Below are 143,585 nucleotides of genomic sequence, written 5' to 3' on the forward strand. Positions count from 1 at the left end.
GGCTTCTTACATGTAGTGAAATAGTATGACTCTGCCTATATGTGAACACATGTATTTGCGAAAGAGCCTGTCATGTGGTGGCTGGTATCTGCTTGAATGTCTGAAAAACGGTCCTTTGCCAACAGAGGTTCTTCTGAAGCTGCAAAGTTAAATTTGCTCTACACGGTACTCAGGAGACCATTACTGCAGACCATGGGCCTCAGCGAATTTGTACAGGTTGCAGCTTCATGTCTTCTCCATCTGCAGGCCCCTGAGCAGAGTACCCAGCAGACTCTTAACCCAGCTACTCCGATTTGTTCTGCAAGCTAGAAGGCAGTCTGAGAGACTAGAAAACTTAACCAGCCTATACTAAATATCTGAATTATTTAGTATGTTAGTCATTAGTAGATATACTGTCTAAATTCTCTCCCCCTTCATTTATTCCCTCTTTTAAATTGTTAACAAATACGTTAATAAGATTGGGTTTCCATGCTGGGGTCCGTGTACCTCACCCAATACTAACTCCTACCTTGATCTGTTGACGCACAGGATCTCTAACACTGTATGTTAAAAAGATGCTTATCATAAAAAGTAGAACAGAAGGTTTTGACCCTTTAATGTGACTCATTCAGTTATGACTACAGTGCATAAAGATAACAGCAGTTGCAATAACGATTTGCATTCTATACAACTATGCTGATCCTAGAGATACACCAGATGGATGCTCTTCCAAGGCACAGGCATCTGCAATGCATATCCCAGAAGAGTATTTCTCATTCTATCCCTATTCAGAAATTACCACTCGAGTACATCATTAATTTTTCAACCGTAGTTTGATTTTAGTGAGATTTTGACAGGTGTTTTTACATGATTACATGCTTATTTGTATTAAGACCAGTGCTCTCTCTCCATGCCCAGATAGTTCTAGTGCTTTGATTAGCTAGAGGGCTTTTCTAAACTTTTCTGATGTAGCATGTGTTGGATTAAAGCTGATCTTTGCATGAGTGAGCACAGATGGAAGGAACTTCTCCTCCTTTCCTGTGTGCCCTGAAGGAAGCCCTTTGACAACAATAAATCCCTGCAATCAGCCATGTATAAAGTGGCTCTATAAAGCCATGTATAAAGGCCTGGCTTATGTCTGTTTAGTGGTCCCAGGAGAGCTTCCACCACAGCAGCAAAGTCAATGTTAAGAAGACTTCAGCAGCACCAGAGGAAAATGGGTAATGACCATCAAGAGAGCTCATTGCACCAGTGCTCTGTGTATGTTCTTGTCAGTGCAGCACACAGTAAGTTCCCTCCAGGGCCCCCTGCGATGAGTTCAGAGCAGTGGCTAACTGCTCCAGTTTGGCCTTGCTCATTGCTGTGCCCAGCCTGACTTAAGTTACCCTTCTTTGTGCCTCTCAGAGCTTACAAGGATAATGAGTGAGAGTGGGAGGCTAAAGCAGATGATAGCAGAGCACTCTTCTCTCCTAAACTGACCCTGGGTGCTACTCTGTAGTGGGAAAGAATTTAAAGGCTGAATGCTAACAAGGGGAAGAGCTGGACTTTTTCTTGGTGAGCTGCAACTCACTCCATTCAGAACTATTGTCAAATGCTGCCTTTTTTCCCCAGTGCTTCCCACTTGCAATCATACTGGTTTTAGGGGAGATTTTAATTTTATTAGCTTAGAAAGCACAGGAGAAAAGTTTTCCTGGTTCCCTACAGAGCCTCCTGCAGTTTCCCTGTTCTGCTGAGGCCTTGCTAGCATTAAATTGCTGTTTATAGCACTGGTAACAAGCTGCTGGCATTTTATCTCTGTGGATGCAGTGGCTGTAGTATTTTACATCTCATCTGAAGGTGTGACTGCAGGCCATTTAAATACACTGGTGTTCTGTGCAGCCAGCAAAATGGGCTCAAGACACTGAATAAATAGTTAGTATGTGTATAAAAAAACACACCTTGACACTTTGTTCAGATTCCTCACATGTGTTTTTACGATTCTATTGATCACCAAGTCACAAAGTTTCTGCCCAACTGAAATTAAAAAAAAAAACAAAGAATTCTGACAACTGAAAAGTTTTCTTCTGGCATAGCTTGTTTTGCTATGAGGAAATACCATTCCTAAGTCAGGATACTAGCATAAAACCTGGAAGCCATGTTCTGCCCAAGGCATTCTACTGCTATTAGATCTCTGGCAAACCTCCTCATTCTGTGGGCCTCACGCCTTTGAAAATGTGAAATAATGATTTTCGTTTCTATTTTTTCTAATTGTTTTGACATCTAGAAATTAAAATTAGTACAGGAATTGGAAAGGACAGTGCTGTAATTTGTGTATGAGGACAGAGAGCAGTAACTCCTCAGAAATTGTTTTAAACATAGTGCTTGCAAATCAGAAGGGACAGGGCGATTGAACTGAGTAGCTGAATGTTCTAGGATTCAGACAAACACTGCAGCAGGCAACAGGCCAGCCACTTAAAAGAGCAACCTCCCTTCCTTCATGTCAGCTTTTCTGCTAGCAACTCAAGTAGTTTATTTAAATCAATATTTACTTTAAATATTATGATTAAGTGACAATAATTTACCAAGATTAAAATGAAGCTGTGATAAGAACGGAGCCAAAGCATACACTAGAACACTTTTAACAAGAAATACACTTTGCAAGGAGGATGGACCCCGTTACGCTGAGATGTGCTGAGGGTGTCAGACCTGTCACACCGTATGATTGTGTTTGAAGGTGGGTCCCCATAAAGGTCGTTATTGAGGTTGTGCTGCTATGGCTGGAAAATATTCTCAGAGGTCAGCTTTGTGCTACGAAGGCCCTTTGAGACACTAAAGATGATCATGAAAACCCAAACAAGGCTTTCCAGCATAGCTGAAGCTATTGCTGTGAGGTGGTGGGATGATACAGGACTGTTCCACTGGTGACAGCAGTCACTAGAAGGGGCATCCTTTCCCTTCTCCCTCCAGACAGCAGCAATTGGTGCCATCTCAACTGTGGAATAGGGCAGCTGGGCAATGGCTGCTGGGCCACCATGAACAACCTCAAGTTCAGGACTAGCCTTATTACTATGTCTCGTACATAAGCAAAATCGTTTTCTTTGACAAGATAAAAACTTTACAAAACAAATGATTTTTTGAATAAAACATAAAAAAAAGCAAAAAAGCAAGACGTCCTCTGCATTCACTGGCCCCTAAGATTCCAGCAGCCAACCAGTTCACGTGGATGTGTGTGCGAGCGCCCTATCATACGTCCATCCAAGAAGCAGTACACAGCTCTGCCGAGGTAATACCACTCCCCTTACAGAAGCTGTCTTCAGCTAGTCTTGAATGATTACAGACTTCTCTCCCACAAGTTGGCACTTGCTTTTTGATATGAAACAGGAATGACACCTAGTCCTGAGAAGGTGGTACGCAATTTTGTTTGATGACCAATATAAAATCTGCTTCAGAGTCCTGCAGGTGAAAAGCTCATGAAAAAAAAAGCTTGAAAGTGAAGTTTTCTCTATGAAACTACTGCTTCTAGGTTTTGTAATGAGAAAATCTACCTGAGTTAGCATACATCCCGCTAAGGAGTGTAAATACTATAATGGTGCTAGATAATCTGTCAGTAAGAGTCTCTAAAATAGTTGTTCCCCCTGCCTAATGACTCTTCAACATTTCTTGCAATTGATGGGATAAAGCTATTCCACCTCTATCTTCTACATAAAAGCTGTATTTTCTTTTTGGCTCCTGTGAGGAAGTGGCACCAGTTTTGTGATCATAATTTATTATGTCCATAAGGCCACATAGCAACAGCTGTGACTCTGGTTCACGCCTTGCTTTATTCTTCAGGGGAATTAATCAAAACTGCATTACCAAATATGACAATAAGGCAAGGCTGAAGTTTCCAAGGCTGTAATTAGGAAAGTGTCAGTGTCAATACTATAAATTCAATTTTTTGAGGGATTTATAATTGAAATGTGAAAATGTACTCCCAGCTGAAAGACTCTCTTTTCAGATCTTATAGTATGAATTGTGATTATATTTTTTTACAATTCAAGGAGCCTCTTAAAATTATAGAAAAATGTTAAACTGGGGGAGGGGGAAGGAAAGAAAAATAAAGAAAAAAGGAAGGAAGATTTAATCCTAGTGGCTAACCTCCTTTTTAAACACACAGGCTTTGCAGGGGCCAGATTCACCAACTCAGAGAACTGATTTTCCCACACCTCTCGTCAGCACATGTATACAGGGCTTTTTTCTGAGGACTGAACACATCGCCCAATAATTATCTGTGACTGTGAGGTCCATAGTCTTTACAGGGAATTCTGTTGTCTGCCTGATTTTGAGGTTTGACAGCTGGATGGCAGAGTTGCTGATTCTGACAGTAACTGGAACCTTCAGTTGTGATTGCAAGAGTGTCTGAGTACACTTTTGGAGTAGTGGATGTGCTGGGTAACAGCTGTTTTTTCTAAGAGTTACCATTTTATTGGTTTGTTTTTAAGGATTACTTTCTTCATCTCTATATGGCTGAGATTTTGTTACATCCAGCAATTCAATGTTATGATCTCCACTGCAGCTATGATATTCTTACATAAACAAATTCTCTTTGTTTGATGACTCTTAAGAGAGAGTTTTATGAGGTACTCTAGGGCTGTGCAAGAAATGTTGGGAGGTTTCAGTCTTCCTTCCAGGACACCACTGAGGCACAACCACACTGAAATATGTCTAGACCAAAGCTGGATATACTTTGTAGTAGTGCTTCACTTCTGCAGCAAAGTCTCTGAGTATCATAAAGATGGTCAACTCCATGCCTGTGTGGCTTGCGAATTGTTCAAGGGTGGTTCCTGTGCGGAAGCTATGCCATATGAGGAGGCTGTTGGTACTTGGGCAAGTGAAGCAGAACCAGGACGGGCTGCTGAGGTTGGTATTTGCTGTAACTCAGATTCACTGTCAACGTAACCAGATGAATTCCACATCTGACAGCTGGAATTCAGAGGATACTGTTATCTCCTGCTTGTAAAATGCTCACGATCATGTGCACCCTTTAGTTTTCTGTGGTGTGGAGTGTGTACTCTGTGGCTTTGACCATACGAATGTTTTGGTATTAGCTTTTGCAGCTGGGGAAGTTGGTTGCTTGGTGCTAGCATTCTGTCACCCTTCACGTAATTTCAAAGGCAGCTTCAACAGGAAACATTGAAGGCTTTAAAGATGAAAAGGTAAAAACAAAGCATGGGAGAGACATCTTGGTGTGACTGATACATATTTTACTATTCCTGTTTTTTTTGACTATCATGTCTCCTGTTAAGATGTTGTTCTGTGAGTTCCTAATTGTGTCACATGTTAGAAAGGGGTATGACTTGTGGAAAAATGTGAAGAGTCTTTAGCAAGGCAGCTCATGAAATAATGAAGGATGATGAGCTTGTAATGGTCATTTTTTTATTTTGCATTGAAAATGATCCACACCCTTCACATGTATTGGGGTTTCAGGCTTTGTTTCCTTTTGTGGTGGTATATTTTGAATATACTCTTCAATTCTGATCCTGATAAGTCATGCTTATGTAAAATTCTCTGGTGCTTTTAATTATGATAAAAGGCTTGTTAGTTTGGATTTGTGAGGAGTTTCTCAAATTACCCCTACAGCTTTTGCTGGGTACAATTGTCATTTTCTTCTCTTTCTAGGTAGCTAGGTAATAGTGCTGTTGATGTTTGTTTGCAGAACTTGTCCCTACCCTATTCCAGGTATCATTTTGTTTCAGTCATTTCTGCGTGTCTAGGGTGCAAGTATTTATAAAATACAATGTTTGGCTACTGTTTAACCATTCATAAAGCTGGCTGAAACTATGGGAAACATTTATTTCCTTGCAGTAGATTAGATTCTAGTCTGTTAAAAGGGTTAAAACTTAAACAGGGGATGTTTAGATTGGATATAAGGAGGAAATTCTTTACTGTGAGGGTGGTGAGGCACTGGAATGGGTTGTCCAGGGAAGTGGTGAATGCTCCATCCCTGGCAGTGTTCAAGGCCAGCTTGGACAGAGCCTTGGGTGACATGGTTTAGTGTGAGGTGTCCCTGCCCATGGCAGGGGGGTTGGAACTTGATGATCTTAAGGTCCTTTCCAACCCTAACTATTCTATGATTCTATGAATTGTCGTGACTTGTCCCCTGTTTTCTGCCTGTGAATACAGGAATTTTCCCCAGGTTTATTGAATTGGTCTGAGACAAACCCCGATACCTCAAATTCTACGGCAGTATTGGGGCTTGACCTCAGAACAGTATGACATGTGTTGTCACTGCTCTTCTGAATCCTAACCTGGTAAATACTTAAAGTACTGCCGATTGTAAGCTGAAGTGGTTGTCTTATATTGCACTTTTTAAACGATCCACTACAATGAGTAAATTTTGACTTGAAAACCTCAACTCCAGTGACAGTGAAGTTTTAAAGCTTTTCCTAAACTCGCTCTCTCAAAGTTCCGTTCAATATTTAGCAATTCCCAGCCGTGCTAGCGACCTTTCCTCTCCGCATGAGCAGAACGGACGAACGGCTAAGTGGCGGGGCATGGCAGGAGGGGGCACAGCGCGGCTCCCCCTCCCGCCTCACGGTGGCTGTGAGGCCCGGAGGGGACACTGGCAGCAGGGAGCCCGCTTCGACACCTGCACCGCGGGGAAGTGGAGATAAGGGGGGGGGGGGGGGCCCCCGGCCGGGGGGCGAAGAGCTCCGGCCCGCTGAGGGTGGAAGAACCGCTCCGGTCCCGGCTGAGGGGAACTGGCACCGAGTGCCCAGCCAGCCCCGCGCGCCAGGGGGTGGCCGTAGGGGGTCACGTGACCCCGCCCCTTCCCGGTTGCAGCCGAAGCAGAAGCGGGAGTCCCGGGAGCGCGGCGGGACGCGGAGGTACCGGTACCGGCGGGAGGCAGCTCCCCGCCGCTGCGCAGGTGGGGGCGGTCCCCGTGGATGGGGCAGCAGGTGCCGCTGGGCTGGGGCGGAACAGCCGCACCCCGCGCAGGTTTCACTCGGTGGGTGCGAGGGAGGGTCGTGTGAGGGGAGGCGAGGGGTGAGGCACGGGCGGGCTGCGCAGCAGGTGCGAGGGAAGGCCGTGCTGGGGTGCGTGGCGCTGGCCGGAACGGGACAGGGGCTCCTTGAGGGGACCCTGCCACCCCGCACCTTGTGGCCGCTCTCCGCCGCAGGCCAGGCTGCCGTAGAAAAAGGAAGGAAACCTTTAACTTGTGCCTGACAGCAGCCCCGTGCCATGCATGGCTCTGCCCAGGGTGAGGGCCCCAGCGTGGGGCCTCCAGGCCATGACAAGTGGGCAGCCAGCCTTCCTGGTGCGGTTCCACTGCCCTGTGTTGGTCTGAGGGCCACAGCTGCGTCGCGGAGCAATGCACAAAGATCCATGCGTTGATAGTAATTTATTAGCTCTGTGGTACTGGTGTGTTGGTGGTGGACATGCATACTGGTGGTGCTGTGCTTGGGTGAGGTGGTGTCCTAAGTGCATCCAAAGGCAGAGCTAAGGGCAGGAGATGCAGTGGTCCTTTTGCAGTGCTGAAAGCACAAAGAAACTTTGATGAGTCAAACTTTGAATATTACTTTTTGGCTATACTCATGAGCCTGGAAAGTACCTGCTGTGTCATGTAGGTGAAGTTTTAACAAGAGTATCGATTCACCAGTACTTATCTGTGATGTTCTTTACTAGTATGTGCATCTGTAGTTTGCCTTTAGTGCAGTTTTTCCACTCTTTGTGTTATCACAAAGGGAGTTAAGAGTTGTAGACTGATCTTCAGATAAGAAGGGTTTGATTCTGTAAAGTACTGTAATAAAGTAAAACTAAATGTGCAGGTTTCTGGATAGATTAAGTAGTGGTTTTTTTTTTTTTCTGTGTCCATGTTCACTTGTTTACTTGTAGTGAGTCTTTCTGACTTTTTAGTCCAAATCAGTCTGGCTTTTCAATAAAAAAAAGTATCAGAACTACTCTTATTACACAAACAGTAACAAGTGGTCCCAGTTCTGTATGTGGTACAGGACACCATCAATATTTAGCTCCTATAGTGCCTGTAATCAGAAGGAAACAGTTATGTATTGGTGAATAGAACTGAACTAGAGCTTGTGATATGTTTCTGTGATTGTTAGCTCACTTGTTGAATCGTGTAAGTGAAGCAGGGGATCTTTCTACTTTAGGTTTCAATAGCTCTTCGGTAGAAGACCAATAATGCTTCTATTGCTCATAAGGGTGTCTTTAGCTCATACCCTGCTAGCTTAGAGGTATCCAGAAAATGGAGCAAGGAGGCTCATTACAGAGTTCTGCTGTGTGAATAGGTAGAAATATTGTTGATTCAAATGGTTGTGCAGTGATGGGTATAAGAAAGCTGAAGGGCACCTGTGGGTATGTGTAAGACTCTTAATATTTAAAATATTAGCTCTAATATCAAGTGATTCTATTAGTTCTTTTGGGAGGTCTGATGTGTTTTACTATCAGGCAGCTCAATGTGACGTTATTCTTAAACTGGAGCAGGTTGCCAGAACAGGAGATAAGTGGTCAGTGATAATGAGCAAATGTAACAACTCTTTCCACCTTTTCTGGTGAAGTAGATATCCTCAACTGTTTCACAGTAAGTTAAAAACTACGGTTTAGTATTTAAGTTAGTCTAAAACTGCTGTTTGCTCTGTTTTTGGAAGAAAGAGCTACTTCAAAAGGGGAAGTCCAGTATTTTATATTCAGCGGAAACTTCTTAAGAAGCCACCTCTGAGAGGCAGTTCCTTTGTACATAGGGACTAATTTATCAAAAATACCTGCTGCATTGCCTTTATATTAAACTGTACTTAGAAACTCCTTTTCTTGTTGTTCTAAGTCATGTTTCATTTTACATCTGAACCTTCTTCTGTGAAAAGCAGAGAAGATGTATAATTTGTTATAGCCTCTTGAAAAACTATGCTCATTGAAAAGTTGGGGGGTTTATTATTGCAGTGAAGTGTTACTGAAATGGGTAAACCTTGTTCCAAATCACAGCATATTCCTTTTATTACATTTCTTAATGTAAAGAGCAAAGTGAGATGGGGTTTCTTTTTGTTTGTCAGAAAACCAGACACTCTGTAAAGACTCTATTTTTTCATTTTCCCTTCCTTTCATTTCTGTTATTACAAGTTGGTGTAGCAAGACAAGTGTGGCTGTCTTGTTAGTGGCAAGCCCGTGCTAATTTAAATGATCATCTGATTAGTTCCAGGGAGTCAAAGAGGATCAGTTACATTCCGGCTAAAATCTGCTGTTGCTTACTACACTTAAAAGTTGTCCGCTCTCTTTCACTTGTAGGATTGGGATATATATTTTTCTTTCAGTATTGCAAGGATATTAAATTTTCATATTAAAATAACAATTTATGGATATTAAATACCAAATAACCTGTATAATGTTTTGCAAAACATGGAGTGAGGTATGGTTCATGCTGTAGAGCACTTGAGGTTCACTGGGGGCAGTGCTGAAGAGACCACTTCATAGTTAAGAAGGGACTGTTGTTCTCTTCTCTGTAAAGGAAAAAGGTGTTTATTGAATTGGTAGAATTTAAAAAGGGGTTGGAACAGTTGCACCAAACTGCCTCAGACTGCATGAAAAGCAGCTAGTGGCACACTGTTGAAAGACAGTTTTGTGGTATTAATGAGAGCAGAAAAAAGCACTCTTTAGTGAAGAGTAGGTCAGGAGATAGTGACATGGGGTGAGGGGGAGGAGGATCAGAAGAAGGGGAAGCGAAAAGTGTCATGGTTGAATTAGCTATCAACACGGAAACTGAAACTGCTTGTGACGGAGAGTAGTGGACTGAGGAGAGAGGAACAGAACCAGAGGAGATGCTGTGGCTGGTGGCTGCATGTGCACAGAGATTTTTTTAAACTTGTCCTATTCAGGGTTGTGGTTAAGGGGGGTGTTTGGGAATTGTGGGGCAGCAGCTCCTGCCACTTGCGTGAAAATGATACACTTCTTTCTTTGTGCATGGATAAAAGAGCAGGTTCCAGGGCATCTTGTTTGCAAATAATATTGCAGAGGAGTGTTTGGGCTTGTAATTAGCTTTTGATGCAGCGATGCGTGGGAGACCAAAGCACAGAAACTCATGAGAGCTGCTGCACACGCATTTTTCTTTTGCCTGTTTTATGCCAAGATGTGTCCCAAGTGCATGCATACAAATACCTGCCACGTGACATGTGAGTAAGGAAAAGTAGACTGTGTAGGAGAAACAGCCGTGAAGTTTCAAAGGGGCATAAACTGAGTCTTTTTAGACATAGCCAGCAGTCGTTTCAGTATTTTGTATTTACTCATACTTTCCCCTCATTTTCTTTACATCTCTCAGGAGGACCGTTAGCTGGTTTAAATTTTCATATAGCTCTCACATAGGTTTAAATTCTCTTATAATGCAAGAGTTCACACAAGCTGGTGTCATTATTTCATGTGTTATCTTGTCACTGGGTTGGTAGGCTTCCATCATCAGCACTTCCTCGCTCCTGATGTAGTATCAGGAAGACGGCAGCTCTGGCCGAAGTGCCTGTGATTGCTTCTCAGACTTCAGAGGTCTCTTCAGGCAGCAAGCTCATGCTTCATTAGTAGTACAGGGCAAAGAAGACCAACAACAAATTTGCTGCTGTTCACCATGGAAACAGAATTTTGATTATCTGAAAATGCCATTTGGAATATAAAAAAAATCATAGGAGAAAGTTTTTTTTTTTTTTTTTTTTTAGTATGATTCAGATCTGTTGCAGATATTTGTTGTGTTGACGTTAAGGTTCTCAATATTTAGGACAAAATGAATTTCCAGATATTTCTTACAGTAGTGAAAACTAAATTATCCTTAGTTTCAAGAATGTAAAGTTTAACTTCCAGCTCACAGAGAACTTGTGAGATTTTATGGATCATAATTTTACAAATATCCTAAAGCAATAAAGAAATCCCTCTAGGAATGGTGATACCTCATAAAAGTTACTTCTGTCTCTGTGTCAGAGAGTATCTCCATGAGCAAAGACCTCTCACTATATAAATTAATAAAAGCAGATTTGATGCTTGAAAGAAATTTGCTAGGGTTAAAGTGCACATTTTTGATGTCTTAGGAGACTCTAATAAATTTTGCTGCAGTGTGTCTACCAAAGCATCACTGGTATCTCCTTCTGTGAAGACTGTTCGTACTTTCAGGGTAAAATGGCAAAGATGCAGTTAATGTAAGCCATGTGTCTACTGTTTTAAATACTGAATTTTTTCTGTTTTCTTTTTTTTCAGACACTGAAAAGCCATAAAAGTTTGACTAAAAAATACAAAAATGCCCAGAAAGAGTATAGACTATGGAGTTCTTCCAGAGTATGAGAAAAGCCAGATCAAAAGGACCTTGGAGTTGGGAACTGTTATGACAGTATTCAGTCTTAAGAAGAGTAGTCCAGAAAGGAGGACTATTCAGGTCATAATGGAAACGAGGCAGGTGGCATGGAGCAAAACAGCTGACAAAATTGAAGGTTTCTGTGAGTATTTGCAAAGTGTACCTGAACGTGGAGTTACTAATAAATTGATGTAATTGTCAAGTGTTGATTTAATGATTCTTTGTTAACATAATGAAGTTTTTGTCTGAAAGGAGTTTGATAGTTTGCTGAGAATACTCTGAGTCATTGCAATGCAGATGAAGAATCTTCTGCAACTTATTATTTAGGTATTTAACGCTACTTAAATATGTTTAATGTGCTTTTGCCCTAAGCCCTGATCTTAAAGTCTTCATCTTTAAATATGATGGTGCTTGTGTTATCTGAATTGAGTTACTGAGTGACAGCTCTTTTCCAGTAAGCATCAAGATGTCTTGTAAATTCAAACACGTCGTACTTCTTTACACTTTCTCAAAAAAAACCCTTTCCAAATTCAAGGAAACTGAAGTGCAATTTCTGTTTTCTTAGGGAATTTGCTGTTTCAGTACAGAAATCATTATTTATGACCAGTATTGGAAAGTACCAATGACTTAGTAGGATGAAGCTGTGGGTTATAAAGCATAGTTTCGGGGTCCTGAGTTGATACTGTCTCTTTAATTAGTATCTAAACTGACTGACTGAACCCATTATTTATAACAAATTTGGGAAATAGAAGTGTAAAGCTACATAGGACTGCAAAAGCTATGGTAGAAGAATAAACTGAGACTAATATTCAGTTTTTACTGAGCATGGCTGATGTCAACCAAGCTCAGCCTGTGCTTTCTGGTGTTTGTACAGCTCCTATTATTATAATGTAATCACTGCTTTCATATGACTTCTTTTATTTATTTAGCTCTTATCATGGGCATGATTTTACTATGCAGCTGCTGAATGGTGTTTGTCTTCAATAACAGAATTGAACGGTTTGTCTGAATTGCAGAATCATTTATTGGCCAGCCAGCTAATATGAGGAGCGTAGAGTTTAGGAACTGGGGCTATTTGGGAAAAGAAATTGTGATAAGACGTTGAAGTTTGGAGTTGGAGAGTTGAGAGGGCTGAGCAGGTATATTGGAGTGAAAGAACCTACAGTGATGAGAATCGAAGTTACTCAGCAGACAGGGTTTTCAGTGAGGAACAAGTTAATCAAGGCCCAAGAGAAGAAAAATGGTTTATGAACACAGGAGTCTGAGGCATAAGTAAGTGAGGGGGTGCAAGACATGCACCAAGAAGCTGCATGATTTTTGAATTGTGTAGCTTGCCTTCATGCTCCTTACTTAGAAGTATTAAATCTCTGCTACTGTTTCGATTGATTCCTGTCTCATTCCTTGTGCAACTGGAAATACAATGTAGTGGAATGAAAGACCAGATGTCTGGAGGATGTTTTTATTACTGGTAGTGAAAATATGGTCATACAGAGTGTTCTGGGGAAAAACAAACAGGTCTGGACACTGTAATTAACAAGTACTCTGGATCATAATCTTTCAGTGCCCCAGTTTCTCATGTGGAAAATGAGGGTAATTATCACTTCCTGTAAAGACCTGTTAGAATGTGAGTACATTATTGGTTCTGATATGCTCAGATCCAAAAGTGAGGTGTGCCAAAAAAGAAGTCCTGAGAGAAGATGAACTATTCAGTTATGAGAGAATTGCTTGAATATGCTTACCAAATAAAGCCTGGGGTTGTGCATAAAGCAATAAGATTAAAACAAAATAGAAAATGACCACTTAATGGGTGAACAAGGTATTTGAGTCCTCTGATAGAAACAGTTTGAGATCATGTAGTTGAAGGCTTAGCATAGCCATTTGCAGAGAAGGGTTGAATTAAAAGTTGTATGGACCGTGCATTCCGGATTTTGGGGTCAACTTTTCAGTGTTTGACTCGTAATCTTCTATCAAAGCTTCCTGGGGGTGTTGTGTGTTTGCAGTAGTATATCCTGATAATTAGCTTGCTGTATGTATAGGTTTTAACCTTTTTAAAAGAAGATGAAGATTGTACTTTGACTCTTATGCCTGAATAATGCAGCAGGGTAATGACTCACTTCCAGTTGCACAAGCAGTCATTACTAGAACAGGGAATATAGCTATAGACCTGTAACTTATCCAAAAGCCATGTCCCTCTCTCCCTGAGAATTGTAGTACTGAAGCAGTTCTTTAGCTGATCAACATTTTAAGTGACCTTTATAACGGTAGAATCTTTAGATCTGAGAATATGTCCTACTCTAAAGCATGAATATGTAAAATACTGTTTTGTTGTCTAAAAAGCAATTAATCTGCCGAAAACCAAGCTGTATTTTGCAGGCATTGTTTCAGAGTATGATATGAACAGTTGTTACAATTTACTGTGAATGGTATCTGATCTGCTTGAAATGAAAGTCACTGCAACTTTAGCTTGCTGACAGTGTTTTTGCTGAAGAGGAAGGAAATATGGAAATATTTTATTTATTTATTTTGTTATTTAAATGCTGCTATTGCTGCTTTTGACTGGAACTCAGGCTTTCTTTTGCTTGAAAAGTGGAAAAATTACGGATTTGAAGCTTTCGTATTCGGTAATTGAATGGCCGAATTAAATACTGATAATGGGGAATTAAACTTCTATTTCTCTGGAGCTATACTGAGGATATGGTGCCAACTTTGTGGTAGGAGAAAGGTTATTTTGACTTGTATATATAAATGTATATACGACTGACTCCAGTGGCAGTAGTGGCAGTATTTTGTTGACTTTGTAAAGTATTCAGTGGCAGATTTTGTTGACTTTGTAAAAAGTAAAAAATACATATTTTTTAAGTGGCTGAGGGCACAGAATTATCATCTCCAGTATTAGATTGCTTAATATGCTTGTGCTGTACAAGAAATAGTATTTGTGATGCAATCTTAATGGTTGCTCTTTGCATGTGCTACACTCCAGTAAGAATTAATATTCAGTATGAGTGGGAAAGGTAAGATGGCTCCCTGTTGAATATGTGCTATTTTAACTCAAGCAACTGCACTTTACAGAAGGCAAAACCCCAAATGTTTGCATCTGTTGTGGGGCTTGTGTATCTAAATCAGGTAGTAAGGACAGTTCACTTTGAGACACAAAAATAGGCTGCTAATAGATAGAAAAGATGGAGACCGACTTTTATATTTTAACTCTCTTCCTTTAGAAATTAAGAAAAAGTTTTGTAGTGTTGGGACTTTTGGATGTCATAGTGCATATTTTCTTGTTGGTAAACTGTAAATGTGTGAAAGACACTAAAACCGCACTAAGCTAGAGTTGCTCATAATTATTATAAGGGCCTTTTTCAAGTTTGGTTAATGTTATTTTGGAATTGATTTTAGTTAAACCTCACAATAACAAAAAGGTATCTACTCTTAATTCTGGAACCCATGCAAAGGAGATACAGGGTTAGGTATACTGATCTAAACGTTTAGACAACTCCATGACCATGAATGTAGCAGTACTGTGTATTTGAAATTGCATTACTCTTGAAAGGGTCTCCTTCATTAAAATCCTGTCAGCAGTTCTGTTTAGAGTGGAAGAATTGCTAAAATTATGGAGTAAAATGGAGGTACCTTTCTTTAGATAACTCTTTCTAAACCCATTCCTTCTATGTGGGAAGAAGTGAGGATATACAAAGGCTAGGAAGTCTGGTTTAAACAGTCTCTGTCTTCATTGTATGACCACACCATGACTAAGTACTGGAGATTTTACATTGACCTTCTGAAAGACTTGAGTTGCATTTACGAAAGGAATTTTCTAACAGAAACGATCTTGGGAGAGACCTCTGTCTTTTCCTCTAAATGAGAGGACAGGTTGTGTCCTTTGGGACAGGATGTCCTGTTTTCAAAGTAGATCAGAAGGCCAAATTTTAAGCTGATACATATCAAGTAAATCCTCTCCCTTTAATAGAGCAGCTGTAATTTTTGGCCATGTTTTTAACTTGGCAAGTTACTGTGGTACTGAGAATGGTGCTATATGATTTTTTAATTCTTCAAATACAAGAGTTTATTTCAGCTTTTGGTAAGTTTTAGCTGTACAAATCGGAGACATAGCATTACGTACCAGCTCTTCTAGTGGTAGTCCTCCCTGCCCACTTGCGAGAGGGGAAGGAGCAGCACAACAGTATCTGCTCACACCCTTCCTGAATTGTCCTAACGGTATTGATAACCTGTGCATAAGAAGCTTTCCTTTACTGTAGAGCTGTGCAGTCAAGAGTTGTGCAAGTCAAGTGAGTTCTTGGGTGGTAGGGCAATTTTTGTGAGATCAAGCTAGCTATTGAGCTTGTCCTTGCTAATCAGACTTGCTGGAGACAGTAGATTTTGCTCTCTGTAAGTGAACTCTGATCTTCTTGTACAATCTGCATTTCTGCGGTTTGCGGTGATTCTGCTGTTGTAAAATGTGATGCTTTGTAGGCCCAAACACAGATTAAGTTAAGTGACTGTTGGTCATCTTTCCATTCTTTTTAGCCTGTAAAGTTAGGAGGGACTAGTAAATAAGCACGTTTCAAGAAAAGTTAAATAAAATTTGTCCATGTTTTCAATCTGTTGGAGCTTCAAGTTTCCTTCTAGATGAAAGGAGAAAGATTAGCAATGGAAAGAGAGGGGCTGCCTGTCCTGAAGTGTTTTTCAGGTTTAGTGGAGGCCAGAGAAGTTTTAGTGCTGCTGCTCTTTGGTCATCTGCTAAAACTGCGAAGTACCTTGCATACATCGTTCCTGTGTCAGATGGGTGCAACACAACCCATTGTCAAAACCAAAATGCATAGAAGGGAGCGGTGATCCTTTGAAAATGTTTTTATCGTGGATGTTTGGTATGCAGGGTTTCATTAGTGTGTAAAAATGAATGCCAGGAACATGCTTCCTTATGTGTGCCTGCAAAGAGCTAAGTGAATGGCTGAAGGAAGCAGGTCTGAACTAGATGTGACTGTGTTAACCCACGCTTGGGCTTCTTGTAGTCGTCTTCTGTTGTTCTATACATAAAGACATTTAGCTCCAACATAATGTGAGGGAAATACTTGTAGACACTGGCTACAAAATGTCAGAGGTTTTTCTTCTTCCTCTTATTTATTAATGGTATTTCTGTGTATTCTACATTGTCCTCATTTTAAACTGTTAAAGATAACCTGAAGTTTGCTGGGTGGACTATGGGACTGCTTGTAGGGCTCAGCATCTCAGCAGTGTTTATTGTAAGTTACCTAGGTCAACGGTGATTGATACAACTTACGGTGACAAATGTTTTTCCCTTGAGGAGTTATGTGGGGTTTGTTTGGTTACTTGTATTGTGGGTTTGTTTGTTTTCCCTTTGCTGTGCTTTGTATGTTGCAGAGTGGTATTAATGCTTTATCAGATCACCCATGCTTTGAAGCCCTTGTGGTTTGTTCCACCCCTCCATTTGCGTTTCTTGGCATGCACACTAGCTCTGTTTTCAGTGGAGCTCCTGTCATTGATTGCAGTAGGAGAAATCTGCTCCATTTCTTGGATGAGAAGTAAATTTTGCTGACCTTTGCAGTGACCCAGTGAAAGGGTAGTGACTGATCCGGAGTGCAGAATGAGGTCTTGGGGACTAAGGGTTATGCACAGGAATGGTATTTCTGACTGCATGTATTAAGCAGCTAACTTACAAGGCTAGTTCATCTGTCTGCCAGGAGACAGCTGGGAGAATGAGAGGCTCCTCCAGAGCAAAGTTTAGTTCTTGCTCTGAATTAATGTCTGCTGAAGTCTCTTCCTCTGGCCACTGAATGTATAAGAAGCAGTTGGTTTAAGTATGGGAGTTCTGTTGCAAAGCCTTGTAAATGTAAACGTGTAACTTGAACTTTGGGAGGAATTTTGAGTGTAAAAGCACAGAAATACAGGAGCACTTCTTGCAGGGCCATGGATCTAAAACCGGTGGCACTAAATCTGAAGCTGGTATCAGATACCATTGCCAGGAAAAATAAGCAAATCTCTTGGAAGTTTAGGGTGGATCACAGTCTTCCTCCACCACTTCTTCCTGCTAGGACAGCCTGAGTTAGAAGCTGCCTGGTGATAGGAAAGGCATTTGGCAATTTGGATTGTGTGGCAGGGGAAAGTGTGGTGGGGACCTGATATGGCTTGGCTATGGATTGTTTACCCATAGGTTTTATTGACCGTCGCATGTTCATGGGTTTGCAGTTTAAGAACTACAGATCCTGGTAACTATAGCAGGGCCAAACTAACTTTTGTTTTACCAACACATGAGAGAAGGAAGCCTCAGATTCCACATAGGGAGGGAACTAAATTCCTTGTTTAATTTGTAATGGGCCTTTTTTTTTTTGCAGAAGCTAATTTATGCATACTAGATACATGACTGTGAAGCTGTGACTTACCAGCATGATTTATTGCAGCGTGTTGCTCAGCGAGGCACTTCCTTATGGCTCTGCTATGTATTTTTGTATGTTTACCCTTTGCAACCGTGCGTGGGTCTGCATGACAGCCTCTGGGTCACACACACCCTGTGTTGTTTCTTCCCACTTCAAACTGTCACAGGCTGGCCATACAATGGATGTGTGTATGTTGTGCATCACTGTGGTATCTGGGGGTCACTTCTGCCTCCACATCAGCTATGCTGCTGCGCTGTTTCTTCGCTAGGATACCAAGTGGCCCACAAACAAATGTACTGTCATAGCTGAGAGAGTGGTGGAGGGAACTATGGGACAGCAGTGAAAGGCAGAGGGGAGGGAAGAGGTGGCCAAGAGTGAGAACTGCCTGTCACTACTCTGCTAAGAGACATGGCTGTCTTGGCTGACTGAGGTTTTGCTGAGAGTACCTTTCAGTAGCAAACAGGGCCTCTCAGATTTCCTCATATTCTGGTATACACATTAATATGCATGTGAATAAATTAGAGCCCAAAGAGGTTATAGTATTTAAGGTTGTAGAGCAAGTTGGTGACAAGGTGTAAATCTCCAGGAAGCTGATCCATAATTTCCATAATCCAGAATTCATTCTTTATCAGATGCAAAGTGCTTTAAGGAGAATTATTAAGGGAAAGTTTGTGGTGATTAGAGTTTGATTAGTCACTGGAAAATGTATGAGTTTCTTCATACTCTTCTGTGAATCCTTGCATTAAGTGGTGATTCACAGGCAGAAGAATTTATGCTCAGAGAAATCCTTCTTTGAATGTGCAAGTGTGCATTTCTCTGTAATACAAGCATGGGCGTTTCAAGGAAGATTCTGTTGAGGATGTAAGATGATTTATCTCTTTTTTTGCCTTTTATATGAAGAGGCAATCTGCTTTTGTAAAATGATTTAAAGCAAAAGTTAATCCCTTAAGCTTTGGAAAAGTAAGATCACCTATCTTTTTTTGATGTTTTTGATTCATTGCAGGCTACTCAAGAAATAAAAAAAGCAACTACTGACAATTTAAGCACACAAGAAGTAGGCTTAAAGCATTGGAGGGACATGTTTAGGAAAAGTTCATATATCAGCTGTTAAAATGCTTTTTGTGTATGCAGAGCAAGAGGTTAGGGTATCGGTAAGGTTGAATTAGTAAGAGGAATAGATGTGTTAGTACTAATGTAGTCTGAAAACTTTTTTGTTTTCCAGGGGATGAGATACCTGTGTTTGGGAATGGCAGAGATGCAGACCTTTTGTCAGTGTAATTGCAAACTTACAAAGCAGAGGAATAAAGGCTAATTAAATTGAGGCTTTGAATGCGGATGGTATACCTCAGTATAACACACAGTAACCATTTCTATTTTTCTCACTCCAGAACTTTATTAATGCATTAGAGCTGTCTTATACCCTTTCTTATTTTTAAGAGAAATATATGACTGACAATGACTGACGTTTTATTTTAGGGTTTATATGGACTGCTCATTTCACAGTGTCTCTTCTCCTGTTTTTGTTTTTTTTTTTTTTTTTTTCTGTAATGTTTTTACTGAGTTTGTAGAACAAAATGACTGTGGCCCACTTTTTGAATACATTTGCAGTCTCAAAGTCATTTGTTGTTACTGATCTTATGTCTAACCTATGAAAAAGAATTATCATAGATGGATAAGTTCACTTGAGATTTTCCTCCTGCTGAAAAGAGATTTTACAGAATTTGTCCTCTAGAATGTGATTCAAGAAAAAAAAACTCCAATATGAAACCAAGTTGAATTTTCATGTTTCACAGGTATATTAAACAAGGGAGCGAATGGAAACCAAGCACTTACCTAGTAAATTCATGTTATGTGTAGAATTAGAGCCTGTGGGAGCTGCTCTGGTTTTTCTTGATCTGAAAGTTTGCACTGTTTGTGTTTTCAGATTGTGTTACACTGCCAAGCAAAAATCACTAGTTTCTGTGAAATGTGGCACCTGGATATTTAGTGATTAAAGCTCATTGCAGAAGCAGTGCATCTATAATATAGTTGTGTAGATAACATGACCAGATAACAGGCCACATACAATTCACCGGGTGAGGTGAAATGCAGGGATGTTTAACTTAATGTAATGGCAACCTTATGTATGTTCCCACAGGTGGTGCTGTTCCAGCTATCAAGGTTTGGGTTTTTTAAAATCTTTTTTCTTGTTGTGTTTAGTGAATTTTATCCCTAAAACTAAATTTTGCTAATCTGGCTTTTAAAATCTTTTCTAAAATGATCTGCCAAAGACAGCAAATTTTGGTTCTGCGCATCCTTTTGGCTGTCAGATGCAGTCGGAAACTTAAAAAACTAACCTCTAGAAGACTATTTATGGGAGTGGCTTGCATTATTTAACAAAATGGGGGTTATTTTTTTTTTTTTGTAGGTAAACAACTAAGTCATTTAATTGGCATTAACGATTCTACTAATGTGAACTTCCTCTATGGGGGAAAATGTACACACACACACCCACCCCCTTTGGGTAAGATGGTATGATGCTAAGTATAGCATCTATACCTTTTTGGGAGCAGTGGTGAATATTTATATATTCTGCTAAGTTAAATGAGCGCTCCTTTTGGCTTGAATGTTAGACCTGACCTTGCTAATTTCCAGTCATGACTTTATCGTGATGGTTTATTTTTTCCTGCTAGCGCAATTTATGTCTGAATTTCGTTATTGTTTCAGACATAAAATAATAAATAAACTTAACTCACATTTGCTTTCTATATTCTGAATACTGTTAAAAATTGGGATGTCATTGCACAAGTGAATCCACGTCTTGCCCTTTGTGGAGTTCTTTTGTTCAAAAGAACATTAAAATTCACCTTTTTCTGTTTTGAAATTGTTGTGCTCTGGTTGTTACCCAGGGGATCTTTGTGTAGGTCTTCTTTTGAGTATTTAGAGCTTGGTTTCTATGGTCAAATGAAAAAATGAATGTGTGTAGCCTTTAGCTGTTTTCAAATCATTTCTTCCCTTTAGTGGCTCAGTTCTGCAATGTTTAATGCTAACTTAGAGCAACCAGACTTTCTGTCAGCAAATAGGGGCTGGAATGAGCTTCATGGACCTGAATGTGGTTGATATTGGGCACATATGTAAATTTTACGCTATTGTAATCTCATTTTGTGAAGGTGCCTTTTAATTTTTTAAATACAAACCCAATAGCTAGTTGATAAATACGGCCCCTTGAATTCAGAGCTCAAACTGGGAAGGGCTGTAGTATATTGTTGCTCTGCTAAGCAGTCAGGTTCTGTTTTACTGTCTGCCTTTAGTTGTAACTGAAGGAAAGGTAACAGGAATTCAAACTCATAACGATCTGACTAAATGCAACTGCAGCCAGTTTATTTGAATGGAGATCAATGGAGTTGTTGAGTATCAAATGTTTATTGTTAAGTTTATGGCAGTAAAGAGCTGTAACAGCCACTCTGGAAGGCACAGAGCAATTAATCTGTGCAGTCTCTGAAAAGTAACTATGCAGTAGTGTAATGATGCATTGAATGAACCGATTTGCTGAACAACACACAACAGCAGGAGCTGAAGTTCAGCACTACAATGAGCACTGCACCTCCAGATCAGAGCCTGAAACTGGCTGGTAATTCAGAGTGCCTTGGAGTCCAGTCTTGTTAAAGAGCCACTTGAGGGAGCTGTCAATCAATAGGTGACTGATGAGGCTGCCAAGGAGACCCTTCTAACCTGTGGAAATAACCACATGAAAGAATGGATGAAATATAAGCTGGTGTTGTAGGTTTTCAGAGTGACGCTAGACCTCTGAACTGTTCAGCTGGAGATGGAATGCATTGGCAGTGTCATCCTTGTCTTGCTGGGTGTGAGTCAACTTCTCTACGGGGCATACTTTGATTTATGCTTCCTTGGGAAATGCACTGTTTTACAGAAATCATGCCTGCAAGCGTATTGAATTTGATCTGACAGTGCAAACCATGTATGCCCAGGTCTGTGCCTTTTTTCAGGTGTATCAGGGCCCAGCAATATCTGTCTGCGAAGCCTAGTCAGGATACAGCTCTGCAATTAGCATGTGGGATTGAGAAAGAGGAAGGCTCCATTAGTGCAAGGCAGTCAGAAGGTAGAGGCGACGTGCTTGTAGTTCTTCTGGCACAGACATGAAGTTGCATTTTAACTGTTCAGTGACAGATTGTGCTATAAAAAGTTCACAGTAACTGCGTAACAGCTAAGTTGGTACAGCTGATTTACTAATCTGAGTCTGAAACATGCTGTGGCTTTTCCTGGCCTGTTCCTTTCTTGGTTCAGTTGGGATCAGCCATTCTGGAGTTAGTGGGCATTGTGTGGAGGGTACAGATGACTCCAGACTACCTGGGGAGACAGAGCTGAGTGCCAGACCAAAGTTTATGCTTGCTGTACATGTGTCTTTCCCTCTCTGATTTTCTGCCTTGGCTTTTCTTTCAATGATACAGAATAATGCATCCTAAATGACACTATAAAATGTCATTAAAATATATGCAGGTAGTTTTCACTAATTTTCTAAAATTATAACATGTATTATTTCTTCCTTTCTGTAAAAATCCAAATAAAGTTCAATAAAACTTCTGTTTTATGCATCTGTTTCATAGATCATTTGAGTAAATGTAATGATAACTTGGCAGGACATCCATAATATGTTGTCTCTGTTTACTGAATGTTTAACAACTGAGGTGTAGTAATCTCTTTTTTAAAGGCCAGTTGGGGAAACATAATACTGTTAACCAGCGTGAAACCTGTGCATACAAAAATCCTTGTGCCTATATTTATATACCGTGTGTTCACACAGGAGAATGGGATGGTAGGATTGAATGGTTGTAATGCAAGGAAAAGAACTGCAGTGTGTATATATGTAACGGAGGAAAGACATTGAGTAAGTATATTTGTTTCAGAGGGCAGTATGAGGTAAGAGCTACTTGAAATGACAACAACAACGCAGGTTGTGAAATCTGTTTTATTGCTGCTTATAGTTTATACTTTGAGGGAGGTTTTGTGGTGTGGTGTTCATGTGTGTGGATTTATAGGAGTCTGAAGCAAAAGGTCTGCCTTGATTTGAAGTTACAACTGTATTTTCAGCAGGGATTTGCTGAGTGAAGGGAAAGCAGAGGAGGTGACTCTTGCCCACTATTAGAATTAGCCAGCATGGTGCACAGTTTTATGCAGCCATACAAATCCTTCCCTCTCTGTTTGGGTACTTTCTGTCTCTATGTCCTGATTCTTCTCTGCTGATATTAATGTGAATTGGTGGGCTTAGGTCATAGAATCACAGGATAGTTAGGGTTGGAAAGGACCTTAAGATCATCCAGTTCCAACCTCCCTGCCATGGGCAGGGACACCTCACACTAAACCATGTCACCCAAGGCTCAGTCCAACCTGGCCTTGAACACTGCCAGGGATGGAGCATTCACAACATCCCTGGGCAACCCATTCCAGTGCCTCACCACCCTTACAGTAAAGAACTTCTTCCTTATATCCAATCTAAACTTCCCCTGTTTAAGTTTTAACCTGTTACTCCTTGCCTGTCACTACAGTCCCTAATGAAGACTCCCTCCCCAGCATCCTTGTATGTCCCCTTCAGGTACTGGAAGGCTGCTATGAGGTCTCCACACAGCCTTCTCTTCTCCAGGCTGAACAGCCCCAACTTTCTCAGCTTATCGTGTTTTTCAGATGGATATTCAGACACACTGCTAGGGATCTAAGTGAGACTTTGGATGGTAAGAGGATTAAGAGTTATCAGAAGGAGCTTTTGGTTTCTGGTCATTTATGAGCATGTCATGAATTTATTTTGGAAGTTTGCATCTGAATTTAGGGGCCTTGGCCAAGCAGGTATGCAAATCTTAGCAGATGTTTTCACGGTTTGAAAGGGTGGCTGAGACATGGAGGTTGAGATGTGTAAAACTCTATCTTGAAGATAATTACACTTGGAAAAATAAGTTTAAGAAAGATGCTTGTGTCCTGTGATTAGTTCAGGTTAACCTTTGAGGTCCCATTTTCCCAACGTAAGTTGTTCAATGACTAGGAGAAAAGAGTGTCTGGTGGAAAGTTTGGCCTGGGATACTTTGCAGAGAATAAGAAATTTCAAGATGAATCAGTGTTTTATTATCAGTATTTTATTTATGAACTTCCTTGCTTGTCTGTCCCTCGTTTCCATGTTGGCATCAAAGAAACCCAGCATTACACAGGCTGGAGCTTTAACCAGTGTTCAGCTCCCACTCGTAGGTAGCAGAGCTGCTTTTTCATTATGTTATTAACGGTCTTCTGTTTCTGATGAGGTGCTTATTTAAAACAGAGGTTATATTGTGGCATTCTTAAATGCATAGACAGAAACCCTCAGCTGTTTTCCTTGGATCTTTCTAAGTCTGATAAACACATTTCACGAGCAGCCATGAAATATTTTTCTTCATCCTGTAGCTCGTAAGTCAAGGCTGTCCAAAAGTGGGAAGAGCTGTTTATTTGTCTGGTCCACAGGCAGAACAAAACCACTTCCTCAGTTTTTCTAATAAGTATCTTATCTTGAGAGTGCACATATTTCTATTTCAGTGCTGCCTCACTACTGTTATGTAGGCCATATAGCAAGGGCTTGTTGAAAAGGGAGCTGCCTTGAGAAAGTACGTGCTTTTGCAGTATTCCTGTTCTGCTATGCTCTAATACGTACCTGTGTTCTATAGAAAGCAGCATGTTGAAAGTGGTACAACACATTATGTTAACACCAAAGAGATCTCTGTCATTTATCCAGGAAAAAAATGAAACATTTTAATTATTAGGCTGGGTTTTCCTCTTTATATTACTACTTCAAATATTTTTCTTACAAGTGCCAGTGACTATGCTAGCTGACTAGCTGACAAGGTCTGTCTAAGATCTGATGTGTAATTTTTAGGCGGATAAGTTGGAAGTTGTATCTTTTTTTCTTTGTCTCTGAAACGTTGTCATGGCAATTGGAAATTTCTTGCTTAAAGTATATGCCATTTGTGAAATCTTGTCTTCTGTAACCTGAAGGGGCCATGTATATACACTGTGTGGATAATTGGTGATAGTGGAATGATAAAGCTGGTGTAATTTGCATTTCTTGATGAATAAAAATCTCTAAGTTTGTATACAGAGATATTTCATGTATGTATGCATGCTTTGATTTGTTCATCTTACTGTATCAGGCTCTGTTGGAATGTAAGTGCAGTTGTACTGACTGAATGTTGTTTCCTTTCAGTGGATCTGTTAGAAATAAAAGAAATTCGCCCAGGAAAGAATTCAAAGGACTTTGAGCGTTGCAAAGCAAAACAAAGAGAAGAACACTGCTTTACTATTTTTTATGGTACCCAGTTTGTCCTCAACACCTTAAGTTTAGCAGGTACTTTTTTTCTTCTTTGTTTCTTCGAATCAAGTACATTGATGGAACAATAATGCAGAGAGTGCTGCGGTTTTGACTTGTGCAGTTCAGGAGTGCACCAGGTGTTTAAAGTTTGGCGATACACCTTTTACTTGGCCCTTCACATCCATGAACTGCTGCATTTCTAATGTCTTAGAATCATAGAACAGAATCATAGAATAGTTAGGGTTGGAAAGGACCTTAAGATCATGTAGTTCTGACCCCCCTGCCATGGGCAGGGAACACTACTTCTTTTCAGATAGTGTGTTGTGTGAGTGTAGTTTGTGATTTGCTCAGTCATTTCTAGTAAGGTAGACTTTTTCTGGTTAAATATCTCCAGTAAACTTTTCAGCATACCAGCAATGCATTTGCTGTTGTCTTCAGTTGGCCAGAATATTGCCTTGGCATTTTCAGTCTGGCCAAAATGGTTCTGGAAACAGTAATCATAAGAGTTATAATACAGCTGTATCACAGAAACTTTCCTGTCGCCTGTGAACAACTGGAAACTAATTGAGAAAAATGAAGTTCTAGTTTTGAGTTATGTGTGTGCATAATACTAATCACCTAGTAATACTAAACCTCATCTAAAAGAGGTTTACTATGGGATCATAAGTAAAAGTGGAAAGTGATAAACTGAAAATGAAGAGTTCTGTGTGAAACAGGGAAGTTGTATCCTGTATGTATGGAAAGGGTTGGGGCAGTTCTTATCCTGTATGTATGGAAAGGGTTGCGGCACTTCTTACTTCAGGTGAGTTTATCCATGGTCACAGCACCAAAATTTTTATTTTGAAATTAAAAAGGATGCGAGCTCTTACAGTGCAGGCTGAATACAGTTTTTTACTAATGGAGTTTACTAAGAGATGTATCTTCTAAATAGTTGTGATGGGTCCTCAGTTTAGAATCATACAGCCCATTTATTTGAAGTGGCATGCTGCTGCACAGGGCAGTGGGAGCTACTTATCATTTAAATAATTAAATTAATTGCAGAATCTTAATGGGAGAAAAGGGGAGTGTTTTGTAAGCATTTTAATGCTAAAAATGCCTTTTTAAAAATGGAATTAACAGCTTGCAGTATTAGAAGACTTTTCTTTTTGCAGTCTGAGGCAGTGGAAATTAAGTACTGCTTGTGACTAATCCACTGTTGTAGGCTTTTCACTTTAAATAAATTTTACCATTGTTGGCTGAAGTCTGTGAAAATTTTCAGTAAGTAGCTGTGGTTAAATGCAGCTATGCCAGGTTGACTTTCCCTAACCTCCATCTCCATCCCTCTTCCATGGCTGTTCTCAAAACAGGCCTCTGACAGTGCTTTGGAAACACTTGGTGCTGTAAGATATGTTGCTGTAATGCTGAACTGCAGAACAACATGTTATAACTTTCAATTAAGGGGGAAATCAACAAGGAAAAGGAAGTGTTCTGTCGTGGTTTCTTAAAACAATATAAAATAATTGTTACTTAAGGGGAATAGTAGCTGTCATAAAGGGCAGAATTGTCTCGGGAGCAGAAGGGGTTTGGCAGTGGTAGCGAGTGTTCTTTCCGAAATTGTAACAAACTGGAAAACATTTCCATGGGGAGCTGAGGCTAGGCTCTAGCTTCATCCTTTGGGAATAAAGCATTGTTTGAAAGTATGTTTAAATAAAATGTAACCTTCATCTTTTGAGAAACTGTTTTGCTTTGAAGGCAGTTAAAAGAATTGCATAGATTACAGTTCCTGTTGAAAATAATTTTTCAGAACTGGTTTAATTGAAAATGCCTTCATGAAATTTTAGAACCAGCATAAGGAGAATGGACTTCCCCAGCTGAAGGCTGTAATGATAGCATCTCATCTAAGCGCCCAAAAGGTGGTTTCAGTTTAACTGTGGTATTCCTTAGGGAAGGCTATACCCAGCACACAATACATCATCTTGGTTGTGTTAGGTCAAAGCAATGTCAAATGTAATCACATTAAATGATATGGAGTACTTTTCTGGTTTGGGAAATGAAAAAGCGAATTTTACCTAAAAATACCCAAGGCAGTGATAAACTGATTTGTAAGGTTGGGAGGAAGATGTATCTGGCTTCCAGTGTTAAGGTGTGTAGAGAATTTTAGACCTTGTTTAAACTTTACTTGTACTAAATATGTTCTGTAAGCTGCACCAGTTTTGTACATTGCTTCCTTCCTCTTCCTCTTGCCTAAGTGTAGTCCGGAACAATTTGTGTTTAAAGGCAAGGTTAAGACAGACATGAAGTGGTTGTCTATCAAAAGCCAGTACTTTACAATTTATTTGTTGGTTGCTTGGAATATAATGAACTAGCCTTATGCTACACCACACTGAGCTCTTTTGCTGTGTGCTTCAAGCTGCTCTTCATCTAGGTCCCTGAGCTTTTGCCACTTGAGAGGTAGGAGAGAAGAAAATGAATTTGACTGTGTTACTACTGGAGCTCACCAGCACTTTTGTAGTCTGTGCTGAAATACTGAAACCTGCGTACCCTGATAAACAGACTTATAAAAGAAGGTATTTTTTTGTCAGAGCTTCCAGAGTTAACATCCCACCCCCACATTTGTGCTGTTTTTATTAATTTTATCATTAGCAATGTGAAGCTGTGCAATGAGATTTATTAAAGAGAAAGATTCATCAGCCACTTTACATACTAGAGTTTGTCTAAACATCCCAAGTTTGTGTCTTGGTTTTGTGTTGATTTTGTTTTGACGTTTCTCATAGCATATTATCTTTTTCAGCTGACTCTAAAGATGATGCTGATAAATGGCTGTGTGGCTTGAATATCTTGTATCAAGAGGTCATGAGTGCTCCCACACCTGCGATCACAGAGAGGTATGTGGACATGTTTTCACTTTGTGAGACTTGAAATTTCTTTGGAATTGAAAGTGGAAAACCTGAAAGAAACAACTACTCTCCAGTTAGTGTATGACACAGAAAAGCTCGTGTTAACTCTTTGTCTATTTTGCTATATATGTGTTCTGGAATGCCACTCTGCTGCATCCACTAATGCAGACTTGCAATTTACCTTATTTTGTATACCCATACCAAACCACAAATCTCTTAATGAGATCACAAAAATAGCCACTGTAAGTGTGCATTGACTTCTTGAAAAATTGAAGTGTCTTATGCAGTCACAGTAGGCTTGCTTTTGTAGATGTCCAAATGCATTGTATGGCAATGTGACCAGCTGACTCAGAGAGCCAGGTTGAAAATGAGCTTTTTAAAGGCTATCTTTTTAGCATCCAGCCATATGATGGTGGAAGTGTGCCCTTAATACTTCATAGGAAGTTGCACGTGAAACTACTTATGCTCAGTGTCTGTTTTGTTGAAGGGCTCTTTAACGCTGTCTCTGTACCTGATCACTTTTCATCACTGCTGACATTTTTGTTTGTGGTCACTGCTGTTACTTGTTGTGAGGATATACACTGTCCTTGCTTGCTACTTGACCGTCAGTTTTGGCTTTGACATTGATACTATCTTCACCTGCTTGCTGTTCCAGCTGGGGAGATGGTATTCTTACCTATTCTCATCTACTCCGTGGCAATGCAGCAGACTGCTATACAAAGTGCTACTGGGTTCCAGGCTGTGTTTGTGCAGCAGAGTGATTCCTGTAGAGGCTGAGGATAAACTTTACTAGTGACATTTTAGATCAAAATTGTGTATGTGTGTGTCTGTGTATTTACTATTAATGCTGCTAATAGTATTTTGCTGTGCACCTAATATGGACACACACTCTAATGAGGATTTTCTTTAGGATTCTCTAAACTCCTCTCCTTCCCTCCTAATTGTTAATTTTTATGCATCTAACATATCTTTGAGCCAGCAGCATCAGCTGGCATAAATCTTCACGTGATGGAGTTACTCTGTGTTAGCTGAAGTTTTGTCTTGCTTTACCACTTAGTTTTTTACAGCTTCTGGTTGCTTATTTGCTTCTATCCTGCCCACCCTTCCTATGTTGTTTACGTGGCTTTAAAAAGCAGTATTAAGCAGCAGAAAAGTATATATTTACAAAGACTTATAAAAGTGGCTGAATCATTAGATGCTACACTGGAAAAGTTTTGCTTTATTATCGAGATGTATCTTATGACTCTTAAGTATTTCCATTGAATTTCCTCTGTGAATCTTAGTATTCATTGGCTGTGTTTTCTTTATAATTCTTAGAGTAAGCCTTTTTTCTTTTTTCCCTCTTTTCCACAAGCTGGCTGAGAAAGCAGATCTATTCTGTTGATCAAACTAGAAGGAACAGGTAAGAAGCTCTCTCGTTGTTCAGTATGTTTTTAGTGAACTTTTGTTGCAGGCTCTAACATGAATGAAAAGAAATAAATATTTTTTTTTGTCCAAGATGTGAAAGAGAGCCCTGAAAATAGTATTTGCTCTTGCTTTAACAACTTGAGTTTTGTCTTTTGCTAAACACAGTGTGTTCATAGCACTCACTCATGTTCATGCATGCGGTATAATGAAGCAAATGATGAAAAATACGTAGTTTTGGTTTTTTGCCTAGAATTACCATGCCAGAATGAGAGAAGGGAGTTGTCTTCTTCCAGTCTTACTGTAGAGGTTAAGCTCATCTGTGCAGGCATGTTAGTTTGCTTGCTTCATAGAGGTCTTTGCCCTTTCATAGCCAAGTTGGAGCCCAGCAGGTTGGACTGTATAACCTGCTGTGAGCATTCCTGTGCAGCTGTGCTGCCAGTTCTTCCTTCATTACTGAACCATGTGTGCATTGGAGTGACTACATTCTAATGTAGACAGATAGGAACCAGCTTTTAAAAGCTTGTTTGGGCATTTGTAACAACGAAAGTGCATAAGCAACGTTCAACATGGGCTGGCAGAGATCATGGCAAATGTTTTAGTAATTAGCCTTGTTTCAGTCCCAGTGTGGCCTGAACATGGCTGGTATGCATGGTATCTAGCTTGAAACTGGTCACAGCAGCAGTGTCAGATATATCCAGAGATAGGGTTGTCCCAGCAATAACTTGAATTCTTTCCTTCAGGAGTCAGAGCTTTGAGGAGAACAGAACAGAATATTAAGAGGAAGAGGAGATAGAAGAAATAACTGAGGATATTAGGGAAGAGGAGAAGGAGGCTACTGATATACAGAAGATACGTTGAGGATACAGATAGAAGGAAGCCAAGTTAATGGTTTGGAATAAGGGCAAAATATTTATTTGTTTATTTATTTATCTTTAAGCAGTTGGCCTGGCTAAATGGGTTTGTCTCTTTCCCAAGTATTCAAGCACAATATTGGAATAGAATATAATTTGAAGTCAGAGAATCACCTCTGACCTGGTGCTTCTCATGTGAAGAAGTCCCATGAGTTATAGCTCCCAGTGTGTTGTGCAGCTGCATCTGTTTGTGTTTCAGTAGTTTGCTTTCAGGTCCATGTGTGATGTGGGTTTGTAGCTCTTTGAACAGCAAAGGAGACTTTTTTCGCCTCAATGGATTCAGCTGCATACCTCTCCTTAGAGTTGTTATCAACCATGTGACACTGAGGAGAGTGTCAGCCCCTCCTCTCTCACGTCTGTTACTTTACCATGATTCTGCTCTTTGTCTGCAACATGCATTTTATTCTAAGGTGTAATTCAGTATAGAAAAGGACATGTGTTTCCTCTCATTCAGGCCTTTTCCTAAAAGCAAAATAAAGTGTGATATTTCATTGTGTGAATAGGACTGTATAACTGCAGGAAATAACACCATTCTGCAGGCAGCTTGTGGCATTGTGCACCTGGCTTCTGTGTGGGCTGAGGAGCCATTTCAAAGCAGTGTTTCCTAAACTGTCCGAAATGGTGAAGTGGCAAGTACCAACCTTTACTGGATATTGGCTTATACCTCCTGATGTATTGAAAAACTAGCCCTGCAGTAGAGACATGTTGGTGGGGATCATGGAGCAAAAGCTAATCTTAGGGTAGAGCAGTGGCTGACAGTATGTGTCTACTGAAAGGGTTTCCTTTGTTGCTTTAGGGTTGTTTCAGCACTACCAGGCAGTCCAGTTAGGATCAAGGGGGGCTTGCACTGTGTGGAGGGCAGTTTTCTGTTCTCTTGATAGGTGATTCATACTTTCAGAAAAATTCAGGGAAGGAGTTTGTGCTGAGTTTCATTGTGTTTAGTGTTGCAGTTTCTAGGGAGGTTAATTGTAAAGGTTAGGCTTCCAGACAAGTCCTGTTTCGCAGGCTGAGGTTTTTCCAGTGCTGATGAAGTCCCAGTTCTTTGTTTTGGCTTGAACTTGTTTTCCCTGAGGAAATTGCTCGTGCTTGGTGTTTAGGGTACAAACAGAGTGCTCTTTCTTGCTCCTAAAAGCAGTGTTTTTTTTCCAGAGGTCTGGCGACAAGGTGGAAAGCCAGGAATTTCCTGAGTTCTAATCTGGCTTTGGCATGGACTTTGGCTAAGTTCCTTCTTGCTTTGCCTCTTTCCCTCTCTACACAATGGAAATGAGAGTATTTTACAGGGTTGATAGAAAATCTTAGTAGCTGACTAGATACAGCAGGACTGTGGAGTTTTGATATATTTTTTTTTTCTCCCTTATTTTTTCCTCAGTATCAGTCTTAGAGAGCTGAAAACTGTCCTTCCCCAAGTAAACTTCAAAGTGAGCAGCATGAAGTTCCTGAAGGATAAATTTGCGGTAACTATCTGATAACTTCTGTCTGTTTGGTGGTGTTACTTCTTTTCAGGATGTTGCCTATATTCTTGCTTCTTACTGTGTATGGTTAAGTAAATTATATCAGTTAATTTCTCAGCTTGGCTCTGCCTATATCCAAGGCTATAAGAAAATATAGGCATAAATGTTCCTTCTTTTCATTGTTCGGTTGACCAAAGCCAGCACTGGGCTTTGAGCTGATACTGTGCAGGTGCATAGGAAAGTGTTTAATCTTTAAAATTAATATATATAAAAAAAAGAATATTTTGGGTTTGTTTTTTTTTTTTTTTTTTTGCAATTTGATCATGTAATAGTCTCTTCATTCCAACTTGTGCTAATATGAGTAACCTCTGAAAGTCATTTCCATTCCTACAGGAATTTTAAATATCCCCACCTTTTCCTGCTTTCCAACTCTCCACCCTTAAAGCATACATTCTTGCTTCTGTTGCTTCAGCTAACAATGACTAAATGGGGCACTACTTCACTCTGTTTTTAGTGGAAACAGAATCAGGGTACAAAATGCAAGGCTAAAGATGTGGGCTGGGAGCACTAGCTCACAAACCAACAATATGTTCACTTGTTTGTATTCTTAAAAAAAATAACTGAATTAAAAAAATCCCAAGGGGTTAAGACAAATGAAGTTGGGGTAAAACAGAATGCATGAGAGGGTGGCAGCTGGAGTAAGAGTAACTTATTTGCTGTTTGCAAATGCAGTTCAGGGAATTCTAAATTCTCTGTGTGCCACTTTCTATTGTAGGAAATAGGTGCTCACAAGGAAGAGCTTAGTTTTGAACAGTTTCATTTGTTCTACAAGAAAATCATGTTTGAACAACAGAAATCGGTAAGCTTTTTCATAAGTAGTCTTCAGACTATTAAACTGCTTGATCAGAATAGAGTTAATGCTGATTATTTTTGTTTCTGTTAGTTACTGATTTTCTTTTTCCCCCATTCTTGGAATAGAAAAAGAGTACAGTCCTGTACTTGAACTGTGGATAAGTCACCATCAGCAATTGTCTTAAGATAACGACTCAGTTATTTATGTTGCTTCTTGTGTGTTGGCAGTACAGATATTCACATATATAATGGGGTTTCTAGGAATAACTTGAAACTGTAAGTTTGTTCAGGATGTAGAGTGCCTTTTCATTGGCTAATCCTTCTACTGATAGGAACAAGGGTTTTCCATACTTGTATTAATATTTTACTGCTAAAACATTCTGTAAATCAGATTATCCTGAGCATCAAATAACAACTATTGTTCTCATTTCCTATCATGCTTGGAGATTACAAGTGGTGAGTCCATTGCAAAACTTGCATCAGACAGTTCTTGGGAGGTGGAAATTCTGTGGAATTACATTTCAGCAACTGTCTGACTACTGTTTCCATGTATTCATTGCACAGATTCATGAAGCTGGTGGAAACTGCATGTTTAGTGACTCTGAAAGTTAGGAATCCTTTAAATCTATGTGAAACGCAGATTTTGAAATTACTTGCATAAATGTTGATGATGTGCTTGTTGTTCAACTAGTTGTTAAAATAGAAGCTTCAATAGTCAAAGTCAGGGCTGTTTCTTTTGCATACAGCTTTCTTGTGCTGTTTAAAAGCAATGCTGAAATTATTGTGAAGTAATAAAGAGTCTCCTGTCAGGGTTTTAGTTTTGGCCATGAAAGTCTAGTTAGTTAGATTAAGCAGAAAAGGCTGAAGAGTGAAACACCAAGTAAAGAGGGTATCTGACTTCCTTAAACTGTTATCATCCCTTGTGCATCATTTCAAAGAAACTCCTCAATTTGCTCAACAGCTGCTTTGGGCCAGTTGGTAAGTTTCCTGTGATCTGTAACTATGCTGTGCCAAGCTGGAAGCAATGTAGGTTTTATATTCGCATGAATAAATGTAATGGATAATAAGTAGGTCCTTCTTCTTTTTGATATCAAACAATAAAAGCTCCCAAGAAACTTGTCTGTGTATAGAAGGTGTGCTATCAACAGCAAGTTTTTTGCCTCAGCATTGCATGTGTTCACACTGAAAGGCCTGAAGTGCAGTTGTCAGCCTTGGCAGTCTGTTTTTTCTGTGTTTAATTAAAAATGCATCTTGCCAACCTCGGTGAAACTTCTCTAGAAGAGACAGGCGTATATTTCCCCTTCTCAAACCAATGGATATTATTAGATGAAATTAGACAGAAAATTGCATATTGTTTTATTATTTATCTTTTCCCCCTTTGTTGTTTGTTTTAAGATTCTTGATGAATTCAAAAAGGATTCCTCTGTGTTCATTCTTGGGTGAGGCTCTTCATTTGTACTATTTTTCCACATTTCTATATGTTTATAGCACTGCGGGATTGTCTTTTAATTACATCACTGTTTCTGTGTTCTGCTGCTTTAGTAAGTAAAATGAAATGATACATCTTTTTGCATACAGGAAGGTGAACTTTGGTACTTTTCCCAGTTAATCATTTTCAAAAGTACATCAGAAATCCAGGAAGCTTCTTTAAAAGCTCGAAATACAGTAATTAGATAATACAATATTACAATAGTCTACTGACATCATAAAAAGTTTCTTGGTGGTGGCAGCACATTCATACTGTAAACCCAAGATACAAATCTGTTGTCATTTTCTGCTGTAACATCTGGTGACACTTGCTCTCTTATTCCTTTGCTTCACTTTCCTTTTTGTTTTTTTTTTGTGTGTTTTTTTGTTTTTTTTTTAAGAAATACTGACCGTCCAGATGCTTCAGCAGTTCATCTCCATGACTTCCAGAGATTCCTGCTACGTGAGCAGCAGGTGGGAAGGTTGCAGTAATTCTGAGTTCTTTTTCTTGAGGTTGTCAAGCACATTCTGTGTCCATTAAAAAGAGATGTGATGTGTCATAAAATATGATTAATGTCAGCTGTGACACTAGGCCTTACAAATATTTCTCCTTTGTTGCCACTGAAGTTCATAAGAACTATTATTTTTCATCTATGTAAAGACTCTGAAGGTGCACCGGAGGACGAGAGGGAGGACAAAGTAAATGAGGTTTTAACAGATCTCCATTTAGTCATGTAGACAGGGATAGAAATGAACACTAGATGTATGTCAGAGATGATGGCCTGGCCTAGTTACAGCTGTCATCATAGGTACATCAGGGGTAGTGCCTTGGCCATGGCCCCATTTTAGCAGCTCTTACATAAAAAGCTGAGCTGACTGCCTACATTCCAGTCAAAGGTAATTTTCCATTGAATGGAGCCAGTTCAATGTCCCATGTCAGCAAGCAAATAAGGATGGATGGAGTTTGGAACTGTGTCTTTGCAGTCTTCTCTAATGTTATTTAGCACAGACACCATGGGAGAAAATTGTTCAGTATTTGTTAGGTGCTGCTACACTCCAGGTTTGCATATATAATTGAAAAGTGAGACCTACCCTTCCTGTATAAGCTTACTACTTTCTTTTTCTCCCTATTTCACTGTATTACAAGAAAGTTCAGATTGCACTTAGAAATGATAGAGATTATAGTAGTATCTATCTTGTGGGCCTCCAATCTTTATAAAGGTCCTTAGGTGGAGATCTTATTTTTCTCCCTTAGACTTCACAGAGGAAGTATATTCGCAAGTACATTGGCAGTAAATTAGCTAGATAAGGGAGAATTAAGTCACATTGGTAGGTCTCCCTGTTCCTCATAAAATTTCATATAGAATAACACCACTTCTAAAGGTTTTACTATATTATTATTGTCTGAAGGAATCTTGGGCACACGATCTCAGTAAAGTCCGAGAACGAATGACAAAGTTTATCGATGACACTATGAGAGAAACTGCTGAACCCTTTCTCTTTGTTGATGAGGTAAGATAGTGATACTTCCTAGTAGCTCGTCTTGGACTTTTCTTTCTTGCTGCACTGGAATTCTTTTAATCTTTTGAGGCAAAAACATTTAAATTCAATATCTCTCTTTGTATTGTAGTTTCTTACTTACCTTTTTGCAAAAGAAAACAGTATTTGGGATGAGAAATATGATTCAATAGATGTGCAAGACATGAATAATCCTTTGTCTCACTACTGGATTTCTTCCTCTCATAACACGTAAGTTATCAAAAGTCCCATTCTCTATCCCTGTTCAAACAAACCTAGTGTGTTTTAGGAGAAGTAAATTACGCCAGATATACACTATGTGGATGCGTGAAACTTTCCAAAAGTGTGATGTAAATGTGGCAAATACAGTCTGTGGGACTTGGTTTTTCCCTTTCCTTAAGATCTTAGAGGTTTTGAGATACAACTGAGCTCAGCTGCTAGAAAATCCAAACCCTGGATCCTGTTACAAAAATAGAAAGAAGTCTTGAGTTGAAACTGTTCCAGCCTCTCTGCTTTCACAAATTAAACTTCCTGAAGGAGTTTACATTTTTTCCAAGCACCAACAGCCTCACTGAGCTAGTGTCAGCACTCATTTTACCTGAACCTTACGGATGCCATAAGGACTCCGCTTGTCCTGTGAGAAAATCTGATAATGTTAGCGTGATCTGAAGGGCAGTGGCTTTGTTGCCTTGGGAAAGGAGGAAGTCATGTGCACTATTGATAGATACTTTGATAGTTTACAGTATCACAAAGTGAAAAAGATTAGGTCCTGAAAAGGAAAGGAATATGGAGACCTTAAATTACCACATCTACTGATCAGGGACTTGGTTATTCATGGTCTTTGCCAGCATAAGGATTAGAGCAGAGGTGCCTGAGGTAGAGGAAGAGTACAATTTTCTATCCATGCTCTTTGTTATTTCTAGCTTATTTTACAGTCAGGACTTCAAAGGCCTTTTTTTATTGTCACTGGTTTTAGAATTTTGTGCTTAGTAACTTAGATGCTGGTTTCTGTAGTTTGTGTTTAAATGTATGTATCTTTCCCTTTTCCTTGGCAGTCAATAGTATGCAAGCTCTTCAGCCCAAATATAAACCTATGTGGTTATGAATTTGGTGTATCTTCAGATGAAGGAAATCTGCTCACGTAACACTGTAATAAAAAGAAAGAAGGTGTAAAGAAAGGGAAGAGAGATGAACAAATAAAATATTGCAGGGAATGAAATAAAGTGTATATGGATATAGCTTATAGGTATACTTTGAAGTATAGGGTGGGTATCACTCCACATGCCCTCCACATCCCTCCAACATGATTATGCCTCAGCATGTAAGTTTCAGAGCTCATGATTTCCTCTCCAGAAATGTGTCAGCGTTGGTTGATGCTTAGATTGAGCCTTTAGCTGCTTATAATTTGGTACATTCAAAAATCTGCTAGCATCAAGTTCATCAGAGTCCAATTCTTCCATCACAAGTAAAAAACAAGTGATAATAATAAAGAAAAAATCAGCATGCACTGTCCATGACAAGAGAAAAAATGTTGCAAGTGAGTGAGTGGAAAATGGTTGGAATTGACTGCCTGTCTTCTACAATTTCCTTTTACTCCTTAGGTATCTGACAGGAGACCAGCTTCGAAGTGAATCCTCCACAGAAGCTTACGTCAGGTGCCTTAGAATGGGCTGTCGATGTATTGAGTGTGAGTAGAGGCTTTGTGGAGTGGTTTATAACTTGCTGCCTATACAAGTGAGTTTCCCCTGTTTACCAAGAAAGAAAAAAGAACTGAAATCAAGAACTAGCTTGTTTTCTGAAGCTGAAGTTAGTCATATAAAAAGCACTGATTCCCTAAATTGTTTTTCATATGCCTCACTGTTGCCCCATTCATGTGCTGTGCCTCTTGTTCCCTTGGAATTTTAAGAGTGTATTTATAAATCTTATTTCACTGTACACTAAAACAGTCTTGGCTCTGCTCTATGATAGCACAGGACTTGAACTGGAATCACTTGTGTAGCTTAGATAGTTCACTGTAATACAGACAAGTCTAATGCACAGAGATGTTTGTAATTTGGTGCCATTTGCCATCGTGTTCTACTTGCTTGTAAATCAGTTGATGTCTTGTGTATTTGTTTTCCACCAACTGTATATGCATCTTCATCCCTGTACCTTATTGAAAAGTTTTAATTTTGTGTTATTTCACAAGTTACCTGCTACTGCCTGTTCAATTTGGCTAATGCAGAATGTATCTCAAATTAGTTTCAGGTTTAAAAATGGCAAAAGAGATAAACTGTCTACTTGCCACTTTTTGAGTGTATTTATCCCTGGATAATTATTGTGAACTAGTATGCTGATGATATAGCTACCTGGATTCCTTATTCCCAGATTCCAATATGATAATGCTTTGGGAAAATTTTATATTGTATTTGATTTGTATTGCTCTTACTTAACTGAGCTTAATTTCCTCTGTGAGAAATATAAATTAATCTAATAGAATATTTTATTAGAACATGAAATTCTGTGACTCAGAATGTGCAACACCGAAGACTTGGGTGTTTCTCTGTAGTAGAATTATTTAGGTAACTGCTTAATCTCTTCCTTTTTCAACTGCTTGTCTTTCCTAGTGGATTGCTGGGATGGTCCTGATGGGAAACCCATCATTTACCATGGATGGACACGGACAACAAAGATCAAATTTGATGATGTAGTACAGGCAATCAAAGATCATGCCTTTGTTGCATCTGAGTAAGCTTTGATTCATTTTTCTTAAGCCTGTTTTCATACACTTAGAACCTTCAGAACTTTTTCTATTCTAAAGGAAAAAAGTAATAGGAGAATAATGACATTCCAGTGGTTTTCATTATTGCCAAATGTGGGTCTTTAATAGATTCTGTTTTGAGGAAAATTCCTGTTACATAAGTTTTCTCATCAGGAAGATAGTGAGTGCCCTAAAGCTGTCTCCTTGCTTGGGTCTTTTGTTAAATTGATGTGTGAAACATGCTGAAGGTTATGTCTTTTTAATGATAAAGTACTACAAGTGACAAAGTTATGTCTGTCAGGTGATGTTCATATTCTCAGGGAGGTCTTAGCTGAGAAGATGTAGAATTCAAAGCATGTCTCCTGAACTGATAACCTGGGTTTAAATCTGCGTCTCTGCTTTGTCCTTCTATAACTTGCGCTGAGATATCTTTAGCATGAAAACAAATACTGCCTAAAAATTGGGAAAGAGATAAGGCTGTGGTGTCCTGTTTTGCACCTTACCATCAGGACCTACAGAAGTGTTTTTTTGTCACATGGGACAGTGTTTGCACAGGCATATTGTGTTAATGACAACCATAATATATGATGCATTATGGATTCAGACCCATCAGTACCATGAATGCTGTGTGATGCTTTCCCTGCTTGCATTAAGGGGTATGATACCCAGAATGAATATTGAAATATTTCCTGGATACAGAGACAACATTAGAAAAGCCAAAGCTCACCCAGAGATGAAATTGCTGAGGGCTGTGAAGGACAGCAAGAAGGACTTCTGCAGTTACAATTGCAACAAAAGGAAGCCGAAGAAAAATGTGAGCCTGCTACTGAATTGGACAGGAGACTTAGTGACTGGAGAAAGCTGAAGTATTTGATGCTTTCTCTGCCTCAGACTTCAGTACTGGAGCCAGAGCACATGATAGCCAAGGGAAGTTGACAGAAGTAAGCTTGTTTAGGTTCAAGAAGAGGTTAATGAGGGAGTCTGGCTGCTGTCTTCCACTACCTAGTGGATGATTATAGGGAAGATGGAGCCAGACTTTTCTCAGAATGCATGTGAAGGAAAACAGACACTATTTTAAGCAGAGGTATAAATAATGGTGCTTTATCCCTGAAACTGTGCCTGAAGACCTTGGAAAGAATCTTTGTTCTTGCAGATATGCAAATCTTGGCTGGACAAAACTCTGAGCAACCTGATCCAACCTAGTAGTTGGGCCTTCCCAAACAAGGGGTTTTGACTAGATGGCCTCCAGAGGACATAGAATCATAGAATAGTTAGGGTTGGAAAGGACCTTAAGATCATCCAGTTCCAACCCCCCCTGCCATGGGCAGGGACACCTCGCTCTAAACCATATAACCCAGGGCCTCATCCAACCTGGTCTTGAACACTGCAGGGGACGGAGCATTCACAACCTCCCTGGGCCACCTATTCCAGTGCCTCACCACCCTAACAGGAAAGAATTTTCTCCTTATATCCAATCTAAAGTACCCTTGTTTAAGTTTTACCCATTACCCCTCGTCCTGTCACTACAGTCCCTAATGAAGAGTCCATCCCCAGCATCCCTATAGGCCCCCTTCCCATCTAACCTTAATAATTCTTTGATTGCACATCTGTTATTAACTGTTGCGTGCCTGTTCCTTTTGTCTTCTTGCTTGTTCTAAATATTTTCTTTGACTGGGTGAGGGAGGGTGTGTTTTTGCTTGCATTACCAGTGGTAGCAAAAAGAAATTGTCTTCATTGACCTTGTTTTCTCCATCAAAGATACCCACTCATTCTGTCAATTGAAGAGCACTGTAGCGTGGAGCAGCAGCGACACATGGCCAGAGTGTTCAAGGAGGTATTTGGGGATCAGCTTTTAATGAAGCCTGTTGAAGCCAGTGCAGATCAGCTACCATCACCAACCCAGCTGAAAGAAAAAATCATCATCAAGGTAGGCTCGCTTTGTGTGCTTGTAGGTAAAACAAGAAAACAAGAGCAGGAGCCAGAAATACTACTTCTGGCTTCACAGCTTAGCTGTTAGTTTCTGTTGGCAGACAACAAACCCCATGCTTTAGGTGTGTACTAGGAACATTCTGCAATATTGCACAGAATTCTGTAAAACTACATATTAAAGTGCTTGCTATTGGTTTTCTTTGAATAAGTGTTGCTAGTTCAAGTGCCAGATTGAATGTCAGCTGTTTTCCAAAGGTCTTCCAGCTCCTGAAATGTCATTGCTAAAATTTTAGGAAGGATTCAGTGCTGCAGGTTGCTCGTCATAATCTTACACAGTGTGGTCTGCTTAAAGACGATTGAACTATGTTCTTTAATACAAAGTTAATTAGTATTATTAACGATATTTTTTTTTTCCCAAAGAGTGTCTCTCATTCAAATAAAACCCATAGTACTTGCAGGTTGCAAATTAAGTTGTCAGAATTGCTTGCAAGCTGCAAAAGTTCATGGGTGTTCACTAGCTCAGTGTGATTTGTGAATCTCATAAAGTTCAACAGACCAAGTGCAAGGTCCTGCATCTGGGTTGGGGCAGTCCCAAGCACAGATACAGGCTGGATTGAGAGCAGCCCTGAGGACAAGGAATTGGGGATGCTGATTGACAAGAAGCTCAACATGACCCAGCAGTGTGTACATGCAGCCCAGAAAGCCAAACGCATCCTGGGCTTGCATCAAAAGGAGTGTGACCAGCAGGTCCAGGGAGGGAATTCTCCCCTTCTACCCTGCTCACGCAAGTCCACACCTGGATTACAGTGTTCAGCTCTGGGGCTCCCAGCATAAGAAGGACATGAACCTGTCGGTCCATGATGATGCTGAAAGGGCTGGAGCACCTCTCCTATGAAAGCAGGCTGAGAGAGTTGGGTTGCTCAGCCTGGAGAAGGGAAGGCTTCAGGGAGACCTTAGAACATCTTCCCATACCTAAAGGGGCCTGCAAGGAAGCTGGGGAGGGACTTTTTACAAGGGCCTGTAATGATAGGACAAGGGGGAATCACTTTACACTGGCACAGGGGAGATTCAGATTAGACATTAAGAAGAAGTTCTTCCCTGTGAGGGTGGTGAGGCACTGGCACAAGGTGCCCAGAGAAGCTGTGGCTGCCCCATCCCTGGCAGTGTTCAGGGCTGGGTTGGATGGGCCTTGGAGCAACCTGGGGAAGCAAAGGTGTCCCTGCCCATGGCAGGGGTTAGAACTGCATGAGCTGTAAGGTCCCTTCCAACCCAACCCAAACCATTCTATGATTATATTTAAATATGCAATTTATGAGCCACTTGTGAAGCACACGGGTGCTCCTGTTAGAAGGCAGTCACTGTTAAGACTGTCTAGGCAATACAGATGTTTTACTCAGTGCTGTTGTGTCGCAACATGAGGCAGATAACCAAATTAAGATCTCTCAGATTGAAAGCTTTAGTAGAACTTTTCATGAAGCAAAAATTAGGTGGAGAATGTGTGGGCTGCTCATAATTTCTTTAGTAAAATAATAATTACTTTTGTCTCTGCTTCAGTTCCCCAGCTTTTATAACAGTACTGCATCCTGGTTATCAAGCTTCTGAGCAGCTCTTAAAGTAGCTCTTAAATCTACCTCTTAAAGTATGACTGGAAATAATAGCAGCCCACTATAAGGTACAAAAGTTCTGTGCTTAAGGTTTTGGGTTTTTTTTTCCCCTCCAATCTGTCTGTTGTTACCTTGCAGAGCATAGAGGGGAGTTGGATAGGCACATGAATAACAACATGACAGATCTGATTTAAAGGGAATTACAAGCTAATATGAGTTTTTATAAGAGAACATCCATACCGTTCTGTCCTCTCTAAAAGAGTGTTGAAGAGCCCTTACATGCTTCAGCACCTGCCAGTAATCTGGTTGTGTTGTTTGGATTTAGTTTGGAAAATGGTGTCAGTAAACAGCCAGAGGCTACTCCTGCTTCAGGGGCCTGTGGGGTTTTTTCAGATAAGCCTTGTCAAGTTGAAATCTACCTAAATTAGGTTCTGCAGAACTGAATGTAGTTGAGAACTACTAGATATGAGACAATCCCATCATTAACCGCAGTTAAGTGTTTGAAGTTATTCTTAGCCCCTTGAGCTGCTGTTTTTTATGAGCTCTCTCAAAAAAGCAGGATTTAGACCCTCTTTTCATAAAGTATTTCCCTTCTGCTCATTTTTTGTGTAGAACAGTGAATTCCCCATTCAATTTGAATTCCTTATCACTTTGTTTTGGGTTTTGTTCCTTATGTCCTGCTCTCTGCAGAGGGATTCTTCTTCTAGCCTTATTTCTTGGTATTTGTGACTTCACATTTTCTGTCCTCTGAAGAATGGTGAGCTCATTTCAAACTAGTTGTTTCTTCATTGTTTGACTGATACCTCCACTAAATTTTTAACCTTTAATTCCAGCCCTGTTGCATAAAGCCTTGTGGAACAGCTGTAGTTATGGTAATCACAGAAGGTGGCTGTGAGGTGGAGAGAAACACTTCCTTGTAATGTTGTTGTCTGTGTATACTAAAATATTTTGACCAATTTTATATGATTCTATGTGAATGAATATGGCATTTTGGTTTTTTGTTTTTTTCTTATTAAGCACAAAAAACTGGGGCCAAAGGGAGATATTGACGTGAACTTGGAAGACAAGAAAGAAGAAAAAAAACAGCAAGGAGAACTTTACATGTGGGACACAATAGAACAGGTATCACTTATGTGACATTTGCTGCAGTCTGTTACTAGGTTGTGTAATACTGGAAATTTACATTAATTTTCTCAATATTTGTCAGTTGAATAGATGTGAATGAGGGGAAGAGGTATTCTGCTTGTTGTTACACCTAGTTTTGAAATGGTGGTTGTTGAGTTTTCTTCTGTCTTGTTAATGGTTTTAATATCTCTCAATTTTTAGAAATGGACTCGGCACTACTGTGCTATTGCTGATGAAAAGCTTTCATTCAGTGATGATATCGAACAGAATGTTGATGAAGATTTAACAAAGGTGATGGCTATGTTTTGTTATTTAAGCATGTTCTTTTTATTTACTCAGATTATTTGAGTGTCTAGAGATGCCTATTTTTTATGCTGGTGTTGAAATTGTAGAGATGTGTGTCAGATAACAAGTGTATGTGGAGATAGAACCCTTTTAAAAAGGTTTTTTTGCCACGGTACTCCAGTTAACCCTTTTTTTAATAAAAGAACATTTTCCCTTGGCTAATTTGCAAAGAGGAGTACAAAGACACGTATAATTGTATCTAAATGCCAATGCTGATGCATGTGCTGACAATCAAAGTCTTTATATGCTTTTGGCTAGACATTATTGCAGTTCTCAAACTAGACAGAATGATGAACTAAGGTTTGTTGTGCTAGCATTACAGCACACCTATTGCACAATCCATGTTGTTTCACGTTTGGAAAGTGTTTGTCATAGGTAAGCATGTATTACTTGGCTGTTGTGCATGAAAAATATGAAGCTCAGTAAGGTTTGCAATAGCAGTGATGTTCAGGGTCGTTTATTGTTCTGACTTCCAGGTTTCCCTGCATGCTGTTATGTTGCTAACATATATGTGCATGCTTCATAATCTCTGCACATGCACAGCATTTTACCTATTCACCTAGTTGTTAATGTCAGTAAAATAATTAAGGAAGAACACAGATGAATACTGGGAAAGGCTGATTAGAAACTGTAAATAAGCAGTAGTTTTTTTTTTTTTTTTCCCTTGAAAATATATATTGGTGCTTGCATTGCTGCATTGCTGCATTTTTTCAGTATCTGAATAACACTAAAATTGATCACTGCTCCAAAGAAATGGCTTGACTGGGGAGTAGAGTCAGGGGCGACTATGAAGGTGATTGGCTTGTTTGTGGAAGGGGAAAGTTCAGGGCTAGGAAACTGAATTCCAGAAATAGTAGATTGTTATATCAGTAATAAGTACTTTGTTTCAAAATCATAAAATTAGAAATGTACCGTAAAAACTCTTTATTCTCTGGTCTAGGAGGTGAAACGTACTGAACTGCACTTAAAAGAGAAATGGTTCCATGGGAAAATGAAAGAGGGGAGAACAACTGCTGAGAAACTGCTCCAGGAATACTGTGCTGAAATGGGTGGCAAGGATGGGACATTCCTAGTTAGGGAAAGTGAAGCTTTCCCTAATGATTGCACGTTGTCGTTCTGGTATGGTGATTGTCATAAAAGTTTTATGTGGGTTTTCTTTGGTTGATGGCATTGTACAAAAAACGTATTTTTCAAGTACATATTTATAGCTTAGAGGAAATATGAATGAGGAGTTGTTAAAATTACTACAGTGTTATTGATGATATTGTGAAAGACTACTTTCTAAATGAAACTTCAGTCTTAACATAGTGCATTTTGGCAAAGTAGGTTTTATTTGAAGTGTTACAGTTGACAAGAGAAAACTAAGTTTGATTTCCCTCTCTCAATCCCCAGCTTTTCTGGTGCTCAGTCAGGATATAGGATTTGTTATTTCTTCAGGGCTAAATTTCAGTCTTTAAAGTTAGGGATAAATTACTGGTTCCTACACTGTAAAGGTACTCTCATGAGTGTACCTTTATTATCAGAGATTGATCTTTTTAATGAAAAGATTCTCTAGAGGGCTTTATGGTAGTCTGGGTTTGTTTTTCCTTCTGGTTTGGATGGTATGAAGAATAGTGTATCAGATTTATCTCTGACCAAGAGAGCTGTTGGAGCAAATTTTGCAGGGAATAAGTGTATGCCAAATTTAAAGCCATTGTGGGTTGAAAGTTACTATTTTCAATCCTGTAATATTACTTGTCAGGATTTTTGTTGCTATTCTTCGGTTTTTTTATGAGATGACACAGATTTCTTGCCTCTTCACAAGCTCACGAAGTAGTTGGCCAAGAACAGGTGAGTAAATGCTTCAAAAGAAGAAAACCTGTTATAAAACCTCTTTTCCTTACACTTCTCTTCATTGCTTTAGGAGGTCAGGTCGAGTCCAGCACTGCCGGATCCGATCTTCGAGTGATGGGGACACTGTGAAATACTACCTGACGGACAACCTCACTTTTGATAGCATCTATGATCTGATTCAACACTACAAGGAAGCCCACTTACGATGTGCTGAATTTGAGCTGCGCCTGACTGATGCTGTCCCTAATCCCAGCCCTCATGAAACTAAAGAGTATGTACAACAGAAGGCAAGAACCAGGGCTGTTATGTCAGTGCCCTTTGCATTGTTTTAGATGGTCTTTGATTTTTGCATAGAAAATTCCCCAGATTTGGGAGCACACCATTGCTTGTCAGATGTCATAGGAACAGGCTTTCCTGAAAGATGCTAAGATCACTGACTTTGTGTGAACCTGGTACAATAGTGAGCAGTCACTGGGAAAGCAATTGACTAGCAGCAACTAGGAAAATCAGTGAGAGCTGTAATGCTGTGGAAGTGTGCCAGTTCCTTCTTTCTCAGCTCTGTGTTCTACAGCACCCATTTGGTTGGCTTGGACATTTAGAAGTTGGCTGTGGCCTGGCAACTAAGTAGTCATGGTCTGTGCCATGTGCAAATGCTACTACTGGGGCAGTGAGCCCAGTTTCATTTCCCTAATCCTGCCCTCCACCTCACCCCTGTTGCAGTTGGTTAGGCTGATTTCGCTCCATGCTGGTAGGAAGTAGTACAGCTTGGAATTTATTTCCAACAGGCCTTTGCCTGATGTAGATCCTGAGCAGAGCTTGCTCTTGGTTGCTGACAGTGTAATCACTGCCCTTTGTTCTGTTTTCTTTGCAATGAGAAAAAGTAAATCTCCTTTGCATATGAAATACTGATCTGTGACTTTAAACTTACTGTTTTGCTCCCCTGCCCTGAGATTTGGGAGTCACTGACCACCTATAGATAACTTTGGAAGCCAGTGAGAGAGGAGAGTATTTTCAAGTTTGGGCTTTTCTGCCTTTCTGTATGAGGTTGAGATGTACTGCCAGTATAAGTGGGCATAGCTTCACTAAAGACTCATTAAATCCAAGATAGGTGCATCCCTACAGTGAAAAAAAGTAGAAAAATACAGACGCCTGGTGTTTTCTTCTTTATCTGTATTTGGGCTTTTCCTTAAATTGACTATGTCAAAACTGAATAAACTACTGAAAACTGAATGGCCTACTGAAAGGAAGAAATGCAGATTTATGATTTCAGACAGACAAGGTGTTCTGATACATTCTTGATTCTTTCATCCAAAATAAGCTGCTGTGTTACAATGTCTTGTAATAAGCTGCTGTTACAGGTGGCAAGATGGGGAAAATCTAATGCATAATTTTTCTTGTAATATTTGAAACTATTGTTAATAACACTGCCTGATATTCTTACTGAATGGCATTTGGCAAGCTTTGTCATCCTTTGTCCATTTTAACTATTGTAGTTGGTACTATAGCAACTTGAGTCGGGGAGAGGCAGAAGACATGCTGATGCGAATTCCTCGAGATGGAGCCTTTTTGATTAGGAAGAGAGATGAACCTGATTCGTTTGCCATGACTTTCAGGTAAGAAAAGGCAGAAATGACTGTCCGTTTCTTCTAAAACAGAACTGTGCATGGCTCTTTTTTTCTTCCTTGACACTCCTTAGTACAGGGTGCTGTTTTGGAGTTTTCTTTGGTGCTGGTTCAGCAGTGATTCTAGGTCCTTATCCCCTGGAAATCCTACCCCATCATGTAACTGATGGAAACGAAATGTTGAAATGAAATTGTCACTTTTATTACCAGGGAATATACTTTTGAAATTGTGGTTCTTGCAATAACGGTAATAAAATGTATAGAAATGTGGTGTTCTTGATTGTGCCTTCAAATCAAATCGCGGTTCTCTGAAAATGTCTATTTCTGCAACATATAAAATTGGTTTTGAAAAAATAATACTTTTTCCTCTTATTTACATGCCTTATTGTGTACTGAAGGTGTCCAGAATTCCCCAGTCCCCTCTGTACTTTTGGTTTTGCTGTTAGCAAGGTGGATGTTGAAGTAACTGGAGCTGCAGCATCTCAATAAAACCATTTCACTGTGGGGAAAACAAGAAGCACCAAAACTTCAGCAGCTTGAAAAGGATACAGGGGTCTTCTGTGGGTGGGATGGTTGCCAGGGTTTTCTATTGTGTTACTGTTACCATGAGAAGCACAAATCTTGTGTTCAAGCATAAGAATTTTTTCCTTTCAAAATTGATTCCTGCAGTTATGAGAGAGATTATAGGGAAGAGACAGCAACTCGCTTTTAGGGGAATGTGCCTGTCACTTAGGGGCAGTGGAGCATCATCATCATCAGGTTCCAGAAGGACTCTGATCATTTGTGTTCTGTGAAGGTGACAGATTACCTATGTGTAGGGGGGAAAATCTAAGCAAAACATGGATATGTGTCAAGGCCCTGTATATCATAGAAAAGTGAGAATGTCTATTTGTGCATTTAATCAGGCAACTGCTACTCAAATAAAAGAGGCTTTAGAAGAGGGAGAAATTATTTCATGTGATGCAGATGCACAAAGGCATTTGTTCCATTTTACAGCACTGGTGCTTTCATTGCAAGTACCAGTACCTCTTACAGCAACTGCACTTCTTTCACAGAGCGGAAGGGAAGGTGAAACACTTCCGAATTCAACAAGAAGGTCGTCACTTTGTGCTTGGAACCTCAGCCTATTTTGAGAGTTTAGTGGAGCTGGTAACTTACTATGAGAAGCATCCACTGTACAGGAAGATGAAATTGCGTTACCCGGTAACTGAGGAGTTGCTGGAGCGCTACAGCGTGGTGAGTGATGGTCATGGTACAGTTGCTATAGTGTACAGAGTCTTGGATCTAGTGGTGCTGGGTTTGATTCTAGCATGGTAGATGCACATAGTTATCTGTGAAACTGAGGTGGTTATACTGACTTCTCTCAAGAAGGTTTTGAGATATGTGAAGGAAAGATTTTCATCTTTAGTTATAGGTCAACACTTGCTTTCCTCCTGGTTCGATTAGCAAACGGTGCTCTGTGAATTGGGGGATTGTTGCTCTGCTAAAATGAGTTTTTGATAATAGCCTTGCCTGCATTTGGCCCTGCCTCTGTTGCTGGAGTGGGCAGAGATCATTAAATGATTGTGCAGAGGCCGATTGCTAAGCATTTCAGAAGAAAAGGAAGTATTCTGCTGTGCCCCTGGCTCTGGATGCTTCACCACAGTGGAGCTATCTCAGAGATGGCATCCAACTGCCTTCTGTGGTAAAAAGTGAAAGGTACTTAGAAAGCTCACTCTTTGAGATGCACATGAAGAAGTCTCCCTGAGATGTACTTGCCTCTGTCCATAGACTAAACTAGGAGCCTGGATAATTAGCTTAGAATAGATGCCTACTTTCTGGATGGACGTGTTTCTTGATGAGAGAGCTTTGCTGAGGTAACTGGCTTTTGAAAAGCTTGAGATGACGTCTTCTATTTTCAAATATATGTCTGCAGGGACATGTTAGAAGCTGCAGGGAAAACACCTCTGGCAGGTTTGAGGAAATTAAAACCTGGGCTTTTATTTTTTCTGGGGAGACAAAGAGGGATTGAAAATATTTTAGACCTCAGGATTTTTTATTATGTTGCCTATAGCTGAGGTTCTGCATCCTAGGATCAGATCCAAATGGGAACTCAAGGAGGGATTAAATATATGACTGTGTGTGTTGTTTTAGAATATTTCTCTAATAATGAAACCAACACTGGGACTAAAGTACTGTAACACAAGAATCGTTAGTGTAGGTATTGTCTTCCCTGGTTGCACATAGAAGGGTACTCACAATCTCACAGCTCTTTGACTCATTAAGAGATACCTTTGTGAGGTATTGCTGTTTCATCATGCTTTACTGTTCATTAAACTGAGGCATAGACGAATTAAATAACAAACTCACATTCAGCTATATTCAAGTATAAAAATGAGCATAACAGAGGTGTCTTTCTTCCCTCCTCTTCTGTTTGCCTAGGTATTGTCAAAAGATGGTTTCAGCAATGAATGCTCATTCAATACTTCTGTAATTTTTGATTCCTGTAACTACATTTTTTCCCCTTTCTTCCCGTTTTTAGGAAAAAGATATTAACTCCCTTTACGATGTCAAGATGTATGTGGAACCCAGTGAAATCACCCCTACAGTGGTATGCTTAAAGAGAGATATTCAGACTTACTGTAGGCTTCTGAAAATTGAGACTTGCTTGTTGATTTCCTGTTAGTAGCAAAGAAAAGAATTATTGAAAGCGTTAGGCTGCTTGATTTATGGGGGACTGGACAGCAGAAATTTAAAGGGTGTGACGCTTTTCTAGCATTTCTTTTAAAAGTTGTACCTACACGTTCTTATTTATATGCTTTCCGTATAAAAATGGTGGCTTTGGTTTATTAATGAATTATTAAGGTTTGTCCTCCTTTAGGATATATATGTTTTAAAAACAAGTGGCACACCAAACATCTACTTATCTCTGGGTTTTATTATGCCCTGCCAACTTGTGAATTCCCATAAAAATTTGCCTGCTTGTAAATTTTGTTGGCTGTAATTCTTTTTTGGTTTTTTGGCCAGTGAATTTGCACTGCTGCTGAAGAATTTGGGTAGTAGTAAATCCAAGATAAAGAAATTGCTTGTCTTGATAAAACCGCATGCCTTCCTAAAAGAAATGTGACCAGCAGGATAGCTGGTGTGGTTTGGAAGTAGAGGCTTTGTAAGCACCTAAGCCTACAGCTTCCAACTGTGTATGAATACATGTAATGAAGATAGAGGACTGATATTTCACTACGTGGTTCTCCTTTTTCCCCCCTCTTTTTTGAGTGTGTGTATGTCTTGCAGTAATTATGTTACAGCACTCATAAGAGAAAGATTCCTTTTTTCCAAGCTGGTAACTTGAAGAAGAGCATTTAAGTAGCATCACTTGCTACCACCAATAGATGTCACTCTGGAACTTCAGTATTTTAGTAGTGGTGTTTTCTAAGCTTCATAACAAAAAAAAAAAAAAAAGAAGAAAAGGATCCAATCCCTTTTTTTTTTTTTGTTTTGTTTTAAATAAGATTGCATTATTGATTATTTTATAACCCATCCCCCTGGATAACCCCTTTGCTCTGTTTCTCTTAAAGCCTCAGAGAACTGTGAAAGCCTTGTATGACTACACAGCCAAAAGAAGTGATGAATTGAGCTTCTCTCGAGGAGCTTTAATTCATAATGTCACAAAGGAAACAGGAGGCTGGTAAGGACAAAGATTCCTCATAGGAGAACTCCTGGTGACTTCTTAGATGGACTTAAAAATTGACCTTCTGGTAGTATTTTTAAAAGATTTGTACTGTCTGATTGCTGCTTACTGACTACGGCCTTACAAATCTTAATGCCAAAAAAACCAAGCCCTCATCCTCAAGTCTTCTTTCATGTCCTTTCTACTTTTCTGTCCTGCGGCAGTAACCTCAGCCTGCAGAACGTCCATAGCCCAGTGTATCCAGTATTTCTCCTTTACTACCTTAATCCTTCTTGAACACTTGTGTATTCTGGGAAGTCATGCATCTGTTACCATTGACATCATCGCTCTGTTTCTTCCCTTGATCTGCTAAGTACTTCTCGGGAATCAAACCCACCTTTTTTAGTTCTCTGTACAATCTCCTTTCATAAGAGGTTTTCTTTCTTAGAAGGCTTGTAAATTGCTTGGAAAGCTTGGGAATCTAGTGTTCCCCTGTAGTTTCTGCAGGGTAATCAACCACATAATAGTATTTTTAGTACTGGAGGGGCAAAAAGCCTCTTAAGTAATTAATTGCAGTTTACAATAACTGCAATCCCTCTGAAATAGTCTGTTACTACAGTTAATGATCACTTTGTTAGAGCTTCTAGCTACTTCATCACTTATATTTTGGTGATAGCCAGCTAGACTGTCACTGTTAGTATGGGGTTATTAATGACCAATTTCTTGAGGATTATTGCTTCATTAATGGTCTATTGAAGCTTTTGAACCATGGGGGGGGTTTGTGTGTGTCTATATATACATATACACTTTCCTTCTTAAATTCAGGTGGAAGGGGGATTATGGAGAAAAAGTCCAACACTATTTTCCATCTAATTATGTTGAAGACCTGTCATCTGAAAACTCTGCTGAGCTTGAAAACCAGGTGAGGGTTAAAGTTTGTCTGCTCTCTTACCCTAGAAGATGCTGCCTATTGGATGTAGAAGTATGCTTTAGAGAATTATGACTCTGCATGCTGTGTTTGAGAGAACATGAAATAAAGGAATGAATGTGTTCTTCACCATTCTCTGAATGTTATTGTCAGAACACCCCTTGTAAAAAACTACTTAAAAACTACTATTGCTGGTTTGATGGGGGTTTAGGAGATTATAATGTTTTCCTGCTAATGTAAATCATACCAGTTTAGAGTTTTCAGATACTTTGGCTAAACAATAATGTACCTGAAACTTTTAACTAGTTTGCCTGTATAATTACTGCTTTAATATTTTTAAATAAGAAAACTATGTGTAAAACCACATCTTACTAGCCATTTCACACTCCGTTATTTTTATGCATAGCTAACCCTATACTGTTTGTGAAAAGTATCTAAAAATCTAGTGTTGGACAAAGTTCTCTTCAACAAAAGAAAACAAAACTCCACAGTAATCAGTTTTTAACATTTTGGAGTTTTAAAAATAAAATGTTGAATTGTGCTGTTCTGAAGCACTCCCAATGATTTTCCAGGAGTCTTTGGAGGAAAGCACATATTGGATTTCCATTCACAATCATTGCAGGCTTAAGCAGACAAGAAAAATGACCAGTTGTCAGGACAGAAGCTGCACTCACTATAGTGATTTTCATGTGTTTGTCAAAGTAGGAATTTCTTGAGATGGAAACAGGCTTTTAAACACTATTGTGGGCATGCTTTCAGTGAAACTGAAATTAGGTTTAATGGTGCGTGTTTATTTCTGTTAATGTCCTGTTTATATTCATTCAGGAGAAGATTTAGGGTCAGATTTACCTCATGTTTTTCAGATTATCGAGGACAATCCATTAGGCTCTCTGTGTCACGGCATACTGGTACTCAATACTTACAATGTTGGTATGTATTTTCTGATGCTTGCTTATGGACTCCTGAGCTTTCCGTGTTGAGTAGACTCTTTATGTTTCGCAGGAAAGATTAAAAAAAATTAATATGATAAAAGTTTATGATACTGACTGTTGCAATAAATCAACAATGGCAGCTTAGAAGAATAGCTGTTGGATTTCAGTATAAATCTCTTGCTCCTGTGTTGCTCAACAGTGAAAATGCCACAAGGGAAGCACAAAAAGCCTTTTGTGTTCATTCTGGAACCTAAGAATCCAGAAGATCCATGTGTTGAGTTTGCAACTGATAAAGTAGAAGAACTCTTTGAGTGGTACCAAAGTATCCGTGAAATCACTTGGAAGACTACAGAAGAGGTACAGCTAAAAATCTATCCCTTTATAATGTACTGCTGTAAATTTACAGTTGGATTTGTCTTTAGCTGGCGTACGCTGCCAAACCTTGCTAAGACATGGTGCTTCATTCTGTTGCTTGTTGCTCTGTCCATTTTATTGATGCTTGTTCCCCAGACTCTTTTGGGAATGTAAATTAGCATTTTGTGTAAATTTGTTAAACAGGGTTTTTTCAGAGGTATACTGTCTGGGTTGCACTCTGCACCTCAGTGAAGTGCATGTAGTAGCACAAAGTAGATACCATTACAGTTTTACATCTGGTTACACTGGTTCAGTCCTAGAGTTAAGCAGAAAGAAGCTCAGATATCAGGCTGTTTCTGTTCAGAGTTGTGAATCCACTAGTGAGTATATGTGAAATCTGAGCTGCCATTACCTAAACTCTTAATTGTGAGTACTAACTCTGCTTCCTGGTGAATGCAGTGGCACTGGTAGGGAATTGTTTGGATAATTATTTATTTGTAAACTAGTAGGCACATTCTGCATTTACCAGATCTTCAGTAGTAGTATTTCCAAATCCTTGCCTAAAGATTAAAGGATTCTGCCTAAGTTTAGCTTCTGTGTCCCTCTAACAGGACGTATGTGCCACTTAAAGACATTCTTCAGGACTTGGTTTTCGTGTTCTGATGTATTAATTTATCTCCCCGTCAGTCTTTTCTAGTATTTAAGAAGTCTTTGACATGACCAGAAAGCCCAATGACTATGCTTGAGTATACTCTTTCCTTTGTTGCTTTTATTCACGTTTTACTAAGTTGGTGGTATGAGTGGTAGAAGATACATTTGAGTATCATGTTGGCTTGTGCTGTTTATCTGTCATCTGGAGTGGTAATGCTCTGAGGGTCTTCATAATCCTATTTATAGCAGGCAGGTTGGTGTCTCAAAGAAAGAACTGCAAATTCAGCAAGGGAAAAGCCAACAGGAGTGGTTGGCCTATTGTTATGGAAGCAGAGAGGCAGTTCTTATGCCAGGCTTCCATTTAAAAATAAGAAGAGAAATGTGACCTAGAAGTGTCTCTAAATGGAATGCTTTTAATGTATAAGCTCTTCAGGAGCTTGGCAGCTTTTTCTACCACTGTACAGTTAGAGGAGCATTAAACACTGTATTCAAAGATGCTTTAAAGCTTGTTTCTGTCAGTCAGGGGGCTTTTCTCACAGCATGGCCTCTAGAAAGTTCACATGATAAACTGCTGCATGGAGCAGGGAAGAAGCTGTCAAGGAAAGGCCCTTTTTGATAGCACAGTAAACAGGCTGAATTTTGGGGAAGGAGAAAGCATGGTGAGACAGCACTATGCTGCCATACAGGTTTCAATTGACTTTATTTTGGAGCAGTGTCCATTATACACAAAAAGTAAAACTAAGCTTCACATATCTTGTCATCTCTGCTTAATACTGACACTTGCCATGCTTTTAGTAATGGTTGTTCATTGCTGTCTCTCTTGCTTGGTTATCACTAGAAGGTTATGTCTAAAGATGAGCTCATAGCATCTAGAAGTATCCTTTGCTATTTGTAACTGTGATCACTTGTAAGCAATGTCTGGGAAACTTGGTGGATGACTAAGTACAATGAGGTTTGGACAGCTTTTTCCCAAGGTTATTTCCAAATCTAAATACCATATTCTTCTTTGCTTATCTTAGACTCCAATGTATAATCTCTGGTTCGGTGAAACATTATGGAAGCCCGTGGCTTCCTAGGTCTGATTTTCATTCCGCTTCAGTTTGTCTTGTTGAGGAAATTATTTTGGGAGACTTCCTAATTGCTGCTGCTTCATAACCTCTTGGACCAAAGCTAATCACTGTTCTGTATGAGACTCTTCTAATACTGTGCAATTGCTTCTTACGTCTGAAAAGACTCCCGCCCCAGTGTCTTAACTCAAGACAAGTCTCAATGATTTTAGGAGTTCCCAGTCTCTGGTTGCATGGACCATTGCTCAGCTTCCACAGAGCAGGTGCTTCCAAACATGGAAGTAGGTAGTGGGTTTATTACTGGTGATAACAAGATTACATGTGATTTTCCACACATAACATTATTGGTTTGGTGCGCAAATAGAAAGCTAAAGGAATAATGCTTATTGGGTTTGGATTTAGGTATTGGGGAGTTACTGACAAGACCTAAGTCCTGCTCAGGACTGTAAATAAATAGATTACATTCCATTACATTACCCATTCCATTTTTCTGCATACATTTGCATTTGTGTGAGTTACAGAATGGAGAATATAACTAAAATTCAGTACAGTCACATTAAAAGAAAAAAATAAGTAATTGTTGCCAGGTTATTGATAGGGCTAATCAGAGAAGCACTGAAATACTTGCTGAAGGAAAAAAGCCCTAAGAACACAACCCCCTTCAAAACATACCTGCAACTATGAAGACAGGCTGAGAAAGCTGGGGCTGTTCAGCCTGGAGAAGAGAAGGCTGCGTGGAGACCTCATAGCAGCCTTCCAGTATCTGAAGGGGGCATATAGGGATGCTGTGGATGGACTCTTCATTAGGGACTGTAGTGGTAATGGGTTAAAACTTCAACAGGGGAAGTTTAGATTGGATATAAGGAGGAAATTCCTTCCTGTTGGGGTGGTGAGGCACTGGAATAGGTTGCCCAAGGAGGTTGCAAATGCTCCATCCCTGGCAGTGTTCAAGGCCAGGTTGGATGAGGCCTTGGGTAATATGGTTTAGAGCAAGGTGTCCCTGCCCGTGGCAGGGGGATTGGAGCTTGATGATCTTGAGGTCCTTTCCAACCCTAACTATTCTATGATTCTATGATTCTATGAACTATACCCCAAATCCACTTGGTTAGCCTGTTCTCTGAATTGGGTCTTAAAGTACATTGCATTTGTGCAAGTGGCTAAGGTATCAGGTAGGAATCTGAGCAACAAAGAATGCATCAGCTTTGTAATTGCATTAGAGTGTACCCTGGTGCTACTCTACCATAATGCTCAGTGAATCTGTAATCTAAAACTTCATTACATTTTACAGGAGAACAGGAGGAAATACTGGGAAAAGAATCAGTTGATTGCTATTGAATTATCTGATCTGGTAATCTACTGCAAGCCAACAAGCAAAACCAAGGACAACTTAGGTACCTATTTCCTTTGACATTACACCTGAATTTTATCCTACTATCTTTACAGATGTTAGTTGATATTTTAGAACCCAGGATAAAATCTATCATTTCTCTGCTGGGAAACAAACTTCTGCCTCGCCCATGCAATTTTCAGTGGGACTTTGAAATTATGCACTAGGAACTTGATGCTATTCAGCTGTCACGAAGAAACTGTCACAGAATTCTAACTACTACTAGATACACCCTCTCCTAGGTCTTTCATGGGGAAGCTCACTAGTTATGTGTCAGCTGACTTCTTTGAGATGAGAAACTCTGGCTGAACACTTGTGATTTGTTTGTAAAACCCTTCAAAATTGATGTGCTGTGCATCACGTAATTTTACTGTAAGAATCTGTTTGCCATTTGTGCAAGATATTGGAATGGTATATATGGTTTCATAATAGAAATGAGAACTGGCGTCTCAGTAAGTGCTGTGCGGAATCCGACACTGAAATATGTACTACTTGTCCCATTTTTTGGTCATTGCTACCTGAGGATCCAGCAAATGTGGCCTTTAAGTTTCTTTGCAAAGCTGCCAATGTGGTTAAGACATTGTAATTATAGTTATTGTTTGAGGCATTGGCTAACCCTGGCTCACCCTTTCTTCTGCCCATTTAAACCCTGGAAAAGATGTCTCATTTAAATATGCTATAGTGAACAGAAGTACATTATTAGCAATGATAAGATGAGAACATGACTATAGACTCTTATCTGCCCTTCTGCAAAGTGTGTGGCAAGCAGGTAATTTTCACTTCCAGACTTGATGCTCACCCAGTTTGCCTGCATGAAAACTGCGCCAATTATTGCATTAAAGGACAAAACAAAGTGAAACAAAGTATTAGTAGAAATGCAGTATAAATGTCAACTTATATCTTCCTGTAGTAACCTCTTTTTCTTCCCTCTCCTATGTAGAAAACCCTGATTTCAAAGAAATACGTTCTTTTGTGGAAACCAAGGCAGAGAGCATTGTTAAGCAAAAGCCAGCTGAGTTGTTGAAATACAACCTGAAGGGACTGACACGTGTCTATCCTAAAGGACAGAGGGTCGACTCATCCAACTATGACCCATTCCGCCTTTGGCTTTGTGGCTCCCAGATGGTGGCTCTTAACTTCCAAACTCCAGGTACTGTTCTTATTAAAAAAGGATCTAAAATCCACCTTCTATTTCACTATAAACAAGCAGCTTTCTGGCCCCTCTGCCATCCTCGTCACTGTGGTTGTCCTATTTATTTGTGCTCCCCTGCAAGAAGTGATGTGCAAGAACAAAGTTTGGTTTTGAATGTGTGGATCACTTGACAGAGCTGGTTCTCCAAAATCAGCCTCCAAAAGTCCTGTTTCTGAGCTTAACTAGCTGCAAACTCTAAAAACTTTATTTCACCTTGATCCTTATGATAAGTAGGTAAAAATATTTCTACAGTATGTTTCAGGTGAATGAACAGTTGTTCAGTCACAGGGAAGGCTGTACTCCAGTTTCTGGTAAGGGTCAGCTAGGTTATGACACATTGATAGGAAACTAATTGTGAATAGAGATGGGTTTATTGGGATTAAAATTGGTGAGAAATTGCCTCTAAGTTTCAGTTACTGAAGGGAACCAGGTCTTGCAACTTATCTTTCCAGGTCTTTCTGATAAAGTGGTGAAAGAATTGCAGAAAGGAGCCATTAGTCTGGCACTTCCTTAGCTTTATTCAAATAAGGATCTTCTTCTATTATGACTGTTTAACTCTCTTCTTAGATAAATACATGCAATTGAACCATGCCCTGTTTTCACTTAATGGACGCACTGGCTATGTTCTGCAGCCAGAAAGCATGCGAAATGAAGAATATGACCCAATGCCAAATGACTCGAAGAGGAAATTGCAGATGATTATGACAGTGAGGGTAAATCTCTTTTGTAAATTATGTTTTTCACAAGTCATAAGTATCTATAAAACTAAACCTAAAGCTATTATGTTTCAAAGCAAGATCTGACAGATTGTCAAAATACTGTTTTCAAATCTCAGCGTGTTTGAGAATAAAAACCTAATTCCACTGGTTTCTGAAAAGAAAGCTATATCTTTACCATGCTAATGAAGCACATTGCTATAGTGCTGAAAACAGAATCCTGGGATAATTTTATATAATTGCTAATAAAAATTCCAAATGAACTAGCATTTCCAGTCTAATGACTTCTCAATAGCAGGGTCCTAATGGAGATTGGTCAGCAGCAGACTAACTAGTTCAGAGATTTCCAGTGAGGAAGATAGATACCTATAATGAAATACAGAAATTAAACAGAAGAAATAGTAAGCTGACCATCCCTTCATCATATTTGGTTCTCTGTGACTTAATCAAAATGTCATTGTCATTTTTCATGGAGAGATGAGTTTATAATTTGAAAATTATTCCTTGTTGTCTTCTTGTACTAAAGAGGAATCTAACTGCTGTTCTCAGTTGCTGTACAGTAGGAGATATCCTTTAAAAATATGTTTTCTGAGAAGAAGAAACACACTGACTACTTTTTATTACAGTCTAGCGAAGAGGTAAACAGGGGCTGTGAATGTAAAGCAGGGATGTCTTAAAATAGGTATGTAATAAAGACAGAAGAAAGATAACAGAACTTATATTACAGGCCTGGCCTGGAACCACATACTGTGTGTAGTGAATGTCAGCTACAGTATCTTGCAGTGAAAATCACTGGGTTACCCAAATGGACAATATTATTAATGGTGGCACAGATAGTAAGTTTAATACATACAAACCTATTCGAGACAGGGAGTGTGTATTTTTGCATGTTCTTCTGGATCCACTCCCCTCTAGTTCTCTAGGCTAGCTTCTGTATAGAAATAACGCTGACAAGTTTCCTTTGGAGGTGGTTATAACTCAGTTGCTCTTGCAGGTTTTAGGTGCTCGTCATCTCCCTAAACCTGGTAGAAGCATTGCTTGTCCCTTTGTAGAGGTAGAGATTTGTGGGGCTGAATATGATAACAACAAATTCAAGACAACAGTTGTGAGTGAGTATCTGTGGTTTTCTGTGTTGTAGGGATATGGTTATACCTCAGGTGTGCTTAAATAAATTGAGTAGAGGATAACCATGAATTTATGTTGACTGTGACTGGCCTGTAACCTGTGTAGGGAGCACTAAGTTAACTGTCACCCTGCTTTATTCTCTTGCTTGCCTCAGGGCCAGATAATTTGAGAAACTTCAATGTATATCAGATTCAGAAAAAAGTACTATTGCAGTTTGTAACACTCCCCCCTCCCCTCCCCCCCAAGTCACAGTTCTGTTAAGGTTTTGCCTACGTACAATTTTGTGTATTTGCATACTTTTAAAAACTGCTGTCTTGAAAGTGCTTCCAGTAGTGGTAGTCAGTTCTCAAAAAGTCTGGCCCAAATGGGGAATTACTACTGCGAGAATCAGACTGTGTTTAGTTAAACTCAGGGTCTAAGACTGGCATCCCCTTGGAGACAGCTTGGATATATAGGGCTGTGAAATAGCATAATGTGCAACCCAACTTAGGTTGGTCAAAGCTGAATTGGTGAATTCTGCATAAGGGATGTGTGTTTGTGTGTACATGAGCTTCATTTAAGTGCACTGAACTGGGGCAATATCTCAGCCACTTAACAGTTCAAGATTTAATATTTCTAGATTCAGCAGTGTTTTTCTAGTAGACAAAGGTTCTAATTATCCAAGCCACTCATCCTACTGGAGAATAAACATGGAATCAGAAGAACGTGCACTGTGGCTGTTCCGTACTTCAGAGAAGAGGATTATGATTTTAACTTTTTTGGGAAGTGACCAAGACTTTAGAGAGCAAACCTGGCAGTGTTTCACATACCAAATTACTCAGTGTTCTATAAATGACTCAAAGACTTGGGCCATGATACATTAGTCTTCTCAGTGCTTTTCATGTTTCACTCTGACATGGACCATGAGGCTCAATAATATAAGCGATGAATTAGCTTTTTTTTTTTTTTACAGATGTGTCCAATTATATGTTTAATTACAAATAATAGCTTTAATAATAGCTTTTCTTCATGTATTTCCATCCCTGACAAGTTTCCTCCTATCTTCCTGTCCAAATAAACAAATATAAACCTTCTGAAGCAAGGTTACAACAGGAGACAAATGGTAAATAGGATTTTTGGGTCTTTGTATCCCCAGAAAATGTCATAGAATACATATTCATATGTGAATGAACTGAAATTATAGCTTCATACTGCAACTGTTTCCTTTCGTTACAGATGACAATGGCCTTAATCCAGTTTGGGCTCCCTGTCCAGAGCAAGTGAAATTTGAAATTTATGATCCAAACCTAGCGTTCCTGCGCTTTGTTGTGTATGAGGAGGATATGTTCAGTGATCCCAATTTCTTAGCACATGCCACTTTTCCCATTAAAGGAATCAAGTCAGGTAAGATCAGTAGGTATAAAAAGGGGCTAAGTTAGAAAGATGCTGCTCAACATTGATGTATTGTGACTTTGCTCTCAGTAGCAGCTACAACATGTCAAAGGACAAATGATCTTTTGATCTGAGTTCCTTGAATCCAGTGTTTTTTAGGATACTGGGTGTGTAGTGTATAAATATTTAAAATGATCCTCTCACCCTACCAAAATTTCTTCTTTTTAAAGATAGGAAAGTATTCTGTAGAACAGTTTACACTGTCTTTACCACATACTCCATTTCAGCAACAGGGATATGTGCTCTGAGTAAAATGTGGGAAGATTTTTTTCTGTTCTGGTGTCAGTGCACTTTTTTGTTGATTATCTTAGATGTGGACATACATACAGTAAGTTTTCTGCCTTCCTCTGCTTCTGGCTTCAGTTTTCAAGAGCAGTTTTGCCACTCTTGCTTTTGTTTCCCTGTAGTTGTCGTAGCAAAGCCCACTCTCAGCAGCAGAACGTTTGGGTGATGAAGAATCTGCTAGCCCTTAGCACTGTATGCACCACTCTTGTGACTGCAGATAACCCTCTGCCTTGACTCTAATTGCTCTTTGCATGTGTTTCCTTCACTGCAGGTTTTAGATCAGTTCCTCTCAAGAACGGCTATAGTGAAGATATAGAGTTGGCCTCACTTCTAGTTCACTGTGAGATGCAACAAGTTCTGGTGAGAAGTACTGGGGTTTTTTTCATGCACTTAGGGAATATGTTATCAGTTCTTTGTGGAAAGCAGGACATTAGGATTTAGTTTTCATTCTGTGTCTGATGTGCTGTTGTCAGGCGTTTCTTCTGCAGGTACTGGGAAGGATCAGTAACGCAAAGTGAGTTACTCTCCCCCAGATGGACAGATTATATAGTTGTTACAAGAAATGATGCACTAACAAAGCCTCATTACCTTCACTAGTTTTTACTGTAATAGCATGGTCACTGTCTTCCTGTGTTAGCTGACTGATGCCATGCAAAGCTAGCTAAATTCAACTTTGACTTCGTAGAATAATCTTTTTTTTAAAGGCCCTATATGAAAAGATACCACTTTAGAAGAGAAGATAGTAATTTCTCTCAGTACTTCATTACAATAAACAATCCATTAGGTGGAAGACATTCTGTTTCCTGCAGAAGTGCTAATCTGCTTGTTTTAAGTCTTTCTAAAATAACTGATCAAAACACCAGTATTTTTAAATGCACATGGGAGGAAATAATGATGCATCCTTGCTCATGAAGCCAGGTGTTAAAGTGGCTGATCTGTGAACAGCATTTGTTGGTGTTCCAAAGGTACTGGCTGTGTATGTTGATCTGAAGCAGGATTATTCTCAGACTCTCCGTATCTCAGTAATTTATGTAAGTTAAAAACACTGGTGTAGAGGCCATGTGATGTTTAAAGATGCTTCTGAGAAGTGGGTATTTCAGGATGCTTTCCAGTATCCTTCAGATTCAGAGAGAGAAAAACAAAGAGTCTAAATTATTTGTGGTCTTTTACAACCATTCAAGCTTACACTGCATTTCACACCAGTGTACCTTATTTTTCCTGATTAAAACACCCAACTTCTGCTAACTGTAAGTCAGCATGTCTCTAGAGGGATTTGTGCCTGCAGTTGCATACAGTGAAATGGAAATGACTGAATTCAGTCACGTTCTTCTTCACAAAGGAGTGGCAGTCTTTCAAACATCTGTTGTCAAGGGTTTTTCAAAGCCACCTTATAATGCATGATGTAAAATGACTCTGTGTAGAGACAGTGTTTGGCAGTTATGGTAGGTTCTTCTGTTGGCCAGCTTAAGAGTCATGACAGCAAGACAAGACTAGACGGTGAGACTGTGTGTGTGTAAAGAAGAGATCTGCATCCTTTGAAGATAAAGTTTAAAATGTGCATGTTTCATGGACACAAGTCTGATAGAGGCCTGAGGAAGTGCTCTTTTCTGGCTTGCTGCCTTTTTGAAAACTGGCAGCAGCTCACCAGTGCCTGTTATGTCGAGCATGGACATCACTTGTAGGTATATTGTGAATTCCTTCTGCCGTGGTTTCTCTTCAGAAATTCAGATCATTACTTGCCTGGGGCAGGAGAAGCTCTTAAAGTGATGTTCATAGCAGCAGTATGTCTCCCAATCTGTCAGCACAGAGTCCTTTGACAGTAGTACATTTCGCACTCTTGAAGCCCCTTCTGCTTGTTAAGCCAAATGAAGATACAACAGAGCTCTGTATTTTTACAGTGTCTGATGTCTCCGGGTGCCAATGCAGAGGCAGAAGAACTTGCAAAAAATTCCCCTTTTGTTTGGCAGTCTGCAGCAGATCAAGTCTTGCTGTAGTTAATCAACCTCTAGAACTTCTGCCAGATCATTCAAGAAGCATCAGAGAAGATCAAGACTGGCTCCATCTGTTCTTTTGCCCCCCCTTTTTTTTTAATGATGACCCTCCATAAAATGATATAATTTCGTAACAGGCCTGTTTATATACAGAACCCATCTGCATACTTTTAGCAATGAAATACAGAATTATGAAGGCAAATTACAGATGGCTGTGGAATTTCTAAGGAATAGAGAAGTAAGAATATTGTAGCTGTAAGCATGCACATTTGTGAATTATTACGTGGAGCCTTGTGAAGTTTCTGTTGAAGTTAGAGAGTTTTCTTGGTAATGTAGAAATTGTACCATACTGAGGTGGTTTTGCATTTAGAAGCTTGTCATTTGCTTGAAAATTTATTTACTTGCTTCAGAAAGTGTCTGTCTCTTCATTCACCAGCATTTTCTGATTACAATCAGCCTTGATACTGTGTATGGTTTTTAACATAAAGATTGAAATGGACATTCTTAAATGGGGTTTTAAAGTCTATCTTTGTGGATGTGTTTATTTACAAGAACAAATAGTAGTACAGTATACATCTTGGTGATTACACCTGCAGATTGGTAACTGTCAATCTGCTTTTCCTTTTGCAATTTGGGAATACAAAGTTTCTTTCCCCTTCTAAAAAAATACTTCAAAATCTTAATTAGTAGCATAGCACTAAGGCTGTTCCAGTTGCTTCAATCCATAGCTGGGTAGGAGTGTGTTTTGGGACAGCACAAAGGACATACTGAAACCCTTTGGGCATGTTTCTAACCTATCAGGTTTCCTAGATCTGGACTGAGTGCAGAAAGAGGCATTCTTATTAGTATGCTGCCTCTGAAAATGTTTGGATTTATTACATTTATTGATTGCATGTTATTTCTTGTAGGATGAGTATCTTGTTTTGCTGCTGATGTGAAAATTAAGACTTCAGTTCTGCCAGTACTATTCCCCACTAGTAACTCTATAAAGGAGACAGGTTTTGCATCCAAAGTCTTGAAGTATTAAAATAATTTGAAGTCACAAATGGAATCATAATGATTATATTTTATGCTTGTGGAACATTTGGAGACCTAATGTAGGCCGTATGTGGCAATAGAAACTGATTGCTGCACATGATTCTTCAAATACTTAGTTCCTCTGCAATTATTGAATTGCCATAGCTACATAGAAACACAAGATCTGTCCTTCTTTCTTGATCATCCAAGTACTTGCTGTTCTCAGAAGTCCCATTTACTGGTCAGTGCCTAGACTTTCAGTCTAGTTTTCAATAGGAAGACACCAGGATTTGTACTATGTTGCATAATACACAAATATGATGGAAGAGTCAAAAATAAACTTAAAAAAAAAAGTGTTCTTAAAACTGCTATAATCCTGTACCCCATCATGACACCCCATTTGCTGTCCTTTCTTCAGTGGACTGACATGCTTTTTTAGGGAAAAATATTCCAGTGGAAGTGTTTAGATATACAAGTTTCATGACTTGTGCTGAAATGTCCCTGATGTTCCCATTAGAGGGTATTGTTGGCCATGCTTGGGGCTGAGGCATTTTTTTGTTCTTTCTTAGTTTGTTTCTGCAAAAATTACAGAAACATACTTCTATAAAATTTTCTTTAAAAGTTTTAAATAGTACTTAAAACTACTTTTATAAAACATTTTATAAAGCTAATGGAATATGTTTAAGAAAACAGAATAATCCCCCAAACTATGTCAATTCCATGTCATTTTGGATATGTGTCTTACAAGTTACGCTGATTTCCAATATTCTTTTGAAGGAAAGCGAGGAAGAGCTTTACTCCTCGTGTCGGCAACTTCGAAAGCACCAGGAGGAGCTTAATAACCAGCTGTTCCTTTATGACGCCCATATGAATTCAAGGAATCCTAACAGAGATGCTATATTGAAAGAATTCAGTGTAAATGAGCACAAACTACAGATATATCAAGACACATGCAACCGCAGGTGGGTGGATAATCATTCTCATTTCCAAGGTAGCTCTATCAAGACATGATTTATGGTAAGGAAATCTCAGATTTATCAAAATGAGCATCTAAAGAGTGGTGAGGGTAGAATGCGTGTATTTGTAGGAAGGAAGGGCTGCTGTGAAGCAAGGGTGGGCTGCATGCCACTAGAGGCCAGCAGATGCTGCGAAATGTCTGCTGAGTGAAATAGTGGTTTCCGTGGTCACAGTGAAATATGTATTCCTGCGAGTTTGTATTCCTATTTTCTCCAGCTTTCCAGTATTTGCAGCCAAATAAATAAACTGCCTTTCTCCTTCTACACTATTAAAGTTTTGTCCCTGGAAACCTTGTTAGGATATTAGGTATGTGGGAACAGAAGATGCTTCCAGATACACAAACCATAAATAAGATAAAAACAGAACTGAGTTGTAACAGCACAGACTTGCTAGTTAAGCATCAGACCATTACCCAGAGCTTAGAGGAAGGATCTTTCACACAACACCCAAAGTTGGCAGCAGAGGAGAGGGAGACAGACAGAGGCTTCATGTACCAGGAGGAAGTCTCAAGTAGATCTCAAGATGGGGTGGGAGGAAGACTTTTCTATAAATATTTTTACTCTTTTTTTTATGTGCGCTGAACAGTGCATGAATCACTGGGTTACTCCCATCTACTGAGGGGAAAAATCCACAATGCTTGATGTTCATACAGTACTTGCCATTCAAATCTAAGTAATTGATCTTGGTAGGCTGTTTTCTTCTGAGAAATTCCTAGTAGACTTGACTTTTTCCTTTTCTTTTCCCTTAAGGTTAAAGGAGAAGAAAGTCAGTAACAGCAAATTCTACTCTTAAAGCAGTCACTCTTTGATGCGTGCTTTATGGTGCAATTCAGGAAGAGATTTAACTTATCCTGGTCATCCTACTTAATGGCAGTCTCATCAGACTGAACGATTGAAAGAAGAGGCAGAAAGACGGGTTTCCTTAACAATTTCTTGTTACAAGAAAAACTGTTTTAATTCCTAATATTCTGTACAAAGCAAACCCTCTGTGGAGGCCAGACCTTCTGTGTATTCAAGATTTATAAAATCTGAGGGCATGTAGTTGGATAGACCTTGCTTCTCATTATCAATACCTGAAGTACAAGTATAAATCATCCACTCTATTTGTATACGCAGGCTATAGATAAGATGTTCATAACAATTTACATGCATGGAATCACACCAGTTCAGCAACCTGGCTATTTAAGATTAACTGGTAGTCAGTTTTTAATTTATTAAATGCTGTAAAAGCACTTCTGCACCAGCAATGTCATGTCATATATGTTACTATGCCTGAGGCAGCAGACAGTACTTCTGATACTGTATAAAATACTTCGGGCAGCTGGTAGCTCATACTGTATTGTGTCTTGTTGAAAGTTTCCTGTTACATTTTTGAGACCTAGATAATATGTAAATTTGATTGAAATGAAATGTCCTCTGACTGTAGTGTTTTTACTGTTGAACTCTGTGTGAAGGTTTAAGAAGGCAATCATGTGTGAACTTGTGTTCACAGCCTTAAGGCACTGGAGGGAAAAGTTTTATGGTATGCAGTAGGAAATATCACTTTGTTTGCGGAAAGGAAAGGTATTTCAAATTCTGGAAAGCATTTACTTTGGAATAGCATCATTTTGCATCCTTTCAGCTGCTAATGTGCTTAGAAATGAATTTTTTAATGAACTGTCGATTTTTAATCTTGCAGTCCTACTTAGGCGATAGTGTCAAATGATAGTGTTCTGTAAATGTAGATAATTTTCCCAAAATGTATCTAATCCCAGAATGATAGTTCTTGCAGCTTTAATCAAATGAAGAACATGGACATACAGATGAGAAAACATGTTAGATTAGCTAAGTGTGTTTTCCTGCCAAAGCAGAACTAATTTCCTTCAATGACACATTTAACAGCAGTTACCATAATCTCTGTATGTGTTAGTTCTTTCTGCTAGTACTGTCTTATTACTGTCAAATTCCAGCTTGCTTTGGGTGGAGTTTTGCTGTATGTTTAACTTTCAAATGTGTGCTGAGGAGTTAAATTTTTCTGAGTGATTTCCTGAGGAATCAAATGGTGAATTCACAGTGCTGTATCTCTGATCACAGAAAACTTGCATGATTTGGGATTCATGGCCTGACGAAGCTGCCTCAGCAATTTTCAGTTGTTCTTGCTGTCCATGCTGAAATGACGTGTTGTTCCAAGAGGCACTTAATTGATGCCATTGTGCATTCGCAGATGATGGTTTGAGGAACCCCCTAGAGGTTTTAGTTACTCTGTAAAGACAGTCTTGTCTCGAAGATGAAAGTGCTATAATAGTGTATCCCACAGTGGGGTGGCTTCTGTAATTTTTTTTATTAAGAAAATAATTACCAATCACCCAACTGAAAAAAGAGCAAAGTTAAAGGCATTTTCTGCTTTTCTTTCTCCTGCCTGAAATGTCTTTAGTGCTTCATTGTGATTAACCTGTTTGAGGATTAGATGGGTGCAGCCCCCCGCTTAAACAAATTAAAACCCACATCAACTTTGGGTTTGGGAGGAGAAGCTGTAACCTAGACTACTTGTCTGCAGAACCCAGGTGTAATATGGGGATCTAGTTGCTGTTCCTTGAGGTGGGGATACCTTTCACATGTGTGCGTTTTGTAGCATGTTCCAGGATGTGGTTATTTTGCTGTATGATCAGGCCCTGTGCTGTTTATTTCATGCAACACCCTCCACTATTCCCATTTAATGTTGTGAGAACACTGCACTGTCAGTGTTGATCAGAAAAGGTCACCCAAGGCCTTGTCTGGAAGGTCCTGAGGTTGTTGCTCCAGGTGGGACAGGATTTATAGGCAGCTGAGTCCCATCTATGTTTGGACTGATCACAGAAGACGGGATTACAAGATGCTAGAGCTTAGGGAGATCAAACCCTAGAGCTCAGGGCTGTTGCTGTGTGGGGTTTTCCTTTCCTTTTGTGGGGATTTTTTTATTAAGCTCAGTTCCAGGGCAGACATACCCAAATTGTCCATTTGTCCTGGCTTCTTTTGTTGGTATGTATATTCCTGACACAGGACAGCCACTGTGTGCTGAACACAGGAGTTACTTGTGCTGCTGCTGTGCAAATACTTAAAAATTAGCACATTTTATAGTCTTTTGAAAAGTTCTGTACATGTTCTTCATCCATATGTGATGTCAAAAGTGGCACTCCCTCAGTATTTATGGAAATGCATTTTATTTTACAGTAAGGCTTTCCCCTGGAGGATGCTACACCACACTCAGAAGGAAAATACTGTATTGACTCTTTTGTTGACTTGCAAGTGATGTGTAATAACTCTTCTCTTGTTTCTTGCACTCTGTGTTTTAACTCCAAACCCTCACCCCTCAAATCTTAGGTAGGGCAGACTCCGTAGCAACTCTTGTGCAGTTGCAACTGTTTTAATGTGAAGGAAGGTCTGAATGTGTGTGCTAATTTTATAATCTAGCAGGAAAATCTGTTACAAATTTTTTGAAGTGAGTATCTGTTAAACTGTTTTGTTCTTACATAGTTTTAAACCCTTAAAATAACCTATTTTTAATGAATAGTTTTTGCGTATTGTTTGTGGATGATACCAGGTGCTTCTTTATTTAAGCTTTGTGCATTGAATTTCATGATTTTTGCCGGTCATTTGAGGCATTTCTTACTGAAAAGTGGTCTGCTGGCATATTCTAGCAGCTGGAGGAAGGGCATTTGGGTGTTTTTAATATGAACTGACTTATTGATTGTTTCCATAGACATGGTTGCTGTTGCACTTCATCTGGCTGCAAACAAGCAGGGCAGAAGGAAAAGGTCGAAGATCATGTTTAACTTGCAACTCTAAACCGACTTTTTTTCGGTGATAGGTAGATAGAAACTTCAGCCGTGGTGAGCATCAGATTTATATCAATTCCAACAGTAAAGCCTGAACAAGGCAAAGATTAAGTTTGTAGTGATTTCAAGAACATTAATTTTGTTGTTCACCATAAACTTTCTGCCCCTGAACTTTCTGCCCCAATGTTACGTGGGCAGAAGCGCTGCTGGCTGAATGCACATGGTCTTTATATTGTGATTTTTTAAATTGTTGGCAGTATTGGAAAAAAACCCAAACCGATCTTTTGATAAAAATCATACACATACTTAACAGGAATCAATATGAGGTATCTGCAGCTGAAGTTGTCTAGGAGGTCATGTTTGAATTTCTGAGTAATGGCATGAAGTCCACAAAATTGCTTCATTCTGGTGTTTTGTTGCCTATATTCTCACTTTTTTTCACTCCAATGCATCTACCTTGTAGATGGTGAGATGGCATTAGGTATGTACCCATGATTGATTGTCCTTGAATTCTTCAGACTGGTTGTAAAGATCTGCATGCTGCCTGTAAGCTGAAGCACTGCTGTTGAATTCTGGTGTGGTTGTGCGCTGGCATTTCCAACTGCAGTCTTTCTTCCAGACTGAAATTACATTTATTGACATTAGAAATAGTCGTTTAATATAATGAAAATGAACCTTCCGAATCAGTTGGGAGCCAACTTTATATTCTGATCCACAACAGCATTTATACACGTGTGCAGCTGTTAGTTTTAACAGAACTTGAAGTGCAGTGTCGTTCATTGCTAAGTCTATGTTCTTAGCTGTTACTCCAGCATAACAGGGAATTGTGAGCTTGACTAAAAGAAAACAGAAGTAGATCCCTTAACATTTTTGCACTCCTGAATTGCAATTTAATCCCCAGATCTTTTATAATACGTGTAAATTATCAGTATTCAGGACACTTTTCTCTGAAGATCACTTCATAAATAAATACGCCACTATACTGTTGAAAGTATGTGGAAATTGCTATAATAGGAATAAAGGAAAATTTTGGTTCGGTCAGTTAGGAGGCAGCACTATAAAATCTGGTCTACTTTAAGGATGATTGACATTTAAACTTCTAAAATAAATATATTTAACTATTCACTAGAAGAATCAGTTCATGTATATCTAGCAAAGTTTTACCTTAACACACTGTATGTGAGGTTAAGGAGCTGACCAAAGACTCTTAAAACATCATCATCATTCTTTATAGAGGGGCACTTGTCAGTTGTTAAGTAATTTTGATGACTAGGAAAAATTGAAGCTGTGCTGTATTTTCAGTTCTACTTTTTCAGTTTTTAGATGACTTTCTGGTAATTCACTTTTGGGAAACAGGTAATAGATTAAAATTTGGAAGCAGACACAACACTTGAATTAATTACCTTAATCTACTCAGCTATTCATGCAGGAGTAGCAATAAGGAATAAAAGGAAGAAAGAGAATTCTTGTTGTAAAATACTTAAAATAGAACAGCTGTGACTGGCTTTATACATACGTAATTTCCAAGCAATTATAAAGTATCTCCTTAAGCCACAGATTTCCTGGTTTTATTGTGGAAAGAGGAAAAGTATTCTTCACCTCTGCTGTAGTCAGGACTTTGCTTTTTTTACTAGGTGCAGCTGAATGATGGGGATTTAATGAATGTACCAGCACACTGTGGATGGGACTGGAGTGGCCATTGCCAAGCTGCTGCCTGTTTCTCTTAACAAGCACCTGATTTAGTATCCTCTGCTCCAGCGGAAGTCATGAGCTGTTATGACAAAATAAAGCCTCCTGTTCTGTTATCAGTGAAAAGTTCCGTCCTTGACTCCAGACAAATGGAAATGTTCATGTGTTGAGTCAGCTTCTGCAGAGTACTGGTATTTTTGGGCTGTTTTAATTCTTTTTTCTTTTTTTTTTTCTGATGTGTTCTTAGAAGGTTCATCTCCTCTGTACCCAAAAAGCTGTCCAGGGCTTTGACCTCAGCTGGTAATAACTGTGTAAATTCAGGCTTCATAAGTTTAGGACCCTCTCATAGATTTTTTCAATAACCCCACCGAGCTAATTATGAATGGCAATAATTGAGAGTTTTACTTAATGAAAAGATCAGAAATAGCAAAAGAAACTCCTCTGGGGCACAGGAGTTATGTCCCATATTTTTACAGAATTTAGGATGAAATACTGTTACTATGGCTCTGTGCACCAGGCTTGTGCAATTTATCGTACATTTTGTTTTTGTCTCTTGCTTCTGCTGGCATTAAAATTTCTTATCTGTTTCTGATAACACTGGGTCAAAACCAGAGAACTTAAAAGGGGAAAATAACCCAGTGGCTTTTGCTTGAAAAAAACAGGGCCTGCTGAAAAGAGAGCAGCGGTCCAGTGCTTTCATGGGGTCAAGACTTGTCTTCTTTCTGTTTCATTAAAAAGGTTTCTTTATTCTGCAGACTATGATGCTGTGTATTAATGACTTCTGGAAAGTGGCCTTTCTGCCACCCACACTCTGCTGGAGGCACATAAGCTCTTTATGCAAGCATATGTAAAATATGGGGGGGGGGGGGGGGTTGGAAGTAGGGAGAAAGAGGTTCAGTTCTCTCTTGAGCTGTCCCTCAAGCTGTTGTGTTTGTTTTATGTCATGGTGGTTTATTTACATAGCGGTGGGAGAATGAAGGAGGAGAGAAAAATTTCAAGCAACCAAAACATGTAGTTATCAACAGTGATTTTTGGTTTGTTGTTTTGTTTTTTAAGGTAAAATTCTCAAAAAAATGACTATTTAAAAAACAAGGCTGTCTTCAGGCATCATACATACATTAACAAAAATCTTGATCTTTAAACATGGGTAGCAGCAGACTCTTGGTTTCTCTATTCAGGCCTTTTTGTTCTTTGAGAATCATTTACCAATGTGATAGAACTACTTACTGTCTCTCCACTTCCCCATTTAAATCACAGTACAGCTTAACAGAAGGGAGTAACTGCAACTTACACAAAATTCATTGAAGACGGTGTAGTTTCAGCTATTAAAATGGAAGGACTTAAGTTTGAACAGAAGTGTAAACTTCTTGAAGGACTGTCCTTTCACCAAGAGGTACTGATTCCATAATGCGCATGGATTAAGGGAAAACAATTTCATGATTTAACATTTTGAGGTGAAGTTGCTCCTACATTAAACTGACAAGAGTTAAGGGAGTTGCTAGAGACAGCAGTGACCTGTATTTAACAAGGTCTTATTTTCTATTCTCAAAATTTCCACGGAATTATGAGTATTGTTATTTCAAGTGTTCATCACGCTATGAGAAAGTTCTATTCAAATGGTGTCAGGTGTTAAAGAAGTATTATTAAAGGTTAAAAATGCTATATAAACAGTTGAACATGAATGTAATCACTTCCCTGAATGTCTTTGATGGATTATTTGTTTAACCATTCAGTAATGCTGGGGAAAATCATAGGTCTTATTTATGAATGCACTTTAGCTGGCTCATTCATTTTAAACAGGCATATTTTACTGTTAGGAAAACCTGCAGATCTGTGCTGCTTCAAGTTCTTTCCTCTAACTTAGATTAACACTTGTGCGTTTTAGAGAAGTGTCATTAGATATCACAGAGGTAACTCAGAACACACACCAGAATGCATTCATAAAAAACAAACAAAAAGGCATTTATTTATTGTCTAGTTGTTTTATCAGTTAATCTTGGTTAGGCACATATACATTCAAGGTGGAAAGCAAAATCTGGTTTTGGAATGTAATCAAAGAATAAGTTTATTCTCCTCTGGATCATGAAGCACAAACTCTTTAGGAATAAAGGGCATGGATCAAGAGTATCATCCCATCAGGGAAGAAGAAGGGTCAGCCTGGGATGTTTGTTCTGTTCACTGTAGTGTGTGTTGTACCTGGAATAAAATGCTGTTACTGTAATACTGAGCTTCATGGTGTTAGTGATCTATCAACTTAACTTTGGAGAGGGATTATTTATAAAAATTACACCTTTGTATGCAGCAGTTCTGTTCTTTGGGGATAAAACTATTAAAGATATTTACCTGAATGACACAAATATGTGATTTTTTTTTTTTTAGTCACTTTGATTTCCTGTCAAAGCCAAGAGTACTCAGAGAACACAACTAAATTCTTTGTGCTCAGCACTTCACCTTTCAGAGTGAAAATGTAACCACAGACGGAAACCACAAGGCCATCACACCAATCAGCAGCACAAGCACTGCTCCATCCCTCACAAGATGGATAATGGTGTATTTTCTTGGCTTTGCTCCACACCCCTGAGATCGGAACCACTCAATCACTTCATTCAGGCTGTATTGCTGAGGCTTGTACCCCAGCTCCTTTCTGGCCTTCTCCATGCTAAAATAATGCGTAACCCCAGTTTTGTAAACCTCTGTGCGAGTGAGGAGGGGCTGAAAATTATAAACATGGCCTATCAGAAAATGAACCACTTCAGTAAGGAATGCAAAAAAATAGACAAGGGAGAGAGGAAGACGACAGGTTGGGAACTTGTAACCCAAACCTTCCACCAGCGGGCGGAAGAATTCAAAGTTATTTACAGGCCTGCCATCTGAAATAAAATAGGCTTGGCCTGCAGCTATGTGCTTTTTGTTGGCTTTGAGGGCCTCAGAGGCAAGGATATGAGCCTGAACCAGATTGTCTACGTGTACAAACTCTACTAAACTAAAAGGATCTCCATATACAAATTTAAACAATCCCCTTTCAATGTAACTAACTATTCTTGGAAGGTGCCTTTGTTCTCCAGGCCCATAGATGCCTGCTGGTCGGAGAGCACAGGTCCTTAGTATACCCTTCCCATTTCCAAGCTCAGCACCATTTGCCTCCAGCACCTTCATTTCAGCTAAAGATTTGGTCCGGGAGTAGTGATCTGGGTGAAGGTGAAGAGGTAGATAAGGCAGAGATTCATCCCCATTTTCTATGATCTGGCCTCCAAATATCACGTTGTATGTGCTTGTATAAACCAGACTCGGCACTCCTGTGCTCTTGCAGGCTTGGATGACATTTTCTGTTCCTTTTACGTTAATATCTTCTATAAGTTTTCGGTTCAGCTGCTCCCTGCCAGACATTCCATAGGAAGCAATATGGAATACACAGATTATATTTCTAAGAGCCTTTTCCACTTCAGACAGGCAACGGACATCCCCCTCCATGAACTTTATTCCCTCTGGCACAGTTTGAAGTGGCTTCATGACATCAAAGAGAATCACGTCTACTCCCTTTTGGTATATGGCACAGCCTAAACTAAAACATGACAGAAACCGTATGTTAGTATACCTAGCACAATGATGCATGAGATGTTTCACCTGGAGGTGAGACTGTTAACTATTTTAATACTGATTTCTTTTTTTCCCTTCTTTTTCTGATGGGAGCCTTAAATATTCAGCCATCTACTACAGATTCAACTGTAATACTTCAGGTACTGAATGAACTTCTTACGATCCATCAAACTTTGGAGAGAAAAGAAGGAAAAAAAAAACCCAAAAAAAACCAAAAAAAGAGAACTGCTGTAAAGGAAAAATCAGAAAAGAAATAATTGAAGTGCTTCCAGCAGCCTTGTAGAAGAACCCAGATATTTCTCTGCTTCTGTCCCCAACAGATCAGCAACAGCAAACCTTTCAGATGTAAACCTGCAGCCAGATACTTAAATCTTGCTGTTTCTATCTTACTGCTTTTGTGCCATCCCAATTCTGTCACAGCAATGGGTTGGTCTTTGCTGTTGTGTTTGAAATTGATGGAGAAAAGAAATGAACAAGATGCTTCTGTGCTGGTCTGAATACTTTGCCACATGTCTAGGTTTTACTCCAAGTCACAGGTATAAATGCAGGTATTGACAAACAGGATAAAACTGGTACTCCTTTCCCACAACCTGTATTTTTGTAGTGCTTAAAGGGGAGACAGTGGAAGAGAAAGCCAAACAGAAGTCAGATCCTGGGGGACTGCCCCCCAAGACCCACCTTGAAATTTACTTTCTGGTCATGACTGTAATCTCTCACATCAGCATAAGCGGTTGTAACTCTGAAAGTACTCCAGAATATAGTCTAAGGCCCAAAATAGGGTTTTTTGTTTACATGGTGTGCAGAGCCACTGCAGTAAGGTGAAAACGGATTTCACTGAAATACATGCCTTATTAACAACTCTAACCCTAAAACATCACTGTCCATGAAAACAAATATATCCTTGAGAGGAGATGGAGTATTTAATCCATATAGCTAAGAACATGTGTGCAGGCCATGACTTACTATCAAAAGAAATGTCTGCATATAGGTGTAGCCTTGCTCTGCAGAGTAGGCTGAAAGGTGGTAATTTAAATCCCCATTACAAAGGTGACCAGAGAGGTAAATGTCGGCAAGTCAGTTGATGCTTGACATTTGGAAACAGAACAGCATTATTTACTTAAAGCAGGTGGAAACAGTAGAACATGTTTGTTTAAAACTGAGATCATAAGAAGATAGGGTGAACTGGATCAGGTATTTCAGGCCCACAGATTTCTCTTTTACAGATGGATTTTGCTGCTTTGCAAGCTGCAGTCTTTTACATTTACTCTGGAGTGTAATAATTACTTAATGTACTAACCGGAAGCCAAAATAGCCACCTCCTCCAGTGATGAGGACTGTTTGCTTGGCAGCCTTCTCTGGTTCCATCCTCTTTCCTTGGGCACTGTATAAGGAAACTGACCTATAAAACACATTGTAAATAATAATGCATTAAAATCTGAGTTTTAATGTTGCTACACATTCTGTTCTTCACAGATCTATTTCATGTTTTAACTGAAGCCCTTCATTTCACCACCTTGTAGGCGAGGCAGAAATACATTCTCAAAGGAGAGGTTATATATACGTATACATGTACAACCGATGACTGCTGTGAGAAAAGCAAGTATATAACTGCCGCTACAAAGAGTTAAGTTTTCAACTCCCCTCCCCGGGCCTTCTTCCACACCCTGTACACCGGCCGCATGCGGAGCGGTGCAGGCGGGTTGGGCCTTCCCACAGGTGACTGCAGGGAGCGCGCAGCCGCGCTGAGGAGCGGAACGGAGCCCCTGCGGGCGAGCAGCGCGCTCAGGGCAGCGGCTCCAGACCGAAGCTCGGCGGCTCCCACCCGTACCTTCTGCTCCGCCGCCGCCTCCCCTCAGCGCCGCGGTGCCTCCCGGGAAATGGGGTGCAAGGGGCGGGAGCGCGGGCAAGATGGCGGCGGGGCGGTCTGAGTGGGAGTTGTTATGTGGAGATGGGAGCTTTGTCCCTGCGAGCTAGCTCGGTCGGTTGGAGTTTGCCGTGTCAGTTTATGTGCCGGAAAGGTGCTGCAGTTTGTCAGCGCTGCGTTGTTTTCCCACCACCAAAACCACTTCAGCCTCTGCACTGCGTTACGGGGTGCTGGCTTGAGGTGTGTGCACCGTGGAGATGCTTTGTCCCTTCTCTTCCCTGAGGACACTCAACCAGGGCTTGGCTCTCAGCGTGTGGCACTTTAAACTGGGGAATCTCTGTCTTTGGAACCTGACCCTGTTCCAGCTGTGCCACATCCCAGTGTTTGTGTCCTTTGTCAGTGGGTGCCTGCAAGTGTCACCTCAGGGGTGTGAGGTTGGACTGGGGACACTTGGGAGAGACCTAGTGGTTACAGAGCCCTTTGAAAACACCTTGAATTGGGTGCTGTGGGTAGATAGGGTTGTTTCTGGCCTTGCTGCTGAACATGACAGTGTGAATATACCAAATGACCTACCATGTATAGGAGAGCTGTGCTCTTGCAGCATCTTGGGACCATGAGCATGCACCCTCATGCACCCATCACAAGTACCACATAACATGCTAGCAAAAATCTTCTGTACCTCAAGCAGAGGCTGAAATATGGGTAAAATAACCCACAAAGCTGACTGACTGCTGCAGAATGCTCCTGAATCAAGCATCAACAATCCACTGCAAGCTGCCTGCGAGAGCGAGCCGTAATAGAAAAACAGTGAAGAATTACACTATCAGAGTCTGTTTTGTGGTATTTTCTTATTTTCTTTCACAGAAGTGTGATTTGCTTGGGGAATGTGAATCAAAAAGTGGATTCAGTGTCAAATCTGCTTAAAAAGCACAAGTTTCTGTTTGTAAAACCTCGATGGAGGCAAGTGCAGTACGCAGTGGTTTTATGATGATTGATGGCTGGCAAGAATGAAAGTGAAGCAGATTCTAAAAAGAATTCTGTGATCTGTAAGGATGTTTTTTAGCAATGTATTCTTGCTGGTAAACCTCTGGTGGCTCTTAAATAACAATTTCTAGTGCAGAGCTTGTGCTGTGCAACCTGACTACGCAGAGCTGCTGCATCTGTGTAGATGTGCAGGGTGTCTGGTTTGGAGGGCATCCTTCAATCACATCTGATTTCCGTCTATGGGCAGAAGAGGCAGACTTGAAGCACCCCTTGAAATGTCTTGCAGACATATAATCAATGGTGTGTTCATAGAGGTGTGAGAATTGTAGCTCAGAAGCAGAAAAACCAGTCATGTATTCCTAAATGCTGCATATAAGAATTCTGTAGCACTGCATATATTGTAGATTAATACATAATACCTCAGTCTTGATGAAGGTTTTTGGAGGATTTTCCCAATATCTACTTACCTGGGAGGTACAAAAGAATCCTGAACTCTCACCGAGGTTGCTAACGCAACGTGTTTTCTCATTGAGAAGTCCTACAGTGAATTATGACAGTTGATGTCTGTCTTCTGATCATACAGATTGCATTTGAATGGAACATCGCAGGATTGTGGAATAGTTGAGGTTGAAAGGAAGTGCTGTGCAATCAAATGGCCTGCACAAAGCAGGTTCAGCCAGAGAGGTTACTCAGGTTGGTATTTAGCATCTCCAAGAATGGAAACTTTTCAGCCACTTTCTCCTTATAGCTTATAGAGCTTTGTGCTATCTGAACAGTATCTCCGACCTTGCACTCTGTGTGGTGTAGGTGAATCCTTGTATTTGAATAGGCAGATAGGCAGCTGTTAAACGCAGGATGATGTTTTGTCCTTTGGGGTTTGTGATATGTCCATACAGGACAGTTTGCAGGATTGAGACCTCTCTTTCTCTCTGCATTCTGCTTTTTCTTGCTTTCTGCCTGGTATGTTATCCACAGTGATTTGTGTCAGATAACGTCAGAGGATATAATATGAATATAATAAAGCTGTAGTTAAGATACTGTAAAGCTTCTGCTCTTAAACCACTATCAGTTTTATTTCTCATTACAGTAAATAGTCCTTTTTGGCTTCAAATTATAGTAAGGAACATTCATTCCTTCAAAATGGTGACACCCATGAAAGCTGCGGTTAAATAGTGTTCTCATTTTACATTGACAGATTTGATGTGAAGATGCAAAGACTTGACACTTTTGGATCTCATCATTCTGCACAACCCAATTGTTTGTGCTCTCTCATTTCCCGTGGGAACCTGCTTTTCCCAAGACTTTATGGACTTTCCGAATGTGTCAGAAATTCTGTATTGCCATCAAATAAGTGGACTTCCAGCTTTACTGTATATATAATAGAGCATTTGTCCTGAGTTTTGTTGTTTTGGGTGGTTTTTTTCCCAACATGTAAACCTGGTCTCTGCTACCAATGTTCACTTTAAAGAACCAGGAATTTTGGAGAATGCCTTGCATATATCCCAGTGTGCAGGGAATCAAACTAAATTACAGCCACTTGAAGAGATCACATTGATATGTGGACTTGCACCCTAGGGCAAGATGTGTGAGGACAGAAGCCTTTGCAGTATAAATGGGAGGTCAGGGGAGTGTGTGTTTACCTGACACAACCTTAGTTGCAATTCACCAGAAATAGGCTGCAAATAAATCCTTAAATCAGCAACTAAACAGTTAGGTAAGCAGCTGTAGTGAACAATGCAAGTTAGAAACAATGAGCAATGAGGTCGTTAATTATTGTTTCATAGTATGTTAGTTCATTTGGTTCCATTTGCAGTTTAAAATACTTAGCTGGTAAAATGATTTTTGTCATTAAAATACAAAGCATGCCCAGAGTAATGTCTCGGGAAGCAAGGCAATATTTCATCTGGAGAAATACACTTTAGTCTACTGGTTTTGTATTATTTGACTGATTTCTTTTGGCATTACTTAATTGTGCTTTTCTTCAATGAGCAATATGACAGGAGAAGATGAAACAACTTAAAACTAGGTCAGAGCTAACTACATTAATGGTCTTACTAAAACGTTTAAAACCAATTGGTGACAATAGTATTAAAAAAGTACAAACAGCAACTACATTGTGAATGGAGGTACAGAGAATTGTAATGTTCTAAATTAGAATCTTCATTCAACCTAGGTTACACTGGAATATTTTTAAGGGAGGAGGGGGTTATGGATAACAACATTAGTCTGAGTTTTATTATTGGGTCTGACAGAAGTTTCCTGAGTGACCTTAAGATCATCAATTTGTGTAACAATGGTGGCATTGCACTTCTTCGCTTCCCGAGGTTGTGGTGGTGCTTGATTCATTTGCGTTTCTGATGCTTGAATTGTAGGTGCTGTACAAATAGCAATAAACAAGGAAATCAGTAGAATGGGGCTTAAAGAATTTAAGCAGGTACGCAGGTTAGACCTTCTGAAAATATAACATTGACTTCTTCTTAGGACACCCATTCACTGTACAGTATTGCTTGTGGAAACTGTCACACATTTGGTGATGCAGAGACAACAAAACAAAGATTCTTTTTCACATGAGTTCCAGCAATGGAAAAACTTAGCCTTATCCCTTCCACACTGAGAAAGGAAAAGGATTTCAGCATTAGTTGTACTCACTGTTCAGTGAACACTATTCACTAAGGCTGAGTCAAATTGTTCATTATTAGATGTTTTTTATAATTTTCCTAGCCTAATTCTTCCGTGTTCTCTCATTTTAGGAAATATGACTTTAAAAGCATTTCTAGTCCTGACTAGAAGGAGTTGCACAGAATAGTGAATTCCTTATCAAAACTGGAATTCACAAAATGGAAGGTAGTTTCTACTCAACACAGCTCTTGCAAAGGATTTGATTGCAAAGAATTTTGAGATCATTGGGTGAAGGAAGAAGTGTGGTGTATGTTGCACTGAGGGTGTGTGGGCTTTGCTGTATCATTCTTCCAGTCTTGTTTGGTTTAGTTTTGAGATCATCTTGAATGTGGATGCAGGCTTTGGGGGGAATGTTAATGTGTTGCTAGATTTTCATACATGTCCAGAAGCAAGATCCAGCTAAGATTCCATGGAGGGACTTGGATGTAATGCTGGCAGTATCATTGCAGGGTCCTGCTTACAGATTCCTGTCCCACCTCATTTTGTTACGGCACCTCTGCTCGAAGCTGTACACAGGCAGGAGCCTTCCGCAGCCTCCTGACACCAGTCAGTGGCAGCAGCTTGGGTATGTGGTGCTGGGTGCAGAAGAGTGCCGTCAGCTCTTCAGAAGGCACAAACTGCTCAATCTTTGGTGGTTTTCACCGCAGAAGATCAGGTTGGGTGGAAATATTGAGCAGTTGCCAGCTGAACTAGCTTCTTAACCTGTCTGGACGATCCCTTTTGCAGTTATGTATTCTTCAGTGTGATCTGAGAGAGGGTGCTGTTGTACCATGGTGCTGGTGGAGCACAGATACCTGACATTATTAGTATTAGTGTTATATCTGATGTTATGGTACCAGATCTTGCAGCTTAGTTATTTCATACTGTGTCTTATAAACAACAGTTTGCATTCCATATAGCTTTTTAGAGATCGGAACAACCTGGGCTTAGTGGTCATGCCTTGCCCATTTTGAATTGTATGCATGGGTTTCACTGTGGTCGTCTTTAGTGCATTAATTATGAAAAAAAATTACTATAGAAGACACTAAAAATGCTTTGAATTATTTTTGCAAGGATTCTTAAAGAGCAAGCTTGATTCTGAGGTGTCTATTCTGCAGCATGAGGTGATGCATGCACTCTGAAGTCATCTGAAATGAACTTTTTTTCCATTTTGTAATACTTCAGAAATGTAGATTAGCATATTTTCAAAAGTAACAATTAGTTACTTATCCTAAGGGGAAGGGAAGAAAGAAAGTTTACATATTTTAGGAGAAGCAAATGGTTAGGACACACAGCTGAGATTAGCCTGTGTTCTCCCGTTTTACTTTGATAGTAAATAGCTGTGTATGGTCTGTGCATCTCTTTGGGCAGTCAGCAGAGCACACTGATAACCCAGTTTTCAGAATGAGTGGATGTTAATCTTCATAATCTCCATGGAGTTAAACAGTCTCAAGGGACTCTTTAAAAACCACTCCTAAGCATTTCCCTTTTTGTGTCTGAAGTAAGTGGTTGCTCCAGCAATATTGATGTTAAGCTGTCTTAAACCTAGCTGTTCCTTTTAAGTTATAATTTGACCTGATACATTACCTGATGTTCTGAAGTGCTAATACCAGTTTGCAAAATGTGCTGCAAACATAGAGAATCATAGATTCATAGAGTAGTTAGGGTTGGAAAGGACCTTAAGATCATCCAATTCCAGCCCCCCTGCCACGGGCAGGGATACCTCACGCTAAAACATCTCACCCAAGGCTCTGTCCAACCTGGCCTTCAACACTGCCAGGGATGAAGCATGCACAGCTTCCCTGGACAACCCATTCCAGTGCCTCACCACCCTCACAGGAAAGAACTTCCTCCTTATATCCAATCTGAACTTCCCCTGTTTTAAGTTTTAACCCATTACCCCTTGTCCTATCACTACAACCCCTAAAGAAGAGTCCCTCCCCAGCATCCCTATAGCCCCCCTTCAGGTATTGGAAGGCTGCTCTGAGGTCTCCACGCAGCCTTCTCTTCTTCAGGCTGAACAGCCCCAACTTTCTTAGCCTATCTTCATACAGGAGGTGCTCCAGCCCCTGATCATCCTCACTGCCTCCTCTGGACTTGTTCCAACAGTTCCATGTCCTTTTTATGTTGAGGACACCAGAACTGCACGCAATACTCCAGGTGACGTCTCACCAGAGCAGAATAAAGGGGTAGGATCACCTCCTTTGACCTGCTGGTCACGCTCCATTAAATGCAGCCCAGGATAGGGTTGGCTTTCTGGGCTGCGAGTGCACACTGAATCCAGCTCATGTTCATTTTGTCATCGACCAGCACCCCCAGGTCCTTCTCTGCAGGCCTGCTCTGAATCTCTTCTCTGCCCAGCCTGTAGCTGTGTCTGAGATTGCTCCAACCCAGGTGTAGAACCTTGCACTTGGCATGGCTAATAATACTTAACAGCGTAAAAGCGTGTTATCCAATATAATTGCAGCATCATAGAGGTAAAAGGAAAATTTTAGCCCATCCTATAATTTCATGAATAGTTTCAGTAATGCAGAGGAGCACAGAAGACTGCAAGGGCTAAAGGACTGAACCTCGAAGGGATTATATGGTTTAAAAGCTAGTACATTAAGAAACATCTTATGAAAAGACTAGAAAAATATTCTTGAAAAGTTTTTTACAGGTGTTTTTGCCCTCTGAGGGAGGACAGGTTTTAGAATGCAGTGCTGAATGTCTTTTATTCTTAAAAGCAAGTCTTCTCTTAAGTTTGAATAGGCAACAGTTTCAGCAGGTAAATATATACTTAACCTTTCAGTAATTGTATGATTCAGTTTCAAGGGTGATTTATGTGCATCCAGCTGGCCTTATTTACTGCACAGATAATGAGGAATGGCTTCCCTGTTGTAGTAATTTATAATTTAATTCAGCTATCTATAGGTTGACAGAAATCTGTCTTAGTTAGCAAAGCCAAAGTGAAGTCAGTCTGCTATGAATTGTTGACACTAATAATTGAACATCCAGTTGATGGTTGGACTTGTACTACTTTGATCTTTTGCCTACTTCACAGGCAGAAAGTGCTATGCCATGTGTAGAACAAACTTGAGACATAATGTGTTCTTTAATCTGTAATTTGTACTGTGTTAATTTTCTGTCTGTGAATAAGAAGTCTGCAGGCAATAGTATGGAGGATGAGAAGAGATGTATCAGCAAGAACACCAAAGCCTGAATTTGTTGTAACATTTCTGTTGTTTTCTCAGTGGAAGCTGTATTTGATGAGGGGGAAAGGAAACATATTTGCTGAGGAGATGTTATCCATCTTTACACTTACTTCTGATGCTTTCATATTCACTGTATTCAAGATCTAAGCAGTGGTCTAACATTTTCAGGCACTTAGAACAGCAAGAAAATAGAACAGACACTGGCTTAAAAATGGTGCTACCCATTTTAGTTCTGTAATTACCTTGAAAACATTGCAAAAAGTTGCATAACTTTACACATGAAGGATTAGGTAAGAGTTTGAACACCTAAGTAGAGTAAAACAACCTCAAAAAAAAGGATGCAATCTCTTTCTTGCTTCAGCCATGTTTAAATAAGATAAGCCCTATAAGGTTTACTTCATAACATCTTGGTGTTTACAGTAGCACTCTGTTCATATGTATTTGTGGTGGTGTTTGTTCTGTTCCATGACACTAATGACTGTAGAATTCATAATTCATAATTCTGAGCTATTTCAAATCAAGTGTTTCTGGTACAAACCTGAGCTTTCTTTTGAAATGATTTGTTCAGAGCCAAAAATTTTGAAGGTTAAAGGCACTTGGTCAAAACAAAATAATGCCCTAACTCTACAATGGGGCAAAGTTACTAAAGTTACAAAGATAAGAGTTGTAACATGCATTTATCTTTGGTTTAAAAGCCTTATGTGGACATGTTTTGTCCTGGAATGATAACACAAAGAACATGTTCAAAGTAGGAGCTATTTGACTGAGAATGTGAGTGTACTGTAACCTAAAGTAGTTTACCGCAAGGGATTCTTGTTCTTCTTTTTCATTTCACCTAACAGAAGTTGTGCAGCATCTGGTTATATCTAATTTTGGATTTTTGCTACTTTTGAGGGAGAAGCAAAATCTAAATAGCTGGGGAATTCAAGTATACATGATTTTTTTTTGGTTTGATTGTTGTAGTGAAAGAATTCTGAGTCTTGCATTTAAAATGCTGCTTCTTTGTCTTTCAGAGAGTGTCCATTCCACTGAAACAGAATTTGTGTGAGTTGAATATGCTGTATTAATTCCAGGACATGCAGCAGCTTAATTCCTTGTTCATCCTAAGAACATGGAAGAATAAAACATCAAAGGCATTATGAACATGCTTTATAAACTGAAATGTTCTTCTAAATGACTTAGAAGAACAACATGTTCTAGTAACTGGATTTGTTGTGTAATGGAATTCCTCAAGTCTAATATGTAATCTTCAAGTTATAAAAAAAAATTAAAACTGTACATAAGGAGTTCTTCAGACATTAGGTGAATAAAATTATATAGAGGAAAATTGCTTAATAAATTTAGGAATTCTGCTTCAACAATTTATTATTATTGTTGTTGTTATTATAATTATCATCATCACAGGAATGACTATTTTAGTTGTCATTTTCCACTTTCAAAGAGAAAGCATTATCTAGTACAGTTCTTTCCCCACGTCTGTCACTGATATTGCCTGAGCTCCTTTGCCCTTTTAAAAATCTCTGGGAAAGCCTGGGAAAGCAGTTTGAGTGGCCAGTAGGAATCCCTTGAGTGCCATATTCTTAACAGTAAAGCCTAACAGACTTCACCGTTTGTGTTTTTCATGTAGTTTTGTTCCTGGCTCCTTTCCCTACAATCGTAAATAAAGGTAATCTCTAAAGGGGAGATTAGGCATCAACTAAAGCAGTCAGTTAATTACACTTAAGCAACATGTGCATTATTAGCTTATCGAGCAGCGTCACCCAGCCTCCCATGAAGTTTTATCTGTTTATGAAGAAGATGCCTTCCATAATTGTAATTGAAAAGCCAAAATGACTCACAGTTTGTAAATGTTAATAAGAATATATTATGCAGCCAGACTCTCCTTATGTGTTGTTTGCAAAGGGGTCACACTTTTGGCTCTTCAGTCAGCTTCTTGTCAGTGATGGGTTTCCCATCATGTCCTAATGTTTACTAAAGTTTACTAACTTGTAGAGAATTTCAAAATTGGAGTGATCCTCTTGGGAATAGACTACAAGTGTTCCTTCCATTTAGGTATTCTCCTAATTATCTCAGGTAAGAAATGAAGCAGCCGAACTTCACTCAGTCCAGGACTGAGGCAATACTCCAGTTCCTGTAGATTATACTATGAGAAGGGGCCTCAGTTAACATCTGCTGCTACTGAATTCAGCTTTTATAGGTAATCGTGGTGCAATATTACATCATTAATGTGTTCCATAATTTAGATTTCTTAAAATTAGAATTATTAGATTGAGTTATTGAATTTCTATAATGAGTTCACCACAGGGTGTTTCCAGCCATAACAGCCGAAATTAATACCATGGCATGATATCTTGAGATGAAGCTGCTGTGGGTTATGAACTATTAATTTAGTTTCTCCTTTTCTGGAATAAAATGAGGATGTTTAGTACAAAAAATAATGCTTAACTAAACGTATGTATCTAAATACTACAGAATATACTTAATGCCCAGTGGTTATAGCTTGCTTAGTGCATCACAGAATCATGCTGGAGGGTTGGTTGTACAACAGCACTCTGAGAAACACTGTCAAAATGATTTTATTGTTTTTTCCTTCTGATGCCTGTGTTCTGTGGCCACATTTGCAGCCTCTGTGTTGCAGCTGTCATATTTCAGTTGCACTTTCCAGAGTCTCTGGGTGCTGGAGCTGTCCAATTTTGACTCTTTTAGCAGTTGAACTGTACTCTTGCAGGTGAGGTACCAAATGTAAACCTTTAATACCATTCAGCTAAGTCTTTATGTGCCCTTGCTATTAGTACTGATTTTATAAAAGCTTTATGTGCTCTTTGGTATTTTAGAGACTTTAGAGATTACAGAGACTTCTTTATAACAGCACAACATGCCGTTCCTGTAATGACATTCAAAAGAATAGGTGAAAATAATTGTTGCCACTTCTCACCTTTTCATTAAAAGTTTTTGTATTTTCTCTTAATATTCTGGCTTGCATTAATTGACCTTTTGTTTTAATGGATAATTTGTTGAATGTATGCCCCCATTTTTGCAGGTGTGTTGCCATACAGTGCTGGGCTGTGGTTTAGCCTCATGAGATTTCAGTAGATGTTTAATGTGCTGACAAAATTTTGCAGATTCTAAAGTTCCAGTTTTAAAGATTCCAGTATTACTAATTTCTGTCACGTATTGATGATCTTAAGGGTCTTTTCTGACCTAAATGATTCTATCATTCTTAGCCTTCAAAAATACTGAGCTGAGGCTCAGCTTTGTACTTCTTCCATTCTGTGAGATAACCTCCTCTCTGACCGCTGCTGGTTAAATGCAAAGAGTTTTCATCATGGAGCATCCTTTCCCAAAAGGGACACAGTGGGTGGCAAGGGTCCTCTTCAGCTTCTCCCATCTGGACTTAGATTCAAGGAAGATGCCTGAAAGATGAACAGAAATGAGCAGGGTGCACAAAGATTCCTACCAGAATTGTGAAATCGAGGCAGTGCTCAGGACTGAACTTGTAGGTGTTATGGAAAACAGCATCCTATAAAGAACCTTCCCTGGCTTAGCATCTCACTGCTACTTTTTCAACAAATTCTAGCTGAACGTGGCTCTGCTGCAATGTAGATACAATTTGTACCTGAGTGAAGATCTGGGATTTGAGTCTTGTTCTGCTGGCAGGCTGGTTCAAGTCTGAACACATTGTGCCTTCAGAACCAAAAGAGGAAGTAGGAAGAGCCTCACATTTAGAACTTTTAGACTGCTGCAATTTAAAAAAAAATATTTATTTTAAGCTAGCAATTATGCTTGGATTTAGCAATACTGAAATTTAGTTTATAACAGATGTGAACATCATAAGGTGATAACATCAGAAAAGGTAAATAGGAGAAGAGGAATATCTTGTGTGTAGAAAACCCTTCTGTGAATCAGACCAGTGAGGTGTGTCATAGTTGGCAATTGCCCATGGGCAATATCTTCATATGATAACATTTTTTATTCAAGTTTTTGGCATAATTCCCTTGGATTAGTAATATTTTTTTTGTTCCTTGCCCCTCTTTGTAAAAGTCTTTTTCCTTTTTCATTTGTGTCTGTCCATTTACATATGTATGTCTTGATGGTCAATGGCTCAATGTCTGGCTGGAGACCTGTAACGAGTGGTGTCCCTCACGGATCGGTGTTGTAACCAGTCTTGTTCAACATCTTCGTCGCTAACATGGACAGTGGGATTGAGTGCACCCTCAGCAAGTTTGCCGATGACACCAAGCTGCGTGGTTCGGTTGATACGCTGGAGAGAAGGAATGCCATCCAGAGGGACCTTCATACGCTTGTGAGGTGGGCTGATGCCAACCTCGTGAAGTTTAACCATGCCAAGTGCAAGGTCCTACACCTGGGTTGGAGCAATCCTAGCCACAGCCACAGGTTGGGCAGAGAAGAGATTCAGAGCAGCCCTGCAGGGAAGGACTTGGGGATGCTGGTCGATAAGAAAATGAACATGAGCCGGCTTCAGTGTGCACTCGCAGCCCAGAAAGCCAAACGTATCCTGGGCTGCATCGAAAGGAGTGTGACCAGCAGGTCAAAGGAGGTGATCCTGCCCCTCTGCTCTGCTCTTGTGAGACTTCACCTGGAGTATTGTGTGCAGTTCTGGTGTCCTCAGCATAAGAAGGACATGGAACTGTTGGAACACGCCCGGAAGAGGGCCATGAAGATGATCAGGGGCTGGAGCACCTCCTGTATGAAGATAGGCTGAGAAAGTTGGGGCTGTTCAGCCTGAAGAAGAGAAGGCTGCGTGGAGACCTCATAGCAACCTTCCAATATCTGAAGGGGGCCTATAGGGATGCTGGGGATGGACTCTTCATTAGGGACTGTAGTGATAGGACAAGGGGTAATGGGTTAAAACTTAAAACAGGGGAAGTTTGATTGGATATAAGGAGGAAGTTCTTTCCTGTGAGGGTGGTGAGGCACTGGAAGGGGTTGTCCAGGGAAGTTGTGCATGCTCCATCCCTGACACTGTTTAAGGCCAGGTTGGACGCGGCCTTGGGTGAGATGGTTTATCGCAAGGTGTCCCTGCCCATGGCAGGGGGTTGGAACTGGATGATCTTCAGGTCCTTTCCAACCCTAACTATTCTATGAATCTATGATTCTATGATTCTGTCTCCTACAGCTGTCTCTGATTCTTCAGGGATGCTAACACCCTCTTCTGATGACTCTGCAATTCCAATCTCCAGTGCCTTTCAGCTAGGCATCATTCTGCTTTTTCCCACATTTCTCTCATTCTCCAGAGGAATTCTCTATAAGCATCTACAGTGTGATTCTCTGCTGACCTTTAGAATTGTTATGGTGTCTATAAAACATCATTTGGTGGTCTTTCACTTACTTGCACTCAAAGAGTGCTTTCTGCCATGTTCATTGATACACCCAGCATATTGAAGCAGGAGAGTCCAGAACTGACTGCCATGATACAGGAGTTTCATCTATGACTTTCTGACTAATTAGAAGGTAATAAGGGGGCTGGAGCACCTCCCGTATGAAGATAGGCTGAGAAAGTTGGGGCTGTTCAGCCTGGAGAAGAGAAGGCTGCTTGGAGACCTCATAGCAGCCTTCCAGTATCTGAAGGGGGCCTACAAGGAAGCTGGAGAGGGACTTTTCATCAGGGATTGTAGCAATAGGACAAGGGGTGATGCATTCAAACTGATATAGGGGAACTTCAGGTTAGAGATAAGGAAGAAGTTCTTTGCTGTGAGGGTGGTGGGGCACTGGAACAGGTTGCCCAAAGAAGTGGTAAATGCTCCATCCCTGGTGGTGTTCAAGGCCAGGTTGGACAGGGCATCGAGCATCCTGATCTAGTGGAAGGTGTCCCTGCCCATGGCAGAGTGGTTGAAACTGGATGAGCTTAAGGTCCTTTCTAACCCAAAATATTGTACGATTCTATGACCTCTGTTTGCTTCAGTTTGTTCATGTATGCTATGGGAACAGTAATTCTATCATGCCTCTTTAGAGCATTTATGAAAGCTGAGTGCTGAAGGAAAGGAGTGCCGTTTAAAGAGAAATCATACCAACATAATTTTCCTCAGAATACCTTATCTCTATTTGCTGCTGTAGAGTCCAATACCCAGAGGTATTACGGCTGCCTAATTTTTGCCCCCTTTTGCAAGTAAAGTTTGGTGTCTCATTTCCATTTACCAGTTTGAATGTATCTGTGGGGCTGGAAGTCTGACAGATGAACCAGTTACCCACAGATTAAATATGGGGAGGCAAAAGTATATTCCTGAGTATGCAAAGAGTTTCCATGTTTTAAACTCCTGTAAGTTTTAAAATTTCATTTGAATTTGACTCATGAAGTTTGGCCAATGTCTGCTGATTTCTGTAGGTGTTTCCTGTGGTCCAGTTTTCATGACTACTTTGAAAATCCACTGCCTGTCTCTTTTCTAGAGTCATTGAATGGCTTTCTTTGGGACAGTGTTTCCTAATTTTGCACAACTCATTTGCAATCAAGTTGTTTAATCTGCATTGTTTAATTAAAAGTAATACAATAAATTATTCTTTGTAACCAGTTATAAAGGTGAGAACGACAAAACTTTCATACAATATTAAAATTCTAAGTTTAGTGGCACAAAGGCATATTTGACATGAGCTATTATTTTATTTAAAAATGAAGTAAAGCCCCAGTTTGAAGGAAGTAAAAAATTGCCTCTAGGTTGGTACTTTTAAATCCTAGTTTCAGTCCATAAATTTGATTGTAAAGTTAAATTGAAAAACCAGAATATTTAACAAGAAACATAAAATTCCTAAGAATTGGAGATGCTCTCTGCTTTAAAATATTAGAATGCAGAAAAAGGGAAATTGAAAACACATATGAGCTTATTATCAAAGTAATTGAGATCTAAAAACCACCTTGGGTACTTGCATATACCCATTGAAAGTTAACAGAAACCGTATCATATATCTGAGAACTTTCCTAAAAATACATCTGGAATAGTTGTCAGGTATGAACTATCCAATTGTATTCCAGCTAGTTAGAATACAACTCCTGTAACTTGGAACATCTTTATGTTGATCCAGAACACTGTAAATAAGTTTACAAAAAAATATTGCTTTTCACTTATTCACGAAAATGTGGTTCAGCATTTCATGAGTGGAAGTAGGTGCCTGCTGATAGCCATTTGCATCCCATGTTTCAGTTCAGTTCCCAGTGACATTTGTTTGCTATGGAGGAGATATCCTGACTTGCATCTCTAAAAGAGAGAGAAAAATTCTACCTAATCATAGAGTATGGGTTCTCCTAATGCTGCTGTCATGTCATGGGTTAAGATTGTAGGATGTAGGGAGCTGTTAATTTTAATAGTTGTGTCCTGAATCTGCCCATATATGTATATATATGTGTATATATATATATAAAGAAATAAATATAAAAATCCCAGAAATCCCAAGGACAAGATACAGGACCTGTCTGCCATCTGACATTTTTTACAAGCTCTCCAGAATTAATCTGTCTAGGAGCTACTATGCTCAGCTTAATTATGGAAAGGCTGCATCTGTGTTCAAAGCTGTTGAGAAAGAAAGGAGAAAGTAAAAATGTCCACTAGGTTTGATTAACTGCTTTCAGCCTGATGAATAAAGACAGATGGTTACTAGTTATTTTTCCTTAATGGATTTTGGAGATCCATTTGGTGGATGAATTAAAGTTATAGGTCCCAAATCTGCCTTTGAAGCTATGCCTGCATAGACCTTAGTGATTCTAACAAATTTTGTATGCATGCAAGAGAGACGTTTGCCCTAAGGCTGTTAAATATGCTGTTAAAAAGCAGTTTTGAAATGAAAACTAAAAATCAAATGATAGTTTACAATATTAATAAAACAAGTTACAAACTATGTAACTTGGGAAGGAATTCCTTGCAAGGGATGATTAGGGTGAAGTGTCTGTGCAGACTTATTCCCATAGAATCTGTGTCTGTTCAGGTGTGACCTCAGCCTGGGGCTTGACAGTGTTTTAATACTGACTTGAAAACTTAGAGAAGTTCATTAAAGTTGTATTTGATAGTTTCGTCACATGGAAAGAGAAATAAATACTTTCATGGTGTAGGTTTGTTTGCATGAATCTGTTCGCATGTGTCAGATCCAGGTGGAGGAGGGCTTTAAGACAGGATCTAATTCTGCAGGTGTGCACATGTTTAAGTTCATGGGTATGAATGTTTCTGTCCTTATGTATGAATGTCTGTGTTTATTTTTAAGAATGTATTTCATTGTCTGTGGGTTCAGGCTCTCAGGGAACATTTAGTCTTGAAGGGTACTGGGACGTCATTCAGCAACCTCTTAAATCATCTGTCTAGTTTTATGTGTGAATAGCCACAGTGATTTCAGTTGGATTAGACATAACATAAACAATTAGATATAAATCTAAACAATTTTTGAGTCAGGGGTTGAGGTTACCATATGATATAAGATGTCTAAAATGACAATAAAGGGAAACAAAAAACCAAAAAATTACACTGAGTATACTGATTTTTGCATAGTTGGTGGGTTGCCTAAAGTAAAAAACACCATTTAGCTAAAACGCTACCTGCCATAGAACCATCAAAGCCCCCCACAGATCCTGAAAGGGAGCTTGAGGGGTCATCTAATTTTTCCCCAGGCACCACTCAAGGATCGTCTGTCACTAAGTCATTCATGACAGAGAGCTGGTCTCATTGACAACATTTGAACATTATTACAGCTGTTTACAAGCAGCACAGGCATTTCTGAAAAGCAAGGGGAATGCCCTTCAGATCAGCATTAAAGGAGAAATCGGTGACATTCAGTCTGTAGCAAACACACGTTCAATCAAAATAATAGTGTAAATCATTGATTACACACAGAGTGAGGTCAAGGCTCCTCAACAGGAAAAATACATGGCTTCACCATTCAGAAGCGAGAGAGTTGTCCTTCAAGTGACAGAAAACAGAATGTGTTTAGGGCAGGTGGCACCTTTTCATGGTTGATCACTTAATGCTTTTTTGAATCATCACCTCATTTTTCATCTCATTTTGCTTCAGCTTTCATTTCAAAGACTAGCTGATATAACAGAGTAAAACCTATAAATAGGTGAATCCCTTTATGAGAGGCAGAGATGTTTTTAGGAGTTTGCAGGTAGGAGGGAAGGCATATTGCAGATGTGCATAGTTAATAACCCAAGTGATGATGGGGAGATGCTGCCACCCATTTTCTTTAATCGCCTTTGCAGAATCCATGCTCAGAGTTCCGAGACATGTTCTGGGGCTCCAAGTTGTATGTGATTTGTTTTTAATGTTGTCACTATCTACCAGTAATGACAAGTGATGTCGGTGGTGTAGTAAACCTCCCCACTTTGAAGGGACAAAGAGAGAGAGATGCAGATAGACTTGGAGTTGAGGATTTATTTTTATATTTTAAATCTTGCTTTAAACAATATTGGTTTATGTCTAGGTTGTACTTAAAGGTGCTATTAAAGGTATGTGTTTATGCTAGCTGCAAGTTAGCACTGTTTGGTTAAATATTTGTAAGGGTACTATAGGGCCCAGATTTAAATGGGAACTAATAACCTACCACATGTACCTGGAGTCCCTGGTGAGCTGGGATTGCTGAAATTAGCATCTCCATCACTACTGTTACCTGTTTTAGCTACTGAGTTTGTCTACCCAGCTGCGGTGTACAATACATTTTTTACATCTGGCCCAGTCCGAACTGGTCCAAGGGCCACTGCATGAACTATCTCGCGTTTAATTTGCTCAAAGGCTTGTTGTTGCTCAGGTCCCCATTTAAAATCAGTCTTCTTACAGGTCACGTAATAGAGAGGGCTTACAATCAAACTGTAATTTGGGATGTGCAGTCTCCAGAACCCCACTGCCTGGCTTAATGGTGAAAGATTGCTGCTGGAAAGGTTAAGTGCTGGAAGTTCAGTCATTTGCACTTTAACAAACTGTGCATCAAGTCAGACACTGACTGGGAGAGAATGGCAAAAGCACCGTATTGTGACTGGCCCAGAGGCTCCATGCATCCTTGGCATAGACTACCTCAAGAGAGGGTACTTCAAAGACCCAAAAGGGTACCGATGGGCTTTTGGTATTGCTGCTTTGGAGACTGAAGAAGTTGAGCAGCTGTCCACCTTGCCTGGTCTCTCAGAGGATCCTTCTGTTGTGGGGCTGCTGAAAGTCGAAGAACAACAAGTGCCAATTGCAACCACAACAGTGCACCGGCGGCAATATCGCACCAACCGAGACTCCCTGATTCCTATCCATCAGCTGATCCGTAGACTGGAGAGTCAGGGAGTGATCAGCAGGACCCGCTCGCCCTTTAATAGCCCCATATGGCCAGTGCGAAAGTCTAATGGAGAGTGGAGACTAACAATAGACTATCGTGGCCTGAATGAAGTCACACCACCCTTGAGTGCTGCCGTACCAGACATGCTAGAACTTCAGTATGAACTGGAGTCAAAGGCAGCCAAGTGGTATGCCACGATTGATATTGGTGAAAATAATATCATACCTTGGTCCTTGGCCAAACCAAAACATCATTTTTATCAGCTTTGTTCCCAGCCCGAAAGTCAAAACACAGCACTGCACCAGCTACCAAGAAGGAGAAAAAAATGACTGCTGCTGCTAAACCCAGGACACTGCTTTAATTAGGCTTTTGGTTACCATGTATGCCTGATTTTCTGTTTACCTCTGAATTCACATTGCTGTTTATGAATTTAAGTATGATAAAAATTATGTGACTTTTGCATAGATATTACCTAAATATTTGAAAATGCCTTATGGTCTATTATGAACATGTGTGGAAAAGGTCAGATGTAAAGCAGATGTTTCTCCAACCTGCCATTGTTTGGAGACACGCAGGAGAAGGTACAGGAAGAAGATGCAGAAGTGCATTTTTTTCTGATGTAGATATAGAGAAACTTCTAAAAGAGCAGCAAGCAAAACAGTGGTTGCATCTCAAGAATTTTAGGGAACAGTCTGTTGCTCTCAAAGAAGCGGATTAAGATAAACTGGTATCTCTTCTTCCCTAACACTGATGGTTCTGTGAAAGCTGTTTCATATTACCTTATGAGAGAAGGAAAGCAGGCAAGTGTAATTTATCATGAGGATAACATCAAGATGATTCCTGGCTGACTTGCTGAGGACTACCTAATTGCCTTTAGGTTTTCTGATTCTAACCTCTTTTTGGAAAATAATGATAATTTGATTGATAAAAAAATTAGTTTGGAAAGAGTACAATCCACTTTGGGCTGTTCCACAGATGTCCATAGAGAAGAAAGCCTCCCTTACAGATACACAGGAGTGCTCATAATCTTAATGATTTGTCTGATTTAAGATGTTTTGTCTATTTCAGAAGATTTAAAAGGGTGATTAGGGTTCATGGAAATACCAGGGAAGACTTACAGCCTATGGCTTTATTTCATATGGCACATTATTACAAGACCTACTACTTCAAAGCAAAGATAGAGCTGGAGCAGGCATTGGATTCACAAGGGAAAGACAGGCTGCAATTGTTTCTTTTGAAGACTGTATAATGCTAAGATGTATGTTGCACGGGTCCCTGCCAAAAGGATTTGCAATCCCAGTTTGGCCATAAGTACAGAAGTTCCTCAGTCTGAGGCTCTTACACTTGAGAAAGTAACAGGAGATTTAGCTGAGGAAGTAATTACTATTAATATTACTATCTTTTGTTAAAATTATTTCTTAGAATATTGAGAAATGGTGAGCTACAGCTGTTTCTTCACTGCCAAGTGAAGATCTCCAGGAATTACTATCTTTGAATTTCCAATCTTTACAATTACCATATTTCTAAAAACAAAATCTCCTTTAGCTTGGAAGTAAAATGTATTTTTCACTTTTCTTTAATGGATACATACTTCATTTGACAAGAATTATTTCCCCAAAGGGTGTATTAAAAAAATAGTTTGAACATAAAGGAGAGGTTATACAGCCCTATTTCCAGTTACACGTAGACTTTTTTCCCCTTATTCATGCCTCTGAGTTCAGAGATCTTAATTCACAAGGTACTTGGCTACATTCCTAGCTTTAGGCAGACTAATAGTTTTGCTGCCTTTACTGGATAATTCATGTGCTTCAAGTTGAGTGCATGAATAGATAACTGGCTGAAGGAAAAGAATTATTTCAACCTTTGTATAGCAGTTCAATAGTATTTGTAAGAGCAAAGTCTGTTTGCCTAAATTAGTTTTGTGTATGCAAGTTCAATAGTTTCTGCATCCAGGATTTATAGCCTGAAAAGTGCTTGTGTAACCATTAAGTCCATAAAAATCCGAATGTATGAAAGTGTTTATATGCTCTCAGAAGTTGTAGTCAACCAAACAAATGATTTTGTATGTTTTCTGCTCAAAAATACTTTTAATCAGGAGAATAATTTTTATCATTTTGTTAATGACTCATTTGTTGAAACAGATTCCAGCTTATTTTCTGCTTAAATTGTTTTCCAAGAAAAGCCTTGTAGCCAAGAACCTGCCTGCAGAGCTCAAAATGCAAATCCCTTACCCAAGCCACAAAAGCACACGAAACACATGGAGCAGGGACCCTCAGGAGTAGCTGAAAAAGCCTGAATCAGCAAACACAATAGAACAAAATGGAAAACTGAGGAGTTCTGTGGTAAATCCTAGACTGAACTGAAAAACAGATCTGTGACTGGCAGAGACAGAGGAAGCTGAGATAGAGATTGGACATGTAGAAATAATGGTTCATGCTTCTAAAGAATGTAATTTATGTTGCAACAGGGACAGAAGAACATCAACAGACAGCAAATATTGGGAATGGTATGTGGTACTTTGGGATGAAGGGAAAGTGCTGAAAGGAAGAATGTTGACTAGCAAATTAGTGGAAAGTGCAAAGGAAGTACATGAGAAATGTGGCCAAAGAGGTGAAAAACGCAGGGAAAGGTAACAGAAACATTCTGAAGGCCTTGTGGTTCAATTGGAAGCTTCTACTATGCTGGAACATCACAGAGGCTTTAAAAAAGTAAACAGCAGGAAAACTTCTGAACAAGAAATGAAGCTCTGAAAAGACAGAAGAGTGCTTATTACCAGGGTAATACCAGAACAGAAAAAGAGCTTGGCACTGCAGTTCAAAGAAGTTGTGAACAGGCTCAGCTTCCCCACTTTAAAAAAGGAACAGGGGAACCTGAACATTTTGCCTATTTTAATGTTAAGAACAGAAATCGGAAGCACAGCCTGTAACTATCATGTTGAAAAATACAGAGCCAGCAAAGGATGACAGCAAAAAGCTGAAAGAAATGGGAAGGAAGTAAATTTGTATCTGGGAAGAAGTGATTGTGCCTAAAGAATGAGAATGTGGTATCAAGGAGTGAATGCCTGCAATAAGGATCCCACACATTGGCAAGGTATTCTTGCGTTTTCCTGGGGAAATTCTTCTGCAGTGATACTACACAGGGTGAAAGATGCTGCGACTGTAGAATTTTGGGGGGATAAAAGCTGGATTTGGGCTCAAGAAATTCTACAGAGACTAGCTGTTCATGTTGGAGATAACCATGCAAGGCTCATTCTGCATAAAAGGCATCTTCTTTTGCCATTGCTTTAATTGACCTTCTGTAGTTAGCACTTAGCATGAAGACACTTGTGTCAGGGGACACACTTGAGATCTACGAAGTCCCAGTTAGAAACATCAGAAACGGAGATTGAAGTGAGGGTAAATAATGGTGCAATGGAACAGTTCACCCAAGAGGCTTGTCTGAATCATGCATCCGCTGCTGTTTGGCATTGGCATGGACTGACTATGGAAGCAATATTCAGGCTTCAGTATAGAATATATAGATTGCCAAGGTATAAAGGGACAGGGCACTTGAGTTACTGTGTGATGGCTCTTAGAAGCTGGAAAGACAGACAAATGTCCTGGCAAAGGTAGGTCAAGCTTGGCTCAAAATCAGTCAGCTGAAATCCATCCTCCTTGTAAGAGATGTTATATTGATGCAACATCCTGATAATTTAAAGAAGCCACATCTTTTCCAGCAAAACTATCAGGAAGTGTGAGATAGGTTGTATATTCATAGCATAAAAAGGCATGGCATAGAGAAATAGGAACACAAACTCAATCACAATCTCGTGTTAATGTACAGCTGTTAGAACTGGAGACATCCCAAAGTGGTAGAAAAGGAAGTAGACGCTTTCTTAAGATGGATACTGGGCATATGGTGATAAAACATAACTCGTTGTGAAATTGTGCCGAAAAGTCCTCAAGCAGCAATCTGTCACCACTGGTTCTTGAGGGAGTTCATGAGGTGGGTACTGCAAGTTAGTGTTTCTCAGCCAGCTTTAGAACATACCCATCTGATAGCAACCCATCTCATGGTGTGTATGCACTTACATGTAATTTTATTCACACACCAGTGTGAACAAATGGTCAATTTCTCATTAAAAGAAGCCTTCACTGGTTATATTTTATATTAAAAATATAAATTCAACTTTAATTCGGGCAGAGATCAGTCCCCACCAGTTCTTCTCACAGTTGTTCTGCAGCGCTGTGGGTGCAGATGGGTGTTGGGTCAGTGGGTGCATATGGCATCCCCAGCAGCATATATATTCACCCAGCCCTCCAGTGCAGTGTGTGAGGGAGAACACGTACACGTGCACATATGCATTTCAGTGGGGGACATGGCAGGGGAGCACGGAGCAGAGGGGAAGACTCATGCAGAGATGCTTGGCCCCTTGACCACCTCTATCTGCTCCCCACAGACTAAGGGGAGCCCGGGTAGACATCAGGCTGGAGGTAGTCACTTCTGCCCCTTGTCCCATTATGCAGAAGCTACAGCTGGCTGTATCGTCAAGTGTGAGAGTGGATGCTTTAAATGCCAGCACATCTGTGATCATCCAAATAATATAAATAAGGAAGAGGAAGCAAAATTCTCCAATGAAGTCTTTAAGAAGATGCCTTAACAGTGGGGAAGGCATAATTGACCTGAAGACCAGTGTGCCCTTAAAAAGCAGAAGCAGCAAATGGCAGAGAAGTGAAAATAGTTTATACTTCTTGCACTAGTGGCAGGATGGATGAATGAGTGTTCACAATAGTAATGAATGACAGCAGACCTTGAGGGTAATGTCCCTTTAAGAAACTGACCTCATCTTTTATGTAAACTACCTATAGAGGTATGCTTTCATTTTTACTGGCTCCAAAAATTTATATTCAACAGATTCATCATCCCATAAAACCCCAAAGGAATCATGGAATGGAAATGTGCTTGTATCTCATGTTAGATCTACACCCTGTATTTCAATCTTCCAGTGCCTAAAGTAAAATAGGTCAGCACTACATTTTGTATTGGAAAACCAAAGCATGTTATCTGTCTGTGTGATAACTTAGGCTCATTCCCCCAAAACAATCAGCAGGGATTTTTAAAACAGGGTTAAATATGGCTAAATTGTATTTCAATCCCTTTAGCTGGATGAATTTCAAAATTTTCTTACTGCTCAAGTAACTTTCAGAGAACACGAGAGAGGTGTTAAATCTCTCAAATGTATTTAATTGATTACATTTTTTAATCCAACTTGCTGTGGGTACTGAACCAGATATTCGTGTCGAAACTAAGGTGGATGTTGTCACTGGAGACAAACTGAAGATTCTATTTCATGTGTGTTACATGTATTCACTTATGACATGTTCTTAATGGCAAACCAGTAATCACCCTTTCTCAGCCTTTTAGGCTGACTTGATTGTCAATTAACTATAGATATTTGCTGAATGGGGAGTAGGTGACTAGCCACAGGTTTGTGCTAAAGCAAGGAATGTCATTTTGGGCTTTTTGTTGTGAGAGGAGGGTGGCCCGTGTGTGATAAAGCACAATTCTAACCACACAGCTTGCACTACAGAGAGTAAATAACCCTGTCCTGACTCGTTTTTACCACTGCCCATCAGAAATCAGTTCCACTGAAACTACACCAAGTTTTTAGACAGGAAATTCCAACCGTTTGCTCTAAAGGAAACTGTTTATTTTTTTTTTTTCCGAGTCTAGGAAAATGTACTTTAAACTTATAAAACATATAGCAGTTAATTTTTTTCCTGAAGCCAGCACTCGCTACATCATGTCTGTTCCCAGTGCTGTCAATCATTATCCAGTCAGCATAGTGTTCAGAAGGTGGAGCTGTCAGGCAGAAGGAATAAAAGGTAAGAAAAGGAAGGCTTCTGCTTTCTTTCTGATGCCAAGGGTAAGTGAGATTATGTCAAACCTTTAAACAGAGTCCCCTTTCTCTGCCCCACCCCCTGCCTGTATATAACACATGCTGCATTTAGCAATACCTGCTTTTACCCAGCCGGTGGTGGGGTGTGTGTGTGCCTGCTTCTCACCCTTGCTATGGATGCTCTTGCTGACAGCCCCTTTGGATGGCTCTGTATGGGCATCACTGTGCTTTTTGGGGTGACTGTGTTCTGCACAGCCAAGAGGAGCCCAGTGGGTAAAGAAAATGTACTGGTCTGGAGCCTCATGCCTGCCTTGCTGGGGCTGCTGTGCGTGGCCATGCTGGGCACTGGTGAGGGGCTGGTGGTGTTTTGTGCCTCGTGCCTCGTTTCCTCCATGTACCTGAGTAGCACGGTGCTGCTGCCTGTGGGTGACAAAGCTGTGCTTATTACAGGTAGGGTGCTGCAGGCGTGCTTCGGGAAGCAAAACTGGCTTTTCTCACAAGTGGGTTGGAAAACTTTGTGTCCTTGGGTTAGGTATCTATGAAATGCATGCTTGTAAGGTTTCCTTTTAATGTTTGTGGGTTTTTGCTAATTCTATTTGCTTTGCCTGAGTTATTTTTGTTTTGTTTTGGGTTTTTTTGGTTTTTTTTTTCTTTTTAGGTAAATAAGTGTTCTGAAATTAAGTAGAAAAGCATTTTAACGGATGCTGTTATTTTTTTAGTGTCTCATTTAATCTTTACAAGTAGCTTTTTAGATGTAGTTGTGAAATTAACCAGTGCAGAAAGCAGAAGAATGCTTATGGTGTTCTAGTTTTTTAAGAGAGACATTAACTTCTGGGAGCCCTCGGAACACGCTATTCATACATTACTTGTGTTTATTTGAATTTATTGTACTGGATATGGATGTTTGGTTATCTTTTGGATTGCGCATTTAGACAGTGCATGCTGTGTCTATCCTGCATGTATTTCCAGACAGTGGTTTGGTGACATCTCTTTGAAATGATGTATGAAATCATTCGACACTGAGTAATTTCCTTCATTAGCAGAGAAAGTTCAGAACTAATTAATCGAGTCTCTGTTAACACTCTGATCTACTTAAACCTCACTTTTGTTTTGCAAAGATGGCATTTTTGTGGCTTTATGTCTTTTCTCCCGCTTCTTCTAAAACTTTAGATGTTGTTTATTTGTGTTAATCAAGCCTTTAAACTGGAGTGCTTGCCAACTGCTTCTTGTATTGTTAACTTGCTCTCTTTTTTTGTTGTTGTTGTTTTATTTTCTCTTTTTCTCCTCTGGAATGCTGAATTAAGTAGCTTTAGTTTACATAGCTATTCCGTGCAGAATTTCATTTTATAGGGACACCTGAAAGCGTTAATTAAAAGCATTAATATGGGGGTTAAATGCAAAAGTTAAAAGAGAACACGTTATGTTCTCCCCTCACAGTTGGGTTTCTCCCTGGAGATGTATGAGATGAAGATGGATGTTGGGCAGGGGGGATCCCTCTTTTCCCACCATTGCAAACACGGGGGTTGTGCTTGTACTTGGCCATCTCCTTGCTTTTTGTAAGACCGCAGTTCTTCAGGGAAAAGTACTCTCTGAGCTTACCTGCTGTAGAGAATATGAATTAGAGCAATATAGGGGAGTGAAGAATAGTTGGGGATATTCCAGCAAGTGATTGTGCTTTCTCTGTACCCGTGCTGTAACTCTCCTGAGGAAATGCAAGTTTGGACACCTCTGACAGCTGACACGTCTGAGGAGGCTCTTCTTGGTCTTCCTTTGAATCCAGACTGTTATGCAATCAATCAAGCCCTGCATCAACTGGAACAGAAGTTTTGCTCAGCACATTTCTTGGTTAAATTGTTTTGACTGTAATACGTTTCCCTGTACCAACCATAGCATGTTTTGCAGGTGTAAGGTGCATTTAAATCAATTTTTGATGTCATTTTCTCCAATTTAAAAAAGACCTGAGGCAGGCACTTTGTGGGAAATGGTGATTCTATTTACTTATTTATAACAGCCACCACCACCCCTTTCAGCCCTGCAGGGTTGAGGAATGCTGCTGTGTTCTGGGCAGCTACCACATATCACTAGTGAGATGGCTGCCAAAGGATGGAGTAATAATCTCTGCGCTTATCTCCCTGGGTTTTGTCAGATATTGTTCTGGCCCTCTTTAGGTGTCCCTTGTACAGATGCTGCTCTGTGTTATTTATTTAACCTGACAGTTCACCGGAGTACCATGGGAAGGGAAAACTGCATCCAGTTGTCAGAATGCTTTTTCACATGAATAACAGTGTGCATCCGAGCTGTCTTAAAGCCTGCTTTAAGTCACTGTTGAAACATCTGTTCTGATCCTCTTCCTGGGAGTAAGCACTTCAGTGTCCTAAAACAGAAGCTCCTGGACACACAAACACTTTAGTGTAGTTTGGTAGATCCGATAGCCAGTTTCTGTAAAAAATTAGATTGCTGTGGAGATCCAAAGTAGCAGGAATTGTGAAATTCTTGCTTCAGGTATCCTGTGTGCAGTGGGATGAGTTTCTGCAGTTAATTTGTCTTTTCATTCTCGATGTGGGAATTGCCATTTCTCATGCCTAGTGTGAGTCTATGATAAATGCTCAGTAAGGATCTGGTTACAGTCAGAAGCAACTGCCTTTCCTATAATAAATCTTTAGATCATTCACAAAGTTTTGGTTTTGGCATACAAGTAGGGAGGAAGGAATTCTCTCTTTCTTCCCTATAGAGGATTAACAACTGTTTGAATTTTATGAGTTGAAGGGTAATGTTTCTCTGGATGTCAGCAACAGGTCTGGAATTCAAATCAGACTTGGTTTGGTAAAAGCTGGGGACAAACCCAATGACAGGCACAGATAAACACTGCTTTTTATTTCCTTCTTGGAGTTGCTACACCCATCCCTGTTTGGGAAGTGGCAGAGTGATCAACAAGTTAAAGCTGTGTTGTAAAACTTAATTAATATCTATATCTATGGCTGAGTACTTGCTGGAAAGGATGAAAGGTGAAGGATTTGATCCAGAAATAGGGTTTTTCACTAAAAAAAAAAACAATAAAGAAAGACACCTCGCTCTCAAACCCAGAAATCTGTCTGTCTTTGGGATATTTGCAGGCCTCTTCATGTCTCTTTAGGGAATTCCAAGAATGCAGTTTTTTTTCTTCTCTTTTCGGTCAGGGCTGCAAGAAGCTAAATGTGATATATGTGGTGCTCTGGTACATCTTCAACAAACTGCAGACTTAAAAAATGCTAAAAAGCAGGTATTTTTTCTTTAACTAATTAAAAAGAGCACAAGAAATTCTTTTCAGCAGCTTGCACTGACTAATCCAGGCATTTAGTTCATGTTTCTTTCACCTGAAATTAAATAGTTTCACCTGAAATTAAATATTTTCACCTTTTGGGACTGAAGACCCAGGTAAAAGACAGAAATTAAGATCTAGCATGATTATGGTGAGTCTCTTTGCAGTCGGGTTCTATTGACTATGGATTTGGGGTGCAGGAGCAGGCCTGTGAATAACTAAGATAATATCTGCCTCTGTGTGTCAAAGCCAGAGATTAATCCTGATAAGTTTATGGTAGGGTTAAGTAGGGAGTATCACAGCTCTTTCACAAACGAGGAAATAGTAAAAGATCTGGTAGGAGTCCCAGCCCTTTGTCCGGCACTCAGGTTTCCAGCCATGTGGGTTTGGAAGCTGAGCATTTATGTAATAAATTGCTATTGCAGGAGATAGCCAAGCCCTGGGATCGCTCCATGGATCTCAGTTCACGTCAGCATCCAGGAGCTTGCTTTGCCGCAGTTAGAGTGCAATGTATGGCATACAATCATGGTACATGATGATGTGTCTCTGCTTTACAGTGTAAAAACTGCGTAAGTTTCTTAAACTCCTCATTTACCTTCTGACATTGTCCTTTGCAAAACTTCTGCAGCGTAGACCCTATAAACTCCTTCCCTCTCTCTAGCAAAGCTCTGTGTTGCCTCATCTGGGGTCTGGGTGAGCAGATAGGTGACATATTTCCTCCCTTGCTGAGAAGCTTCCCTGTAGGTGAGAAGAATGGGAATCAGAGTTAAAAAAGACACCAGGAGAGAAAACACCTTAACATATCTTAAGATAGCAAAACACTGCCACAAAGGGAAAGACTTGTGAATCAGCTGAATTGTTTGTTAAATATTTCTCGTTACCTGGTTGGAGGAATTGCACAATTGTTATCGCACCAGTCGTTGTGTGTTTGCTCTAGTGGTGCTTCCTGCGTTTGGTAGTTCAGTGCTTCATTATAGACACAGTTTGGGAATAAGTGTGGGTAGACAGGATAAGAGAATTAAATAGCTGGTGCTGTTTGGCTTAACCTAAAAATGCCACTCAAGGGCTTTCTTGGGGTTTGAAATCATTGAACTCCTTTGCAGGTAAAGAAACAGTTGCTTGGCTTTGGCTTGGTTGCAGCCTGTGACAAAAAAAGTATTTATCAGAAGGATCTGGACAGTAGATGTTTGAAGTAAGAAATAGAACCCAACAATTTGAAGTCCAATGTCCTGTAATTGCTTTCTCCATCTGAGATTTCAAATTAAAGTATGCATGTATTCCTCTTTTTTTTTTTTTTTTCCCTAGACACTTTTGTTAGAAGGTTTCGGTCTGAATAGTTGTATAAACCCATTCTGTGGTTTTATTTCTGCTGTGTGTGTGGAGTAGGTCTTGGAATCAGTTACTGGTAGAGCATGAAGTGATGCTGTCAGCAGTAAGGCAAGAGCACATGGTCTGTCAAGCTTTGTGGAGCATGCAAAGGTCCAGCTCCGCAAAACTTCATATCTGAACTTCCAACTGTCATATGCATTTCAGTGACTTTATTTTGTCACCCTTCTGGTTGCATTTGCATGTGTTTCCATTACACATTACATTTGCATGAGTGTGCCTTTAATGATGGTTTAGGACAGACCTACTTTTCAAGTCTTTTTGATGCTTTCAGGAAGCGACACTGGGATAGGACATGCACTGGCTAAATACCTGGATAACTTAGGCTTTGTTGTGTTTGCTGGGGTTTTGAATAAGGATGGACCTGGAGCTAAGGAACTGAAACGGACCTGTTCTCGGAGACTTTCTCTGCTGCAGCTGGATGTAACCAATGCCAAACAAGTCAAGGAAGCCTTTCTGAAAATCTCAGAGAGGGTGCAAAATACAGGTAACAGCTCATTTTCCCCATTATAACAGGAGTACTAATGTACCTGCTTACAAGCTGCGTCTCTTAACTTTTGGGTGCATCATGGCTTCTGTGTGTCATCTTCATTCCACCATCTATCGGCAGTCCAGGGTATTCATATCAATGACTCCTGCTTTCTGCCACATGAAAAATGGTGATGGCTGTTCATGGAGTCTGCAGCTGCAGATCATCAGTGTTTTCATCAGTTCGACCTTTGTGGAGTATGAAGACAGGCTGAGAAAGTTAGGGCTGTTCAGCTTGGAGAAGAGAAGGCTGCGTGGAGACCTCATAGCAGCCTTCCAGTGTCTGAAAGGGGCCTATAAGGATGCTGGGGAGGGACTCTTCGTTAGGGACTGTAGTGACAGGACAAGGGGTAATGGGTTAAAACTTAAACAGGGGAAGTTTAGATTGGATATAAGGAAGAAGTTCTTTCCTGTGAGGGTGGTGAGGCACTAGAATGGGTTGCCCAGGGAGGTTATGAATGCTCCATCCTTGGCAGTGTTCAAGGCCAGCTTGGACAGAGCCTTGGGTGACATGGTTTAGTGTGAGGAGTCCCTGCCCATGGCAGGGGGGTTGGAACTGGATGATCTTAAGGTCTTCTCCAACTCTAACTATTCTATGATTCTGTGATTTCATGCTGTTAACAGACTTGTGCCTTTTCTTCTTCCCAGGACTCTGGGGAGTCGTGAACAATGCAGGCATCCTGGGCTTCCCTGCCGATGGTGAGCTGCTCCCCATGAACACATACAGGATGTGCATGGAGGTTAATTTCTTTGGGGCTGTAGAAGTGTCCAAGACCTTCTTATCATTACTCCGGAAATCCAAGGGGAGGCTGGTTAACATGTCCAGCATGGCAGGTGAGCTGAACTAAAGCACCAAAAAACTGCTGGTGCAACAGGAAAAACACCTAACTTCCCTGGCAAAACTGTTGAGGAAGGTTTTGGTTATTCTTGCTTGTCAATACACCAATGGAATTAATATCTATGTAATAAGTGCAGGTTTTTCTTCTGATTATGAGACTGTTTCCAGAAATCAGCCTTAAAGAATCAGCTAAAGCAACTAAAAATAGGCTGTTATATGAAAGATGGTGAAATTCAGATCTTGTGTTACAGATGCTATGAGTGATGGCTCTGTGAGCTTCCAGAAAGATGGGTGGTAAATCACAGATGTTCCTATAATATGTTCCAGCAGAAGTCTGTGACCATGTCTGTGTGTCGTTGAACCACACTGTGGAGATGCCCAAAAGCTTTCTCTGCCTTCTGCAGAGAAAAACTTTATTCCATTTGGGCTGGTTACATATAAAGTTTCAACTTTTTCTTAATACTTTGGGTTAACCAGAGCATAAATATCTTTTGGGTAAGTGCATGACATTTGTAACAGTCTCTAATAAATGTTAGATATTTTACTTGGGCAGCTTCGCCTCTCTACCCTTGAAGGGCTCAATTACTATAGTTAGGGTGAGAAAGCACAATAATGAGTCAACTGCTTACGAAAAACATTAAATTCTTCAAAACAGAGTTTTAATTTTTGCTGCATCCTATGGTTCATTTCAGAGTACACAGTCCAAGAGCATGGTCTGCTAATAACCTGGGAACTGAAGAGAGTGTGCGTTTGTATTTCTGTAAAAATATTTTCAATATTTTCTTAAAAATTACTTTAGCCTAACTTATTAGGAAGATGGTATTTTTTCATGAGTGAAATAACTTTAAAAATCAATAGCATGTGATAAGATTTCCAGTTTTGTCCCATAAATTGTAGTTCATATATATATATGAACTATATATGTAGTTCATATATATATATGACATGACTTCTATTCTAGAAGAACAGCTGAGATTAAGATGTAGGAACTGAAGTAATACAGTATCTGGTAGCCAACAGCTGAGGAGCAAGAATGCTCCTTTGAAATGAGACCTCCTACAGGCAGGATGTCATGATGCTGGAAAGTCTTTTGGTTTAAGACCTCTTAAGGATCTACTGTATCATCTGCTTCTCAAATGTTCCTTTGCCCTGTCTGCTTAGACCCTTACTTCTGCACAGCTTCTGTCCACCCATGTCCTGCTGTGCTGCTGGGGTGGCTTGTGGAGGTGTTACCTGGTGTTCATGACTTATGCTGAGGATGTGACTGCAGGCTAGTTCTGACACAGTAATCTTATTTTCTCATTTCATAATCCCAAGTATTTTTTTGTATCTGCATGCCTGTGCTTATGGTTTGTTGCTGACACTTAACAGACATCAGCACTGAACTGTCAGGACTTTTTTGGTGCTTCTCTGCCCACCAGCCCTTGCAAGCACAGACCTGTTTTCTCTGAGCACCCAAGTGAAGCTTGCACTTACAGTGTTTTGGGCAGAGGTCTTGATTCCGGGCATGAATGCCTGAGCTTGTTTGCAGGGTTAAATGGAGAGCTGAATGATTTGCCTTTACAGGAGTTGATAATGACCCTGCTTAAACTATATCTGTTTACACAGATGTTCTTGCTCGCGGGTTGGTTTGAGTAAATAACTTTCTCTTAATGCCGGGTCTGAGGGTCCTTTGGTAAAACATTAACAGAGAAGTTAGTGAGGTCTCATTGTGCTGGATCTATTCCTGTCTGTGCAGAGCTCATTTAACAGAATTTGAGGTTAGCCTGACCTCAGAGGGAACGAGTCTGTGATTCAATTGGCTCAAACCAATTGAAACGCAAACTTATTCAGATGCATACAGAAGAATAATTAACATAAAATTGGCCTGAATTCTTCAAAGGTAAGCAGGTCCAATGATACTTTGGTTGAAACCCAATAAACAGCACCAGTGGCTCACCTGAAAATGCCCCTGTATCAAAGTATTTTGTTTTAAAAGATTCAAACACATTGAGATAAATATGTAATGTTTGAAACAGGCTGTACTGGAGCATGTGCCCAACTGCCTCCTTAAGAGGAAGGGCTACCCATTCTGTTGCCTCCTCCCTGCAGTGCTAACACAGCCTGTGGTGGCTATGATGACCCCTAAATATGCAGTGATACTCTGTGTGGTGATAACACCACACTTGTGGAGAAAGTAAAGAGGGGGATGATGTTCAAATTAAAGCATCTTGGTATTTTTCTAAATCTGAGGAAGTGACAGTCTACCAGTTTTTGGAACAGAGAAAATCTCTGTATTTGGAAGGTACTATTTTTTGGAAGATTTGGGTTTGTAAAAATATAGACTTATTTTAAAACCACCTAAAATACTGGCTGTTTTCTATCTTTTCCATCTGAACAACTGCTGCTGGGATTGGAGAAGATGAAATAAAACTATAGGCAGGGGGTCTGCTTCTGTGATGGGTATTGGGGAATCCTGTTGCCCCGAGGGGTGTGATTTCAGCCACAGAGGTTTTCTCCCCACTGTTGTCTCTTGTTTTCTGAAACTAGCTGGAAAGGACTTATAAGTTAGCTTTATAAAGCTAGAATTGAGATTACTTACCCTGTTGTAACTGTGGTTTAATAAAAGCTTGAAATTCATGTTACAGTGACAAGAAGAAACAGAGGCATTAAACTGTTGCTCCACTATTTATATGAACTAAAACATCATCTGTGTTTCTGAAAACAGCAGTCATAATTTTCAGCAGTTTTTATGCTTAAATGCAGTAAGGTTTATTTTTTTCTGCCACACAAGGTGTCTTGTCAGGTGTTAGTGAGCATAACTGCTATAAGCAACTGCTAATTTATGACTTTCACTTTTTTTTAACCTCTAGAAAGAAATCAATCCCTTACTGACTTGTCTTTAACCTCAGTGAGAGGCGGATAATTTTGGTTCTGCTATAATCTTCCTTCTAAATCATTAAAATAAAGGCTGGAAAGATCTACCGTTGAGCTTCATTATGTTTATATTGCTCCTGCAGGAGGCATTCCACTACCAAGGTATGCTGCATATGGTGCATCAAAAGCAGCTCTGGCCATGTTTTCTGGAGTAATGAGGCAAGAGCTTTCCAAATGGGGAATTAAAGTTTCTGCAATTCATCCATCAGGCTTCCGAACAGGTTGGTATTTGACATTTTGGGTAGTTCTTTCTGCCTCACTTCTTTCCCTGTAGTCAGCATCCTCAAACAGAGCCCTGAGTGATTCTCAGCACTTGGACTTTTTCTCCCATTCTTTATGTTGTTTATGGAAATAAAGATCTGCATTTTTTATGAGATGTCCTCTCCAGTTCTGCATCTGCTTGCCTCTGCCTTGCAAGTGCAGCCTTTATCCTAGGCAGAGCTTTCCTTGCTTTGAGACAGAGCAGGGTTCATGCAATTGGTGTCTTCCTGTTGCTGCAGCTTTGCTGAAGTTAACAAACCAAGTGTCATGGTGTTTGGGTTTGAGTGTTATCCCTTGCTTGTCCTGCATGAGCACTTCAAGTGTTCACTGTCAGTCCTACCTTTCTTAATACCAGAGCTGTCTTTGTTGAACTCTCTTGTCTTGCATTGATGTATCTGCAGCAATTCCTGTTATCCTGCCTACTTGCTGTCCATGTTACTCTGGAATTTCCTCTCCGCTCCTCTCTGCTGCACTCCTGCTGCTTTCTGTTCCAAACCCTTCTCCTTCCACTGCTTTGAGCACTTTGTGCAGAGCCTGTCCAGGTTACAGATTCACTTCCTGCTGCACCCAGGAGCAGGATGGGTGTCATACAGGTCCTTGCTCTAGGACACGCCTGGCAGCTACCTGAGGACATTAAATTCCACGTCTCTCTACTCAGCAAGTCCTGGTGACTTCATGAAGACCTTAATTCTTAAGCTGATGGAAAGTAAAACATCCATAAAACCCTGCTGCCCTAAATGCCTCCCCTCCAGGGCAGAGGCTGTGTGGGGCACTGGCCTCTGACAGTGCCTGTGTGATCAGTGGTACCTGCCTGAGGTTTTACTGTCAGGGCCCCATTGTCAGACTTCTGGATAGAAAAAATAATGCATTAAAACAAGCCCTGGTATTTGAGATTTAAGTGTTTTTTTAAAGGTTTTATTTACTTACAATGCTTAATGAATGATAGATGGGCAATAAATGCACTGGAAAAGCCACTGATTTCATTCCTACATGATACAGATGGGGGGGTGGATTAATAACTTTTAAAGAAATCTGGCCTAATACGAGCCTTCTTCTTCACAAATCTAGTTATTAAAGTACCAGTGTCACTTGTGAAAGAGGAGCTTAGCACTTGGCCAACACAGGTAAATCCTGTTCACCTTAGTTTGCCTATCTTTCCTCAGTCACTCGCACATGTTAATAAATACTGATTGGAAACACCTACAAAATGAGTAAGGGCAGAATGGTGAGGGGTAAGAGGAAGAAAAAAATGCTGACGTGGCTGTGAGAGACTTTTTAGGTGGAGCTGGTAACCAAATAGTGCATGAGCCTCATGCTTTTTTTAGTAGTCTGTGCTTCATACTTTCTCCTCAGGGTAAAAGCACTCACAGCTAACTGGCGCTTTTTTCTGTTCTTCGCTGACCCAATTTAGAACAACTGTGAATCAGGATCATGGTGAAGAACAACTTATTGACTATTAATTATAGATAATTTTTTTTTAATTCAGCCCCAAACCCACTTGCTGTACTATGATGTTGCTGCTTCAGGTATACAAGGTACATCCGACATGTGGGATAAGCAAGAAAAGGAGCTGATGGAGAACCTTCCAGCAGACACAAGGCAAGCCTATGGTGATGAGTACCTCCTGGGGCTGAAGACCTACCTCGTGCGTATGCCTATGTACTGTGATGCCAACCTTTCCCCTGTGTTGAACGCTGTCCTGCATGCTTTGCTGGCCAAGAGACCACATGGCCTGTACACCCCTGGGAAAGGGGCTTACATGCCCCTCTGCATCTTTTGCTGCTTTCCTCTCTGGTTCTATGACTTTTTCATTAGTAAGATACTGAGTTCTGAGCCTGTCCCAAAGGCGCTGAGAACATCAGAAGAAGAAAGCAAGAATCTCTGAGGTATCCATTACCATTTGTCTTACTTGATGAGATAACTGGGGAAAACTCTATTTTAAGACACTGCTATTTATTGTACTGTCTTTGTTAAATTACATCTACACTTCCTTACAAACAGAAGTAAATCTTTGTGTTAGAAGTAATGTTCAGGAAAAGCAGTGGATAAACAGAAGTAGAAAGCTATTCCCAGATGGGGATTTTTGGAGGAGTTTGAATATTTTCCTGATGTTTTTGTACCCTGCCTTCTGTGTAAGGTACCTCATGAGGTTATATAGTTCCTGTCTGCTTCAAAAGGCACCACCATCACACAGACAGATATATAACCTATTTTTTTTTTCAAAACAAAGCAATCCTTGAAGATCAACAACCTTCTTAAACATCATGAAGAGTTACATATATTTCTATCACTGAAGAGGTTTAGAAATGCCTGATACAAATCCTTCTCACTGCAGCTTCAGCCTAATTCATTGCAGGCTTTTTTAGTTCTGCTGATATTGAACCTGAGAAGTTATTGACCCCATCAAGTTTTGTGAAGTATAGTTGTGATGTTTATCATGTATCCTCATTGCTAGACTAAGCAACATATATTAGTTGAGTGAAAATGAACAAAGACAGGTCAAGACTTTCATGAAGAAGTAATCAATCTCCTTCCTACAGTATTAGGAAAAGTAATGATAAGAGTATCAGCTGCTAATTTTATATGACTGCCTTTTGTTATTCTGACCCTTGCTAGTTTAGGTCTGTGCTTCCTTAATTATTAGTAAACTCTGATCTTGTGTCTGCTTTCTGTACAATTCCTTGCTTGGCTCTGGTGTTATGAAGAACTCATGGTTTTGCGCATTACTCCTTACACCTTCCTATGTCACCCAATGTTTTGGGGAGAGTTTGTGCTTACTCCTCTTGGTCAGTTTTCAGGCTGGCTTTACTGGAGTCCAGTGTCTATCTTCTGCTGGATTTTGGTCATTCATTTTCCCTAAATTCATTCTAGGAGTATTAGGTACCCTCCCTGCTGCTTGTTGTCCCTGTGCCCTATACCATAAAACTCTCACCAGTGCCAAGAGACTGGGGAACTCACCTATATTTTCTCTACCCCACTCCCATTTTTCATTGCCTGTCACATCCCCTGACTTTGAAAGGCTGTGATATTTTGAAAGCAAGCCTCATACTCCCCCTGCATTCCCTGGTTTGACCATCTGTCCTGTGCTTTTCTTTGACAAGATGTATTTCTTTTCTGATGATGAAAAAGTAAAAGTTGTTACATTCTGGGTTTTAAATGTAGGTAGACATTTTTTCTCCTTCTTTTCTGAGCAAATTCCAGTCTTCTGTCATAATCCTCCTCATGTGATGTACTCTTGCAGTCAACTGAACAAAATCACAATTTAATTTGCATCTGTAGTATTTCTACTTGTAGTACCTCCTTACATCTTTTACATTAGGGCAGAACTCTTGTTAAGGCACAGGGGATGGTCAGCAAACTTGGCCCACCATTTTAGTTTGTGCGTCAGTGTGGAAATCATCCTGTCTTGTACATTTTATGATTACTGCTTTTACCACTGAGTCTGATGTCCTTGTGCTTCATATCAGTCTGCTGATTACAGACCTTTGTTTTCCAGTGAGAAACTGTGACCAAATGTTTTTCACTCAAAATCTGGGACTATGTCTATCTCTGCCCATTTCTTCCTTTATTTTCCAAATTTTATTATTTGTCAGCAAAAATGTCTAATAAAATATCATTTAGTAACTGTATTGTTGTGACTTCTTTCTTATCTTACCCTTTGAGCTTTGTGCTCCCTCCCTGTGCTGCCCTTTGTTCCCTTAGCAGGAGAGCATCGAGGGACCTCCTCCAGGGGAAAGGGGCAGGATGACATTTGGTGCCTTGTTTTGGGCAGGACATGATCCCAAATGGCTCAAAGACAGCTCTGAGCTGAAAGGAAAGGCGGTTGCAATGGGATAGAGAGCCAGAGCGGCAACCTCTGAATTTTGGCTACCTTCAGGGCAAGGGAACTTACTGCCAGTTAGCCTATCTCCATCCCCATCTTTGATGGATGTGGTTGTTTTGCATTTCACACACAGTTTAGGTGTAACTTAGGTGGGCTGGAATTTTGCCCTGAGGTACATTATATATTATACAACCAAAATTCCTCTTAGCAGTCAGTTAGCTGTTTTGAGTAACAATCTTCATGACAAACTTTAATTCATAGAAATATAGAATAGTTAGGGTTGGAAAGGACCTTAAGATCATCCAGTTCCAAGCCCCTGCCATGGGCAGGGCACCTCACACTAAACCATGTCACCAAGGCTCTGTGCAAGCTGGCCTAACCCTGCCAGGAGTGGAGCATTCACAACTTCCCTGGACAACCCATTCCAGTGCTTCACCACCCTCACAGGAAAGAATTTCCTCCTTATATCCGATCTAAACTTCCCCTGTTTAAGTTTGAACCCGTTACCCCTTGTCCTGTCACTACAGTCCCTAATGAAGAGTCCCTCCCCAGCATCTTTGTAGGCCACCTTCAGATACTGGAAGGCTGCTATGAGGTCTCCACACAGCCTTCTCTCTCCAGGCTGAACAGTCCCAGCTTTCTCAGCCTGTCTTCATATGGTGCTTCAGTCCCCTGATCATGCTCGTGGGCTTGTTCCAACAGTTCCATGTCCTTTTTATGTTGAGGACACCAGAACTGCACACAGTGCTCCAGGTGAGGTCTCATGAGAGCAGAATAAAGGGGCAGGATCACCTCCTTCGACCTGCTGGTCACACTCCTTTTGATGCAGCCTAGGATATGGTTGCTTTCTGGGCTGCGAGCGCACACTGAAGCTGGCTCATGTTAAGTTTCTCATCAACCAACATCCCCAGGTCCTAGAATCATAGAATGGTTTGGGTTGGAAGAAGCCTTAAAGATTAAAGATTAAATTGTTGCTTTGTTATTTGGCTGTGGTTGTAAGATGCAATTTCTTTTTTTCTCCCTTTTCTTAATAGGAATACTATCTTCCACATTTCAGACATATTCAGCTTGGCATCTACATGGAAGATTTGACTTATTTTATTTTTGCTTTTCCTTCCCGGGAAATTTGTGTTCAAATAGTCATTTTGCATCTCTTCACCTAACTACAAAGGTATTTTACCAAGCACCAATAATTGTGGTATCAAAGATTGTTATGGCTTTTTTCCTACAGGGATCTTATTTTGTCTTTCAAAGATAATTCTGTTGTAACACGCGTTGAATTATGTGCCATCTAATGGGCTGTAATATTAGAGGTAAGTTTCTTTTTGCTAATGGTTTGCATTGCAAATAATCCAAACTGTGAAGCTGGAAGAACTGCAGAATAAATTGTGGGTATTTGTGGCCAACACACCCATGCAGATATTAATGACAATGCAAGCTCACGCTCTCAAAGACCAATTGCCTATGTGTCATGTTCGTTTGGTTACATATATACCTAATGCAAAGCTATTTTAGGTGTGTGAAGACAGAATGTTTAGTTCTAGCACTGGAAACTGATGTATTAAAACCCCCAAACTAACGAACACGATTTGGGTCTATTTTCAAAGACAACATTTCTAACAAAAGACATATGGCATGACGAAAAGCATCAGATAAGTTGAAGAAATTGGCTCTAACCCTAAAAAAGGTCTAATAAATAATACTCTCAAATGTAACTTAGTGCCCCACGCTAGTCAAGTGTGTATATATTAAACCCACATGTATATATATTAAACCCACATGTGTAAAGTTTAAAAGGGGTTATAAGCTGCAGAAATCATTATTAAAGAGTAGGTTTCATACACATTCCTCATCCAGCCTCTGGAATGCAGGTTGTGACTGAGACGTAAATGCTGTTGGATGCCTTTTACCAGGCAAATCCGTGACTGTTGTCCTGGGCCTCCCACTCTCCTGTGTTGCTTTTATTGCTCTGGCCGACATAATGCTCTTATTTCATGTGAACAATTGATTTTCAGATACGTAGCTTTGTGAGACAAAAGATGAATTGGAATGTAGTTTGCTTCTGTAGCTGTTATTCTGGATCCATTTGCCCTCTCTACGGGGCCCCTAATGGTCACCTTATCTAATGCTTGCTTCTAGCATTGCAATCTGGAGAAGACAGATAAAATATCAGGCCTTTTTGTGGTTATGTCAATAGTTGGCCATGGCAGGAAGCCATGGTAGGGAAGTTTTGATGGCCACTTGCCAAAGGACGGCCTTTGCATTTCAAGAAGAGCAGGAAGTGTCAACATGTCCATGTGGCTGGAAGTAGGGAAAAGGCCTGGAAAGTTTAAAGTGTGTTCAAACAAGAGCTTTGATAGTGAATTTTGGGTTGGATAAAACATAGGAGAGTGGGGAGTGCTGGGTCACTGAGGGATATGGACTCATGTGAGGACAGGGATTAATCGTAAAACTGCTTTCAAGGTCCGTAGAAGATTGAGCAGACAATTTTATGCTGGCTGTCTTGTTAATGGTTATGCACAACTTCTTTGTTATTCAAGACAAAGCCAACAATGTAGCATCAAATGCATACAGTAATCCTAACGCCCATTTTTCAGTAGCAGAGGCCAAAAATGGAAATGGGGAGAAAAGGAATAGTTGATTTTTTATAATTTAATGATCATGAAAAGAAGCTTAGGTATTTCTAAACTGAAGTATTTAAATTTTGACTGTGTGACCATTAAAATAACTTCTTACTGTTAGGGCATACATGAATATTAGAGAATCTCCAGATTTTGACAGTTTGAGGCCCTGCTATACTGAGAAGAGAGGGAATAACATCCATGTTCCTATGAGTGCATGTTCCATATACAAGGGGCATGTTTTGTTTAAAATTGCCTAAACACTGTCATTATAATATTTGTATGTATTTTTTATATCTATACGATGCTTCCAGGGAATTTTCAGATTGAGTGATATCAAAACTCACTGCTTTTGCTGTAAATTAACTAGTCCGGGCACCACATTGCACAGATAAAATTAAAATGGGTCACGTTTTATTTGCTTGGATCAGATGGCCATCAGCATCCATTTGTGCACAAGTCAGTTTTCCAGTGTGTTTTGGTCAAATACATGAGTTTGCTCATTTTTAGAATCATAGAATAGTTAGGGTTGGAAAGGACCTTAAGATCATCCAGTTTCAACCCCCTGCCACGGGCAGGGACACCTCACACTAAACCATGTCACACAAGGCCTCGTTCAACCTGGCCTTGAACACCGCCAGGGACGCAGCATTCACAACTTCCCTGAGCAACCCTTTCCAGTGCCTCACCACCCTCACAGGAAAGAATTTCCTATTTATATCCAATCTAAACTTCCCCTGTTTAAGTTTGAACCCATTACCCCTTGTCCTATCACTACAACCCCTAATGAAGAGCCCATCCCCAGCATCCCTATAGCCCCCCTTCAGATACTGGAAGGCTGCTATGAAGTCTCCACGCAGCCTTCTCTTCTCCAGGCTGAACAGCCCTAACTTTCTCAGCCTATCTTCATACAAGAGGTGCTCCAGTCCCCTGATCATCCTTGTGGCCTTCTCTGGACTTGTTCTAACAGTTCCATGTCCTTTTTATGTTGAGGACACCAGAACTGCACACAATACTCCAGGTGAAGTCTCACAAGAGCAGAGTAGAGGGGCAGGATCACCTCCTTCGACCTGCTGGTCACACTCCTTTTGATGCAGCCCAGGTTACGGTTGCTTTCTGGGCTGCAAGAGCACACTGAAGCCGGCTCATGTTCATTTTCTTATCGACCAGCACCCCCAAGTCCTTCTCCACAGGGCTGCTCTGAATCTCTTCTCTGCCCAACTTGTAGCTGTGCCTGGGATTGCTCCGACCCCTGTGTAGGAGCTTGCACTTGGCATGGTTAAACTCCATGAGGTTGGCATCAGCCCACCTCACAAGCGTGTCAAGATCCCTCTGGATGGCATTCCTTCCCTCCAGCGTATCAACCGAACCACACAGCTTGGTGTCATCAGCAAACTTGCTGAGGGCGCACTCAATCCCACTGTCCATGTTAGCGACGAAGATGTTGAACAAGACCGGTCCCAACACCGATCCGTGAGGGACACCACTCATTACTGGTCTCCAGCTGGACATTGAGCCATTGACCACAACTCTTTGTGTGCGGCCATCCAGCCAGTTCTTTATCCACCGAGTGGTCCATTCATCAAATTGATGTCTCTCCAATTTAGAGACAAGGATGTCGTGTGGGACAGTGTCGAATGCTTTGCACAAGTCCAGGTAGATGACATCAACTGCTCTACCGCTGCCCATCAGTTCTGTAGCCCCATCATAAAAGGCCACCAAATTGGTCAGGCAGGATTTCCCCTTAGTGAAGCCATGCTGGCTGTCACCAAGCACCTTGTTGATTTTCATGTGCCTTAGCATGCCTTCCAGGAGAATCTGCTCCAAGATTGTGCCAGGCACAGAGGTGAGACTGACTGGTCTGTAATTCCCTGGGTCATCCATTTCCCCCTTCTTGAAAATGGGGGTTATATTTCCTTTTTCCAGTCGTTGGGAACTTCACCTGACTGCCATGATTTTTCAAATATGATGAACAGTGGCCTAGCAACTTCATTTGCCAGCTCCTTCAGGACCCGTGATGGATTTCATCAGGTCCCATGGACTTGTGTATGTTCAGGTTTTTAAAATGGTCTTGACCCAGATCCTCTCCTACAGTGGGCCCAAGGTCTTCATTCTCACAGTCCCTGCATCTGCCTTCCAGGAGTTGGGTGGTGTGGTCAGAGCCTTTGCCAGTGAAGATCGAGGCAAAGAAGTCATTCAGAACCTCAGCCTTCTCCAAATCCAGGGCAGCCAGTTCTCCTGATAGCTTCCATAGAGGGTCCACGTTGTCCCTAGTCTGTCTTATTATTTGCAATATTTTTCCTAAAGAGACTGGTTCTGGGATCCTTTCTGGGGTAAAACATTGCCTGGTTTAGTTTTTTTATGGCTGTGTTTTGAATCAGCTGGATTCCCAAAATGATGCAACGCCCAAGCGTGTTGTGGATCATGGAGTCATCATATTTCTAGGAACTCTCAAAGAAAATTCCTTTGAAACAAAACTCATGCAGACTTCAAAGGAAAAGCATTCAAACAAAAGATCTTGGCTCCTGCAAGGATATTAACAGGAGGGTGTCTTTTTTTCCCTGTTTCTTTAGAGTGTTAGGATACATAAATGGAAAGTATTGCTGCTGCCAGGAAACACCCAGCATATTGGATCCTGAGATGCCTGAGGTGCAATTATTCCTGCTGAAACTTGTCAGCTGATGTAGTGCTCCCTGGTATGCAGACACCATCGTAGGCAGTATTTCAATAAGCAATGCTTGTGTCATCCAAGCTGAACATTAAAGCTGTTGCTGTTCAATTATAGATGCATTGTGGCAACCTTGAGGCAGTGGGCTTTTACCGTGGTAAGAGAGGTAATTGCTTTTGCTTTTAAAGCATGACCCAATAACAAATCAAGAATCACAGACATCTCATGACAGGAGATGAGTTTTAAATCTCTTTAATAGGATGAATGGGTTTTAAGCATGTTGTATAGGTCATTGTAATTTAAGCTAATGAATCTGGCTTTAATAAGCTGCATGAAAGTAATTAGAGTGATATAAACAGTCTCCACAGGTTTAATGCCTAGAATATGTAGGTTACACAATCCAAATTTATATCCTTGTTTGGAGAGAGCACTGAACAAGCTGGAAACTAATTCTGTGAGCTAAGAATTTGGATTTTGGCAGCTGCCATGTGTGAGAGAACAAGGGATGGCTCAGTAAGCAAAGGATGGCTTTCAGATCCTAGTGGAGCCAGCTTAGATTTTGCTACTAGTCTGATAGATCAGGAGAGGTCTGGGAGGTGCAGAGTGTGTAGCTCTTTCTAGAAGTGACCTCCTAATTAAGCTAGGTTTTCTCCATCAGTTTTGCCTTCTAGCCAAGTTTCCACCATCTGGATTTGGGACTTTCCTCTTATGTTGTAAAAGGACATGTTTCAGACTTCAAAATAGAAGCTGAAAGATGAAGCAAAAATCGAGGGGTGTGAGAATGAAAGATCTAAATAAAACAAAATTACACTGATTCATATAAATGGCAGATGTTGAAGGAAGGAAGTGCAGTGATAATCAGGATATGGGTTTGAGCTGATTCAGCTCTGTTGGCATGTCACACGTTTGGTCATGTTAACCTACCTGCTGTCTTCCACACCTCCTTCACCAAGGGAGATGACTTTAAAAAGTGCCATTTAAGAGACTGTGAGCTGTGGTAAAATTATTTACTTTGAATCCTTATTTGTGCTCCTTGGTTTTGTGGCATCCCATCCCACAAAACCTTGGGATGGGGTTGCCTGTTCTGATATCAATGAGGACAGTGGGGGATGCTCCAAGCTTGACCTTCTCTCAGTGGCTTTGGGTGGCAATGGGAGAACCTTTTATTTCCACATCCCAGGGAATGGGGAGAAGATCTTGGCAGTGGGACAGTGCACATCAGCACTCCCACAATGAAGTCTGCACAAGTCTGGCAGTGCTGACTTCTTTGTTCTCCTTCTTTGGTGGAAAGAATATTGCACTGTACTTTGTTTCATAATGGAAAACCAGCCACATTATTGCCCTTTAGCCATAACAATTTCCACAGCAGCAGTCTGAGAGTAGCCATTGTTGTCTGTCCTGGGTTTCCTATGGGCATGCCTTTTCAGCAACAAGCGCTGACACCAATCCACCAGCATCTGTGGAAGTCTCTGATGTGTGTATGACACAGCGAGCAAAGCAAACAAGATGAAGAAGATGTGCATCTGAGAATGGCCCGAGGGTGATTTATTTCCCTGCTGCGCCTGTGAATGTTACCTTTTTAGAAAAAGCATTAGAAATCACTATTATGGCTTCTGCATGTCTCAGAAAGCATTTTATTGCCTTTAATTTCCCTAACTCAATTCATAGAATAATAGAATGGGTTTTATTGGAAGGGACGTAAAAGCTCATCCTGTTCCAACTGCCTGCTGTAGGCAGGGACACTGTCCACTAGACCAGGTTGCTCCAAGTCCCGTCCAACCTGGCCTTGAACACTGACAGGGATGGGGCATCCACAGTTTGTCTGGGCAACCAGTTCTATTTGCTGCCTGAAGGACAACATCGTAAAGGACTAATTTAGTTAAAAAGATTAATGGGGGAAAAGAGAGCAAAGGTGATACAATTATGTTTTAGTGTAAGGTAAGAATAAGGTAATCTTGTTGCATGCTTGGCACAGGTGAGTTAATGAAGTAGAAGGTTAAAAACTTAGCAACTGAAAAAATGTTTTTATCACATATATTTATGTTAAAAGTTCATGTTGTGAGCTGGCTGTTTGAATTACATGTTCATGCAATAATATAGAGTTATTGCATGAGTTATTGCAGCCTCATTTGAATTACATGTTCATGCAATAATACAGAGTTGTTTATATCCCTTCACCCCAAATGTTGCCACTATGATTGCAAATGTGTTTTAGATGCTGGAGTGGGAAGCGCTGTTCTTTAAAAGAAAAAAGAAAACATACACAAAAATATCCCCAAACTGGTACCCATTCACCAGTGTTGGCCTGAAAACAGGATTTTGGGCCATGCCATTGCTTCCTCTGCATTTTTTTTCAAGTGTTCTAAAGGATAGGGAAAGACTAACAGTGATAATAAGAAAAGATAGATGTTAAAACCAAGATAAATGATTCTGCTTATCCTACTGGTTTAGCATATGGTGTGGAGAAGCAAATGGGAGGTGGTGACAGACCCATATGTACCATAATGGATGGCTGTGTCCAAGGGGCAGCAGCACAGCAGCTCTTCTCCAGTGGTGTTGGCTGAATCTGAGCATCAGGCAGCAAAAGGTGCTTAAGCATGAATGAGTACAACACGATGGATGTGCCATGTACCAGGTAGAGCTTAAAGCTAAAACCTAGCAATGGCTTTGTGCAACGAGGAGGAAAAGGAGCTCCTGGTCTGGAGAGGCTGTGTCTTCATCAGTGCTGAGGTGCAGCAGAGGGGAATGCTGCCTCGAGGGCTGTGGGGTGGCCTGAAGTGGCAGGTTGATGTGGAGTCTCTTGAAAGCATTGCAAAGCATCAGAGATTTCCTCTATGAGGCAGGGAGGAAATGTGAGCTTTCCCCCTAGCGTTACCCAAGACTTAATAGCAGGATGTGGTGTCTGCAGTCCGCTATCTTTTAGGGGTTAATGCCTTAAGATGTGAGCCTTTCTGCTTATGGCGAAAAGATTCTGGGTAAGTTTGTGATCTGAGAGGCAGCTCTTGAGACCTTTGGCATATCTTACTGCAACAATAGTACCCAGTACATGCAAAAAATACTCAGTCCCAAGCATTTTGGGGTAATTGGCTCAGAAGTGCCAGATGCCTCTGTAAGAGTTAATCTTCCTTGTAAACATTTGCACAACCTCCTGGTATCCAGCGAAAGGTATTGGTTTTGGGTTTTCTCTTCTGACTCCACAGTGCTTGATCAGCTCAAGAGGACACTCTGTCCTGGCAGCGTGTGTACCTACGTAAGGAGGGAAAGCAGGGCTGATGCAATAGACTGTGCCTGTGGTTGCCTGTCTGTTGAGGCCCAATAGCCTCATGTTCATCGTGGAAACTGGTTCGCCAGAGTCTCTGGTTGGTCTTGATCAGCTGGTCTTGAAAGGTTCTTGGTCCTTTGCCGTTTGGTGTTTAGCATCTAGTGGAAGCAGTATTGCTATGGCTAACATGAAGGGACAGCCACTGTAAGACTGATCCTGGCTCCGCTAGAGCTTGTGGACGCTTTGAGGTACCCAGCAGGGTCCTACCTGAGTGTGTGATACACCTTCAGAGGCCTTTTTCGTTCCATAATGCCATTACTACTGTTTGCTCAAGCAGGAAAATAGCTGCACATCAGAGCTATCTTACAGCTGCCTCCATCTGATAGCTCCTGAGTGTATTTATCTCTAGGAATGCAGTCACTGGGAGTGAAGATAAATGTTGGTGTTCCTGCAGGCAATGGGCAGTTATGTCTGTCAGTGTGTCACTGGCATGCAAGCAGCTTTACAGGAATGCTGCCAGAGCATCAGCAGTGCCTGCAGGATCCCTGGGCATCTTCACTAGGACAGCTGAGGGCAGCATCCAATGCATGCTGCTACTGCAGGAGCCCCTAGAGATACAACAAATACCTCCATTGAGAAATGAAAGCTCTTCAGGCTTTGTTTCTTTAACCTATTGAAGCCCTGTTGTAACCTGGGTCGTTCTTGGTTCTTAATGGATGTTTGTAAATGTAACTAATTCCTGGTCCAGTAATTAGGTTTCCAATGCTGAAGCATTTATGTCAAGTGTCTTAATTTTTATACTAATGAACTGGGATTCCCCGTGGGTTGTCATACAAGCTGTTCACATTCACAGACATCTCTCAGTGCCAAGTATCATTGGTATCTTTTGGGAAGCAGTAGTGGCAGCAGTTTGCTCCTTCTGTGACCCCTCCATGCTGTCAAGCTGCTCTCAGCTCATGTCAGGGGTGACTGGCAACCCAATTCCCTTTAGGCAGTGGCGCTGGTTGATAATTTTTCCCATAAGCAGCTTTTTCTACCCACTTTTAACCTAAACCCAGCCAAGCTCCTTTTTGTCCCAGGTCTGATTTATTCCAAGACTCCAATATGACCTGGGACCAGTGGTAAGTGTGAAAAGCAGGTGATGCTGGGGCACAACCTGTCTCTTGCATGCACTGTATGGAGGAATGTTGCTGGCACCCTGTGGTGCTCACAGGGACCTTGATAGCCACCACTCACTGGTAATGTGTGGCAGCAGAACATGCTGCTGCCTGCTTGGGTGGGACTACTCAGGTGACTGTGTTTAGACAGCAATCAGAGCTGGCAGCTCTTTGCCAGCATCTTAACTAAACAATTGACTACACTTAGCTAAATATTTACAGCATATTTGCACCTGGATTTTAGCAAGAAATCCTCTTGCATACAGAGATGCTTTGGGCTGTGAGGAAAGATGCAGCACAGTGAAGAAAAGTAATCCCAAGGGCTCCTAGAAGTCATGCTAATTTCACCAAACATAAGCATCTCCTCTTGCAGCTGAGCTATTATCTCTTTAACTCTAACAAGCTAATTCTTATAAGGGAGACAAGAAGATGATTTGGCTATTTTTCTGTTGTAATGGTAAATGAAAAGGAAAATCAGGCAGGAATGGAGGTGGCCATCTGGAGAATTTGAAGAAAATCAGGGATTTCCATGTCTGAGCTGCATGGGGAGAATGGTGTTTTGAGAACTTGTCACCTTGATGTGTGCCACCAAGAGAGGCAGGCAAAACAGCTCCTGCCTCCAAATGATAGCGGTGAAAGTAATGGGAAGCAAGGGAACGCATCCTAGTGTGTTGGAAGGAGCTGGCAGGAGAAAACTAATGAGGCATTCTGGATGCCAGCACACTAAAATTAGAGCTAGCTGCAGTACATCTCCCATCAAACCTAATGCTGCCTTTCCCATAGGAAAGGGGGTACTGAAGGTACTGAACTGCACCTAGCCCAGACTAGCATCTGTTGGACTTACGAGTTTTGCAATAATCTTACAGTTTTAGAAAGTAGAGGACGGTCTCTGACTTGTCACCTTTGAGGTCATTATGTAGGAAGATTTTCCTGTTTTTATCAAATCATCATTGCACTCATATGCATTTTGGGACATGTGTCCGGTTGCTGGTATTGCAGGGTTACACCTGAAGCAGGTAATTCTCATTGTCTGCGTCAGCCTTTAGAAAGCTGTTTGCAGTGAGCAAGTTTGGGCTTCTTTTTGTTGTCAATAAAATATAAGTTTGTACACTCCATGAATGTAAAACTAGTGATAAAAACAGTGGGAGCCAACCTGAACGAACTATGGAGGTGGTCTGCATCAGGTTCAGGGGATACACTCTCCTCACTTAAAGCTTTAGTTAGTCTGAGCAGAAATTAACTCTGTAAATTTTGTTTCTGGGCTAGGAAAGAAACACCCACCATTCAACCTCCTTGCAGTCACACAGCCTCTCCTTCTTTAGCTATACTCACTGAGCTGAGGCAATGATATTCTCATCCTGAGTAAACGCTTACTGCCAAAAACACTTAGAACGGGATTCACAGGATGTTCTGATTCAAATCCCTGCGAACAACAAAAGCCAAGGGAAGAAAAAAAAATAGTAATACACGGCTTGAATTTGCAAATGAAATCATGTTGCATGCATAATTCAGAGGGTATTGTGAAATCTTCCCAGGCATGAGAACCGCTGCGGCTTCACGTGCATGCAGCTGGCTGGCCAGAGCCTTGCCAAGGCTCCTAGTTTGTTTCTTCTAAGCAAAAAGCATTTTATAGGGAGGAAGCCAACCCCAACATCAGCAGCCTCCTTCCATGTGGTCAGCTAATGCTCACCCAGGAAGTACAAAAGGTTCAAAGCTGGTCAACCCTGTGGCTAGACTTAACTCTGTTCATAAGCTCTGAATAGATAACATAGGTATGAATCAGCCAAACCCAAAACAAAACACAAAGAAATGGGGAAAACTGTCTCATCTTATTGATATTAAGGTTAAACTAGAGAGAACTCCCTCATCCTTCTCTCCTAATCCTTTCCTGACAGGGGGTTCTTGGTTTCTTTCTTTGTGCCCATAATACACCTCAGGCTGTACCTGGGTAGAGGTCCTCATCAGTCAGCATTAACTGAAGTACATCCCTCTCTCTAGAGCCCTTACACCCCTCTGTTTGGTCCAGCTAGGCATCCTGAAACTGCTTTTGCTGCTGCTTCATCTGTGTGGCTGACTGTGCTTCTTAACTAGGTGACTGACTTTTATTCTTTCAAATCTTACCCAGAAGTACAATTTTTATCAGTTCTACAGAGATTCAAAGAAATATGAATGACAGCCTCTTAAATATTCCATGATTTCACAGCAGCTGCCACCAAGGGCTTGTACAATGATGGAGTTTATGCAGCCAGAAGGGCAAGTTGTTCTGCAGTTAAGTGGGAGATGCTGTAGTTGTGTCACAATCTGCCATCTGTCATGAAAATACAGCTGAAAAGGCAGGAAGGGTGGAATTCACAGCATGATTACAGCCTTGCAGTGCCTTGGTGTCCTTTTTGTCCTGCAGGAATACCACTCGGCTTCAAGGTGGTAAAATTGTGGTTGGACAAAAGTGATAGATGTCTGTGAAGATAGCCGTATGGTGGTCAGTGATGGATGGTTGGCCATCTGTGTGCTAATGAATGATGCTCTTCCTGGAGTTACTCCCCAGAGGGTAGCGGGAGATGCTCAGCCCTTCTGTGTCTGGCTGTACATGATCCTGTCATGGATCGAATGGGGAGGGTGTGAAAGGAAGGTGAAACTAAAAACCTTTGGTTTTCTAAAACTAAAGTTTTCTTAAACTAAAGGTTTTCAGTTTTCCCTTCCCAAGGTAATCCTGTCAGACAGTAATTCCTGCAAAACCAGCCTAGCCACCAATCTGAGGAGGTGCCAAGTGTCTTGGACTTCTGAGCAGCATAATCATAGAATCATAGAATGGTTTGGGTTGGAAAGGGCCTTAAGATCATCCAGTTCCAGCCACTCTGCCATGGGCAGGGACATTTCACCCTAGACAATGTCACCCACTTGAACACTGACCACCCACTTGAACATTTACCACTTCTTTGGGCAACCTGTGCCAGCTCCTCAGAACCCTCACAGTACAGAACTTCTACCTTATATCAAGCCTAAACTTGCCCTGTTTCAGTTTTAACCCATCACCGCTTGTCCTATCATTACAGTCCCTAATGAAGAGTCCATCCCCAGTATCCCTATAGGCCCCCTTCAGGTACTGGAAGGCTGCTATGAGGTCTCCACACAGCCTTCTCTTCTCCAGGCTGAACAGCCCCAACTTTCTCAGCCTGTCATCATACAGGAGGTGCTCCTGTCCCCTGATCATTCTTGTGGCCTCATCTGGACTTGCTCCAACAGTTCCATGTCCTTCTTAAGGGGCAGCCAGTGGGCAAAGAGGGGGTAAGAAAACAAAGTTCTTCTCAGCTGTACAATTTATTCTGCTTAGGACTATTACAACATTTTCCAGGAGGGAACTGAATTTACCATCCCAAAAAGTGGTAAGGAGTTCCTCCTGCCCTTGCAAAGCATGACATGAGCTCCAGGAAACAAGATGGCACCTTCTCAAAGGGGCGTGCTTGCCACCCCCATCCCTTCGATAAGCTGTTGCTAGGATGAACACCATTGCCTGCTTTTGACCATGCCATGTGGGCTGCAGCTCCACCAGAACACAGCTGGACATGGCTGTAACCTGTTTCCTGGCTTTGCAGTCCTCCTCACCTCCAGCTGCACAGTTGCTTGTATGGAGTGCAGATGGTCCTGACTCTGCAGGACACTGATGCTTACAGAGGGCTAGCCAACCTTGCACAAATGCATTTTGCTTCTTGGCTCAGGACCCCTGCAAGGCAATGGGGCTGCTGACTGTCTTTGGGACTGGATATGCACAGTACTCATTCAGCTGAGTACCTTTCAGGCACTCTCCAGTGCTGCATTTGTACCAGAAGTGAATGAGTCAAATTCTATCACTTTTTGTGATTTTCTGTAAATCTATAGGTACTTGGATTGCTACAGATCGCTAAATAGTTTAATGTGTCCTGCTGGCAGCAGCATTCATCAGTTCATTTTTGTTGAGCCAAACTATTTGTGCTTGACAAAAACATCTTCACCTCTTCTGATGTGAAGATGTCCAGAGATGGATCCTACTCTGCTGCAAGCTGCAGTCCAAGCTGTCCCCATCCTGTGTCACCTCCTGAGCCTTCTCCTCCAGGTACAGAAGTGAGGCTGTGTTTTATACAAGTGAGCTCCAGCCATGATGTGAAGGGAAAAGGAGAATGTTGTTTCAGTTGGCCATGGCTGCCCCAGTAAATCTGTCTACAGAATGCCACCAGAAATATGATAATGAACTTCAATTATTCCGCTAACTGGGAGGTGAGTTAATTTTTGTGTCAAGTGGTGCAAACTGATCAATGGGTTTAGAGTTACCCAATCTGATAGCATTTTCCTTTTCATTTTTTCCTCTACTCTAATAGTTAATGTTATTTATTCTTTCCAGAGAGAGAAAAAACAATATCAAATCTTCTAAAAGCTGTGACCTGAAGCCTTTCATTTTGTTGTGAAGTCAAGGGCAAGGCTTGTATTCAGAATTGCAGAGAGGTAAACAACAATGTGGATCAACATAATGAAAATTATTCAGCTGAAAGAAAAAGCTGAAAAAGCTACACCACAAGCCTGGAGACCAAATGTTTGCTGGTAAGTGCAGTGAAGCATCTATAAAGAGATGGCTGTGTTCAGAGTGGCGAAGACCAAATTACCCTCACAGCAAAGGGGTCACTAAGTGAGGTTTCTATCCCACCAGCAGCTGCTTCTTGCTGATGTTGGTGGCTTTTCTGTGAAATAGTGGGGCAATTATGCCTTGTTGACCTAGGGAGTGTTTGTAGGGAACAAAAGGAGAAGCACCATAGCAGCAGAGCATCACCCACTGGCAGGAGCTCCAGGGTATCTCTAGGACAGGAAACTTGAATTGTACTTTTATATAGTTCCTTGCAAATAACATCCCTGGATGCTGGAATGTCCTTAGCCCCACACAACAGCTTTGACCCCTAAAAACTGTGTGAGGATGCACTGGGGCTGATGGAGGTGGTTGTTCTCTCCCTGTTCTGTGGGTGCTGTCATATCTTCCTTTTCCCAGCCACAAAGGGCAGTGTGATGCAGGAGCACTGCAGTAGTGCAGATGGGCTGAGTTGCGCAAGGTAACAGAGCACTCCCCCAAATTTCCTCTCTAGTGCCTTAGCTTCTGAGGCTAATGAAGCTTTGAGGGGTAATGTGAATTGCTGCATAAATTGATATCCTTTGCTAATTGCATCAGCATTTTGCTTTGATGAAAGCCTAGGGTAAGGTGCCAAGAAACTAATAACATGCATCATCAATAGCTACTTTACAAAAAACCAAAAGTCGATGATTGATTGAATGTCTGATGATTCATGGAGCCATGAGTCAGGTCACCAGGAGTTGTTTCTGAAGGGTTCAGTGGATGATTATTTCAACATGGTAAAGAAAAAAAATCAAAGCACAAACCTTGTCTGAATGTCTTTCAGGTTACTGAAAGGAAGGTCACTGTATTATGCTCGCTCACGTGGGACTCATCTTCGCTCACATGGGTCTTATCATCACTCACATGTTGCTTCTATCCTCTTCTAGCTTTTTCCCTTCCTTGATGACCAGACACTTGTCTCACCCCAATTGCAGACAATCAGGTGGCCAGAAACACTACTGAAGGTCTTCAGGGCCAGATCACTCACAGGCCAGGGCTGCTGTGAATGCCTCACAAGCATTTTGGTGGCCAAACCGGGATGAGGCAGATTGCCTCTCTTTAGCTTGGGGTCTGATGCAAGGAAAAGTCCTGATATTCTTGTACGGCACTGCCAAGCACCTCTGTGTCAGATGGTTGGTAGCAAACAGATTGTTATTACCTGGTAGTTGGCTGGAAATTGAAGCTCTTCCACTCAAATTTTCCAAGGACATCAAAAAGCCTGTTGAAGCCGTGCCATTCACAGAGAGTCGGGCCGCATTCTGCATGGCTGTCGTCATTCCTGCCAGCTGCAGCAGCCTCCTTTGCTCCTCACTGCAGCTTGTTACACAGATTTTGGACACTTTCATCTTGGCCTTATCATAACCTCCTGTTACTGCTGTGGTGTTGACAAATGCGTTTGATATCTACAGCTTCTTTGCTCCAGCCAGACTCCTCTCCATCACCACTATGTGAACCAGAGATGTTTGCATGGGCAGCAGGATCATGCCATGGTCTCAATGGAGACATGTAAGCCAAGGGCTGATTTTGCTTCCCCACTGAGGGGAAGCCCGATACGGATTCAGCACCCTCATTTTCTTAGGCATAATTTGTTATAGAAGCGCTTTGTGATGGGCCATGAGGACGCAGTTGGTTCTCTGTTGGTGCCAGAGGCAGTGTGGGTGATCGCTCAGCCGGCAGCACAGGAACAAAAACAAACACCCTAACAGATGCTGCAAACACGTAACTCCCTGTTAACCACAGCCAAAATCACTCCTGCCTCATGTAAATATTTAGTGGTGCCAATGGAGCGTGAGAAAGTCTGAACGAGCAGAGAGTAGAAATGAGCTCAGAGGTGGAGGGATGCAGGATGGTGTTTTGGGGATGCACACACACCCACCTACCTGTTGGAACCAATGGTTAGAACACATGTCAGTGCTCCTGAAGTTTATGACCAAGGCGTATAAAAGCACTTCTCATGTCTGAATGAAGCAAGAAGGACACATTGAAACCACATAGGGTTTGTCCGCCATGGTTTCCTCACCCTTCAGCTCCTAATTTCACTGGTTCACCTGCATCACTTTTATTCCTATCTGTTCCTTCTTTCTGTCTTATCGGTACCAAGCATGTTACTGGAAAGTCTTACTGAACAAGATATAAATGTCAACACAAAAATACATTGCTAAACAGATTTCTGAGAACAAATACTTCCAAGCCAATCTAATTTACTTCTGAGATGGAGCTGCAGCATGCATTGATCTGTCTTTATCTTCACAGCAGTTTTGACGCTGCACCTGTGACCTCCCTTTAAACCAGTAAAGGAAACACAGGCTAAAAAAAATTGCAATGAGGTGAATGTATTAAAACTGAAAGAGCATTTACAAAAAGCAGTGAGTAATGGTCCAGTTGCTGCAGTGCTTTAGAGGCAAAGATGTGCCCAGCTCTTTTGCACATCATGAAGGAGGTGAATGAGGAGAAAGGGTTCTGGAAGAGAAACAGCAAAAATGATTCAAGCTTTCTTAAAAAAATTAAAAATCCTTTATCAGAAGCTGTGGCTAGAACACGGTTTGCTTAGTCCACAAGAGAGACAGGCAAGGAGGGGTAACAAACTTGTTTGTTCAAGATATCTGGAGGTGAGAATGAGCTGACAAGGGGAACAGAAGGGATCAGGGGTAATGGGGTAAGAGGTACAGGGGAAAGGCAACTCATGGGGTCTTTCTGCCAAACCTGGTATTTGGCTTTGTAATATGAAGGGTTTCTTCAGTTCTTCACCTGTATGGTGCAGGTATGGTCTGCTTGAATCTGCCCTAGTGGAGGGGGTGGGAACCCCACTGCTCTTGCTGCTCCTTCACATCCTGCATCCTTGGGACCCATAATCTCAGATCTCAATCTCTGAAAACCATCCAAGTCAAACTTCTGGGTATTCTGTGCAGCTGCTCGGGCTGTGATTGTACTGCAAGAAGCCAGTTCTTTCTTGTAGAAAGTATAAGCTGGTTAAACTAAGTGTATTTGAAGTTACAATGGTCCTGGGCAGTAGTGTCTAAATCACACTGAGAATCACCATTAAGTTGGCAGTACGAAGAATCTGCACTTGTTTAACCTGACTCCATTTTTCACATTAATTCAGTTAAATGAGTGCAACTCTGAGTGTTTTGAGAGGGTGGCTGATTTTAATGAATCTTAAACTGGTTTCAGATCTAATGTGATAAGTAGGAACAATCACCGAACTGATACAACCATGTCTGTACAGGGATTTCCCTGTTTTACTAAATGGGGTATAAGTCATGTTTTTATTTAAAATGGTGCAACATTTATGTGAAAAGGCTTGACTGATTTAAGCAATCTTAAAAATTTACTCTAGAATCTTGCAAATAATAATGAAAAAATAATCATAGAATGAAATAAACAGAAGAAACATAGGAGAGAAACGAAGGATGTTATTTTCATTATTCAGCTGCATTGATTTATGCATTGAGTTTCCCTGCCCCTGAGAGCCCTGCAAGCTGCAGCACTGCAGAGTTGCACAATATAGATGTGAAGGAGTGGAAACAGGTCTTCAGCTTCTCATTTCCTCCACATGTCTGAAGCATAACGGGTTTCTTCTTGCTTTTTTAGAACAGCGTGAGGAAACTGCGGCATTGCATGTACTTGTACGGCCTGAATTTGGTCCAACTGTGGGAGTGACTTGGATGTAAGTACATAACATTGATGCACCATTTGCTGGTACAGTGCTGGTGCTTTGTGCTGTAAGGGTGCAATTCCCAAGAGGGTGAATCCCAGCCCTTGTTTCCCCACAGCTAGTAATACAGCTCCTACTGATTTTACATGTTTTGTGGATTTTTGTTAAATTGGAAACAAAGGAGGTGTGTATATATGGATGAAAATTGATAACAGCATCATTCATAACTCTTTTATGGCTTTATTCATCTTCCCATTTATGCCTCAACACTTGATGTTACCCATTTTGCAGAGATCAATGTCAAAATGAGGTAGATTTACAATGAAGACAATGCTGCCTCTGATATTGGGGAAAAAAAAGTGAGATTCTTTCACTGAGTTAATCAAAGGAATTCAAAGGGTTTAAATCTTTCAGTTTTCTTTGTCTCATGAAGAAGATGAAAAGTGTTTGACCTCCAGAAAGCCAACTGAATTTATATGGTGACTGTAAATAAATAACATGTCCACACAAACAGAATATTGATTACTTAGGTACTAGTTGCTGAATTAAAAATAAGACCATCAAAAAGAACAGGAAGAAAGTATCAAAATACATCAGGGCATCCAAAGCGCTGGGGTTAATGCAAATAGACAAGTTAAATAAGTGGTATTAAACTAACAAGGCTGAGAAGTAGCAAGATGCCATTGCTCCATTGCATTATTCGTGGCAGCAGTAGGTCCTTTACTTCAGCAGCCACCCCAGAATCCATCAATCACTTTGACACTCGAGGGGCAGACTGTTAAAGGGACTGGGGCTGTCATGGAAAGTTTGGCCCCCAAATGCTTTTATTGTCTACCTGGCATGAGATACCAGGCTTTTGGCTGGATGATTTACTAGAGAAGGAATTCCACTTCCGTGGCCATTGCAGTTCATAGCAAACTGCTGAGGCGACCATCTGCTGGGGCTTCTGGTGATATTGGCAACATCATAGCTTGAGGCAGAAGTTACCACAGTGGTGGCCACTATCACTTGGTGGTGTTAACAATATGTAGAGAGGATCCATCACCTCTTGTTAGAGATCAGGAATAAAAGGGTATTCTTCCCCACCTCTTTCAAAGCCCTACCCTGGGAGAACATATCTACCTAGTCAAAAAGACAAATGTCAGTGCCCAAATCAGGGCATTTTGGGCAATGTCTGATTTCTAAGCAAAGACCTTGTGACTGTTTTTGTGAGGGGTTATCTGAGGTAGGATCTGTGTCTCTGGGTGGGCAGGAAGAGCATATAGATCAGTTTCCCTGCCTGGCAGGGGGATCTTTTATATGTTGAGCAGGGTGACATGGGAAGCAAGAAAAGAGAAGAGGAGATCACAGGAAATGAGGCATGAAAGGCAGATATGCTCTTCTTTTGGGCTTTCTTAGGGAAGCAAGATCTGTCCAATCCCGCTGGGTATTATACACATTTTAGTATCAGAGTGAACTGAAAATCTTTTGACAAAAAAGGTAATTTGAAATTTAAATGAATTTCTTAATCCTAACAGAGGAATACTTCCTAAAGAAAACTGTGAAATGAAAGATAACCTACATCAACTTCGTAACTAGTAGCAGGCTACAAAGGGACAAAGTTACAGACATATTTGCATGAAAAACATTAAAATAAGCAACCTTTGCTTTTTTTATATTTGTGCAAGAAGTAGTGATAAAATGCATACTCTGTTTCACTTCTCTACAGGAAGTACACAAGCTGCAATTAATTCCAAGTGTAACAGCACTGCTGGAAGAGGTGATCATAAACAAAAACCTAAGACTAGTAACTTGGATAGTAGTATTTCTAAGTTGAGACAGTTTTGGACTTGTCATTCTTGGCTAAAGTTCTGAGCCAGGCAGATTTTCTTTTGTATTAAATGAAAATAACCCTGGACTTCATTTAAAAAGCTGACTTCAGACAAGTCTGTAAGATCTGTTTTGTTTTGTTTTACTTCTCTTGGAAGACAGCAGGCTTCAAACTGAAAGAATGTGTGCTGTAGGAGACCAAGAATGATGCTCTAAGCAGACATGGGCACCTCCAGTAGTTACCACTGAGGGGTATGTACTTCAGCTATGAGCACAGACATGGGATGTAACTGAGGCTGACAGGAGGACAGACTAAGTGTTGACTATGGAAGGAATTTTGTTCAGAAAGTGACCCCTATTTACAGTAATTTGTGCCATTCAGGGCTTACCACAGGCAAATGGTTTCACAGGGATCTGCTGAATTACTGCATGATTTAGGAAATGAGGTATTGACCTCAGTTCCTTCCGAAGGGTTTTTATGTTGCTGGGCTTTTGTGTAAGTAAGTGTGTTGGGGAGGTGAACTTGCACAAACATCTTCTTGGTTCCAAAGGAGCAGAACAACAGGACAAGGATGAGTTGATTAAAGAAATGAGCTCAGCGGAGAATTTAACAACCAAAAAGGAACAGGCAAGCATTAGGGCTTGTGCTAGCATGAGGCCAGTGAGACTATCAAATATATCTATTAAAAAACCCCCCAATAATTAGAGACCACAGATTTTAAGAAAAAGCAAGTAATTCTGCTCAATTCAGTATCTAAAGATCTTAAAAACAAGACCTCAAGTTCAATGCCTTATGGATAGACCTGAGCTAGCACTTGCTCCTTAGTGTTAGAGAAGAAGTGAATCACTCAAAGCAAAGATTGATTTTGGCTTTGTCATGTCTATGGCATGGGCTGTGCTGCCATCGTGGGAAGCTTCAGCATGTACCTGATAAAGTTTGAGCATACAACTTGCTCTGTGCATGTCCAGCACATATCTGGGGAGGTTTTCTGCCTTTTACGCTGGCACCAGTGTGTAAGTTGGGACACTGCAGTTGGCCTGCAATGCTCACCAAGCCTGCTGTGTGTTCCCAAGATCCACCTCTGCCTGTGGCTGCCTTTATGTGACTTTGTACCTGTGAGGTGAGAGATAAAGTGAAGCCTCTAGCGTAGGAACACAGTTCCTAATCTTTATCATCCAGATTATGTATGCTATGGTTACAGGTTAATAATTCACCTGTGAAAGTTATTGGAAAAGAATGTGTCAGCTGCACTGATCACTGGAGCCTTTTGTTTTCCTATGGCTTCACATGCTTTGGAAACAGAGGTATTCCCAGAAATGGCTTTGTTTGCATGCGGAGCCATTTGGACCATATCATCCCCAATCTTTCATTATCCACTTTACTGCCCAGGTGATGCTGCTGTTAGCTGCTTCTCTCTGGGCAGGATCACCAAGGAAAGGTTATAACTTTAAAGCTAGCAGTGTTAGAGAATTAAATAGGGGTCTGATAAATACGTTAACAACAGTAAATTTTAGCCTGATGTCTAGCTGGGAAAACTTTGTCATTTATGGTATCAAACTATCCTTCTGCTATCAACAGACAAATTTAAAGTCATATCCATGTGTACAGCTGCTTGGGCTGAATACTCTCAGAGATGGCACACACAAAAGCAGGAGTCTGGGTCACTTCCCCCCCGCCACCCCTTCTGAGCTCTGTATTCATTGCAATAGGTAAATAATTGTTTATTATTAATGATTAATAATTTTCAGGTGTTCTTATGGTCCCCGGTTGGGTACAGACCAGAAACCAAGTAAAATCGTGGTGACATCTAGTGGCTGCTGGGAATTCGCAGTGATGCTAGGGGCGAGAGTACCTTTGCTCAGGAGGTTTAAAGATCTTAGAATCGTAGAGTAGAATCATAGAATGCTGTGTAGAAAACGGTGGTGGAAATACCAACACTTTCCAGGCTTACACAACCTGGATTTAGACACCTCCCCATCTTGCTCAAGGACAACATTGCTGGAATTTCTTTGTACAGTGCAGTCCCTGCCACCCCCATGCTCCTGATCATACCCAGCACAAGGGCTGCTTTGGAGAGACCAAAATCAGGTCTTTTGTGCCCCAGATCCTGCTTTCTTTTAGGACAGCCTCCTGTGTCCCACCATCTCACTCTCTGTGGGTAATGTACTCATCAGCATCCACAGACTGGCTTTTTGCTGAAACACGACTCAGGAAGATTGCTTTGCAGATGTCTGGTGAGAGAAATTTAGGCCAATTACAGAAATGTTTTGAAAAGCCAATTGCAAGGAAAGTAATATGGTATTATGTGTTAATTAGCAAGTGCACAAGGAAATATTCTGCAAAGCCAGAAGTTTTGGGGCGAGGTGCTAGAATATAGTCTGATCTCATGCCAAGTAGAACCGGTACTTAGGCAAGAAACTTTGATGCACTTTCAGTTTAAATGCAGCCTGCAAGAACAGGTTACTGACAATATACTGACAATATATATCAAAGGCATGTAGGTAAGGGTGGCTGAGGAAGTGTTTGCAATGCACAAATGCAGAAAGGAAGCAACATCTGTGTACTGGAGGGCTCTTGGCAGCTGTTTCCCCCAGGGCAGGAGCAGGGAAGGGTTACCCACACTGTATGGTGCCAAGTTGGTCTTTTCCCATTGGTCTCCACTCTGTGCCTTGAATGGGGAAAACATTCTTTCATTCTTGTGGTGACGAACAAGTGAGACTCTATTTGTGTTCTGCTAGAGGAAATCAGCCGTCATTCCAGAGTGACTGATCTGGGGACAAGGCTGGCATGCATGGCAGCGCTGAGTTACTGATGTGCTCTCTATCCTTCGGTGTGCAACACTAACTAAAAGGTGTTTAACCTTTTTTAACTGGGCACTGCCTCACACAATCAGCATTTCTCAGTATAAAACACAGAGTAAGAACGCACATAAGAGCTAGCATCAGTTAAATGCAATGAAATAAACAGCTGTCAGAGGTGTCTCTGCAGCCAGGTCATTCCTCCCCATGCACCATCTGCCTCTGCAGTCACACACCACCACGTGCTCCGTGGCCATCCAGCTGGCTTGGCTGCGGGTGGCTGGCAGCAGGTCAGCAGCCCATGTGCATCCTGCACCCACAGTTTGTTGGGGCAGTTTTGAAGTGAGAATATTTGGGAAATTCTAAGGGAAAATGAAGGTTGAGATGATGCTGTTGGGAGGCTTCAGCATGGCCAGTCAGTGCACCATGTTGTGGCCCATTGTGCATAATTCATAAGGAAATGAGAGTTGCATTTACTATGTGTTTGCACAGCAATATGACTGTAATTGCTGGGTATATTTACAACCATTACCACTCAGTGCAGACAGAAGTGATCCCCTTCCTCCTTTCTGTCTGGGACACAGTGCTTAGAGCCACCACACACATCCTCTGGTGCATCAGGACTCAGATCACCAGCACATTCATAGGGGGAAAAAGCAAGCTGCCTTCTTTTTAACAAGACCCCAGGTTAAAAGTGATGATTTAGTTGTCATCAAGCATGGAAATACAGGAAGCCCATAAATCAAGAGGATGAAAGGAAATCCCTAAAAGGAGGCGGGCTGCAGAGGTGGGAATGCAGCACACCCAAGGCAACAGCAGGAGATGTGGCTGGAAAAGGCTGTTACCTGCCTTCCCCCGTCTCTGCACTGCATGTCAAGGATGGCATCTCCCAACAGGAATTTGCCTCCTTCCTCTGCTGCAAAGCATGTGAAAATTGAAACTGCTGGAGGTGAGGGATATCCCCTCCTGCGCCCAGCATTAGCCTAGTTGGTGCAAAACACTGATAAGTGAGATCCTGTTTATGGGGAGCGTCATTTCATTCAGGGCCACTTGCATAAGGTGCTATCCAGAGTGAGTTATGGAGGAAAGACCTGACCATGAATAAAGGTTTTCAGACTTGGGTTTCACTTTCATTTATAAGCACCTATGTTATTTTTGCATTTAAGTCCAATTTTCAAAATAGAGTTGAGAGCAGCTCCCTGAAAGACCTAACCTCAGGGCTCGTCTGCATGAGGAACTTTACCAGCATTTGTCCTGTAGGCAAAGTATAAGTGAATTAAAATAAATCCAATTATGGCCACATTTTGTCTGATGGAGCGCATCCACACAGGCTCACCATCTGCCTTAACTTATCTGTGCTAAGAATTCATAGCCCTGTATTGCTCAAATTAGTCCTTATGGGGTATCTCTGGGTAAACAAAGATTAAATAAGTTTAAAAATATGATTTGCAATAATGCTTATGGAAGGATGTTCCACGTAACTTAAATCTCATTTTTAACTTTTTTAACATGTAATAGTAATCTCGGTTTTGACTGATTAAATTAACGTACCCTAACTCTAAAGATGCAATCCCTCACTTTGGATTCATCTGTTTATGCTGGGTTTGGTTTAAAGAATTCCTGTTTGAGTCGAATTATGTTGAAATAAGTCAATGACCTGGAGAGAGATTCTATATCTAGGGAAATGCCTATGTTTAAACAGGGCTTAAAGTTGTCACACCTGTAATTGAACTGTTTTATGTACGTGCAATCAGGCTCATGGGTAATTTATAACCCTTCAAAACAAATACAAAAATTGAAGCAGTTCCTTAAGAAGAGTTTGCTACATATACAAAACCAGATCCAGGATGTCATTTTCATTTGTTAGCTACTTTAGTCTTTTGGTTTCCCTCTCTTTATTTACCTTTTTTACCAGTTACCTTGATGAAAGACCTGTTCAGTGCCTGTCTCTGGCAGAGGAAGACAACGAGAGAACTGATGTGACTACAAATGTCCATCATGGACATTGGCCCTAAGGGCTGCGAGCCTGACAAATGGGTACCTGCAAGGTTGGGGTGCTGCACCCAAAACACCCCAAAAGCACTCCTCCTGCCCTAGGCATAGCACTGGTGGCTCTATATTAACTTGAACCTAGGACTAAGGGGTCTCCAATTAAGTAGGAGATGTTTCTGTCTACTGGGCACTAATCTAACATAGATGTGATTGTACTAACAAGGTTCCCAGTAATCTTTTAGGATTAGCAACATACCCCTAAAATATGTGCAAGAAGTTCAGAGGCAAAACCTTAAGTCTCTTTATATTCTGATTTGTGTGTTGCTGTTACCCATTAGGGAAAAGGTGGTGTGTATTTTTAGGTGAGACGTGGAGGAGAGTTTCTAAAGAGAGGACTATGTCTCTTCAACTAATCAACAGAACTCAAAGGAAATTCAGGGCTTACTTTTTTTAGGCCATGGCTGGCTCAGAAGATGAAAGGCTTTTGACCTCATGGGAACCAACAAAGCTCCTTTGGTGGCTCCACAGAAAGCTGAAATGCTTGTCCAGAAGCATTATTGCTTATAAATAAGGCCCTTTTTAATGAACCCTCGATAAAAAGGCTCATCAAAAGCGAGGTGGTGTCAATACTGGAATGCAGTGTATTAGAGCAGGGGAGATGTTGGAATTAATAGAGGTGGACAGGTCATATAATTTTGATGAAAGTAACAAATCAGAAGGTGCCTTTCCTTTGGGGCATTACCCCCTGCTCAGATATCCCACCTTTTGCTCCTGCAGATCTCATTTCCCTACTGCAAAGCTCTCACAGATATGGCCAGGCTCTGGCACCCATCCCTTGTCACTGTCAGGACAGCTGTGGCCCTTGGTCTTTTCTTCTTGCTCACCAAAAGATGCCAGCAAAGAGCTTTAGTTCCTCAGGCTGAGCTGCCAGTGCTGCATTAGGAACCCCTGTGCTGCACACTCAATAACTGATTTGTCTTGAAAGACCTGCTTTTGGCATTTTGGCAGCAGGTCCCAGAGTTCAGACTGAAGACATTCTGCTGATCTCGATAATGCTGTCAGATGGAGACAAATGATTTTTAAGCATTCACCACTAATTTCAGTGGTCAATTGTTTTCCAATTAGTGAAAAAAAATATAAAAATAATCCCATGTGTGGCATTGCAGGAGTGTGGTCTGTAATATTTAAATTGTCATATCCCAAAGGCTGAGTACAATGGAGAAATCAACAGCTCAGGAAACGGGGGATGTGGATTTGAGTTGGCCTTGAAGAAATGCATTCTGTAAAATCAGTTGAGGCCAGTGAAAGAGTCAGGATACTTCTATAGAGATTTTGGGGTCCTAAAACCTCTGTGATTAACTGAAGTTATGGGACGATTGAATGAAAAAGAAGGAGATGCGATGTGAGTGCTCAGATTCCCATGAAGGAATTTGGGCTATGTATTTGGGAGAGAAGTGGGATTGTTATTAAAGGACAATAATTTCCTACCACAGCAAACTCTCCATCACGGTAGCAGCTGGGTATTCTTCCAATCACTGATAAATTCTTCAACAGGATTTTAAAGAATCACGTTGGTTTAAGCAGGGCTGGAGACAGAGTAAAATTACAGTGACATCTAGTGATCATAAACATATCATAGTGCTGCTACCAGTGAAAAAATGAAACATCCATTGTTAAACAGCACTTTAAATCCAAACACACAAAATTAGATAATTAACTGAGGCCAGGCAGTGAGGTGGGTTACAAATGAGGGTGGATGATGTGAATTGAAGTGCTGCAGGGATGGGAGCAAAGCGCCAGCTCTAGGGAAGGGCTGTGGGTGGGTTTCCTCAGGGACCTTTGCTAGCTCCGTATTTCTCACTACTTCATCAGAGTTTGCTGCTGGTACTAAATTGCAGCATATTCATATAAAAGAAGCTTCAACGTTTTGGGGACTGGGAATAGAACTAATAAAAAGATGTGCAGCTTCGAAAAGTACGTGCTAGTCCCCAGGGAAAAGAAAGGAAAATGAACCCTATTCCGTGGTAGGAATATGTGGTGCTGTAGCAGCCCTGTGTGAGCACAGACCAACACTGAAGGAAAAAACAAATAAAGAGGGAATACCAGCTGGCCATCAAAGCTACGAGTCAGGTTTGCATCTTGAATGAAACTGGGATTTGGGTTTGCATTTGGCAGCAGTAGGAACTCACTGTTTTTGTGATGTTTAGTTTGAGTGTTTTGCACTGCAGATTACTGGTTTTTAGCTAAAAAAAAAAGAAAAGAAAAGAAAAAGGGTGTTTTTTTTCTGGTTTTCAATATCAGATAGGCAGTCTGACCACAGTCATGCCCACTTGGTCAAGCTGGGCTTAAATTCTGCTGTCCTCCTGAAGATCCTGCTGTTGCCTATTCATGTCTTCATCACTCAAAGTGATGGAAACCGAATCAGCCAGGTTAGCTGGTGTAGCAACAAAGGCAGATAACTGATGCAGATGGTGAACTGATTTTGTGGTTTTAAAGCAGGTATCTTTGTGGTCATATAAATATGCACTCAAATTTTCTTATGATGAAACATTCAGGAGCTGCTTCAGTAAAAGTTGAGAAGGAAGCTCCCAGGCAATTTCTGAGCCCTTCCCTTGAGTCCTTAGCAGCCAGGCAGGTTTAGTCTCTCAATTATTAGCTGAAAGCAGAATATACATTCCCACTGTCTGGTTTCAGATGCCGCTGGAGAATATGCCTCAGATACATGCATAAGGGAGAGACAGATCCAGGCAAATCAGATGCTCTAGCTGCCTCTGACTGTTGTGAGCAATAACAGCAGAATGGAAGTTTACTAAAAATGGGATCTCAAAATAACTATTGGGTTTCTATGATTAGGTAAATGGTTTTCTAGAAGGAAGGAATGTGTAGTGGGATTTCAGGTGCTGCATTTCAGGAAAGCTTTTGATACAGCACTACTTGGAAAATCATTAGCTATGCCAGTCTAGGTAGGAATGGGAAGAATAATTGCAAAGTGGATAAGGACCTGGTGCAAGACAGAGGACCAGCTTTTGGTGAGGTTGCTTAGTGTTTGCATGGGTGATGAAGGGGATGGGCTTTGCTTGCTGAAGGGTTCAGAGACCTGCTCATGCCATCTGCCCTGCAGGGTTGGGGCACACCTCATGCCTTTTGTGGAAGCTGGAGATTGGAGGAAAAAAGGCATTGCAGCCATTACACTGCAATGACTCAGGAATCTCCCCAAGGGTTTGCACAGCCCTGGTATTTTAGCAGAAAGCTATCCTGAGTCGAAGGCACTTACCTCCACTGCCTGCTGGGTTCAGGGTCCTGTTCTCCAGCTCCAGCGACACTAGAGTTGTCAATATTATATGTGTCTTCATTTGCTCTGGCCAGGGGGGATCACGAGCCATGATGAGACACGAGATGCACACCCAATGCTAGGCAGGCTTGGAGCACAACTGCCAAGAAAGCAATTAAAAATAACATTAGTGTGAATCGACAAATTTAATGTTGGGTTTCATCTCAGTGGGACTGCACAGTGTGCGGTCAAACCACAGGCTTGTTTCCATGACAGGTCTATTTATTTAACTAGTGGAACAGCAATGTCTCTCTGGCTGCTTAAAAAGCAGGTGGCTACTTCTCAAGGGCTCTTTCACCAGGATTTCATACCACAGCTCCCATTAAATAAAGGGTTGGAGAGGCAGGTCTTCCAGCATGATGGCATCCTCAGCACCTGCCTGAGAGGAAACACTGACTGGGAAATGGCATCAATTTGTGACAGTGTCATGAGGAAAAGGAAGTACTCTTGTCGTTGCATGGAATTAGTTCCCTTTTACCATACGGGGTGAAAATGGATTTGGTCTATGTCACTTCAATCAGGTTCATCACCCCATGGCAAAGGCCGTTCACCACTTCAGATGATCAAGGATCAAACTGGTCCTTGCTGGAAAAAGAATTACTATGGGTATCAGTCCTGGGGCAGCACAGCATGCATGGAACTGGATTTTGGGAAAGGGCTGCCTCTTGGCAGAGCTTGATTCCTGGAAGACGATTTGATTCCATAACTTGAAATTACTTTTAAAAGATTCAGTCAGCTCCCAAATGAGCAGTGCAGAAGTGGCTCTGATTTTAGATCCCACCAGCTATGACAATTTACCTTGTCAGTAGAGAGTTTCTTTCCCCTCTCTGCTCTCCAGAATACAACCCGCTGCACAGACTGTATCTAAAAGCTGCTTCCCAGCTTTCAATTCATCCCTTAGCTCCAGAGGGCTGCATTCCTCCTTCCATCCCTCCTCAGGTACAGCAGAGCACAGGGTGACAACTAGCAAAATCATGGGCAGTTTCTCCCAGTTCCGTTTGCTCCTCTCCTTCTCCAGATGTGAATACTTTGCCTTTCTTCTTTCCATGCACCTATATGTGGTGTGCAGTCCTTCATGCTGTATGTACTCGCTATGGGTGAATCATGTGAAAAGGGTTTCTACCTGTCCATGAATCCCTGCAGTGCCACTTAGAAGTCACAGCAATGTGCCTGTGTGTAGCAGGGAGGAAAACCAAGAGCTCCAGAGCCCGGGTTGCCACAGTAACCCTTGCTCTACCGCCTTTGGCTTTTACACTGGGAAAAGCCTTTCAGTCTGGAAATGCCAGCTCCATGGACATGCCTGACACTGGTAATGTCTGGGGGGGGGGTATTTATTGCCAAGAGTCAGTGAAGAGCCCCACACATCCATCTTCTTGCTTCTGAATCTTCCCATAACTCTCCTTGACACAGCCATAAACACCCCAATAAAGGTAAGTCTGGGGGAGCATTTTGAACCCAGTGCATTTCTCCTTTCTTTTCCTGGGATGTGTGTTAGTGCATTGTAATTAATATGTGTTTTCTGAAGATGCAGTTGCTCTTTTTTTTTTTCCTTTGCTGTCACTGTAACCCTGTTTTCTACTCTTTCACTGAGATACAAGATTTCCCCTCAAAAAAAAAAAAAAAAAAAGTAAAAAAATCTAAGTAATGGGAATGGCAGAACTTGTGTAATTATTCTTCTTTTTTCCTGTTTCCAGGCTGATTGCCTGAATTAGGGCTGATACAAATTCCCACAGGAATTTGTGAGAGTCTTTTCACTGAAACAACAGTTTGGTTTTGTAGGAGCAGCCTCAAAGCTAGGTGAATGGAAGTAGCATTGCTTCAAGGGTACAATGGAATTAGGGCAAGTTAACCCTGCTAAGGATGGGGCTTGATAGTTTCAGTGCTCAGAAGCAGTCAGAAATGGTGTCTGCTGCTGCATTTAGGCACATGCACAAATATATTTGTAATTCAGAGCTAATATATCTGTGTATATATAAAAATACATGTCCAGTAACATGAATGAGATCTCCATATGGAAAACATATGAATTATAAAGCCAAGATCTCTTCCATTTAGGAAAATTAAGGAATATTTCCTTTTGTGGTGTTCTTTCTGTTGTTTCATAACTCAGATGCAGAAAAACATCCTTCACAACTGGTTCATCACTACCTCTCTGCTACCCCAAATGTGAGCTCACCTAAGGAATTCTGGAGGGTTGAGGGAATGCTCATCTCTCCCCCATGTATTCCTACAGTATATAACTCTCCTTCAGTCAGAGCACCTGCTCATTAACTGGGAATTATTTTCCTCTTAACATATATTACAACTATATTTGTTCTGCACGTAGTACACAGGTTTGGATACCCAGCCATTTATGTGCCTGATAATGACAAACAGAGACTGTTGACTTGTGGATTCTCTTTGAGCAAGCAGGTCTTACCTAAATGGGTGGAATTACATCACCTGTGCCCAGGTCACAGGCTGCTTTATGTATTTTTTTAGCAACTGTACAGAGTTTTTGCTGATGATCAGCTAATTAAATTTAATAGAATGTCATATGTTGACTTCTGGACTAGACTAACATAACATTTTCAAATAAGGCCTTTCTGTCCCTGCACAGGAAAATTCATTGCGCTGCAATTACCAAGCAATGGTGAAAACATGGTGAAATTAAAGAGAATTATGAACTGGTCTTTAGCAACTGAGTATTTCCCCATAGACCATCTGCTTCGCTTGCAGGAGCTGACGTGGATGCCCATTTTGCTTGGCTGAATCTCTGTAACAGCACTTCCCCAAATTCTTCCTAATTTTGCCATTTAGGAAACATCCAAAGAAGGTCTTTGACAGTGTGATGGACATCTCTCATTAGAAAGCATGAAATGAAGCTGTCTCAGGGTTCAGCCAACAATGCTGATGCCCCATTACATATTACACTGTCGTACTCCCCTTTGGCAATGGCAGCGTAACATGATGACAATTATTAACTAGTTAATCATGGGAGCATTTATCTGTACAAAAAATCAGTAAAACAGAACAGATGAAATTCCTAGGTAGGGCACTGAAATGAAGAGACAAAGATGAACACCCTGGGTCTCCAAAGGTGCTCTGGATGCATGTTACATACAGATTTGGGAAGCACTGGAATGTTTTTGCAGCAGTTTGCTCAATGGTCGGACACAGAGTGCAAGGGAGGTCATGCTGTTATTGCAGAGTTAAGCTGCAAAAGTAGAATCTCAGCCACAGGCAAATGCTGGGTGTCTGAGCTTCTTTGGGAGGCTGCTCAGAGGCAATCCCTCCCTCCCCAGTGATTATGGGAAGGAGCCAAAGCCCTGTGCCCCACGGCAGGATGGACCCTTTCTGCCAAGCAGTGCAGGAAGCAGTGGCTCTGTGTGATAACACGGTGGTGGTTTGACCCTTCAGGAAGGGTGAAAAAACCCCACCATTTGCTGACATTCATGCTGAGGACCAATTACACATCAACCTCCTGCTCACAGGGGTGGTGCCCATAGCTGGGGCAGCCCCATGGCTGCAGGCAGAGGTGCCCTGGAATGGGAATGGAGCTACTGGCTCTGCCCTTGGCCCCCAGGAAGGAGAGTTGGTTTCAGATGCTGCTGCCGCCAAGATGCATTTCATGTTTGAAACCACTTTACATGTGATGCCGCTGGGGCTGCCTTGGCTCTGGCTTGTTAAAGAGCATTTTGGGCAACACTTGTGGGAGCTGAGAAGAGGGGAAATCAGTGCAAAAAAGAAATGCAAACTGCAGCTGTGTCTTACAGATGTGCCCCAAGCCAAGCATTCAGTATGGAAAGGGTCAGGCTCTGCTGACCCTGTGCATGAGCTCTCTCCTCTGCCCAGGATGAGGCCCCCTCCATGCCCAACCATACAAGTTGCAACCCCAGTGCTGCCTTATAGGTACATCTGAGTGCTGCATGAGTGAGTTTTGGGTTATTTTGCTTCCAGGACCAGTACCTGCACACCCCAGAACCTGGAGGAGACCACTGATCATTCTGTCTTGAACTGGATCTTTCAGAAGGAAAAACCAGAGAAGTCTGTCTGTGGTTATGAGGATTGTGGATGTAGCAGGTTGGCAACAGGAAAAGTAGGTGAACCCAGGTAGGACAGCATTTCTGTCATGAAAGAGCTAATGGGGATGGGGCAAAGCTGGCCAAAGAGCTGTTGAGAAGGCCTGAGTTACCCCAAATATTTGGTAGGGTTCACTGGCTGCATTAGTGAGTGGGCAAGGTGGTCAAGCAGATACAGAAAGCTGTTAAACATGCTGCTGGCTTCTCCAGCCCCTCCTTCAGTTACCAGGACAGCCACCTT

At 40.8% G+C, this 143,585-nt stretch overlaps 3 protein-coding genes and 1 long non-coding RNA gene across 7 annotated transcripts; 2 read left to right on the forward strand and 2 right to left on the reverse strand.

The window, feature by feature from the left end:
- The first annotated feature begins 6,766 nt into the window (after nt 1-6,766).
- PLCG2 (phospholipase C gamma 2) lies at nt 6,767-83,491 on the forward strand. Of its 3 annotated transcripts, none has more exons than XM_061372793.1 (33): nt 6,767-6,865; nt 11,179-11,414; nt 24,878-25,018; nt 27,753-27,846; nt 29,213-29,260; nt 31,546-31,630; nt 32,403-32,486; nt 33,875-33,918; nt 34,348-34,420; nt 35,357-35,458; nt 35,577-35,695; nt 37,066-37,151; nt 38,071-38,191; nt 39,963-40,131; nt 42,755-42,859; nt 43,064-43,153; nt 44,148-44,326; nt 45,111-45,311; nt 46,534-46,653; nt 47,718-47,898; nt 49,184-49,252; nt 50,217-50,326; nt 51,134-51,230; nt 52,100-52,166; nt 52,368-52,525; nt 55,529-55,631; nt 56,568-56,777; nt 57,387-57,532; nt 58,530-58,644; nt 59,876-60,043; nt 60,648-60,736; nt 64,162-64,346; nt 83,194-83,491. In XM_061372793.1, the coding sequence occupies exons 2-33, from the start codon at nt 11,219-11,221 to the stop codon at nt 83,210-83,212; spliced, it is 3,774 nt and encodes a 1,257-aa protein (XP_061228777.1). In that variant the 5' UTR covers nt 6,767-6,865; nt 11,179-11,218; the 3' UTR covers nt 83,213-83,491. The 3 variants fall into 3 exon arrangements, with proteins under 3 accessions (XP_061228777.1, XP_061228775.1, XP_061228778.1); XM_061372791.1 differs by lacking the exon at nt 83,194-83,491 and adding an exon at nt 65,151-65,810; XM_061372794.1 differs by lacking the exons at nt 6,767-6,865; nt 11,179-11,414; nt 83,194-83,491 and adding exons at nt 17,984-18,048; nt 65,151-65,810.
- LOC133222766 (uncharacterized) lies at nt 7,323-9,444 on the reverse strand. Its single transcript, XR_009728368.1, has 3 exons — nt 9,325-9,444; nt 7,900-7,979; nt 7,323-7,472 (listed from the first exon to the last, which is right to left on the reverse strand). It is a non-coding gene; the product is annotated as an uncharacterized LOC133222766 (long non-coding RNA).
- SDR42E1 (short chain dehydrogenase/reductase family 42E, member 1) lies at nt 71,828-75,357 on the reverse strand. Its single transcript, XM_061372798.1, has 3 exons — nt 75,309-75,357; nt 74,778-74,879; nt 71,828-73,445 (listed from the first exon to the last, which is right to left on the reverse strand). Exons 2-3 carry the CDS (start codon nt 74,843-74,845, stop codon nt 72,338-72,340), a joined length of 1,176 nt encoding a protein of 391 aa, XP_061228782.1. The 5' UTR covers nt 74,846-74,879; nt 75,309-75,357; the 3' UTR covers nt 71,828-72,337.
- Nucleotides 83,492-97,830: 14,339 nt separating the features above from the next.
- On the forward strand, nt 97,831-111,162 carry HSD17B2 (hydroxysteroid 17-beta dehydrogenase 2). Of its 2 annotated transcripts, none has more exons than XM_061372801.1 (5): nt 97,831-98,292; nt 103,265-103,477; nt 104,167-104,352; nt 107,356-107,493; nt 109,060-111,162. In XM_061372801.1, exons 1-5 carry the CDS (start codon nt 98,145-98,147, stop codon nt 109,416-109,418), a joined length of 1,044 nt encoding a protein of 347 aa, XP_061228785.1. In that variant the 5' UTR covers nt 97,831-98,144; the 3' UTR covers nt 109,419-111,162. The 2 variants fall into 2 exon arrangements, with proteins under 2 accessions (XP_061228785.1, XP_061228783.1); XM_061372799.1 differs by lacking the exon at nt 97,831-98,292 and adding an exon at nt 98,325-98,756.
- The last annotated feature ends 32,423 nt before the right edge of the window (nt 111,163-143,585 follow it).

This window comes from Neopsephotus bourkii, unplaced genomic scaffold (assembly GCF_033783945.1).
Source record: "Neopsephotus bourkii isolate Nb327-2 ecotype Australia unplaced genomic scaffold, CSIRO-AGI_Nbou_v1 NB_1616, whole genome shotgun sequence".
NCBI lineage: Eukaryota > Metazoa > Chordata > Aves > Psittaciformes > Psittacidae > Neopsephotus > Neopsephotus bourkii.

What these genes read in the sequence shown, in the direction of transcription:
- PLCG2 (XM_061372791.1), top strand. Translation starts at nt 11,219, where the DNA reads ATGCCCAGAAAGAGTATAGACTATGGAGTTCTTCCAGAGTATGAGAAA. An exon ending in TCCTGAAGGATAAATTTGCG is followed by an intron (nt 31,631 to 32,402) that starts GTAACTATCTGA and finishes TTTCTATTGTAG; the next exon opens with GAAATAGGTGCTCACAAGGA. An exon ending in TCCTCTGTGTTCATTCTTGG is followed by an intron (nt 33,919 to 34,347) that starts GTGAGGCTCTTC and finishes TTTTTTTTTAAG; the next exon opens with AAATACTGACCGTCCAGATG.
- HSD17B2 (XM_061372799.1), top strand. Translation starts at nt 98,480, where the DNA reads ATGGATGCTCTTGCTGACAGCCCCTTTGGATGGCTCTGTATGGGCATC. An exon ending in AGAGAGGGTGCAAAATACAG is followed by an intron (nt 103,478 to 104,166) that starts GTAACAGCTCAT and finishes TCTTCTTCCCAG; the next exon opens with GACTCTGGGGAGTCGTGAAC. An exon ending in TCCATCAGGCTTCCGAACAG is followed by an intron (nt 107,494 to 109,059) that starts GTTGGTATTTGA and finishes TTGCTGCTTCAG; the next exon opens with GTATACAAGGTACATCCGAC.
- SDR42E1 (XM_061372798.1), bottom strand. Translation starts at nt 74,845, where the DNA reads ATGGAACCAGAGAAGGCTGCCAAGCAAACAGTCCTCATCACTGGAGGA. An exon ending in GGTGGCTATTTTGGCTTCCG is followed by an intron (nt 73,446 to 74,777) that starts GTTAGTACATTA and finishes GTCATGTTTTAG; the next exon opens with TTTAGGCTGTGCCATATACC.